At 47.6% G+C, this 115,000-nt stretch overlaps 1 protein-coding gene across 1 annotated transcript; it reads left to right on the top strand.

The window, feature by feature from the left end:
- Nucleotides 1-14,821: 14,821 nt before the first annotated feature.
- LOC118778067 (ephrin-A5b-like) lies at nt 14,822-61,698 on the top strand. The gene is made up of 5 exons (XM_036529396.1): nt 14,822-16,027; nt 53,552-53,844; nt 57,473-57,538; nt 57,795-57,872; nt 61,294-61,698. Exons 1-5 carry the CDS (start codon nt 15,903-15,905, stop codon nt 61,416-61,418), a joined length of 687 nt encoding a protein of 228 aa, XP_036385289.1. The 5' UTR covers nt 14,822-15,902; the 3' UTR covers nt 61,419-61,698.
- Nucleotides 61,699-115,000: the final 53,302 nt, after the last annotated feature.

Genomic DNA, 115,000 nt, shown 5'->3' with positions numbered 1-115,000 from the left:
TTCTGGGATTTGTGGTCCTTGTGTGCCATCAATCACAGCTCTGCAGAACTCAGACTGCAGTGGGAAAACCAGCCTGGATCATAGAGACTCCAGCTCTGCTCCCATAGGTTGTCCATTGTGGTGTAATTTTGGCACAGAGAGGAAAACAAACAACAACAGAGAGAACAGTCAAACATAAATATCGCAGAATGAGAACAGCACAGTGCAGCCATCAATATCACAGAATGAGAACAGCACAGCACATTGGTGTTTCAGGATTAGAACGCTACAGAGTCCCCTACAAGCAATTCCTCTGAAGGCAGGCTACAAGAAACAAGGAAGAAAAAAGACTAAACAAAACAGGATGATGAGTGCAGATCAAAACAGATTATGATTAGCCATAATTTTAAACAATAAAATCACTTCTTTAGATTTAGAAGATGAAAAGGTGAAAATATGATTAATGATCAGTGGTGGACCTGTCCTTCTGATTGCTCAGACTGTCTTTGGTTTGGCACAGTTGGGGCTGGAACACATAATATGCCGGTGTTAAACTCAGACGCTGCCGTACCATTCTCCCGCTGGGGGGACTGCTGGCAGGCGTATGCTGCCTTCATCACACTTCAAGCAGAAGAGTGGTGCCATCCCAGAGCTCATCCTGAGGCTGCTCTATGCAGGCGGGATATGCTCCTTCTGCTCTTTGTGCTCCTTCTCCTCCTTCTCCTCCCGTACACAGGTGGGATGCTCCTTCTTCTGCTACATTTTGCAATATGAAATTGTACAACAAAAATATCAATGTAACTGTCTTTGCATGTCACTGTAGCACGGTATGCTATAATAATTCAGTGTTCCATAATCTCTGAGAGTGCAAGAACTACATCTGTCCAGCTGTCTCACACTGTGTAAATTGTTCTGGATAAGAGCATCTGCTAAATGGCAATCATGTAATGTAATGTAAGACATCTATCTATCGATTAGCTATAAATATAGCAAAGCATTTCTGGCAAATTTGTGAATAGTTTGCTAAAACGGATAAGTCCATAAGGAAAGAGACAGGGTGAAGAGGAGATACAGATACAGATATGTTCTCCCTAAAATCAGTTCACTGAGCTCTGCTGGTAATATTATCTCCAGTGTCCTCAGACACATTGTCGGACACTGTAATCTGAGAGGAATTCAGATGAGCAGTTTTCACACATTTTGACAGGTGAAGCTGAGACTGGGGTGGCCTGGTTTGAACAGGTGAAACTCCTGGGCTCACATAAACAGGTGAGAGAGTGAAAGCAGGAATGAAAGCAGGGATTCAGCTCCTGGGTTGAAGCCGAGTTGCAGCGTAAAAGAGGGAAGCACATCCATATGCAGCTGCAGCTCTGCTATACCAGGGTCAAAGGTCAGGACAAAATAAAGGATCAGAATCACCACATGATCTCACCCCAACACGCTACACACCTGCACCTGGGCTTCAGGCGAGGAGGAGGAGGGTAAGACCATGTCTCCCCTGTTTTACCCAAATTCCCACAGCCATGTAAAGAAAAGAGATGTTATAAAGAATAAAAGGTGAAGGATAAATGCTAAAGGAAGCTGATGGGGTGTTCCTGTCAGCAGCACTGACCGCTGAACTGAGATCAGTGGCTCACTGACTCAGCTGTGCCTGTGTTTATTGGGTTTTATTGGCTGCGGAGGGCTGAATGGTTAATGAGGGGTGGCGGAGCAGAGAGCCCAGCTCAGGGGAAGCAGCCCTTACAGCAAGGGACAGGGTATCGAGCTCCGTCTGAGGGATGAGGGTGATTACTCTGGGCGCAGTGACAGTGCTCTGGTGCTGAATGACCTTCTGTCTCTGCTGCAACCTGAATAAACGGTCAGGATGAAAACAGGTTTTAAACAGAGGATCCTGTCACCTGCTGGGACCTGATGAGTTCAGTGCTCATTAATCTTAGAACATTGAAAAGCACACACAGAAAGTGTTTCATTTGTTGAATAATCATTTATACATTTTTATGGTAACAAAGGAATATCAACAGATTATATGCTAAAAAAAAGCTTGGTAAAAGCTTACAGATTTGTGAAAACACCTGCAAAAGTTTGAAGTTTAACAGTCATGGTTGTGGCAGCAACTGTCCCTTACTTTTTGCATTTATTGTTATATCTATTGTCCTATTGTTGTACATTTATTTTATGTTGTGTACCCCTGTTCCCAACATGCTTGACTGTTGGCAAGGCAATTTCCTCTTTGAATCAATAAAATACTTCATCTTATGTACAGTATCTATACACAGTGCTCAGACACAGCGCTCAGATACACAGCGCTCAGATACACAGTGCTGAGATACACAGCTCTCAGATACACAACACTCAGATACACAGCTCTCAGATACACAGCTCTCAGATACACAGCACTCAGATACACAGCGCTCAGATACACAGCACTCAGATACACAGCTCTCAGATACACAGCGCTCAGATACACAGCACTCAGATACAGTAACAGCACTGCTGTACAGATACACAGCACTCAGATACACAGCACTGCTGTACAGATACACAGCGCTCAGATACACAGCGCTCAGATACACAGCACTCAGATACACAGCGCTCAGATACACAGCACTCAGATACAGTAACAGCACTGCTGTACAGATGCACAGCACTCAGATACACAGCACTGCTGTACAGATACACAGCGCTCAGATACACAGCGCTCAGATACACAGCACTCAGATACACAGCGCTCAGATACACAGCGCTCAGATGCACAGCGTATGAGCGCGTTGACTGCACTGCAGGCAGCACTGGCAGGAGGAGGAGGCGATGGGTGGATGAGGAGAGGAGAGCGCAGTTGGCCGAGTCAGTGTAATAGCTCAGCGCTGAGCCGCGTGGGAGTAACCTGCGGTCGAGCGGCCTCAGCGCTATCGGGGAGAGGGCGTTCTGGGCAGTGCATGCTGGGTATCTGTTTGCTTCTGCGATTCGCAGCTCACAGCCTGAGGGACAGATGTCTGTGAACACGATAAGAGCATTCTGGAAATAATGCCTGTCATTGTTACATGCAAATATCCAACACCAAACCCGGGAGCTTTAGAAGGCAGGGTGTCATGGCAACAGAGGAAAACAAACAGCACACATGAAATCTGTCATTTTCTCTCTGTTCTTGTCCTTTCGGGCAGAGGTGGAATTAAGCTCTGAAGAAGAAACGTACAGCAATGAGAGGAAAAACAGCGCAAGACAGCTAGATTAGACAGACAGACAGACAGACAGACAGACAGATATATTAGATGGACAGACAGACACAGAGTCTGGACGGATGAACAGACCTGGATGTTTACTTGTTATAATAATCTGTGAAGTTCTGTGAGACAGTGAAACTCAACACTGTGTAAAGACTCTCTTTCAGATCAATAAAACTCCTTTGCTAAAAATGAAGAGTATCGATCTCGTTGCACCTCCACAGATTGAGAGACCAGACAGACTCAGGCCAGCGTGAGAAACGGCACAGATCAAGGAAACAGCAACCTATGCAGTCAGATAAACTATTTCACACAATACTTCACTGAAATGAGAGGGCCTGTGTGCTCTGCCTTCACGTGGAGCCTCTCTATCACTGACCCTGCAGTCTCCCTGCCTGTGCTGTTTCTGTTTAATGTTAAAGAGCAGTCCTCTCTGAGCCGCTCCCCAGCAGAACCACAGCACAACCGGCTCTGTTGCAGAACGAGGCCTGGCTACAGCCACAGAGACCCAACAGCACAGCGGTGTGACAGTCCATCCTCATCATAAACAGAAAAACAAAGGGGCAGATATGGCTGTGTGCTGAGTGATCAGCGTGGGCGTTGGGTGAGGCCAGCTTGGCCTGGCTGTTAATGGCCCTGAGTGGGTGAGCTTGTTACTGTTTGTTAATTGCCCTGAGTGGGTGAGCTCGTTACTGTTTGTTTGTGCTATTTGTCTGAGGATCCTGGAGGAAATTACAGACCAGGCTGGCAGGACCTGCTGCTCTGTAATGAAGCCATTAGCTCTTTCAAAACTCAACAGTGGGCTCCACGACCCGTATGGTGGTGGAACCCATCACTGCTCATTCAAACCCTGCCCGCCTCAATCTGCCTGCTGCTGTCAATCACCCTCCCCTCCACACTGCCATCAGAGCTGCTTACACACGTTACCCACACAGCCACAGGCAGAGACAGAGAGATGCTGCATACACAGCCACAGGCACAGAGATGCTGCATACACAGCCACAGGCACAGAGATGCTACATACACAGCCACAGGCAGAGACAGAGAGATGCTGCATACAAAGCCACAGGCACAGAGATGCTGCATACACAGCCACAGGCACAGAGATGCTACATACACAGCCACAGGCAGAGACAGAGAGATGCTGCATACACAGCCACAGGCACAGAGATGCTACATACACAGCCACAGGCAGAGACAGAGAGATGCTACATACACAGCCACAGGCAGAGACAGAAAGTCTATGGCAGGTGGGAACACCAATGTTCTCATGTATCTTCAAAATGGGCTGGTTTTGCCTGTACAAACTTTGCCAAAGCAAGTAAGTAGCATTGCAGCAGATAAAGCAGACGTTCGGTTTCAGAGGCTTGTTCTGTGTTTAATAACATAGAGTCCCTCAGGAGCGACCCCCCCCCCCCCCGACCTGGCCCCACGCCAATCAGGAGCATCGGCTGCTGCCTCATCAGCATCCAAACCCGTCAGAGCAACTCCGACTCCTACCACAGCAATTAGAAGTTAACTTTGTTAATTAAGTGCTGTTAATTGGAGGGTGTGTGTCAGAGGGCCTCGTTAGCACTAACGAGTCTGTGGCAGGGTAGACGCAGCAGCCCCAGGTAACGGGCCAGCGGCCGCCCCCACCCTCCTCCCCGGGGTGATTAGTGTTTAAAAACAGAGGGATAATAACCCCTCATCTTCACAACTCGTAAATTATCACCAACTCGTCAAAGTTTTCTCCCACCAACAGCCTGCGAACACGCCCACCTCTCTCCTCACTCAGTGCTGAAACACAGCCTGGACAGAAAGGGTTAAAAAAGATCCACAGGCAGGGGAAACAGCACAGCAATACAGCAGGCTTATACAGAGCTACGCTCACATATCACAACAGCCCTATACAGAGCTACGCTCACATATCACAACAGCCCTATACAGAGCTACGCTCACATATCACAACAGCCCTATACAGAGCTACGCTCACATATCACAACAGCCTTATACAGAGCTACACTCACATACTACAACAGCCCTATACAGAGCTACGCTCACATATCACAACAGCCCTATACAGAGCTACGCTCACATATCACAACAGCCTTATACAGAGCTACGCACACATACTACAGCAGTGCTGTAAGCACTATGCTGACATGTTAAAACAGTCCAACACAGAGCATGTTCATGGTTAAAAATGAGAAGATTAAGAATAAAAATGAATATGACTGAATATAACAGATCGATCTAAAAAGGTTTTTTCTATGTCAAGCTGTGATGTACAACTGTATAAATAAAGAGAGTTCAGTCCCAAATGTCTGAGCAGGGCTTGTTCCTCATTGACACACTCTTCTTTTGTTCTGTATTAGGTGTCTGCTCAGGTGAGACAGGGTGTTTCAACTCAAAGCTGTGTGTGTGAAACCTGTGTGGGCAGGTGTGTGTTTGCCAGAGCAGAGATACCTGGTGCAGCCAGCAGTGCTGAACGGTGAGCGGAGCTAACACACACAGAGCTCAGTGTTAAAACACACAGCAGACGCTAAAAAGGCCTGACAGGCCTTGTCTGGAGGGCTGTGTTCCTGGCACATGTTTGATCCAGGTTACTGTCCGTTATACCAGTGTGAGTGACTGCTGACCCAGACTCCGGCAGAATCAGCCTTACAGCAAGTCTGGGGTTTAACGAGCAGCGCTGTGATCGTCCGCGGACCCTGATGAAGGTTGAAGGTGGGAGCTGTCTTCTTCGCTGCCGCTGAATGGAGGTTCTGATCTGGGAGGTGAGATCAGTGCAGCTGCACTCCACGTGGGCCTCACCTGTGGCACAGTAAACCTGTTAGCATCACGCTGCTAATGGAGTCATTCAGTCACTACACTTCCTGTCGTATGATAGCAGTGCTGCACGACCACTGCAGGACCATGCGAGAGCAAACAGAAGCAACATATCACCGATCAGTCAGTCAAGGAATCGGTGCACGAGCCAACCAAACAATAAATAAACCAATCAATGCGTGAATCATTGTATCCAGTCAATCCATCTGTTCGATCAAATCACACTGCATGTAACACATCACACAGGATAGAGAGGTTCTACACATTTTACTTTATTTAAAGATCCTTTAAAAAGAAGTCTGAATTTCATTTACAGTCTGTGTGGAAGCAGTCCAGCTCTGCCAAAGCTGGGTCTGCTGATGGACTGTTTCCCCAGGAGGAACTGGATCCTGCAGCAGACACTCACACCTGTTCTCTTCCCACAGCAGTTTGCACACCTAGATTAAACACCAATGTTCAGATGTTCAGAACCTTTTTCTGCCAGACAAGCCCTTTGAAAGACAACTGCTTTGTGTGTGTGAGTGTGTGTGTGTGTGTGTGTGTGTGTGAGTGTGTGTGCTTGCCTGTGTGTGTGTGTGTGTGTGTGAGTGTGTGTGTGTGTGTGTGTGTGTGTGTGTGCGTACATGTGTGTGACAGAGAGAGAGAGAGAGAGTGTGTGTGTGTTCGTGCGTGCATGTGTGCGTGTGTGTGTATGCGCGTGTGTGTGTGTGCACGCGCATGTGGGTGTGTGTGTGTGTGTGTCAGAGAGAGAGAGAGAGAGAGAGTGTGTGTGTGTGTGTGTGTGTGTGTGTGACAGAGAGAAAGAGAGTGTGTGTGTGTGTGTGTGTGATGGACAGGTGAGTGTAAAAGGGGCTCATTACAATGTCACGCACCAGGACTCCAGCAGTGACCCCTGACACTGAAAGTCTGGGGTTAGAAGGCAGAAGAGTTAGCGCTGAAAGAGAGCTCGGCAGAGTTACGTTAGAGGAGAGTTAGCGCTGGAAGAGAGCTCGGCAGAGTTACGTTAGAGGAGAGTTAGTGCTGAAAGAGAGCTCGGCAGAGTTACTGTATGTTGGGGGGGGGGGGGGGGGGGGTTGCTTATTTATTCAATAAACTGTCACACATACACAATAACTCACATGCACACACCCACTCACACATACTCACACATACTCATACACACAAATACACCCAAAACTCCACTGAGGCATGCTTTTGTTTTGAGCCAAAACAGGTCCAGTACAACAGTCTGCCCCTCCCACCACAAGCCGCCATTTTAACTGACCACCACTGAGAAGGGCATTACATTTTATCATAAATAACAGTAATAATTAGTAACAATAAAATGAAAGTGTGGAAAGGTTGTGGAAAGGGACAGTGAGGTTCATATAAAATTTGAGATGTTTCCTCCTTTTTCTAAGATTCTGGATTTCTTCTAAATGTTTAGAGAGCTGTACAAAGTGTGATGTAAGTGTTCATGCGGTCAGTATGTTAGTTCTGTACTGTGGCTTCAGAAGGAGTTGTGTTGTATTTGTCATTTTTTGAAACGGCTTCTAACAGAGGACAGCAGTTCTGCCACCCTAATCTGCCAGTCAATAGACACTTTAAATGAACATATTTTCCCTCTAATTTAAGGCGCCTCACCAATTACTGTTGAGCTGAGTGGTGAAGCTGTAAATCTTAATTAAAGCTGTAAGAAGTGGCACAAGCAGCCTTTCCTTCTTTATTCAGACCCCAGCAAATCAGGCCTCTGAATGTGAGCGTTCAGTAAGCTTAGGTAAATCAGGTTTGGTGACACACTGCCACGCAAACTCAAACGAGTGGAAAAAAAACCGCATCAGATGGTATTTTCTTGCTTTCAGTTTGTGACGTAAACAGATTTGTGCTGTGATATTGGATCATGTTGTCCCGCTCCTTGTCTCTGGCTCGATTTCAGATGTTCTTTGGAGCTCTTTGCTTGCTTTAAGTTTAACACTGAGCTCTGCTTGGGCGGTCGTGCTGAGTATTTAAAGATGACAGCTGATAATGGTTGCAGAAATGATGCAATCTTTATTAAGATGATGAAAGCTGGGAGACTCAGTGGCTGACCACATGCTATTGCCATGGAAACAGGGCAGAGGGAGGGACTGCTGAAGAAATGGGCTGCAGATGGAGGAAGCAGATGTTTCCATTCCTGTTGCTCCAGGATGGAAAGCAGGGCACTGCCTCTGTGCCTCTACTGAGCATTACTGAGTATGAATATTACTGAGCATTACTGAGTATGAGTATTACTGAACATTACTGAGTATGAGTATTACTGAGCATTACTGAGTATGAGTATTACTGAGCATTACTGAGTATAAGTATTACTGAGCATTACTGAGTATGAATATTACTGAGCATTACTGAGCATTACTGAATATGAATATTACTGAGCATTATGCATATGAATTTACTGAGCATTATTGAATATGACTGAATATTACTGAATGTGAATACTACTGGATATGACTGAATATGAGTGAACAGTATTGAAGCAGTATTGAATGTGAGCAAATAGTTATGTTATGTTATGGATATAAATGCTGCTGAATCTTACTGCTGCTAATCTTACCATGTATAACACACATACATCCTACATATTGACATGCTTGGCTCACCATTTAACATTTACCCTTCCTAATTACCCTGAGAGTGAGTCTAAAGTACCCTACCCTAAGTACCCTGTGAGACCCTCCCCGCCCCTCTGACACTTTCACTCTTCTCGAGCAATCCACTGCCAGCTCCCAGATCCAGCTACCTTAGGGAGGTAGGCTGCTCAGTGCCTTTGATTGGTCAGTCTTTGCTAAGGCCATGTTTGATTGGCCAGTCTTTGCTAAGGCCGTGTTTGATTGGCCAGTCTTTGCTAAGGCCGTGTTTGATTGGCCAGTCTTTGCTAAGGCCGTGTTTGATTGGCCAGGCTTTGCTAAGGCCGTGTTTGATTGGCCAGGCTATGCTAAGGCCGTGTTTGATTGGCCAGGCTATGCTAAGGCCGTGTTTGCTCCAGTCAGTGTGCTGTCAGACTGTGCCCTCTGTTGACCCAGCTGACTGCATCAGGGCGTCAGCATGATCACACACACATCTGCTCACTGCAGCACCACCATGTCCTCCCTTTCAGAAACCCTGCTGCGCGCTGAATTAAACGCATTGAAAGGATAATACATTATAAACAAGAGCAGCAGTGAGTACATATCTCAACAGAATGTGAGTTTCTGCAAAAGTCAGCAGCTCTGAGTGCCTCCCTCAGTGATTTCATCGGCCACAGGAGAGCTTCTCACTCACATCCACACATACCATGTCTCAGAAACCACTCTGAACTCCACCATCCACACATGCACTCTTTCAGAAACCACTCTGAACTCCACCATCCACACATGCACTCTCTCAGAAACCAGCCTGAACTCCACCATCCACACATGCACTCTCTCAGAAACCAGCCTGAACTCCACCATCCACACATGCACTCTCTCAGAAACCAGCCTGAACTCCACCATCCACACATGCACTCTCTCAGAAACCAGCCTGAACTCCTCCATCCACACATGCACTCTCTCAGAAACCAGCCTGAACTCCTCCATCCACACATGCACTCTCTCAGAAACCAGCCTGAACTCCTCCATCCACACATGCACTCTCTCAGAAACTCCATATGACAGTAATGAACAGAACAGTGCTGATTGTATGTGTAGATGTGTGGGGCTCCTCACTCATAGCCCTGCTGTTAGCGGTAAAGCTGGAGTCTGTTAGCGGTAAGAGCTGGAGACCATTAGCAGTAAGAGCTGGAGACCGTTAGCGGTAGAGCTGGAGACCGTTAGCGGTAGAGCTGGAGACCGTTAGCGGTAAGAGCTGGAGACCGTTAGCGGTAAGAGCTGGAGACCGTTTGCGGTATAGCTGGAGACCGTTAGCAGTAAGAGCTGGAAACCGTTAGCGGTAAGAGCTGGAGACCGTTAGCGGTAGAGCTGGAGACCATTAGCGGTAAGAGCTGAAGACTGTTAGCGGTAGGGCTGGAGACTGTTAGCGGTAGGGCTGGAGTCTGTTAGCGGTAAGAGCTGGAATCTGTTAGCGGTAGAGCTGGAGACTGTTAGCGGTAAGAGCTGGAGACTGTTAGCGGTAGAGCTGGAGTCTGTTAGCGGTAAGAGCTGGAATCTGTTAGCGGTAGAGCTGGAGACCCTTAGCGGTAAGAGCTGGAGACTGTTAGCGGTAGAGCTGGAGACAGTGGTGTTGGTACGGGGTTACTGAGGCGGGGGGGGCAGTGGTGTTGGTATGGGGTTACTGAGGCGGGGGGGACAGTGGTGTTGGTACGGGGTTACTGAGGCGGGGGGGGCAGTGGTGTTGGTACGGGGGTATGAGGCGGGGGGGACAGTGGTGTTGGTACGGGGTTACTGAGACGGGGGGGCAGTGGTGTTGGTACGGGGTTACTGAGACGGGGGGGCAGTGGTGTTGGTATGGGGGTATGAGGCGGGGGGGACAGTGGTGTTGGTATGGGGGTATGAGGCGGGGGGGGCAGTGGTGTTGGTATGGGGGTATGAGGCGGGGGGGACAGTGGTGTTGGTACGGGGTTACTGAGACGGGGGGGCAGTGGTGTTGGTACGGGGTTACTGAGGCGGGGGGGCAGTGGTGTTGGTACGGGGTTACAGGTTACTTCACGCCATCTTACATCAGGCCACTGCTATCCTGTCACCATAGTATTATCATAATATTGAAAAACAGAGAAAGAACAAGCTTGCTTTATTTACACATCAGAGACCGGCCTGGATAAATTGTTCCCTTATTGCCTGCATTGGAAATTGCAGTCATTTTCCTGCCAAACAGAGTGATTTACACTGACTGCTGGTACTGTAAAGCAATAAGGGCTCTTTTATAATGGGCTTCAGAGCTGCGCTATGAGATAAGACTCATTTTCACCAACAAGTTCCCACCTGTATGTATGCGAGCTGTGCTGTATGGATGTGAGCCGTGCTGTGTGAATGTGAGCTGTGCTGTATGGATGTGAGCTGTGCTGTATGGATGTGAGCCGTGCTGTATGTATGTGAGCCGTGCTGTATGTATGTGAGCTGTGCTGTGTGGATGTGAGCCGTGCTGTATGGATGTGAGCCGTGCTGTATGGATGTGAGCCGTGCTGTATTTATGATGTAATATGTTTGCTCAGCAGTTGCTGAGCAGATTAGAGATTACATTATTGCACATTATCTGTATATTCAGTGTGATATTTTACTGAAGCCAGCCAGGCTTGGTACCATACTCCAGGGTGCAACAGCAGGGCCCCTCGGGGTCGGGACCCCCGAACCTGCAGGTTGGAACCCCAGCTGCTCAGCCGCAGCTCTGACTGCCTCCCCATCATTCAGAGTGGCAGGGGTTTGGTGGAAATTCGACCTCGGTGTAGACCTCCTCTTTCAGGAATGTTTCTGTCTCTGATGTGTCTTCCCTCAGAGGGCTGTTCCGTTCCTCTGTGTGGCCGTGGTTTACCGCCACCGAAACATTCCACCATAATGAAAAAGTCCCTTTTAAAACAGCTGGCATTCGATGTCAGCAGAGTCTTCTGCTCCTAACGAGCATAAACAGGAAGATTTTCAGTCATGCCTGAGGCTGGAGCCGTTTCACACAGTCTGCTGTTACTGAGGGCTGCGTGTCTGAGCCTGCAGCACTGTCTCACGCTGACACGAGGACGTCACAGAGACCAGGATCAAACCACGCCCTCTTCGGCCTCCACAGCCCTGACTCAAACCACGCCCTCTTCGGCCTCCACAGCCCTGACTCAAACCACGCCCTCTTCGGCCTCCACAGCCCTGACTCAAACCACGCCCTCTTCGGCCTCCACAGCGCTGACTCAAACCACGCCCTCTGTTGAGTATTGGCAGAGTTATGGTAAATGATTTATGATTATATCATATAAATGAGTTGTAGTAAATGCTTGCAGGTCGCGCTGATTGCGTTTTTCCGCGGGTGAGCAGGGAGGGTGAGGCAGGGTGGCACGGCCGCCAGCTCAGTGCCAGACCCGCCCGCAGACTCACTGCACACAGTGGCTACAGAGAACATGGTGGATTATTTCATAAGTGGGCTGGTTGTGCTTTGGATAAAAAGATTACGCTCAGTGGATACACAGAGTCGTTCTGTCACCTACTGTTTTTTTTTGCCCACCACCACCCCCCCTCATTGGAAGACCTCTTTATTAAAGCTTAAGAAGAAAGGCAATAAACAGGATCAGCAATATTACTGAATTACAGCAAGTGGATGAAGGTGAGGACACAAAAAAATGATAATAACAGAATAAAATAAATAAAGAAAAGGAAAACAGAAAAAAATATAAATATATATACTACATATCTAAATATAGATATTTATTGTTTTATTGTCACCTACAGTTCACACAGAAAACGCATTAATCGCTGCACCCAGTCAAAGCATCACCATCAGTGTTCCAGAGAGCAGGGGTCTGGGTGCGTGTGTCCAATTAGCACGTTGTTTTTTCAGAAGCTACAGAAGCTTCCAGCTGCTCCTGTTCCGTCTGAGATGAGATGCTGCACAGCACTTTCACCTGTGAGGGCATCCTGCATCTTCAGACTCTTTCAGATCAATGCTACATCACTACAGATACATGAGGAACACAACCCTCTTCGCTGTTATAACTAATGATAACAGGCCATCCTTACTATGCAAATAACTTTCACGAGCTCTCTGACCAGTGAGGCTTGAAGCAGAGCCTGAGTGACCATCAGGAAGCAGCACAGACTGACCTCGTCACCTTAAGTAGACCTGTGTCTGAATGACATCACAGGAACAAGGATGGCTCTTTGGTTGGTGATCTAATGCTTGGTGGCACATGTGTCTGTAATGGGACACAGTGAGCAGCTACCCAGCTGGCCTCTCTGGTCCTCACCATAGCCATATGAGAGCACCGAGCCAAAGCGTCTGCTTCCTGTGTGTGCATAAGATGCATCCATTTACATGAGATGCCTGTATTTCCTGTAAATGCACATATGAGAGGTGTCCGTTTTCTGTGAACATGCACAGCTATTTCCTGTGAGCATGCACAGCTATTTCCTGTGAGCATGCACAGCTATTTCCTGTGAGCATGCACAGCTGGTTCCTGACTTCGCGGTGCATCTTTTTAGTTAGCTGTCTGCTTGCTCATGGATATGAATTTGGAGCAGGCGCTGTGCAGATTCGGTGATCCTCACGTTCTATGCCTGCATCTGTTTAGTAATATTCCCACTGTCACGTGATCCTCACGCCAGCGGTGTTACTGCACGCAGCGGCCGCCCGTAACGCTCGCAAATGAGAAGCGCGTTTCAGCGGAAGCTGCCGCTGCGCTGCAGACGCAGTTCCGCTCTCAGCCGCTGCGGGGCGCCTTTGCTCACCCGGCGTCGCAGCAGAAACATCCCTACGCAGACCATGCGAAATTAATCCGCAACAAGTAGCGATATGTATGAACAGCAGAACAAAACAATGGTCTCCTCAGTAAGGTTCACTTCACGACTGTTGAAAATGCTGAATGGTGAGTTCGGTCGCTCGCAGCTTTGCGCGCTGGTCATGCACGCGCTGCGTTTAGAATGTTTTTGCAATTTACGGAGGAAAATGAAAGAGTAAAGATCAACTGCAGAATAAAACATTTAATTCTGTGGCTGTGAGCGATCTGGCCCATAAGAGACGTTTGCATTCCCTGGAAGTCCAATGTTTTGTGAATTCGCAGATACACACACTTGGCCTCAGCATACAGGCGGGGGGCTATTTAACCTGACAGGTCTGCGGCTGCTGCTACCGGTAACTCCGCTGCTAACTCCCACCGCCACTCCTAACAGTCATCGTTAAAGGCGCGCATGAGTTCACTGATGTATTTTTCTGAATTTCAAATCTCCGTAATTTAAATTCAGCAGGGATTGCGTTGACAGGTTAAATATGGAATATACAGATTAATTAGTATAACGTATAGCAGTTATAATATTTACATTGAAAACAATACCTAGAGCTTCAAATATTTTATTAATATTTAAAGTTCTTTTTTGTATATTTCATAAGAATATTCACACTCATCTTGGAAGGCAAATTGTTTTAGCTTATGCCCCTCATGTTCCTTGCCACGGATAACTCGTCTATTTTAATGCCTCGTGGTTGAGCGAAAATTGATATACACAAATAATAAGGCACTTGACAGAAATGGACGAAAATGCACATAAATAGCCTATGCTTTAAGAACGTTCTTTGGAGGCGTACCGCTTTCTGGAAAATGGACACCTGCTTCCACTCGTGTTAAATAAAACAGGCTCTATATAAGGGTTGTTACACTGACTGAGCGCTGAAATGCGTATTTTCCTGAGAAAGCGTTTTTAATATTCCTTAAAATGCAATCAATAAAGCATTACCTCGGAGATAACATAAAGCACAGAACTCGGAGGCTACACAAGGAAAATAAAGACTGAGTAAAATTAAGCTTTCTCTGTTGCTCTACGTAAGTGCAGTCGGATCATAAATTATTTGCCAAAGAGGGAACAAAAAGCTGAGGATGAGACGCTTTGTGTCTCCTGTGATGGATGGAGGAGCGCGTGGCAGAGCTACCCTGCGCCACCCTGCGCCGCGAGCGGAGTAATGAAATGGTGCTCTTATCTGCAGATCTGCGGGGCATGGGGATCCGTCCTGCTCCTGGAGCGATGCTCTCTGGGGGAAAGACTCTTCCCTCACTCTGCTGCCCCCGCCCCCTCTCTCTCTCTCTCTCTCTCTCTCTCTCTCTCTCTCTCTCTCTCTCTCTTTCTCTCTCTCTCTCTCCCTCTCTCCCTCTCTGATGCTGAATGAGCGGACGCTGAAAGACAGCTGTGGCTTTGGTCGAAGGAGGAGTTCTGTTTTGTGAGTGTAACGCCCATTCAAAATCCAAACCAATAGACAGAGTCCTGCGCAACGCCGACTTCCAACTCTCGTCTACATTGTGTTAGCGGGGCGCCTGGGAGTGCGACCTCTCTCATTTCGTCTATCCAGCCAACACGAAATATCACAGAATTGACACCCGTTTTCCCGTCGCGCTGAAGTGGAGGCAGCTTTGGATCACTCGCCCGCAGATTCAGAAGCTGTAAGTGTGCGCTGTGTCACACGGTGCATGAGGACGGGTCAGATCTCCGCAGGGACTTTCCGCCGTCACCCGGGACAGAGAGACAGCTGAGCGGACATACGACTCCGGCTGCACTCCGGGAAAGCGCCGTCAACACGATAAGTCCATTTCATTCGTCTTATAGGTTTGGTTTTATTAAGTGGCCGTCAGAATTATGAAAAAATTATCAGAGGATAATGACTGCTAGTGTAAACAACGGACATACGAAAACGATCTCGTTTTTATTCTCATCTTGTTTGAATTCGCCCTTCTGAATGGCTTTCTGCGTGCAGAGATTTCCGTTGCATGAAGACTCCTGGAGTTTTACGCGGTTTCGGATCTAAGAGTTTTATTGTTTATTCATCGATCGCAGTTATCGGATTTTTGGGGGATGTATATGGCGTTCCAGCACTCACGTGCAACGGGAAGCAATCAAAAGTGATGCGCGTGGTGTTGTGAATGCATGATCAAACGGGGTTTCGATCGGGAAGCAACACACAGCATTCTCTCCACCAGACGCCAGGCTTCGGCTTTCAGTACTTTCGCACTGTATTCATATGCACTCAAAGCTGCTGAGGAAGGCGTGACTCTTACAAGTGATCACTCGACCGTCGTCCCTACAGAAGTGTCCGGCAGAAAATCACCGAGAACCGGGGAGACGAGTAACAGCTGCGGATCATCACAGTAAACATATGCGATTGTTAAACACAGATAAGATAAACGCGCTACAGATGTGAATGCGAATCAACTGTATCTGAGTTTGTGCTCCGGCAGAGGGACGCTTTGAGCGGGACTTTGGGCATCGGCCTTCGGCAGCGATGCTGCAAGTGGACATGATAATATTTGTCTTTCCGGTCCTGTGGATGTGTGTTTTTAGTCAGGAACCGGCCTCCAAGGTGGTGGCCGACCGCTACGCCGTCTACTGGAACCGCACCAACCCCAGGTAAGTCGTACGTGACCTCGGGGAACCTTTGGGGAACCACGAGTCAACGGCTTCACCAGAGCGGTGCAAAGCCATCTGCATTTCGTTAGTTTTTTTTACGTATTTCACTGGATGGCTAGCTTTTCAGCAAGGAAACAAAGCTGCTAAAATTGGGAATTACTAACAGTGAGTGTTACTGGAGGCTCAGATCCAATGCGTAACGAGTGTGTGTGTGCAGCCTCATTGCCCCGCAGATGTTCATAGTTCTCCGAGTTAATCGGATGACCACAAAGTGCAAGAACAGAGAATCTAGGCATCAAGAATGATCAGATAAATAATTATTAGTAACTCCCTAAATAACACTCTAGCTTCTCTGGGTCTGTTATAGTGACATGTGCAAATGGGATTAAGTGCCTACTGCCTGTAGTACCGCTCTTATGTGGTAATCGTGTGTATCGTATTAGTTGCCCTATAGGCTGTAATTGTACAAATCTGATAGTACTGCGTCCTCAAACAGACCTTGCTCTCAGCTGAGAACTGTCTCATTGTGGAACTGTACACATCCTGTCCCCGTACTGTCGCTGTACCTACTGTATGCACTTTTGTAAGTCGCTTTGGATAAAAGCGTCTGCTAAATAAATAAATGTAAATGTAAATGTAAAATGTAATCACAGGGTAAACCCCAATCTATTTACAAGAGCGTATACACAACCGGCACCAGCGATTAGAAACAAACAAAAACAACTGCGCATCCAAAGCCCGGCGCGGATCCACGGTGACGGCCGAGCGAAGGCGATGCAGACCGGAGAAAACATGAAACCATTTCACACTAAAACTGCAACACTGTGACACTGACCGCGCCTGTCTATTTATTGCAGGAAGGCTGATTCCACCAAAGTTTCTGTTTGACAGCTGAGAGAATTGAGAGAAGTGAATGCATAGGATTATCTATCTCTGTATTTCTCCTTACCATTCATCTATCAAATCGATCTGCTTGCTTCAGGTAGATTTGATAGATGTCACGTAAAAAAAGTCGCTCGAATAACTTCGTTTCTGTTTTGCAAATGCAGCAAGGCTGTACAAAATCTCCTGTCGGGTGTCCAAGCACACGTTCCCTGTTAATTTCAAAGAACTTCAGTAAAATAAGGGAGTCTGTGCAAACCAGATCAGTATACTTTCTCTCGGAAATGCAGTACATGCCACAGAAATCGCAGAAGCGGAGTGTTCAGTTTTTAGAGAAACTGTATTCAACTTATGTCTTAAAACAAATATTTCTAATCGATTCTTTGACGAGTGTAAGTAAATCTCGCGCCTGACTACTCAGAGTTGTTTTACTCCATTCACTTTTTGTATTGTTGGTGGAGAATTTAGAAGCATTTGATTCCGAAGTCAGACAATACTACAACGATGAGAACTCCTACGGAGTTTTAGAACCGATAGATGCTTATTGGAGTTCCCTGGAACAGAAACTCAGTGGACTCCATGGAATAACATAGCTGTCTTGTTGCTCATTTATATGCTGTGTAAGAAATAGAATAAAATTAGTCTAATCACATTTGAACATGTAAGAATGTACCAAAGCAATATTCCTGGTTTTACAGCAGGGTGGTGTGTGTTTCATTCAGTGGAGATTGTTTCAGTCTGTGTGTGTGTGTGTGAGAGAGAGAGAGAGAGATGCGCACTGCTCTTTGGAATAATCGTTCTGGGTCATTCTGAAACAGAGGAATTTCTCAGAGCAGAGACTGACCAGTCGACAGCCAGGAGTGCCGTGCAGGGCCCCACTGAGCTCGGGGTTCAGGACAGAGTTTGGGGTGCAGGGGAGAGGTTGGGGTCCAGGGCAGAGTTTGGGGTGCAGGGGAGAGGTTGGGGTGCGGGGGTTGGGGCTGTGTTCTTGACTGCCACAGAGATACTGTTCTCAGGCTTGTGGTCGGCCAGTGGTTGGAGTGTTTGTGTTGCTTTGCTAAAATGCACCAACACAAAGAGCAGCTCTATCTAATCTGCCACACCGAGAGACACACTCACGCCTGCCGCAGATTACTCTCACTGTCTGACTGGCAGCACAGACAGAAATAACAGCTCTGCCAAAGACATTATTCAGTGATTAAAGCCAGATGTGCTGATATTTCCCTCCGTTAAAAGGAAAATATACTTTTAAAAATGTAAACTGAAATTGGTGGCAAAAGAAATAAATTGAGTGGGAGTGAAAAAGAGCATTAGCTGGTGTTTGACTTCCCTGTAAAGCAGGAGTGCTGACTGAGGAAAGGGAGCCCATGCATGATGTCAGAGCGCTCTGAACAGCGTTGGCTTTGTCTAAACTGTGCTCAGCCATGTGTTTGCACACAGAAAAGGGGGAACGTTACACAACCAAAAAGACAGGTTTACTAACAGGCGAAAACTGAAAGGGAGCTGAAGAACGTCTCTCCTGAGCAATCCCACACTAGCGGGAGAGAAAGAGCCGTGAGAGATGCATCGCATACAGGGAGAATCTGTTTTATCACAAGCAGAATGGGCCTGCCCACAGCTGAACACTGACAAAAGTAATCAAGAAATTATTATTATTATTATTATTGTCATCGTCATCATCATCAGTAAGTACACCACTATACAGTGGTAAAGATACAGTATTTGCATGTATGTAATTCTTGAGTTCTAAATATACAGTTGCATAAAAAAAGAATAAAATTATCCCTTGTTACTGATGTGGAGCAACAATCTATCCTGTTTTTGAAACATATAAATCTAGTTTGCTTATATGTCTTACCTTGAATATGTCAATGTGCTTGGTGCTGTGGTGCTATATGTAAATGTGTTTGCCACGTTTGCCAGTATGCTTAAAGGAAGCATATCTGTTAAAACTGGATTTCAGGCAGTGTTGCAGAAATCTATTTTAGAAAGAAATATCTGGTGTCCTATTCATTTTATACAGTTAGGTAATGCTTCGACTGGTGACACTAGTGTATTTATGTGAGTTTCTGCATGTGTATGTGTGTCATTTTGCATGTGTTGGTTATGTGTGTGTATTCATGTATGTGTTGGGGAGTGAATGTTTATGCATGTGTTGGCATGGTGGTGGTGTGCTTTGTATATGTATGTGGTAGGAGTGTGTGTGTGTGCAGTTGTATGTGAATGGTGTGTTGTGTTGTGGAGGTGTATACTGGCTGTGTATATTTATGTGTGGGGTGTGTGTAGTGGTGTGTGTGTGTGTATGTGGGGTGTGTGCATGTAGTGTGTGTGTGGGGTGTGTGTGTGTGTGGGGGGGGGGGGTGTGTGTGTGTGTGGGGTGTGTGCGTGTGTGTGTGGGGTGAGTGTGTGTGTGTGTGTGGTGTGAGTGTGTGTGTGGGGTGAGTGTGTGTGTGTGTGTGTAGTGTGAGTGTGTGTGTGTGTGGGGTGTGTGCGTGTGTGTGTGGGGTGAGTATGTGTGTGTGTGTAGTGTGAGTGTGTGTGTGGGGTGTGTGCGTGTGTGTGTGGGGTGTGTGGGGTGTGTGAGTGTGTGTGAGTAGTGTGAGTGTGTGTGGGGTGTGTGCGTGTGTGTGTGTAGTGTGAGTGTGTGTGTGTGAGGTGTCTGCTAATTGCCCCTATTAAACTTTAAAGGGCAGAGGGGCTTCTTCAGCTGGACCTGGAGACCCAGCCTGTAGATGATTAGCAGCATTTAGCCGTAAGAGTTTCACGCATACAGCAGTTTGGGGCTGTGCTTTCAGCAGAAGGGCTATGAGTCAGGGAGATCCTCACAGCTGCATATGTATGAAGAAATATGGATCTTGTCATCACCATTATACCAGGATATTATCTTAGAAATGATTTTAGGAGGAGCTGGAGTTACAGGTTGTACAGGACAGCTGAGTGGGAGAAGTCTGGCCCTCAGCCACAAAATAAAATCTTTAAAATGTCACACAGGCTGTGTATAATCAAAGCAAGATAATTGATTAGAAAGTGTTTTTGATTAAGAAGATCAAAGCTGGGCTCAGACTCTCTGTAAAGTTTAGACTCACTGTGCTGATCTGTGCTGAGACGTGGCCATGGTATCCACCTCAGTCACCTCTGGGTGCGAGTTGTGGCCCATCTTTGTTTTTAATTGTAGATGTTGTGAGCTCTATGCCCAGGTTGTGTCTCTGCTATTCCTGGGGAGGGGTTTTGTCCTCTCTTTGCAGTGATGGTAGGAATGAGACTCATTCTTCCAGCACTGAGTAGTAACAGCTGACACCCCAAAGCCGCCAGGCAGAGCGGGCTGGCGGGCACCGGCGCTCTGTTTAACGTTTGTGTGAGTGGAAGTAAGCTGCACTGATTGTGTTGTTGTGTTTTACGCTGTGTCGTCTCCAGTGAGCTGTAGAGTGGGTGTGCCAGGGGGCCGGGTCTCTGGGAGATAAAGGAGGGGTTCATTATTGGGGCATCGGTGGCTGGCTTTGCCCCAGCAGGGCATTGAGCTCAAAGCTGCATCTGTTGAAATCTCTGGTTTGAAGGAAATTCCACTTCCACGATGCCAAGCGTTGCGTCAATATTAATTTTCAAGAGAAATACAATGAGTGTTCTTTTCTCATGGAAGCTTGTTATTCTGGAAGAGAAATAATATTACAGCCCCTTCTCTTTTATCGGACATGGGAAAGTCATGCAGTATAGCTAGATCTTCCTGTTCGACTGGCAGATCTTAGAATTGGCCCTCATTGTTAGCGTCACAGCCGAAAGACGTCTGGTCTTGAGAGAGTCCAAATCTTTCATCAAAATATACCTCATACTACTCTGAGCATTATCTGATGTGTTGAGGTGGATGTTCTGTAAGTGTGTGTTGGTGTTCTGTGAGTGTGTGCTGGTGTGGGTGTTCTGTGAGTGTTCTGTGTGTGTATGTTGGTGTGGGTGTTCTGTGAGTGTGTGTTGGTGTGGGTGTTCTGTGAGTGTGTGTTGGTGTGAGTGTTCTGGAGAAATGATCGCAGAGAGCAGCTCTTTAAGCCGTAGATTTTCTCTGAAGTCTGTCACTGGGTATCCTCACTCTTTCCAGCGAGAGCTGGTGTGTGCTTCAAAGATGTCTCGCTCAGTGGGATCTCTGGCCTGCTCATGCTAGCAGCGCTGAACCTGGGGGCTTGTTGCAGTCTGAGGTTATGAAGCGTTTGCACAGGTAGCAGCAGCTGGTGCTGCTGGAGGAGCTCGTAGCAGCGGGCAGTGAGAGTGGCTGCGTCAGGGGTGTGTGGTGTGTCAGGCGTGTGTGGCGCGTCAAGGGTGTGTGGCGTGTCAGGGGTGTGTGGCTGTGTCAGGCGTGTGTGGCGTGTCAGGGGTGTGGGTCTGTGTCAGGCGTGTGGGTCTGTGTCAGGGGTGTGTGGTGCGTCAGGGGTGTGGGTCTGTGTCAGGCGTGTGTGGTGCGTCAGGGGTGTGGGTCTGTGTCAGGCGTGTGTGGTGCGTCAGGCGTGTGTGGTGCGTCAGGCGGTGTAGCGTAATCTCCGCCTCCTTCCTCCTCCACGCTCTGCTGGTCGCGCACATGAGCGTGTGTTTCCCTCCATTTGCTTTGGAGAGGCAGGGTCTCTCTAATGTTTAACTTCCGCTGAGAGTAAAGCCCTGCGGAGACTGAGTCCCCAGCAGGACCCCTTCTCTCTGCCTCGCGCCCGTTTCCATCCGAGTGCCCAATTCCTGCCAGCGCAGGGGCACGGGGCCGCGATTGGTTGGGTGGTAGGGTCTGTGGGTCTGTGGTGTCAGTCGGGCTGTGGTGTCAGTCGGGCTGTGGTGTCAGTCGGGCTGTGGGGGAGGGGTGGGCTGGTATGTTCCGCAGAACCGCTCAGTGGTGCCAGTTTCAGTCCTCTTGCATACTTGGCAAAGCTGTCAGTCACAGAGGCCACTCTACAGGTGATTTATTTTCTCCATTTCTGAGAGGTATCAAATGCTTCCCATAATCCCTGCTCACCACCCCTCATTTACACTCATGACAAGTTTTCAGCCCCCCCCCCTCCCCACGGCTCTTTCATGCAGCTGCAATGAGACTTGTGGTGTTTGTTTCTGGGGCTTGTTTGGGGTGCTCACCCCTCTGTTCTGCCGGGGTGAAAGGCCGCGTCCCTGCTGGTCCCCTGCTGTGCCGCTCCGCTCCACACCACAGCCTCCTCCAAACACCTCTGACACCCCCCCCGCCCCCCGAAAGGGGGGCATTGTTCCTGTGCTCCCAGCACTCATGGAAGCATGAGGAGAGAGAGGGGGGGGGGGAGAGAGAGAGAGAGAGGGGGGGGGGGGGGCACTGAACTGAGTGGGAGCTCTGAATACAGCAGGGACAGGGAGCAGACCCACCCCCCCAAAAGTAGAACTTTTTCCCAACAGCTTGGGCCGCAGTGAGACTGGCAACGGTGCATCCAGCATGGTCCAGCGTGGTTCTGAGAGAGAGGAGAGGCTTGTGCTTACGAGTCTTCAGTCCATCACCGTGGAGACAGAGCGAGGATGAGGTTCAAAGAGAGAGGAGGAGCTTCAGGAAGTGACACTGAGAAACAGCCCCTTTTATCACATCCACTCTGATTCTGACTGTCACTACAAAACATAAATAAATACATAAATAAAACCCATTTTATTTAACTGCCAAATAATCAACTGCACAGATACAAACTTTTAATGTGAAGTTATTTTATTAATTTGTGCTGCTTAGTCATCATTAGAATGGTTTGAATGTGAAATGCAGAGCTTAATCTGGTGGGTCTTTTTAACCGCAATCGTCACTAAAGGCATTAGCCTCCAGCCGCTAAAGGGCTCTGAAAGCCGTCAGTTCTTTGTGCTACAACACAAAACCCTTCCTGTGGAAGCCCTCTCCCTCTCACGCTTCCTTTCATATTCATCACCTTACAGTCTAATCAGATGAATAAGCCTGAGAGGAGGGATGCAGAGGGATCAGCCCTGGCTGAGTGCAGGTGATGGGCCCTTCCTCTGGGCAGGAGGAGGGGAGGGGCAGAATGTGGCAGCTCGCTTTCCGGCAGCGTCTGCAGTGTGGTGAGGTGTCCGGGAGCGGACGGACCTCCCGGATCAGCGCAGGCTGTGTGGTGCAGGGACCCCGCCAGTCACGGCTGGTGCTGTTCATCTTTTTTGGCCCCAGGTTTTTCAAAATTATGAAAGAAAAATGTATAGAGATGTAAAGAAATAAATGTAGAGAATAGTATTCATTCTAAAATATAAATAAATTAGCTAGCTTATTCATGGTGGAATTAACACTCAATAAAACACTTCTAATATGTTTTAAAGGCGTGCAGCTGTGCTGTTTTAGGTCCTTTTTTGCTGAATGAAAATGTTGCAGGGTGACTCCCCGCGCTGTGCTGGATTGCAGTAATGAGCAGAGCACATATTACACACACAGCCTGCTCCTGCCCTCTCTGCAGTGATCAGCTCCCACACAGAGCACATTCACTCTCTCCCAGCACTGTGTAAACATTTATTCATTTTATTTAACGTACCAATTATGTATTAAGAATAACATTATTTGTCAACACACTGATATTGATAGGAAAATGTAAAAAGAAAGATCAGAAAATCTTGAATGTATATGTAGCTACGTTACCAGTCAAAAGTTTGGACACACTTACGTTATTTTTACTATTTGCCACATTTTAGAATAATAGTAAAGACATCAAAACTATGACATAACACAAATGGAATTAAGACAAATCAAAACTATCTTATATTTCAGATTCTTCAAAGTAGCAATTTTTTTAAATTGCATTTTAAAATTACATAAGCGTCAAGTTCACTGTTTATATCTGAATATGAAACAAATTTCAAGCCTTTAGAGCAAAATGTCCTTGAATGCATGTTTCCCTTTTTTCCCGTTATCTTACCTGGCGTGTGCAGACAGTTGACTGGTACTGTAGTCTTGCAGATATTGTGATTGAGCTTTCCAGTACTTACCTCAACGCACTACTACAAGCCTACGTTTCCACCCGGCCACTACGCTTTGCTACTTAACGGTGTTTGGTGGTCCCATCACACTGCTGCACAAAGTCACTACCCAGAACTCCGCTCCCCCCAGAAATATTTATTGGATTAATGTACTTGCGTTTCTAGCAGTTAGCAGGTACCTTGTCTGGTTAACGATTGAAACTTGGTCATGCAGCAGTTCTAAAACTGTGACTCCTAATATGGCTTTTGCTGGTTTGACACTCTGCCTCACTTTTAAGTTGCTTTGGATAAAAGCATCCCCCAAATGAATAAATGTAAATGTACTTCAGCCAGAGATCAGTTTTTTTCAGGAAATGTATACATACGAAAATATTCATTAATTCACTAAAAGGATTTTCATTTACTGTTCATTTACTGTGTTCATTTACTTACTCTGTTCTCATAATAGTTTTCATGATATTTATGATTTATACCCAACTGCTCTGTGTTACTCTTTCATAAAGAACACACCCTCCTCTCTGCTCTGTGTGTTTACTCAGTTTGATTGAATTTGATAATCCTGTGGGTTTTTGTATGACTTTAGTGACAGCATTTTAAACCAACTGTAAACCAACTGTAAACTAAAGTGTAGCGTGGTATTCTTCCAATTCATTGTAGGAAGTTGTAAATGATTAGTGTTTAATTAACAGCATTAATGAAACAATGAAATGATGCAACAGAGAGCATGCTGAGTTTTAACAAATACAGAGCAATGGTACTGAGGATGGAGAGGACGGGGAGGACGGAGAGGACGGAGAGGACAGGCCATTGCGGGGGTGTACGGCTGCTGTTTGCCTGCGGAAAGTGCAGTTGTTTTTCTCTTTTCTGTACGAACTTTGTTTTATTCACAGAGCTCATGTCGGGTTAGATTATTAGTCTGTGACGAGAGGCCTGAAGTGTTTCCTTGCATTTGATTGGAGCTCGCTTTGCGCTGTGGGGCCAATGAAATATTGAAAGCTGTTTGCGATCTCACGGTGGAGCGGGGTTAGCCAGCCTTCGCACGCGATGCTGAGAAAAAGAGGTCAGGACGGCCGTAATGGGATTGGCCAAGGTGGCGTTTAGGGTCTCCATGGCGTAATCCTGCCCCTCCTCCCTTTCTTTGAGAATGTTTCGATACCCAAACAGAGGTCTGTCAGAATCATTTATCTTTGAGTGTTGGAGTTTTAACTTCTATTGAAGTCTTAAGATTTGTCTGGTTTTTGTGTGCGGTTGTCCTCGTTCTGTCTCTTTCTGGCATTGATTCTCAGACGCCATGTTCCAACCAGACTCCATTTTGAATTATCGAAAAGGTGGCTCACTGTCAGCAGCACTGTTGCACTCAGTTTAAATCTTGTGCACAATTTTTAAAAATCTCTGAAAAATTGGGTAAATGACAGTAATGTACTGTAAGTTCACATCTGCTAAATGACAGTAATGTAAGTTCACCTGTAGCACTTGCTGGCATGCGGTACACAGTGCACTTGAGGCTGATGTTTACTAAAGAAAAAAAAACTGAGAGCCGATGTGAAGCAGTGAGCGCCCGAAGGCTCCTCCCTGGAGTCTCCATCTTTAGACGCAGTGGTTGGATGCAGGAGCCGTTCTGTGATTGTCCCGCTGCAGACAGGCCATCAGAGCTGTCCGCTGCCGCGGGGATCGCTGGCTGAAAGGAGCACGGCACACAGGTGCCTGCATTATTCAGCCTGATAATCGGCCTTTATGTCCCCCGGCCGGCCCCGCTGTTATTCTAGTGCATAATTGATGGTGCTCAGAAGTGGAAAAGTTAGAAAAGCAGAAGTAATGTGATGCGAAAGAGCAACGAGGCGGAGATTGCGTGCGGAGAGCCGGGCGGCAGGGCGGCCAGCTCAGCCAATCAGCAACTCCGCAGCCCACCAGCATAACCTGTAGAGAGACAGATTCAGTCTTCATATTTTCAATAGGTGTTTTTATTTCCACTTGGTTTTCAAAAACTGAAATCCATAGAATTCAGCTTTGATTAAATAAATACAAAACACTTTTTTGCTGTTACACTGAGGATATCATTGACAGAAGAGCTGGAAATCACTTGCTTCATTTATTTCATGTTTTTCTTTGATCAAATTTTCATATTAAATTGATTTGACCTCTGGATAATTTGTAATACCCTATATGTACAGTTTGACGATAAATGTGCATAAAAATACATCCTGTTAGCTGTAGCCAAGTAAAAAAAAAAAAATCAGAACAATTCCATTACGTTAATGTTCCATGTACAATGGTGGCCCTTCAAGGAGTTTTTATTAGCATGGTAGGGAAGGGGAGTGCTTGGCTCACTGGTTTCTGTGGATGCGTTTGGGGTCCTCTTCTCTCCCATTGTTATGCTACGCACTCATAAACAGCAGCTCTGCCTGTATGCTGGCCCTGGCAGAGTCTCTGGTCTGAGGCGTAAAGTTGGCCTTCCCGGCCTGACAAAACCATGCTAATCACCCAGCACTTCTGCTTTGTCCCAGAACAATGCCCCCTCAACACTGAACCCCTCTGAGTGTCAGGTTTCAAAAGCCACAGAGAGACGCTCTTACTGAAAGCAGCCCGAGGACCAGGATACGAGCGGATTTAAGAGATTATGGTGAGCGTGGCATTCTCTTGGCCTGATAATGCGGTGAGAGCGGCAGGGGAGGGCACTGACAGGGTGTGAAAGTGTAGGCATTTAAAAGAGGTGCGTTTTACCTGTTCGCTCGTGCTTTCACTGGTATTCCGTCTGCACGCCGATCTCCACGCGGATATTTGTATGTGGTTTTACTGCTTCAATCACATGGAAAAAAACTAAGAGGACATATATACATAAAAGTATTATTATTATTATGATTACATATTTTAAACATTTGTGCTTATTATTCCTTAATGAAGTAATGTTTCAGTACCAATATGTATATGATCACAATAATGACTTTTAAAGCTGATTTCAGCAGCAAATAATAATTATTGTAACATATTCTCAAATGCTGTAAAGAAAATTGAATTGTGCTAAACATAGTTTCCCATATGTTTTTAAGCTAGTTTTTATTTTTAATAGTTAATAAAAAATAAAATAAAAAATAAATAAAAAATACAATGGGAGTAATTTCACTGTCACATGTATTTCTTAGCTCCTGAAAATATTAAAATAATAACTGATCCATGCTTCCGGTGCAGGGTCTAATATCTGTGTATTGTTTTTATAAAAATATATCATTGTTTGTGCCGGTTATTGTACATTGTTAGTGTGGATTGAGCTGGACTGACCTTCACATATGTATTTGAAAGAAAAAACTAAAATATACAATTGTTACAATGTCTTTCTTATTTATTTATTTATTTATTTTTTAAGAAAAAAAAAAGTCTTTAGAAGATGTCTTATTAGTTAAGAAATGTGAAAGTGCAAAATTAAGAAACTAACATAATTTTGTTCTTATGTAATATGTATTTCATTGAAGTCCTGTATATAATAACATTCATTGGAATTTCTTCCATAAATTATTATTTTAGATGGTATTTTAATTTGTTATTATTTTAGATGGTGTCAGCATATCCTTCAGAACTCTCTCATGGTCTGTGCGTGACGGTGGTCTCATCGCTGGTATGGATTCTGTCCTGGGTCGCATAGTCTACGGTACCACAGCTTGTGTTTATGTGAGCACATTAATTGTGATTTAAAAAAAAATGTTGCATTATTATTACAATCTTAGAATAATTTTGTTTGCAATTTTTTTGTCATTTAAAAAGTTATATATTACACCTTTTTAATGTAATTTAATAATGGAATTAAATAAAATATATTATGATTAAATTATCATTTTAGACATTAAATAATTCTATATATGATATTATATATTATATTTATATATTTCATAGTATAAATAAAATTCTAAAAATACATTTGAAATTAAACTCAATAATTTAATTAAAATGTAATGTATTAACATTAACATATATAGTTATTGTAACTAATTACAACAATTATTCAGTTTTATATATATAAGAAATAAGGATAAAAAAGATTAGAAGATTTTAATGTATTTTATCTTTATTTCATTTAATGTATGATTTATTTTGTCAGTAATCGCATGCTAAGCAGAAACATCCTGTGAAACACACACTGTGCCAGATGCTGGAAAGAGCATTTCACTCTCGACGTCTGTAATTAGGCTTCAGCCCAAATTAGACTCAGCCACTATAGAGGCTATGGAGTGAGTGTGTGCATGTGTGAGTGAATGTAAGTGTGTGTGCGCGCGTGTGTGTGCGTGTGAGTGAGTGTATGTGTGTGTGTGTGCGTGTGAGTGAGTGTAAGTGTGTGTGTGAGTGTAAGTGTGTGTGAGTGAGTGTATGTGTGTGTGTGTGCGTGCGTGTGAGTGAGTGTATGTGTGTGTGTGCGCGTGTGAGTGAGTGTAAGTGTGTGTGTGAGTGTAAGCGTGTGTGAGTGAGTGTATGTGTGTGTGTGCGTGTGAGTGTAAGAGTGTGAGTGTAAGTCTGTGAGTGTGCGTGTGAGTGAGTGTAAGTGTGTGCGCGCGTGTGAGTGAGTGTGTGCGTGTGAGTGTAAGAGTGTGTGAGTGAGTGTAAGTGTGTGTGTGGGTGTAAGAGTGTGTGAGTGAGTGTAAGAGTGTGTGAGTGTAAGTGTGTGTGCGCGTGATTGAGTGTGTGTGCGTGTGCACGTGTGTGTGTAGCTGTAGAGTATGGCCTTTAAGGAGGCCCGCAGATGTGGCCTGTGCTCCCTTGCTGTGCTTCGAGGTTCAGCAGTTAAGACTGTGCAGTGTGTAAACGTCGCATGGAGCTGAGGGTGAATCTGCCGGGTGTGAACTGTGTTTCGGTTCATGTACGAAGGGTTTGCAGTTAATTAAATAATATCAATTAATTAAAACAGTGGTTAATAGTATAACAATAATAAATAGCAATACAATAAAAGAGTAATATGAAAAAAATCCACAAATGTTTTGTTCTCCCAGATTCATGAAATTCAATTATGGACACAATTAAAGATGTGTATGTATTTATGTATAATATGTGTTATTCCACAGAATTTTTGTACTTTTCATGGTGTGGCACCAAGACCAAGCTAATGATTCTGATTAAATCTTCTTCCTGCTTTAGCTCGTTAGTTTGTTTGCAGGAGGTGTGCAAGCACCGGTGTCTGGCGGCGTTTCGCGGCCGGCAGCTTCTCACAGCCGCGCTGAATGTGCTGTTGTGTTGCTGTTGTCCAGCTGTGCGCCTGTGTGTGAGGTCATCTCTGTCCAAAACAAACTCACGTCTCAGTTCTGACACCTGATTCATTAGTTATTTTTCTTTCTTTCTTAGCAAAGGTTTTCATTTATAATTAAAAAATGAAAATGAATATATTTTAATGTAAAATAAAGCAACTTAAAATTTTAATTTAAAATATATTTTCATTTAAATTTATGCATATTTGCATATGCTTGAAAAAGTAAAATATAATTTTTGTGGAGAAATTTGGCCACTAGTTTCTGCTGAAAATTATAAATCTGTAAGTAGAAGAGGGTTAGGGTTAGAATAGGTGGCCGTTATAACCTCCTCAAAACATGAGTTTTACACTTGAAAATATTGTGCTGGAAATGAGATTTCACTGTGAATTTGTTCATTGTAGTTCAAAAGAAATACCTTCAATAAGTAAGTCTTTTAAAAGTGATATGAAATGAGTCTCGTTAAATTAGTGCTTGAAAATGAAGACGTGGCATTGCAGGGGTTAAAGCCAACTGCGGTCGACTCCAGGCTTTCCGTGACAGAGTCACTGTCTGTCACTGCCCTTCTTACGGTTGGGTGGATCTGCCAAATGATTTGAGACATAAAAAGACACAGATAAGTGGCAGAGTCATGTGACCGGCCTTCGCTGGGTCACATGGGTGCGGTGCTCCTGTCCGCGGTTTGGAGGAGAGGCCAGAGGAAACCGTCATGCTGCTCAGACTGTCCCTCATCCTTCAGAATCATGGAGGGAGGAAGCTCTCTTTCCAAAAGCGTTTTGCAAACCAATAAAAAAAAACAATAATTTCAAAGGCTATGGCCTTTTTGCTTTTCATTGGTTAAAATGACTTAATTTTAACTTAATTTTAAATTATTGAGTGGCCTACATGTTTTATGCTTATTTGTGTCCTCGTGGTAAGCTGGATTGGTTTAATGGGAAGCCGTGTTTATGTTGAAATGTCAGGCCATGAGGATGGGTTTTTTTGGTGTTTCGGTGCAGCGCTCGGCGTCCCACCCCCTCGTCCTCACTCCGCCCCTCTCCGCTGTAATTTGGAGGCCGTGTCATTTCAACGTTGATAACACTGATGACAGGCGGGTGGGAACAGGACCCCGCAGGAACAAAGGAAAACTATCTGCTGATCTGAGCATTAGGCAAAGTAAATGGGGCGGGGGAGCAGGAGTAGGCTGGGACAACCAATGAGGGACAAGCTGGAGACTGGGACAACCAATGGGAAATCATTGGCATTAAAGAACAGAAGTCATTTCCATTTCTTCTCTCTTACCATTGTCTGCCTGAAGTAGCAAGGAATTTATACTGTGAGATACTGATGATATGCTGATATACTGAGATATACTCTGTGAGTCATAATTATGTTATTACATTATATAAATGACAATGACAGTAAATACAGTGTAATACGGTGAGAGTGAACCATGCAATGCTGTTTCATTTCCGTGTGATTTTGGATTTTAGGGACAATGAAAGAATTGACAAGCGTTGTACTTGTGTAGAGATTTTAAATCTTAAACAATTTACACTGGTGAGTTTTAATTGGATGCACTTACATGTATCTATATTCACATAAATCAAATTATAAAATACATTTAAAAAAAAGACAGTTTAACAAAACGTCATTTTGGGGGATAGGATGGCTGTATGTGTGGCTCTTTGGTTTAAAGGTTGCACCGGTATGTTATCGGACTGTTTTCTATTGGACTGTTTTGTTGTGTAAAATATGTAGTGACTAAAACGTGTCTTCAGCTTTCACATTTTAGATTCTGCTGATAATCTGTGATTGGAGGCTGTTTAATGTAGCCTGACAGGGAGGATGTCTGCAGCGACGCCAAGGCATTTCAGAGCTGTGGGTTTTCCCAGGCCTCACTCCATTTCTCCTCTGAATCCACTGATTCAGAATCAGATGTCAATGAAGACTGCAGCTGGATTAGACAGCTGTGACTGTAGATGTGTCTCTGTGCATGCTTGCTGCGTGGGAGTGTGGGTTTGGCTGTCTGTCGTTGTTGAAACTCTCTCTTTTTTGGTTTTGCGCATGCAGGACGGGTGGTAGCTGGACCTCACTCTTACCTGTGCACCTGTAGTGCATGCAGGGTGGGGATTAACGGGGTTAATCTCTTCCTGACAGCCTCAGAAACAGATCAGGGTGCTTCCCAGGTGCTACCGCTCTCATCCTCAGAGGAAGAGAGACGGGAATCTGGCCCCTGAAAGGCTGACAGAGGTGTGGGGTTAGGCTTAGGGTTAGGGTGAGGGAGGTGTGGGGTTAAATATGATGGTGTAATGCACTTGGAAGCAGTCCTGAATCATTAGTTTAGTCCTGTCACAGGGTTTTTTACCCCACTCCAGCTGTGCTGTGACTGTGCTTGTGTGCCACACAGTGCCCACAGGCTGTCCTTCCCATAACCCTGAGAATCAGCCCTGTCCGCACCGGGACATGAGGTCAGACTCTGCATCCTGGGCTTTCATCACACTGATCCTGTGAGCGTGAGATGCCCACAGTGGGGTTCTCTGTGCTGGCAGTGTGGGGTGTGGAGCAGGTGCTACACAGCCTGTACTGTACGAGTGCAGTGATGGAATCATCTGTGTGAGAGAGGGTCCACAGGGCGTGGCATGGCTAGGTGTGGCACGGTTGGACGTGGCAAGGCTGAGTGTGGCACAGGTGGGTGTGGCACCGCTGGGTGTGGCATGACTGGGCGTGGTATGGCTGGGTGTGGCACAGGTGGGCGTGGTATGGCTGGGTGTGGCATGACTGGGCGTGGCACAGGTGGGTGGGGTACGGCATGGCATGGCTCGGTGTGGCACCGCTGGGCGTGGCTGCAGTCTTGCCTTGGTGAGAATCCTAAGAGCGGAGCACACTGAAGGATGTGAGAGTGGTATAAGAAGCCTGCTGTGTGTCAGAGGGAAGAGGCAAGAGTGTTCTTCTGCAGGTACAGTTTGCATCATAGTGGATCATACCCGCCATCACTTCCCTGCAACACGATGGAGCAGCATGGCGTGACTGAGCGGTCCTGTCTGTCGGCTCTGTCTGCACAGTAATGGAGATGGGAGAGAGCAGGTTATGGATGTACGCAGGCGTGAGTTTTGGATCCCTCATAAATCAAAGCCATTAAATGCTACTTGGGCTCATTTTTCATGAGAAATGCAGACTGTCAAAGCCCATGCAAATCAGATTTATCAGGCGATCTGGTGCTGTGACGCCAGCTCCACAGTACTGCTGATGCGTCTGACACAGGTACTGCAGTTTTCAGCACCATCTGTCTGATGAACGCGTTCATTTTAATCTGATTTAGGTACAGCTTCATGGCTAGCCTGTGTGTGTGTGTGTGTGTGCGTGTGCGTGCATGCAGTGTTGGCCTTTAGATGATTACATGTTGAGATATCTTTGGTATTTATTTTAGTAAGTGAAACAATGCAGTCATCTGCAGAAAAATCCACATGTGTGTGTGTCAGGAGGGGGGGATGTATGCTGAGTGTGTGTGTATGTGTGTGTCAGGAGGGGGGGGGGTGTATGCTGAGTGTGTGTGTGTGTGTGTCAGGAGGGGGGGGGGGTGTATGCTGAGTGTGTGTGTGTGTGTGTGTTTGGGGGAGGGGAGTGTATGCTGTGTGTGTGTGTGTGTGTGCGCGCGTACGCGTGTGTTGGGGGGAGGGGGGTGTACGCTGTGTGTGTGTATGTGCTGTCCGTGTGTGACCACGGGGGTAGCTGGGAAGCTGGCACAGGGTCATATCCCTTGTGTAAAGTGTCACGCTGTTTTTCACACCAGCAGTGCAGTGCTTTAACACCCATTCCGGTGGGCCGTCCCCTGTCTGAAAGAGCAGCGCAATCAGGAATAAAGAAGTGGCCTGTCTGTTAGTGGGACTGACTGCAATAATTCACCCACTTTGCCATGTAAATAATAAACAATAATAAACATAATGAAAGGGAAGCTCAACATTAACTCTGACGTGGCAGGGAGACCGGGACGTGTTTGTGGGCTTGTTTGTGGGGTTGTGCGGTTGGCGTGCGGTTGCCGTGACGCTGCAGTCTGGCCTGTGTTCTGAGGCTTTTGTCTCCTTGAGGCAGCCTTTGATGGGGGGTCGGGTGGGAGAGACCCGGGTTTTGTTCAGCCTGTTAGTGGACAGCGAGAACTCTCCGGAGAACTAAACCACCACCAAATTCACTTGGAGAACCGTGACCACTGGCTGGCTAACACTGCTCTTCTGCAGAGCAAGCTCTGTCTTTCTACTTCTCCTTCTTCTTTCTCCCTCTTTCTTTCTCTCTCTCTTTCTCTCTCCCCTTCTCTCTTTCTCTCTCCCCCTCTCTCTCTCTTTCGCTTTCTCTCTCTCAGGGCAGAGAGAGCAGCAGTGTGATGTTTTTCCATTAATATTGTTCTCACAAAGACGAGCAGCACCAATGTGGGATCAGTGCTCAGTGTGGGATCAGTGCGGGATCAGTGCTCAGTGCGAGATTAGTGCAGGCTCAGTGTGGGCCCTCGGATGGCCTGCACCCTCCTGCCTCTGACACTCGGACGCCTCCTCTATCCCTGCGCTGGCGGCTCTGTCAGAGTCGCAAACAGAGGCCTTATGAAGGGGAGGCCAGCCGGGCCTTCTGATTGGCTTAAAGAGCAGATGCTGATGCCATTAGCCAATGAGAACGAGGAAGAATTTGATGGAGGTGGTTTTTAACCGGACTCAGATTCTCACTGAGCTCGCTGTGTCACGCGCCCCTCAGGTTCCGACCCAGCCCAGTGAGGAGTGCAGCCTGTGTGTGAGTGTGTGAGCTCACAGCCAGTCAGATGCGTAAATACGCTCAGCTCTTTTAATGAGATAGGATTGATCAGCATTGACTGCAGCCCCACAGTGCTAATCAGCCGGAGCCCATGACTGAAAAATCTGCCTTAATCCGTGTGTTTGCCCGTGTCAAACGGCTGTTTGATGTCTGTGAAAGAGGGCGGGAGAGATAAACTCCTGCCGTGTTCACAGCTTAGAGCTGCGTTTAGCTCCGTTTCCCATGATCCTCTGTCCAGCATTTCGCTCTATTGGGCGGACGTTGCTGTGAAGCTCCAGGGGTCTTGCAGGGAGTAAGGACCCCTCTTTCGGTGGAGTGGGATATTTTACAGCCTGAGGAGTTTATCACAGAGCTGGGGCTCCTCAGGAAGCCAGATATGATTTCTGAAGTGAGAACATGTCTGAGTTCATATGCTGATAAGGAGATGAGGTATATGATAATATTCTTGGGTATTTATGAAAGGTAGTTATGATTTCATTTTTATTATACACTGCATTATTACACTCTCACTGCATTATTACACTCTGCATTATTACACACGGCATTATTACACACTGCATTATTACACTCTCTGCATTATTACACACTGCATTATTACACACTGCATTATTACACTCTCACTGCATTATTACATACTGTCTGCATTGTGCTACCGTCAGAGAGGACAGATGGAAACTCAGATGGGAGCCCTTCTCAGCAGCTTGGCTGGGCATTGAACTCATAACCCTCTGATGTCTGAGGTGCTTGAGTCTGAAGTGAGCGTTGCTGACCGCTGCAGGCGTGAATGGCCATGATGGTCACATGGCTGCTGTTTGCTAACCGAAATGCAGTGCTGGGCGTGGCCTTGCACCATAACGCTCAGAGATCCTGGATCCGACACCTGCTCATGACCTTCTGCGAGCAGTGAAAGGTCGCAGGTCGTAGGTCGCAAACGTTACAGGAGACGAGTGAATGGCTGAGGATGGAGGGGTGAGGAGGAGAGTAATCTCACACTGTTACTGTGTGGGGGGTGGAGGGGTGAGGAGGAGAGTAATCTCACACTGTTACTGTGTGGAGGGTGGAGGGGTGAGGAGGAGAGTAATCTCACACTGTTACTGTGGGGGGTGAGGAGGAGAGTAATCTCACACTGTTACTGTGTGGGGTGAGGAGGAGAGTAATCTCACACTGTTACTGTGTGGGGTGAGGAGGAGAGTAATCTCACGCTGTTACTGTGTGGGGTGAGGAGGAGAGTAATCTCACACTGTTACTGTGTGGGGGGTGGAGGGGTGAGGAGGAGAGTAATCTCACACTGTTACTGTGTGGGGGGTGGAGGGGTGAGGAGGAGAGTAATCTCACACTGTTACTGTGTGGGGGGTGGAGGGGTGAGGAGGAGAGTAATCTCACACTGTTACTGTGTGGGGGGTGGAGGGGTGAGGAGGAGAGTAATCTCACACTGTTACTGTGTGGGGGTGGAGGGGTGAGGAGGAGAGTAATCTCACACTGTTACTGTGTGGGGGGTGGAGGGGTGAGGAGGAGAGTAATCTCACACTGTTACTGTGGGGGGGGGGGTGGAGGGGTGAGGAGGAGAGTAATCTCACACTGTTACTGTGGGGGGTGAGGAGGAGAGTAATCTCACACTGTTACTGTGTGGGGTGAGGAGGAGAGTAATCTCACACTGTTACTATGTGGGGGGGTGGAGGGGTGAGGAGAAGAGTAATCTCACACTGTTACTGTGTGGGGTGAGGAGGAGAGTAATCTCACACTGTTACTGTGTGGGGGTGGAGGGGTGAGGAGGAGAGTAATCTCACGCTGTTACTGTGTGGGGTGAGGAGGAGAGTAATCTCACACTGTTACTGTGTGGGGTGAGGAGGAGAGTAATCTCACACTGTTACTGTGTGGGGTGAGGAGGAGAGTAATCTCACACTGTTACTGTGGGGGGCTGTGGCATCTCCCTGCTGCTGTGTGCCTCTTCATTCTCACCACTTTTTCCAGCCATAAAAGGTTTCTCTTCATGCAGGTCCAGTAATAACACAGTGACTGATCTTCCTTTCGAAAACCAGATATTTCCCATTAACAATAAATAACATAAAATCTCTTTTTCTTCTTTACGAGTCCTGGTGGACTGCCAAACAAATCAAATCCCTCTACAGCTAGTTTTAAATCTGTCACCCTGCACCACACACACATTCACACACACACACACACACACACACGAACAGACCTCTAGATACAGATATACAGAGATATAGATCTGTGGCTCATGACAACAATAATCTGGGCCTGTGCACCTCTCTCTCTCTCCCCATCTCTCTGTCCTTTTCTCACTTTTTCTTTGTTTTTCTGTTACCCTCTCTCTCGCTCCCTGTGTTCCAGGGTTTCCGGCCTTAATTTCTGAACCTGCAGTGGCTGGGTATAGGCCGCCTGTCCTCTGCAGACACTCTCTGTTGGATAGGGAGATGCTGACGGGTTCTGTACTGATCTCAGAACGGTGCGTAGGGCACAGAGCAGGTAGATGCGTGATTCTGCTCTCACCTGTCTCTCAGTGACACCGGATGTGTGTTCTCTGCTGAGCAGCAGTATGAATAGCGCTATCAGGCGTGTAAGAGCTCTCTGCGCAATTCACACTCCTCTCCAGCTCTCAGTGAAAGCCTGATTGTTTTCTGTGTGGTGGCATTTAGAGGCTAATAAGCATGTGTGGCAGGGAGTCATTCACAGCTCTGTCTGCGTTAGGGGTTGTTTGCGTTTGCCTTTGTTCACAGTGTGAGAACGTCTTCTCTCTCCCCAGGTGGGTCATGCCATTAGAGGCTTAGCGGCATTCCTACCTGTGTACACTTCTCTCTCCCTGTTTACCTGTGGGTTTGGGTTTCAAAGCTCTGCACCTCCTCTGTAATGCAGAGTCTTACGGCTCCAGGATCGTGTTACTCTGAGCTGTGCTTACATACACGCCTCCTCTGTCTTTGGGAATAATCTCAGCTCTCAGCCTCAGCAGCACCTGCCACTTTGTTCTCTGATTGTAGGTGTATGGAGTGTAAGAACCTTTCTGGTGTGCTCCCACTCTGCTGCCACCTGGGGCAGAGCTGCGGACCAGGAAGAACACCGGACTTTAGACCTGAGGGTCAGTGTGGAGTAGAAGTTAGAGTGCTGGACCTGCCTCAAATAAATGCCGGGGAAAATTATATTTATTTTTCGTGACTATAAAAGGAAAGAGCAGTGGGTTAAAATGCTTACAGTAATCCTATTTATTGTTTGTGGTTAAAAAACCAAAAAATAATTTTTTTACATTAGGCTAAATGAGGTTGTTTTAGTGAATTCAATTTGCCTTATGTTTGTTCATCTGTTAACGAATTAGATTAAACATAAAAAACAAAACAAGCTGTCTTTCGGATCATGGTAGCCTAAACTCACAGTGATACTGCTATTCTTACAGACTGTGCTTTCCCATCATAGGTTGCAATGACAATGTTTAACTTACTTTATTAGTGATTCCTGTTTGAGTTGCTGCCAAAGAGCGTCCAACTACTAATGGGCTAGATCTGGGATCAGGGGCACAAACTAAATTGTGTCAGACCACAGAGACTCTGCAAATTACAAAACTTATTCTGGACCTGTATTTAGGGCTAACTCTAAATTTTTTTTTTTTTTGGGGGGGGGGGGGGTACTTCCATATAAAATACTCCTGGAACTGCTCTAGTACTGTATGATGACAGTACAGTCATCTGTTACTGTACAGCCCTGTCCTTCTGCAGGGCTCTCTGCCCGCAGCTGATTGGACAGAATCCTCTCTCTGTCTGAGGCCGTGTGGAAGCGACACCGCCTGCTTTCGCTTTGATTTGGAAGGTGTTTCTGATGAAAGCAGGGGTTTGATATCGGCATGGAAACACAAAGGAGCCTGTATCCTCCCCTGCAGCCCGTGATCACTGGGCTGATACTCCCCTCTATCTCACAGCATCTGAGGCAGCTCTGCCAGACACTGTTATTGCAAATCTTTTGGAGTGTTCTCAGTAGATTAAAAGTTCAGTCATAACTTTGAAAACTATTCTTTTTATCATTCAGATATGCGCACGGAGCGCAGGCTTGGCAACACCAGCACATTCTCTTTAACATCTGAACAGCATCCAGCCCAGAGAGAGGCTGCAGTTATGCTCAGAACAGCCTGCTGCTCCAGCTATATCACACACTCCTGTTGATGCCTGTTCACACAGGTCATCAGCACTACCCTGCGCTGGATCTGAGGGTAGTGTGTTAGTGTGGAGTAGAGGTTAGAGCACTGGACCTGAGGGTAGTGGGTTAGTGTGGAGTAGAGGTTAGAGTGCTGGACCTGAGGGTAGTGGGTTAGTGTGGAGTAGAGGTTAGAGTGCTGGACCTGAGGGTGGTGGGTTAGTGTGGAGTAGTGGTTAGAGCGCTGGATCTGAGGGTAGTGGGTTAGTGTGGAGTAGAGGTTAGAGCGCTGGACCTGAGGGTGGTCGGTTAGTGTGGAGTAGAGGTTAGAGCGCTGGACCTGAGGGTGGTCGATTAGTGTGGAGTAGAGTTGTGATGTCATTTCAAAGGGTCTTTTTTCTGCAGAGTAAGTGAATTCTGGTGTGATGGTCTGACCTGCGGTGTGGTACCTGGGGCACCGCACTGCCCCTCACATCAGTGAGCAGGAAGGAGGGCCAGAGACCCGCCCCTTGGGTCACATGGTGTCTGATTACTCTTTTACGTAGTGTAGCTCTCACTCCCTCGCTCTCTCTCTTCATCACTGTTTCTTTCCTCTCCTCCATCACAGTGGAAGCAGACAGGACTCCCTCCCCTCTTCTGCAGGTGAACTGAAGGTCTGGTCATGCGGGTGCAGAGAAGTCATATGGAGCTGTTGGCAGAACTCCCATTTGGTGAACAGCTATCAGACACTTGGCACTTTCACAAAGGGGCCTGTCTGTATATCTCGATGTCTGAGCACCTGTAAAGTGAAGGGAGTTTATACATCTGCTGTGGGTGTCTGTCTCTAATGATGAGGGATAAGGACACAGAACAGTGACCCCCCCATCAGCAGACCTTTCTCTCCTGCTGCTTCAGAGTCCTCTGGGTGGCAGTTAATGATCTCGATGAGGGACACTAACAGGACAAAGCCGGCCTCATTAGGACTGCTACGTGTGTGTGTGTGTGCGTGTGTGTGTGTGCGTGTGTGTGTGTGCGTGTGTGTGTGTGCGTGTGTGTGTGTGTGTGTGTGTGTGTGTGTGTGTGTGTGTGTGTGAGATAGTTGTATGGGTGGGAGGAGTCAGTGCTTGACTGGCAGGGATAGGTTGCATTCTCTGCTAGGCCTCAGTCTGTGTGCAGCTGTTTTGACCAGGATGACGTGTGTACCAGGTCACTCCCTGTGAGTGAACTCACTGCCCTGAGTGTCTGTTCCTCCTGTGGATGTGTGCTTACCTTTCCTGGCTGTGGAATGCACAAACACTCTGGCTGGTGTAGTGTGTCAGGGTGCCGAGTCTCCTGTCACTCTGTCTGAAATCACTTACAGAGAGTTCAGAGCTCTGATTGGTCAATGACACAATGGAAGTGTAGTCTTAGTGCAAGTTCTGTGAGCTCAGTTTAACCCCCCCCCCCCCACACACACACACAGGCCGACAGGAACATATCCATTCAGGAGAGTCATTAACAGACAGCAACAGCCAGGGGTGACAGTGAAGGTAATCCTGAACCATAAAACTCCTGAACATTGGAGCTGCTGTCCCTGTCTGCTCGGGTAAACACAGGCTGCAGGAGCCGGGCAGCCGGAGCGGTTATGGATGGGCTTCTGCCGTGCGTCTGCAAACGACACGCTCATTATGACTGCCAGGGCGGCCTGGAATGGAGAGAAAAAAGGAAGAATGAAAGAAAAGGAGTGAAGACTAAGCTCTCCGGACTCATCTGTCAGACAGCAGTTTGCTGGAACGGAATGTGTCTTCTCCTGTTTACTCTGGGAGAGACCTGCCAGAGCTCTGTGTGGCCTGCAGGCCGTGCTGCTGATCTGAGGGGAAAAACAGAGGGAGAAAACACTCAATCGCACACACACTACACACACACACACACACACACACACACACACACACACACACACACTGTCACGCACACACGCACACTGTCACATACACAAAAAGGGGAGGGGCTTGTAAAGGTGTTATAAATGGGCGGGGAGTCAGACTGCACATTCCAGTCAGGGATGTGACCTGGGTACTCTGTTCCCACATGCCAGTGATAACGAGGGCTTAATGAGGCCCTAACAACCTGCTCCTCTTCGTCAGGCTTTCTGAGTATGCCTGGGCTGGAGTTTGTGTTTAACTCTGGAATGCTTAAAATGTCATAACCTTCCAGCTTCATAGGCTGGTGAACACTGTTCTCTGCTGTGTTCAGAGTTTTTTGGATTATGGCAAGATTTGCTAACAGCGTAGCTCAGAAGTCACTCTGGACACACCTCACTGTACAGTGTGTGTGGCGTAAAACTGGTGCACTGTCTGCTCAGAAACACAGGTTGACGTGTTTGGGTCGGGTCATCCCGGGCCTTTCTCTGAGTGTGGAACTGCTGCTCTTCATGTCAGGTGCAGGGAGAGAGAGGCTCAACGCAGTTCAGGGGAACTACAGAGAATCAGAACATGATGATGCTCCCAGAAGGGCTTCCTGTTAGACCTCCTCTCCCAATGAGTCCAAACTGAACAGCTTCCTGTTACATTTCCTCTGATAATAAGCCCTCGTTGGGGGTGTATGAAAGGCCCCTCAGATTCACTGCAGAGTTTTGGGGTGTCCCGTCAGGGTAGCCTCAGCCTTCCGAAGCTCCTGCACTCAGAGACCCTGGCAGAACAGCTGGCTTTGTGATAGAGCTCTGTGTCCACAGTGATCCTGTTTCTCCATCTGGCTGCAGTACCGCTTCAGAGCCCGTAAAACAGAGCCCACTTCAAGGAAGATGGTCTCCACAGTCTCGAGAGTGAATCAGTGTTCAGTGTGGCTCAGGTGTTCTGGGCAGGTCCCTGTTTCTCATTGGCTTGCAGCTTTATGCTCCATGTCTTGGTGTACTTTATCTGGGAGAGAAGAGCACTCAGACCGCGGGGGTGTGTGGTTTGCCCCGCCTTCCCGCCCTCCGGCAGACGCTGGCCACCCTTCTTGCATTGTCTCAGCATCCCACAGGTCTCAGACCGGCCCGGGGACAAAGCGAGGCATGCGGGTGTGGAGCATCAGGGCTAACGCTAACGATGCTGCTCTCGCGGGATCAGCCCACGGCACACGCTGATTAAACACCTGAGCCTGAGCGCTCAGGGGTCGTGGTAGGGCATGAACCGCACTCGGCCTGAGTGCTCTTTTCAGCTCGGTGTGCTGCTGGTGTCAGGAGCCACACAGTGCAGACACAACGTTTAAGAAGGAGGGAAAGGAAAGGAAGCAGCTGAAGGGGGTGTTTGATGTGTCCTCATTCCTGGCTGCAGGCTGCAGATGGTGGAGATGCAGTCGTCATAGCAGTGCTGAGCTGGCAGTCATGATGGTCTGAAACATGCGTGAGCAGCCACAGATGCTAGAGCCCAGAGAACTCCCGTCATTTATCCTCCATCCCTCCCTCTCTCTCCCTCTCTCTCTCTCTCCCTCTCCCTCTCTCTCTCTCTCTCTCTGTGAATGCAGAAGGAGTGAGGGGCTGACAGTGCTGAATTATGGCTCACTCATTTACGCTCCATAAAAACTACAGCATCAGTTCAGACAAATGAAAAGACAAAGATGAATGTTCCTGACATTTCCTGCTCACTGCCATGAGCCACACGTGCGCACACACACACACACACAGTCATACATACTCACACACACACACACACACACACAGTCATACATACTCACACACACAGTCGTACACACCTACACACACACACACTCACACACACACACAGTCATACATACTCACACACACAGTCGTACACACTCACACACACACACACACACACACACAGTCATACATACTCACACACACACACACACACACACACACACAGTCATACATACTCACACACACAGTCGTACACACCTACACACACACAGTCATACATACTCACACACACAGTCGTACACACTCACACACACACACACACACACACACAGTCATACATACTCACACACACAGTCGTACACACCTACACACACACACACTCACACACACTCACAGTCATACATACTCACACACACAGTCGTACACACTCACACACACACACACACACACACACACACACACACACACACACACACAGTCATACACACTTACACACACACACACACACACACACACACTGCATTGCATTATTGTCTTTATATTACCCCTGACATTCTTATCCAGAGCGACTTACACGGGTTACAGTTTTTACATGTTATGCATTTATACAGCTGGATATTTACTGAGCTAATTCTGGGTTAATTACCTTGTCCAAAGGTACAGCAGCAGTGCCCCAGCAGGGAATGCAACCAGCATCCTTTCAGTTACAAACCCTGCTCCTTACTGTTATGCTACACTGCTGTCCACACACACGCAAACACACACATGCACACGAAAGACATAAATAAACATAAACTCAAACTCACACACTTGGCATTTACAGTAATGTGTAACAGTTATGGGTCATTCCATAGCAAATCACCCAGCGAGTCCCAGGTCACCCTCTCACCAGTAATGGACAAATAATCACAGCAAGGACCTTTCCTTTTCAGGACATAAACAATCATTGTAAATAGTATTCAGATCCACAGTGACAGTAGTCAATACTTTAATAGTTACATGTCAGCATTTCACCAAATAGCTTTACTTTACATTACTGGTGATAATGCTTTGACATGTTTTTGACAATCAATAAAATTGCTTAATTTGGAAAAAAAATGTTTATTTTCACTATTTTGAATTAATTTATGAAGGGGTAGTATGTTCCCCTTATTGAAATAAATCTATGTGGAAATTCTGAAACTGTGAACTTATGTAATATTTGTGTTTTGGTTGAATTTGTACGGCAACAAGAGCACGACAGCTCATTCTTTAAAAAAATCATCTCCAGAAGGAAGCTCAGCAACAACCAAGTTTGTCAGATCATCTTCAGATATATAAGAATACATGGTAAAAATATGAAAATTATGGTTAACTGCCCACATGGTCAAATGAGGACATGAAAATAGGCAATTTTGAGGACATTTGAATATCGAGCACATTTCAAAAAATTATCCTGACACTCCTATAACAGTAATAAATGTGGTTACTGCATACACATGGCATAATATGTCATAGTCATATGTCTTTATCTAGCATACTGTTTGAGTGAGAAGCTCTCAAAGGGGGTGTCGTTTTGTTATGTTTTGAATTTTCAGCCATTTCCAAAGCCTTGTAGGAGGAAAAGAACATAAACACCTGATCTGATTACATTTTTGAATTCTACAGAAAAAGTTAGTCACGTAAAGTAAAGTTAGTTAGTCCCAGGCCACACCCCCTGACCATGCTGCCTCCTTATTCAGTACATGGGCTATTAGAGTATGAGGCAGAAATGAAATCAAACAACAGTGGTGGTATGAGTGAGGCTCTTTGGAATGCTTAGCTTAGTTCCCAAAAGATGAATGATTTATGAACGGAACACTAAAGGTTTTAATCAGAGAACCAACAGCGCCCTTCTTGTGCCTAAATGTAAGGTATAGAAACTGTGACACACCTCGCAGACATACCAATAAGATCACTGCAGGCATAGAAGGCTTCCTGTTCAGTTTAAACTGAGAAATGGAAACAGCGAATTAGAAACAGTAATGCTGTGGGATTAACCTGGGTGGCTGGTTAGAGTGGTGATTACCCCCCGGAGCGCAGGAGGGTGCGAGAAGCTCAGTGTGTCTGCAGACATCAGCACGCACGCGCACACACACGCGCACACGAGGGCGTGGCAGCCTTCAGTGAGTCTCTCTCCCCTCTGTGGCATTTCGCTGCTTTGGCCTTTTCCCAGCGTTTATGTTGAATTGCTTTCCCTCCATGCAGCCAGTGTATGAATATTAATGGCGCGTGTGGAGTTTTGCTCTGTAAAATCCACATGGCAGATTTCCTGATTTTCTCTGCCTGGTGTCTGCACCCGCTGCCACCTCCCTGGGGCTTCATGAAGCGTTTGTTTAGATTCCTTTTGAAATTCGGTGAGCCTCGGCCACTGTCCCGGCACTGTGCCGAAGGACACTTTAATTACCCTGCATTAACCGGAGGGATTCAGGCCTGAATGAGTCCGCCGGAACAAAGGATTCATGAATACTGTTGGTTTGTGAATCTCAGTGGTGTCAGGTGCTGTTGTGTCTTCTCTAAACGAGGGGAAGGACCAGGAGCACAAAATGGAGGAGGAACGTGTTTTTCTTCTGTTTGGTGCTGCCGTCTCCGTCGCTCTGTCTGTGAGGAGCCACACGGGGAGAATGCGCTGTAGCCTCCTGTACCACACAGCTCTGAAAACTGTGACCTCCGTAACGTAGCGCCCGGAGCCAGTCCAGGTGCTGGGTTTGTCTCCCGCAGTGTTGGGTTTTGTCTCCCGCAGTGTTGGGTTTGTCTCCTGCAGAGTGTTGAGTTTTGTCTCCTGAAGTGTTGGGTTTGTCTCCCGCAGTGTTGGGTTTGTCTCCCGCAGTGTTGGGTTTTGTCTCCCGCAGTGTTGGGTTTGTCTCCTGCAGAGTGTTGAGTTTTGTCTCCTGAAGTGTTGGGTTTGTCTCCCGCAGTGTTGGGTTTTGTCTCCCGCAGTGTTGGGTTTGTCTCCCGCAGTGTTGGGTTTGTCTCCCGCAGTGTTGGGTTTTGTCTCCTGGGGTTAAATTGCATTCAGTCCTTCAGAGCAGGCACCCAGAGGAGACAGCATTGAGCAGTTTCTCCACGGTGCATGGGCTACTCACTGCTGTGCAGTTTCTACTCACTGCTGTGCAGATTCTACTCACTGCTGTGCAGTTTCTACACCCTGCTGTGCACATTCTACACCCTGCTGTGCAGATTCTACACCCTGCTGTGCAGATTCTACACCCTGCTGTGCAGTTTCTACACCCTGCTGTGCAGTTTCTACTCACTGCTGTGCAGTTTCTACTCACTGCTGTGCAGTTTCTACACCCTGCTGTGCAGATTCTACTCACTGCTGTGCAGTTTCTACTCACTGCTGTGCAGATTCTACTCACTGCTGTGCAGTTTCTACACCCTGCTGTGCAGTTTCTACACCCTGCTGTGCAGTTTCTACACCCTGCTGTGAGGTTTCTACACCCTGCTGTGAGGTTTCTACACCCTGCTGTGCGGTTTCTACACATTTCCTTGCTGTCTTTGCCTTTGTAAGCTCCAAAGGCCCCTTCAGAAACTCAGTCAGTCTGGGTTTGCATTTAAAAACTTGCAGTAAATCTGTTTCCTGTACACGTTTATCTTAAATGAGTCGCCCGTTCCTCGCCTATCAGAGGCAGAAAGCTTCAGTTCCCTGGGCAGGAGAGCTGGGAGGAGCAGTGCAGTATAACTGACAGAGAGAGAGGGAATAAAGAGATGGAAAAAAGGTGTGAAAGGAGGGAAAGAAAGAAGGATGTGGGAGGAAGAGGAAGGAGAGAAAGGAGAGAGGAGTGCGAGACGGAGAAGGAGGAGCTCAGAAATCTGTTTGTGGTTCATCTAGTACTTTACCCGTGGTGTTCCTGTAGCTGTTTCTCCAGGGTTATCAGCAGGGTGCTGAGAAATCTCTCTGCTGCACATCTGCTCTCTGTTTGAAAACACGTTGTTATTCTCGGAGTTAAGCCTGTGAAACTCCTCTGTGGCCCTGTGTGTACTTCACGCTGTCACACTGCGCGTCACTCCACTCTCACACCTCTCAGAGTGCGCTATACATCTGAGCTGGGACCGTGTAATCTCTGAGGGAGTCAGGATCCGCCCCTACAGCCGGATCAGTCCCTACAGCCGGATCAGTCCCTACAGCCGGATCGGTAAAGGTGCGATCTGTCTCAGAGCAGTGGCCTCGTCAGCTGACAGGGTGCCCCTGCTGAAAGAGCTGTGAGAGCCACTCAAAAGCCCCTCAGGCACTGGAGTGGCCACCTCTCACAGCGATGAGTGGCCAGTGAGCACAGCAGCCAATAACAGAGTCACAGACACAGAGACACACAGAGAACCGAGTCACAGAGAGCTGAGCCAAAGAGCAGAGTCACAGACACAGAGACACACAGAGAACGGAGTCACAGAGAGCCGAGCCAAAGAGCAGAGTCACAGACACAGAGACACACAGAGAACGGAGTCACAGAGAGCCGAGCCAAAGAGCAGAGTCACAGACACAGAGACACACAGAGAACCGAGTCACAGAGAGCCGAGCCAAAGAGCAGAGTCACAGACACAGAGACACACAGAGAACGGAGTCACAGAGAGCTGAGCCAAAGAGCAGAGTCACAGACACAGAGACACACAGAGAACGGAGTCACAGAGAGCCGAGCCAAAGAGCAGAGTCACAGACACAGAGACACACAGAGAACGGAGTCACAGAGAGCCGAGCCAAAGAGCAGAGTCACAGACACAGAGACACACAGAGAACGGAGTCACAGAGAGCCGAGCCAAAGAGCAGAGTCACAGACACAGAGACACACAGAGAACCGAGTCACAGAGAGCTGAGCCAAAGAGCAGAGTCACAGACACAGAGACACACAGAGAACGGAGTCACAGAGAGCCGAGCCAAAGAGCAGAGTCACAGACACAGAGACACACAGAGAACCGAGTCACAGAGAGCTGAGCCAAAGAGCAGAGTCACAGACACAGAGACACACAGAGAACGGAGTCACAGAGAGCCGAGCCAAAGAGCAGAGTCACAGACACAGAGACACACAGAGAACCGAGTCACAGAGAGCCGAGCCAAAGAGCAGAGTCACAGACACAGAGACACACAGAGAACCGAGTCACAGAGAGCCGAGCCAAAGAGCAGAGTCACAGACACAGAGACACACAGAGAACGGAGTCACAGAGAGCTGAGCCAAAGAGCAGAGTCACAGACACAGAGACACACAGAGAACCGAGTCACAGAGAGCTGAGCCAAAGAGCAGAGTCACAGACACAGAGACACACAGAGAACCGAGTCACAGAGAGCTGAGCCAAAGAGCAGAGTCACAGACACAGAGACACACAGAGAACGGAGTCACAGAGAGCTGAGCCAAAGAGCAGAGTCACAGACACAGAGACACACAGAGAACCGAGTCACAGAGAGCTGAGCCAAAGAGCAGAGTCACAGACACAGAGACACACAGAGAACCGAGTCACAGAGAGCTGAGCCAAAGAGCAGAGTCACAGACACAGAGACACACAGAGAACCGAGTCACAGAGAGCCGAGCCAAAGAGCAGAGTCACAGACACAGAGACACACAGAGAACCGAGTCACAGAGAGCCGAGCCAAAGAGCAGAGTCACAGACACAGAGACACACAGAGAACCGAGTCACAGAGAGCCGAGCCAAAGAGCAGAGTCACAGACACAGAGACACACAGAGAACCGAGTCACAGAGAGCCGAGCCAAAGAGCAGAGTCACAGACACAGAGACACACAGAGAACGGAGTCACAGAGAGCCGAGCCAAAGAGCAGAGTCACAGACACAGAGACACACAGAGAACCGAGTCACAGAGAGCTGAGCCAAAGAGCAGAGTCACAGACACAGAGACACACAGAGAGCCGAGTCACAGAGAGCTGAGCCAAAGAGCAGAGTCACAGACACAGAGACACACAGAGAACTGAGTCACAGAGAGCCGAGTCACAGAGAGCAGAGTCACAGAGAGCAGAGAGAGAAGGGAGACGTGGCTGTGGAGGCAGAGGAAGCGCGGGACTCTTTGCCCCGGCTTGGATCCATGGCGGCTGGTAGGAGGATAAAAGGATCTCAGTGATTTCGTTTGTAATCCATGTGAGACGCAGCATCACACTGATGCAATCAAACACTAACTGAAGCAGGAGAGACATGTCTCTGTGCAGTCCTGCAGCCTCAAACGCTGCCTGTGCTGTCTCAGTCTCTGTGCTGTCTCTGTCTCAGTCTCTCTGTGCTGTCTCAGTCTCTCTGTGCTGTCTCAGTCTCTGTGCTGTGCCATGCTCACATGACCCTTACCCCACAGTCGCAGTGCTGTGATTGGGCGATAGTCTGAGGAGTCGTGGCCCTTGGCAAACAGCAGAACAGTGTCAGAGAGATCAGACACCCTCACAACCAAGGGGCTGAGGGGGGCAGAGAAATGGGAAACGGGTTTATGGGGGGGTGACTGCCCCTATTTCCTTAGCTTCCCTGCTTAAACTGACACTGATCTCAGGACAGACACATGTAGGAGAGGCGTGGAGGGGGGTCTGAGTGAACTGGCTTGCTGTGACATGTTCATTTGGGACAGGAGAGAGCATGTTTGGGACAGGAGAGAGTGCGTTTGTTTTGGATGGAGGAAGTGTGACTCGGCTCACAGACAGCGATGCCGTGAAGACAGCCACTCTGCCAACATGAGAATGCTAATGCTCAGATAAGCACAGCTAACCTATTACTAGCATCCGCAGAACGTTGCTGCAGCGTTCCTCGATGCTGCTGATAAGTGCTGAGTGCTGACAGGACATAAACTCTGAGTCCTCCTCAGCCCGTCCCAGAATGCTTTTAGGCCCTGATCATGAATCTTTCAATGTCAAATACAAGTCAGAGACAAAGAACACTTCATCACAGCACGCTTGTTGAATGGGTCACAGCTGAGATATGAGCATAAACATTTCACACAGACTGTCTTTCCTCTCATTCACGGTATTGGTTATTCTTTGTGCCTAAGCCCTCTTTAAAGCCCTAAAGCCTTGGAGTTTAAACTCACAGCGGACTGTGTTGTAAAGAGTTCATTGGTCATAAGTGTGTCACACAGGTCTCTCACAGGAATATTATTAATTACAGATTTTTGCACAACTTGATTTGTGTGTATTACAGTTGCCCACCTGTAGGGGGAGCTTGACAGATTAAACCACAGGAAAAGTGAGGTGTCTGGCACTGATGATGTAATGCAGACTCTGTACGGTCATACACGGCTCACATTTCTTGCTGAGTAGATGTATAAATATAGATATGAAATATTAAAAATAGAGCCGTACGTGCTGCTCCATGGGCCCTCTTCTACAGTTTCAGACATTCCAGCTGTCAGTCAGGCCATTAGCATCCATTTCATACTGCACTCACAGCAAAGTACCATGTGGGGGCGCCACTGAGAGCAGCCAGAGCTCCAGTTACTGGGCAGTTATGGGAGGTGGAGCAGTCCAGTGGATGGAGCTGGAGTTAGAGGCAGGGATAGTGAGCATCCAAACGCCGCAGGTCAGGACAGGAGAGAGAGATACAGATAAATTCCGCTGCTGTGGGGGAGGGGTGGGGGGGGGGGGCTGGTTCAGGCCACTCCCCCACGAGGGGTTGTCAGCCGGAATGCAGGGATGAGGAGGGTGGTGCGGGTTCGAGTCACGCCTGGCCGTGCACAGCCTCAGGGCACCTGCACATCGCTACATGAGAAGATGAGCTCTGTGATAAGAACAGGTTAGTCACGCTCGTGCTGCCCCCGACACCGTCAACGCTGCTGCTGCTGCTAAGCTCTCTCAGTGCCTCTGTGCTTCGGCTCCTCTGCAGAAACTCACAGCATCACACACATCCAGGCCTCTCCTCTCCTCAGCGTGGGCTTGCTTTGTAATGAAAGCTTCTCTTCCCGCTTCTCACTCCACCCACAGGCAGTGACCCCGAGGCCCTCGCTGTCACCTGGCCTGACGGGTCGCCATGAGGGGAATATTCCCATCAGGCCTTGCTCCCCTCGCTCGGCTGCCACACCTGCTCACTTCTGTAAAGCCCCTCTGCTACCTCCTCTTCTGTTTCTGAATCAATCCCAGGCATGGAGGTGTGCACATCTCTGATTGGCTCACATCTCATGGAGCAGATGTGACGCACAAATCATGATACCACATTTGTTTTTTGAGTGTGAGCTTTCGTCTGAATAAAAAATTGCTTTTAACTGGCAAAATGTATAGTGCATGCCTGTCTGTGTGCAGAAACACTCTCAGTATCAGGCAGAGGGAGAGGATCTCTTATCCTCATTAGCCAATGAGGTGAGCCCTGTGGCCTCATTGGCTGGCTGATTTGTATGAATGAAAGAGTTGTGCTGTTGGAGTGGCGATTACCAGCCCGTGGTATGCAGGACCATGACACTGTGACATCATAACTGTGCCATGGCAACCAGCTCCAAGGGCCTACTGGCAGTGAGATGCTTATTGTATTTCACACACATACACACACACACACACACACACACACACACACACAATCATACATACTCACACGCACACACACACACACACACACACACAGTCATACATACGCACACAGTCATACAAGGCAATTTTTCCCTTTCAGATTCTCTGGGTTTTTCTATTATGTCTAAACTATAATACATTTTCATGAGAAGAATTTCTCTAACCAATGCTCTGAATTCCACATAAGCCAGAGTACCTCTCTGGACTCAGACAATAGCTCTTGTTTTCTTGGAAAAATGAGAGAGAGATTGTGTCTGCTTTGTTTTCCATTCGTTCCTTCCATTGCTTATTCTGGTATCTGGCAGGCGTTTAGTAAATCTGGCGTCAGAAATATCTGCGCAGACGTCTGTCTGCCTGCAGAGGTAAAGAGTGGCAGTCTGACTGTGCAGGTGCTGTACTGAGGGGCGTAGTGGGTGAGCCCTGTCCTGGGCCAGGCCTGGGGGCAGGGGCAGGAGCATGGTGGGGTTACAGCCGCTAGCGAAGAGAAGAGACAAGGCTGACCCTGCTGCATTCAGATGTTATTGTTCAGAGCTTTACGCTCTGTGGTCACTGGAGTGCTGCCCTCTGTGGGTTGGAAAACCATTTTCCCCTCTCCTCCTTTCTGTGAAGAACAAGAAAGCTTGAGTGCTTTGTTTTTCTTGTGTATTGATGTGTGTTCTGCCTGTGTATGTCTTTCTGTGAGGGTTCAGGCAAACACCGCTGTGAGGTCATGCACTGGTTTACAGTAAAATGGTCATTTCTTGTGTGAGAGGAAGTGAGGGCCATCAGGGGATAGTGTATCTCTTTAGTGTATCTCTGTGCTTTCTTTTTTATTTAAACTCTTTTCACGCTGAGCATTTTTTGCTCTAAACTGGATCTGATTTTCTAAGAACAGCAAAAATACCTGCTAAAATTCCAGCAGGACAATTAATACAATTGTGTGGTGTTTTGTTTGGTGTGTGTGTGTGTGGTGAGTGTGTGATTTATTGATTTGTGTGGTTTTGTTTGCATTATCTTGCTGTGCTGTTGCAGTGCCCCTTACTGCACAGTGACAATAATCTCCCACACTGATCCTGACAGTCTCCCTGAGTGCTGAGAAAAGCCCCAGACGGTCTATGGATCCCGCTCTTTAAATCTGATACGAGCCCTCTCTGGGTGTGAGCATCAGGGTTTAAAATGCCAGGGCTGCACTCAGGAATCCGGTGTCTGTCACCATCCCAAAAAAACCCACGCGTAATCTGTGGGCTGTGCTGGGCAGAGCAGCCGAGCTGTCCAATCACAGCATGGACGTGGCGTTGGTGGGAGGGGCTTAGTCTGGGCTGTTCCATGTGAAACGCCTCTCCCTGTGTGCATGAAGGTGGGAGTTCTGTGCCTCTGCGCTCTCTCACAGTGAGACACTGCACGGTCCCTGCTGGCACTGGTGCTCTGGCTTTGGGCTTCGGAAAGACTGAGGAAAAGCAAAGAGACACTCGTGTTTGAGACAGCCTGTGTGTGTGGTGTGAGAGAGCTTGGAGCGTTTCAGGGCAGTGTGTGTGTGTGTGTGTGTGTGTGTGTGTGTGTGTGCGTGTGTGTGTGTGTGTGTGTGTGTGTGGTGTTACTGTATGCACTTTTGTAAGTCGCTTTGGATAAAAGCATCTGCTAAATAAGTAAATGTAAATGTATGTGTGTGTGTGTGGTGGTGTGAGAGAGCTTGGAGCGTTTCTGTGTGTGTGTGTGTGTGTGTGTGTGTGGATGATACCCTCACACAGGGCAGAACCTGCTGTTGTGGTAGATGGGGGAAAACAGAGCAGGCGTCTGCATGCTGGCACAAAGGGCGGAGTCAGTGACCTGCCCAATCACAACAGGCCTGAGACAGAGGGTGTGGCTGCTGAGGACCCGCTTACTGAAGAGAGGAAGGGGGTATGGTTTATGGGACTCCACCCACTTTAGTGAAATACAGCGAGTGACAGGTATCATTCTCGGCTCGCCCACAGACTCACCCCAGCACTGTGTGCACGATCAGACCGGACCCGCTAAACTGCAGGCTGCACAGAGCCATCTGCTAATCTCAGTGTGCTGTGTCTCTGTGCTGTCCTCATGTACACTCACACTTCAGGCTGATGAAGTGTTCAGGGAAACTGTTTCATGCAAACGCAGGCCCACTTCTTCAGTACAGTGAGCTCTGGCTTGAGCATTTAGCTGAGAAACTGATATTAGTGTGTCAGTCTGTCAGTGTTTCTCAGTCTTTAGGAGTTCTTCATCAGTCTCTGTCTGTGTTTATCAGTCTTTATCAGTGTTTATCAAGCTACCTACCCAACCCTCAGTACCCCACCCACCGATCTACCTAACCCTCAGTACCCCACCCACCGATCTACCTAACCCTCAGTACCCCACCCACCGATCTACCTAACCCTCAGTACCCCACCCACAGATCTACCTAACCCTCAGTACCCCACCCACCGATCTACCTAACACTGAGTACCCCACCCACAGATCTAGCTAACACTCAGTACCCCACCCACAGATCTACCTAACACTCAGTACTTGCTACTGTTATTTACTTGCTATTTATTTTATGTGTAGTATGATATGTCATGGATACTGTGTTCTAGTGACTATGATGTATGGTTGTGTATGTACTTGGCTTCCCTTAGTTTGTTGGGCTCTAGTTTGAGGTTAGCACAGGTTAACTTGTGGTAGTGTTTGAGTAGTGTTACCCTCACACTCGCTGGTCGCTTAGCCTGGTCTGACAATGTTGCTCATTCAGCTTGGATGGATACACTTCTGTTCTCTTATGCTGGAATTTGCTCTGGGTAAGAGCGTCTGCTAGATGCATGTAATGTAATGTAGTGCAGTGTAATGTACTGTTACCCACTCAGAGAGGCATCTGCAGCTGGGAGAGGGTCTGACCCACACCACTTCGTGGCGGCTTGGCCCACACTGCCAGATCTAATTAGCACGTTGAATAAGACTAGTTTGTGGACAAACATAATTGACGTTCTGGAATGGTGTGCAGCATTTCCTTTTATTTAAATATGGTAATTAGATACAGGAGGAATGACCTGTGGCGGTGTGGTATCGTTCAGCTCTGAGAAGCCCTGCCCACAGGCCTCACACAGAACAGCTGAAAAGTGAGGGCCTGGAAATGTGGGAATTTAAGCGTAATTAATTCCCCAGAATCCTCGGGTGGTCGGCTCCTCTTACATTAAACAGCGCTGTTGCTACACTCATGCTGCAGCATCAGGGATACAGGGATACCTCTGCATACCTTTCTTCAACAGCTGTCATGCTGTCAGCCTACACCAAAGTTAACTTTATGATTTTTAACTCCCATGATGATAATTGCTTCATTTTTGCTAATTATAATTCTGCTGTAACTGCTCAGGTAATTCAAAAGCACAGAACTCTTCCCCATGAAATGTAAATCGGAAGATGTTCTAGTGTTTGGTGTTTGATTTGGTGTGCTGAAGCCTTTCTCTCTCTCTCTCTCTCTCTCTCTCTCTCTCTCTCTCTCTCTCAGGTTTCTCCGTGGTGACTACCACATTGACGTCTGCATAAATGACTACCTGGACGTGTACTGCCCGCACTACGAGGACTCTGTGCCGCTGGAGCGGACAGAGCACTACGTCCTCTACATGGTGAACTATGACGGCTACAGCACCTGCGACCACACCTCCAAGGGCTTCAAGCGCTGGGAGTGCAACCGGCCGCGCGCACCAAACGGCCCGCTCAAATTCTCCGAGAAGTTCCAGCTCTTCACCCCCTTCTCGCTGGGGTTCGAGTTCCGGCCGGGCAGAGAGTATTACTACATCTGTGAGTATGCCTGTCCCAGTCCGGTCTGTGCTATGTGTCACCCGTGTTTTAATTATAACTGAGCGCTGTAATGAGCCGCCTGTGTGCTGTGTCAGAGCAGAGTCCAGCTCAGGCCCTAAGCTTCCCCTCAGCACACAGCCATCCTGTTTCATTTTGGCAACCTGACTCATAGTTACAACGACCTCGGAAAAAACATCTTGACAGTCATCAGCTCTTTCTAAATATTTGAGTCTCAGCTGTTTCCACTTGTGAGATGGCTTTCAAAAACAGCCGTGCAAACCTGCGTTTGCACCTCAGCACACCACAGGACGAAAGACGACGGGAATGCGTCTCTGAGAGGGCTGTCCGAATGCAGCTGCACGTTAGGACTCACTGAAATGCCTGATGGGTAATTCTGTTCAATGCCACTACAAAGCGTCACAGGATTCCTGCTGCTCTGCACTAAGGAGGATCATGTGCTTCTCAGGGCCCTGTGACACGCAGTAGTTTTGCACAGGAGAGGAAGTTAGTGTCACATGTGTGTGTTGCCTGGGGAGTGTGGGGTCTGTAAAGGTGTGCCCCTGACTGACACTGTCGTCAGAAAAAGCACAGTGACACTGAGTGCCAGCGATGGTGGGTATTTCCAGGACAGGATTCTGTTTTATGAGGGTTCCCAGACCATAGGTAGCCACACCTGTTCTCTTCCCACAGCAGTTTGCACACCTAGACTAAACACCAATGTTCAGATGTTCAGAACCTTTTTCTGCCAGACAAGCCCTTTGAAAGACAACTGCTTTTTGTGTGTGTGTGTGTGAGAGAGAGAGAGTGTGTGTGTGAGAGAGAGTTTGTGTATGTGTGAGTGCGTGTGTGTGTGGGTGTGTGGCTGTGTGTGTGTGTGTGTGTGTGTGTATGGGTGGGTGAGTGTGTGTGTATGCGTGTGCGGGTTGTTGTCTTCTGTGTGAGTGACTCAGTTTGATGATTCGCTGGTTTCCCGTAACATGGGGGTGTTTCAGGACCCCGCAGCAGCTGCGCCCCCTGCAGGTGGATCCAACCCCGCGCTGAGCCGTGGGGAGCAGCCTCAGGCCTGAGGCCTGTAGCAATGCTCCCAAACACTGTAACACAGAGAGAAAAAGAGAGGGAGAGAGAGAGAGAGACGGAGAGGGAGAGGGAGAGGGAGAGGGAGAGGGAGAGGGAGGGAGAGAGAGAGAGACGGAGAGAGAGAGAGAGAGAGATAGAGTGAGAGAGGGAGAGAGAGAGAGTGAGAGAGAGAGAGAGAGAGAGAGAGAGAGAGAGAGAGAGCGAGAGAGAGAGAGACAGAAAGAGGGACAGAGAGAGAGCAAATGCAGTAACACAGTCAGGGCGTGGCGGAGATGGCCAGGTGCTCTGACGGCTGTGTGATCAGGGTGCTGGGCGTGTCTCTCCTCTCCCCCACCCTCGGCGGCTCATTTCCCAGAAACCCCGGCGTCTGTCTGCCGTGCCCGCAGTGCCACAAGCACCCGCACACTACGCTGCCACAGAGCGTGAAAACTGCATTCAGACAGCGCGTAGCTGCCTTACGCACGCACACACACACACACACACACAATGTGTTAAAATGTGACCGTGTCCGAGCAGAAAGAACACAACCGCTTGCGTCGTCTTTCGTCCTGTCAGTGAGAGGGGAAATGAGGGGAGGAGCCAGCTGCAGCACGGCACCCTGGGAAGGTGCTCTGTCTGAGCAGAGAGTGAGCCGCTGAGTGTGGAGGGCTCTCAGGGAGACCTGTTCCTGGCCTCTGATGAGGGTTTTAGGACAGTGCTGTAAAAGCAGGCCGAGTATCTCACCTGCAGTGCTTCATCTGCACAATGACAGATTCATTCAGCTGTCAGTCTGATTACTGTGGTAACACCCAAATAGTACTGTAAATGCCACTCACTTAACCCACTCACCTCTACAAAAATCCCCTCATCTGAACTCAACACCCTCTCACTCTGAAGTGAAGACCCTCTTACTTGTACTAAAAGTGCATTAACCTGTAGAAAACTCCCTCTCACCTGAAGACGTAAAGAGCCTCTCACCTGCGCAAGGCCGTCTCACCTGTACGAAATCACCTGTCGGCAGCACTGAACTCCTCACCTGTAAAGAAGCCCACAGCCAGAGACACTTCCTCACGAGTCACAGATTGGTGCGTGAGGCGCAAGGGCGCGCTTCCCGAAGGGGAGGGCAGTGTGACAGAGTGCCGTCACTACAGCTGAGTATGCGCTCTGACTGCCATACCAACGAGCCTGGCTCTTTGGTGTCGCGGTCAAGGTCGCATGTTTGGTACCCCGTAGACCCGGGTTCAAGACTGGGTGGGGTGACTGCTCTCGCCCTTCGCTATAGCCACCTATTTCTGAGGGTGGGGTTGACCTCCGTGTGCGCGTGTGTGTGCGTGCATGTGTGTGTGTTAACCTCAGTTGCATGGCTCACAATTGCCTTGCTGAAATCATGCCTGCTCTCAGCCAATAGGAGCGGGCAGAGCAGGTGGTTGTGTGGGGTGTTGGGGCCGGTTGGATGCATCTGGTGCTGGCGCTCAGAGTAACGCAGTGTTTGAGCGGGTGTGTTTACCGCGCTGGCTCTCATCGTTACTCGGTGTTTGAGCGGGTGTGTTTACCGCGCTGGCTCTCATCGTTACTCGGTGTTTGAGCGGGTGTGTTTACCGCGCTGGCTCTCAGCGTTACGCGGTGTTTGAGAGGGTGTGTTTACCACACTGGCGCTCAGCGTTACGCGGTGTTTGTGTGGGTGTGTTTACCGCGCTGGCGCTCAGAGTAACGCGGTGTTCGAGCAGGTGTGTTTACCACGCTGGCGCTCAGAGTAACGCGGTGTTCGAGCAGGTGTGTTTACCACGCTGGCGCTCAGACTAACGCGGTGTTTGAGCGGGTGTGTTTACCGCGCTGGCTCTCAGCGTTATGTGGTGTTTGTGTGGGTGTGTTTACCACACTGGCGCTCAGAGTAACGCGGTGTTCGAGCAGGTGTGTTTACCACGCTGGCGCTCAGAGTAACGCGGTGTTCGAGCAGGTGTGTTTACCACGCTGGCGCTCAGACTAACGCGGTGTTTGAGCGGGTGTGTTTACCGCGCTGGCTCTCAGCGTTATGTGGTGTTTGTGTGGGTGTGTTTACCACACTGGCGCTCAGAGTAACGCAGTGTTCGAGCAGGTGTGTTTACCGCGCTGGCGCTCAGAGTAACGCGGTGTTCGAGCAGGTGTGTTTACCACGCTGGCGCTCAGACTAACGCGGTGTTTGAGCGGGTGTGTTTACCGCGCTGGCTCTCAGCGTTATGTGGTGTTTGTGTGGGTGTGTTTACCACGCTGGCGCTCAGCGTTACGCGGTGTTTGTGTGGGTGTGTTTACCGCGCTGGCGCTCAGAGTAACGCGGTGTAACCACAGACCTGCTGGGAGGTGACATCCTCAGGGGCAGCAGTGATACCCCGTGTGATGTGCTTGTTATAGGCCGCTGTAGAGGGGCATACAGTATCCACCCCCTTTTTACCCACAATCCATCTGTGCATGCAGAGTGGTGTTAGCCATGGGGCAGTAGCGTTCTGGGGCGAGGCAGGCTGCGGGCAGGTTATGGTCAGGTTGCGGTCAGTGCAAACACTCTAACCACAAAGCTGTCCTACTCTTGACTTTATAGCATCCACCATTGGTGAAAATGGAAGAAGAACCTGCCTGAAGCTGAAAGTTTTTGTTCGACCACCAAGTAAGTTACAGTGTTTATGGCTAATGTTGCTCTATGGTGTGCAGGCTTAATGTTACTGTACAGTGTGTATTTAAGTTACTCTGAAGACCAAGGACCAATATTTTTCTTGAGTTCTCTGGTCTAGCTTCACTTGTGAGATTATGTATGTTTTAAACTTGACATAAAAACATTGTAATATATCCCCTCGGGATAAATGATGTTATTATTTCAAAAGCAAAGCTGTCTCACATCTGCCTGCCTGTGTTTGTTATTGTAGATGGCTGTGTGAAAACTGTAGGCGTCCATGATGTTTTTGATGTCAATGACAAAGTAGACAATTCATTAGAGCCAAGCGGTGAGTATGGCTGAGGACTCAGTCAGTCTGTCTGTCAGTCCGTCTGTCTTTCCGTCTGTCTCATGCGCTCTCTGAATTGCAGTCCCTGTGGAAACCGTGACCATGGCTACAGCACACGCTCACTCAGTCTCCACACTCACTCAGCCTCCACACTCACTCAGCCTCCACACTCACTCAGCCTCCACACTCACACAGCCTCCACACTCACTCAGCCTCCACACTCACTCAGCCTCCACACTCACTCAGCCTCCACACTCACTCAGCCTCCACACTCACTCAGCCTCCACACTCAGCCTCCACACTCACACAGTCTCCACACTCACTCAGTCTCCACACTCACTCAGCCTCCACACTCACTCAGTCTCCACGCTCACTCAGTCTCCACGCTCACTCAGCCTCCACACTCACTCAGCCTCCACACTCACTCAGCCTCCACACTCAGCCTCCACACTCACTCAGTCTCCACGCTCACTCAGCCTCCACACTCACTCAGCCTCCACACTCACTCAGTCTCCACACTCACACAGTCTCCACACTCACTCAGCCTCCACACTCACTCAGCCTCCACACTCACTCAGCCTCCACACTCAGCCTCCACGCTCACTCAGTCTCCACACTCACTCAGCCTCCACACTCACTCAGCCTCCACACTCACTCAGTCTCCACACTCACTCAGCCTCCACACTCACTCAGCCTCCACACTCACTCAGCCTCCACACTCAGCCTCCACACTCACTCAGTCTCCACACTCACTCAGTCTCCACACTCACACAGCCTCCACACTCAGCCTCCACACTCACACAGCCTCCACACTCACTCAGTCTCCACACTCAGCCTCCACACTCACTCAGTCTCCACACTCAGCCTCCACACTCACTCAGCCTCCACACTCAGCCTCCACACTCACTTAGTCTCCACACTCAGCCTCCACGCTCACTCAGCCTCCACACTCAGCCTCCACACTCACTCAGTCTCCACACTCACACAGCCTCCACACTCAGCCTCCACACTCACACAGCCTCCACACTCACTCAGTCTCCACACTCAGCCTCCACACTCACTCAGTCTCCACACTCAGCCTCCACACTCACTCAGCCTCCACACTCAGCCTCCACACTCACTTAGTCTCCACACTCAGCCTCCACGCTCACTCAGCCTCCACACTCAGCCTCCACACTCACTCAGTCTCCACACTCAGCCTCCACACTCACTCAGTCTCCACACTCAGCCTCCACACTCACTCAGCCTCCACACTCAGCCTCCACACTCACTCAGCCTCCACACTCACTCAGTCTCCACACTCACTCAGCCTCCACACTCAGCCTCCACACTCAGCCTCCACACTCACTCAGCCTCCACACTCAGCCTCCACACTCACTCAGTCTCCACACTCAGCCTCCACACTCACTCAGCCTCCACACTCAGCCTCCACACTCACTCAGTCTCCACACTCAGCCTCCACACTCACTCAGTCTCCACACTCACTCAGTCTCCACACTCAGCCTCCACGCTCACTCAGTCTCCACACTCACTCAGTCTCCACGCTCACTCAGCCTCCACACTCACTCAGCCTCCACACTCACTCAGCCTCCACACTCAGCCTCCACACTCACTCAGTCTCCACACTCAGCCTCCACACTCACTCAGTCTCCACACTCACTCAGTCTCCACACTCAGCCTCCACGCTCACTCAGTCTCCACACTCTGTCTGTGATGCTCACGCTTTCGCCAGGAGGCAGCTAACGCCTGTCAGTGTGCAGGCGTAGCACTCTGAAGAGCTGCTCTCACTGTGCCAGCCAGCGACGCCGTGTGGAAACACCCTCACACACACACTCACACACACACACCCTAACACACACACACACACACACACACACACACACACACACACACACACACACACACACACACACACACCCTAACACACACACACACACACACACACACACACACACACACACACACACATACACACACACACACACACACACACACTCACACACACACACCCTAACACACACACACACACACACACACACACCCTAACACACACACACACACACACACACACACACACACACACACACACACACACACACACACACTCACACACACACACCCTAACACACACACACACACACACACACACACACACACACCCTAACACACACACACACACACACACACACACACACACTCACACACACACACCCTAACACACACACACACACACACACACACACTCACACACACACCCTAACACACACACACACACACACACACACCCTAACACACACACACACACACACACACACTCACCCTAACACACACGCACACGCACACTCACTCAGCCTCCACACTCACTCAGTCTCCACACTCACTCAGTCTCCACACTCACTCAGCCTCCACACTCACTCAGCCTCCACACTCAGCCTCCACACTCACTCAGTCTCCACACTCAGCCTCCACACTCACTCAGCCTCCACACTCACTCAGTCTCCACGCTCACTCAGTCTCCACACTCAGCCTCCACACTCACTCAGCCTCCACACTCACTCAGTCTCCACGCTCACTCAGTCTCCACACTCAGCCTCCACACTCACTCAGTCTCCACACTCACTCAGTCTCCACGCTCACTCAGCCTCCACACTCACTCAGTCTCCACACTCACACAGTCTCCACACTCACTCAGTCTCCACACTCACACAGCCTCCACACTCACTCAGCCTCCACACTCACTCAATCTCCACACTCACTCAATCTCCACACTCACTCAGTCTCCACGCTCACTCAGTCTCCACACTCACTCAGCCTCCACACTCACACAGCCTCCACACTCACTCAGCCTCCACGCTCAGCCTCCACGCTCACACACTCACACTCACACTCTAACGCACACTCACACACACACCCTAACACACACGCACACACACACACACACACACACATACACCCTCTCTCTCACACACACACACACACATACACCATCTCACACACACACACACACACACACACACACACACACACACCCTCACACACATACACACACACACACACACACACCCTAACACACCCCCACACTAACAGACCCCAACAAGGGTCTAAGTAGGTGTGGTTATGAGCACAGATATGGGTGTGGAGCATCTTGACCTGTATCACAGATTGCAGATAATATCCCATACAATATGTTCACCTGTATCTTACACCCTCACCTGTATCCCATACCTTTACCTGTACTGCACGTGCTCAGATGAGGTTAGGCGTATCTCTATGGTTACGGTGGACAGCTTGTGAGGCGCTTGGTAACAGCGGTCATTTCTGAGCCCTCACCGTTTGAGTGACTGCCTCCGTGCCAGAGTGGGGGCAGGACGGTCTGCACCTCTGCATTCTTCATCCTCTCCTCTTCCTCTCTCTCCTGCAGATGACACGAGTCATGAGTCGGCCGCGCCGTCCCGCAGTGATGTGAGCTCTTCCCAGCGTCCCGCGCCAGCCTGGGCCCTGCTGGCTCCACTGCTCCCCCTGCTGGCCACCTTGCTGACATTATAGTGCATCCTGCTGGTGGAACTCTCTGGCACACAGCACCTGGTCTCTGAGGAGCCGGAGTGAAAAGGAGACACTCCAGGAACAGCATTTTCAAACAGACAGCAGCTTCAGTTGAGCTGAGTTCTCTCTCAATCAGAGATGGAAGATTTAAGATTCAAGAGGAAAAATCTGTTTCTCCCTGAGAACCAAGCCACTCAGCGGTTATCTTAGCAATTCCTGTTTCCCCATGGAGAATCTATATGCATAGACCCCACACACACACACACGCACGCACGCACGCACGCACGCACGCACGCACGCACGCACGCACGCACGCACGCACGCACGCACGCACATAATTTCAGACTCAGAGCTGGAGGTGTCTGGAAAGAGTTGTGTGCTGCAGTTGGACAGGCTGACAACCTCATGGCCACCTCCTTGTTTTCAAAAGTCGCTGCGTGATGATGTCATAAAGTTGGCAGGACAAGAGAGGATGAGAACAGGAGGGAGATGAAGGAGACGCGTCACGCAGGATGGACCGTGGGAGAGACAGGGCAGGGCATGCTGAGACAGCCCCCGCGTCACGCAGGATGGACCGTGGGAGAGAGAGGGCAGCGCATGCTGAGACAGCCTCTGGCCTGTTTCAGGAAGGCCGTCCCACGAGGGTGCAGGACGCGAGTGTAACCCTGCGAGCTCATTCGCACAGGGCACAGATCCGGAGCGCGGGTTCGAATGAGAGAGAGGTGCTGCTGTACTCCCTCTCCGAAGCCTCACTCTCCTCTGCAGCTGCTGTGAATGAACCGGAACTCACTCGGTCTGTCAGTGAGGCCAGGCACTCAGAGATGCTGATAATGGCACATAAAGCTTGCAGGGACACACACACTCCCATGTTTTGGTCAGAAGTGGGTTGTTGGGAATATTTGGATATTTCCTGAAAACGGATATCAGGAGAGATGTGAGAAAGTTTCCTTTAGCTGGGTCCGAGAACATTGTCTGCTTGAATGAATCTCACCTCTTTTATGACCTTTCCTGTAACCATGTGAAGCTCCTTCCATGGAAGGGATCTTTGCCTTTGATGTGGGAATGCTTGTAAGGACAGGTCATGTTAGACATTCAGCGTTTCTCCAGATCAGAATAACACCTGTCAAACAAATGCCCCCACAGTGCGGAGTGCGCTCTCTATCAGGGATATACCAGTGCTTTAGTGTTAAGATCACATTTATTAAATAAAATGCCTTTACCTGTTTCCGTGGAACAAACCGGTTCTCACACGGATGGAAATAGTCCTTTTTATGTTTCATCTACATTAGCATAATTACTGTACTCAGTCATACTCACTCAGCATAATAGTCTCCAGTCATATATATAAGCAGTCATAATTATATTCAGTATTTTGTAACTGACAGCTGGAAGAATTAAATGGAAACAGTTCTTTTTTTCACGAGCTCCAGACATGCACATAATTCATTGATCATGACGTTAATGCAACATTATGACGACGCTGGGAGAGTGTTTTAACAGTGTGTGCTGAGAGCTGAAGGTGCGCTGTGTTGTCAGACTGCAGCTGTCTGCATGCGCCGGGTATTTGTGGAATTAAGGAGCGAGCGTTGGGGGTGTGAGGCATCGGGTTTCCCTCCAGAACCCTGGCACAGCAGGGTAAACTGCAGGGAGACTCGGGAGAGGTCTCTAGGGTTTACCCTCTCAAAGAGGGGGTGCATGCTCCCTCAGTCTGAAGGCCCTCCCTCCCTGTGTTCTCATTGGCCATTTCTTTACATCTCTCCCTCTTTTGAAAACGACATCACTGCTGTTGTCACAGATTTGCTGCTCTCTGAGTGGACCCTGCAGGTCATGTGACCTGTGGAAAATTCCATAACACAGTGGAATCCTCAGTCTGAGATCCCTGATTTGCCAACACCCTTTTTTACACGTTTTGTAATTGTTAGTTGTTAATGTGGTGATGGATAGTTATTATTGATACACTTTAAACAGGGAAACATGACCGCAGCTGTTAATGGATACTGTGTATCCAGGGGTAGAGATGGAGCTTAGCACATCGTTTTTGTATCTTTCTGAAGGGCAGAAAAACACACTTCATTGTTAAAAGTTTATTATGAGCAAAAACTCTTGTACATAATGTTTGATATCAAAGTATTAATTTGATTATGTCTTTTATATAAAAGAACAATTAGAAATCCCAGTTGTTGTGGAGTGTACACATTTGTACCTTTGATTCTATAACATTCTTTTAAATCTCAAACCTGCTGCCATCTGCCATGTAAAGTGCACTACAATCTCTCAACACCAGGGGGTGCTTTTCTGCAAAGTGCTTTTTACCCCATCACCCATGTCCATAGACTCCTGACAGAGGAGAGATGCAGAGGTTTGGCTGATCTGGGTCACGACCTCCCGCTGGGGGATATGGGAGTTGGGTTTAGGCCCAGGCTCCTCCCGCTGGGGGATGTGGGAGTTGGGTTTAGGCCCAGGCTCCTCCCGCTGGGGGATGTGGGAGTTGGGTTTAGGCCCAGGCTCCTGTCTGGTGGGCAGAGTCTTCTGGGTATGGGTGTTTCCAGTGCCATATGCATCACTGACATGGTTATCTGTACATGTATCTGACATGATTCTGTAAACTGTTAAATGTTGCCTTTCCTGCATTTCATTACTGTTGTTTGTGTCAGAGCACTGATCCAGAATCAGTTATCCCTGTGTTGTCACTTTTCAAAATCACATGTACATAAAGGTTCTCTGTTTTGGGGATGGGGGTGGCTGTGCTGATCTGGGATCAGTTACCCCTGTTAATCTGGCATTTCAGGAATACGTGTCACTTAATGTTCTCCATCTCTGTAAAGGGTGTCCTCTCTCACATCATCTCCATCTGCAGCAGAGCAGGGGGCTTCAGTGAATCTTTTCACAGCCTCCATCACACACCCAGTGACACAGCCTCCGTCACACACCCAGTGACACAGCCTCCATCACAGCTGCACACACACCCACTGACACAGCCTCCATCACACACCCAGTGACACAGCCTCCATCACACACCCACTGACACAGCCTCCATCACACACCCACTGACACAGCCTCCATCACAGCTACACACACACCCACTGACACAGCCTCCATCACAGCTACTGCAGGTGACACAGGTGTCTGGCCTTGTCTGCACTCCATCCTGCAGGAGGCCCTCTCCCTCTCTCTCTCTCTCTCTCGCCCCCCCCCCCTCTCTCGCTCCCCCCTCTCTCTCGCTCCCCCCCTCTCTCTCGCTCCCCCCCTCTCTCGCTCCCCCCTCTCCCTCTCCCTCTCCCTCTCCCTCTCCCTCTCTCTCTCTCTCTCTCGCTCCCCCCCTCTCTCGCTCCCCCCTCTCTCTCGCTCCCCCCCTCTCTCTCGCTCCCCCCTCTCTCTCTCCCTCTCTCTCTCGCTCCCCCCTCTCTCTCTCTCTCTCTCGCTCCCCCCCTCTCTCTCTCTCGCTCCCCCCCTCTCTCTCGCTCCCCCCCTCTCTCTCGCTCCCCCCTCTCTCGCTCCCCCCCTCTCTCGCTCCCTCTCTCTCTCTCTCTCTCTCTCTCGCTCCCCCCCTCTCTCTCTCTCTCTCTCGCTCCCCCCTCTCTCTCTCTCTCTCTCGCTCCCCCCCCCTCTCTCTCTCTCTCTCTCTCTCTCTCTCGCTCCCCCCTCTCTCTCTCCCTCTCTCTCTCGCTCCCCCCCCCCTCTCCCTCTCTCTCCCTCTCTCCCTTTCTCTCTCCCTCTCTCTCTCTCGCTCCCCCCCCCCCCTCTCTCTCTCTCTCTCTCTCTCTCTCTCTCTCTCTCTCTCTCTCTCTCTCTCTCTCTCTCTCTCTCTCTCTCTCTCTCTCTCTCTCTCGCTCCCCCCCCCCTCTCTCTCTCTCTCTCTCTCCCTCTCCCACGCCCTCTCCATCCCCCCCCCCCCCCCCTCTCTCTCTCTCTCTCCCCCTCTCTCTCTCTCTCTCTCTCGCTCCCCCCTCTCTCTCTCTCTCTCTCTCTCTCTCTCTCTCTCTCTCTCTCTCTCTCTCTCTCTCGCTCCCCCCCCCCCCCCCCCCTCTCTCTCTGCGTTTGACCCTGCTCAGCATGCCCCCCCCCCCGTCCGCACTGTGGAGAGAGCCGCTTTGGGTGAAAGGTCTGTGCCTGTACATACACGTGTCTGAGCAGCTATACAAGATGAGAACTGAAATAAAAGTCTTGTTCATTGTTGTCATTGGAGTCATGCTCTGTTTTTTAATAGTTCTGTATGTTCCTCTTCACAGATTGATTAAGGAGGCTGGTAACAGAGTAACAGCCTGTGACATCAGTGAATGGTGACATTAATTGGTCTGGAAAGACATGGACAATCACTTTTTCTCAAAGAGTCATTCCAGCGCAAAAGGATTCTTCCTGTCAATAATCTATCCTGCTCAAAACATGAAACCCGCCACCCAAAAACATTACAGTGGGATGGCATGACTGTCCATATAAGTCACAAACATGCAATACATTACATCATTTAGCAGATGCTCCACAGCGACTTCCAAATAAGTGCATCACTGTGCAAAGAGTAGTTATCAATCAGTGTTACAAGAGGTCAGTAAGATACTGAAATATGCACTAAACTAGTGTAGTGTTTATTTTTATAGAAAATATGGATAGATAGGATGGATAGAGAGGAGGGTAGACTAGAGATAAAACTCATCTTTTCAAGCTGTAAGTTTTCTCTTGTGCACTGGGAGTCTGTTGTCCGAATCTCGGCAGGAAGCTCATTCCACCAGCGTGGAGCCAGTACTGGGAAGAGGCGGGTACGAGAGATGCTGCCCTTGTATTTCGGGACACAGAGGCGACCCAAGGTAGAAGAGCACAGCACTCTAGCTGTCTTGTAGGCCTGGATCATGTCCTGTATGTACTGGGGGGCTGATCCAATAAGTCCCTTAAAGGTTAGTAGCAAGGTCTTGAACTTGATCCGCGCTGCAACTGGTAGTCCAGACGTGACAGGATGAGAGTCTGGATCACAACCTGAGCTGAGTATTCGGAGAGGTAAGGTTTTCCTGAATAACAGGAATCTGCAGATCCTGGTTGTGGCTGCAATATGCTCTTTGAAAGACAAGTTGCAGTTTAAAGGTGAGCTCCAGGTTTCTGGCATCTGTGGTTACCATTACCTTTGCGTTGTAAACACAAATGGAGAGGATCCTCGGAGGGGTCATGTATGCTGGGACATAGACCATCTCAGTCTTATCAATGTTCAGTTTGAGCGGTTGCTTGTTCGTCCAGCCCATTCAGTGAGACATGCGGATACTTGAGGGGTGATGTCCATCTCAGGAGGGAAGGAAATGAACAGTTGGGTATCATCTGCATGCGAATGATACTACAGGCCCTGTGGTGTTGTGACATTTCCAAGTGTTCTGGTGTAGAGAGAGAATAATAGTGGTCCCAGCACTGGTCCCTCAGGAATGCCTGTCTTCAGGAACCGGGGCGAGAAGGTGGAGCCCTGCCAGGAGGAGAACCATTCCAGGGCCGATCCAGTGATTTCCAGGGCCAGCAGCTCAGACAGGAGGATCTGGTGGTTGACAGTGTCGAAGGCATCTGATAGATCTAGGGAGATAAGGACTGAAGAGAGAGAGGCAGCTTTTGCAGCTTGCAGTGCGTTAGTTACAGCAATGAGCACAGAACCAGATTGGTTAGGGTCAAGTAAATTGTTAACGGTAAGAAAGTGGGAGATTTGGTACATGTCAAAAACTGGTGGACCTGCAAACAGAAACTAAACAAACGTTCCAGATCCGGAGCCAGATGAAGCTGGGTGGAATGTACTTTTGAAATGATTTTCTTTTTGGGGATTTTTTTGTAATTGTAATTCAGAGAGAAGAGCTGTGTGTCTGTGTGCATTAGTTCCTGTATCATTAGACTGCACTCAGTGGGAAGACAGAGGCAGATTTATGCCTTGATATATGAAAGCGTTTTTGGAGTTTCTCATCTCCGAGGAGACGAGCAGATGGCCTCACCAGCACTAAGCCAATCAGGGATCAGAGCTCTCTCAGCCCCACCCTCTGCACCGCGGCAGAGGTGGGGGGGGGGGGGGTGACCTGCAGTCTGGCCTGTACACCGTGCCGGGGGGGGATCTGAGATCCACTCAGATGGAGAGAGGGAGACGGTGCAGGTCCGTGGGGGTCAGAGGCAGCAGGGGAGTCCCCCCAAACACAGACAGCGTGAATCTGCTGGGTTAGAACCAGAAACCTACCGGTGAGTGATCCAGACCCTGTATCTGCTGCAATGTAGCATAAGGTTGGGCCTCATCTATGAAGTGTGAATAAATTTCTCATTGAATCTGAATATGCCATCAGGTTGGGAAATGAGAGTATGCAGTACTTACCAAATGTGCGTATGTGTGAGGAAGGTTGCATAACATCCCATTTATATGTTTATTTTATAAATCACATATGGCTGGTGTAAGTGTGAGGGTTCTGCTCACACAGTCACAGTGTCTGACACCATCAGCCACATCCTCACACACCTCACACACCCTCGAGTTCGAGGTTTACACATCGGAGTGTTGCTATGGATCTGCATGCGCACAAACTGAAGTGTTTACATGCACACGTTTCAGAAGTGGCCCTTGATTCAGTATTTCTCATTAAGTGATTAAAAAATGAATGTAAGCGAAACTAAAAAAATAAACAGACATTATACTCATTCTGGTGATAGCTGAACTCACCAAGCGGTTTGTGAAGGATAACAATAACATGCATTTATGTGTGAGCCAAAGCTGAGGACAAATCCAGGCTACATCATAAACCTCAGCTCACTGCATAACATACATAACATCACAAACACACCCTGCATGCACACGCACTGCTATACTACAATACAGCACTCCATCCTCAGCCGCATCCAGCCGCTGCTCACGCTGCCCCCTACAGGCCAGGCAGAAAAGAGAAGCTCAGGGCTGAAACCCCCTGCAGGGAGGGTGGAGCCCAGACCCACGCGCTGAGCGAGGCCGGCAGAAATCATGTTTCACATGTAATTCTGTTTCCATAAAGACCTGTAACCCAGCGTATGGATTACTGTCTAACAATTCTGTCGATCTGCTGACATGTTAACTCCCATCTGACCCCACAATTTATGCTTTTAATATTTCAGTGGCAAAACTGTTGAACTCCATCGTCAAAATGACACAGGGGATGAAATACGGGCACAATTTATCCTGGCCCTTTTCCTGTGTAATTATTTTATTTATAAAGCTATCCATTAGACTGTCACTAACTGAAACACACAGTATGTAAGATGCATGTCTCTGGGCAAGGGAAGCTGTTTCACAGCTGACTGCTCCAAAAATAAATGCTGCTTGAATCATAAACACTGTCATAACTTCAGTCTTATGCATATTCTGATCATTAAGGACAGTTCATTTCAGTATGTTTCAGAAGGCTTCATTGCCTGACCTTTGAACCCTGAGGTCGCAGTGGAACACATCTTTAGCTGGAAGGCTATGTACCCCCCTATGTATACCCCCATATGTCACCGTATTGACATAAGGTCTTTGTATACCTCTGCAGTCACAGACCATAACTATAATCACATCTGCTTTGTAATTAATCAACATGGGAACAGATTAGCAGTAAAGCAAAACTGATTATTAAATCTTTGCAATCACACGCTTCACCTGTTTCCCTGGATGACCTCTGTAGTGCTGTCGTCAGGTCCGCCGGGGCGAGAACGTCGGTGCGTGGCAGCGCATTCACACATTCTGTCCTTTCAGTGTCATTTCTGACTGCAAATGTTTTCACACATTAAAGAGTAGAACACAATCTCTCTCATGCTGCTGACACAGGAATCGAGAAGTACAATGTGGCTTTGCAATGTCCTCAATAACTCTTCAACAGGTGAAATAGGCAAGATGCAGACAAAAAATGTGCTGAATTTATCCTGTGCTGCCAAAATGCCACCAGCCGTCCTGCCACCTTTGTCATGTGACTCAGTGGATCTGCATTACGAGGTAGACCGGCGTGCACCAGCCATCAAGGACAGTGTGTGTGCCCAAATTCTGTCTAACAAGCTTCACTTCATTTTCCAAGACCCAAACTGCGCTGGTGTGTTGAGCAGTGCACATAAATGTTTCAGTGTGCAGGGACAGACAGCTCAGCCTGTTCCCTGCATAGGCTGTGCATTGTCTGAATATCATGTGGCACAATAAAAACTTGCAGTTTTCAGCAAGTCAAAAAGTCAAGTGGAATCTGCATGAATTTTGCAAGTGTCTTCGCCCAGCAAAGCAGAATCGAACACCGTCCTGTGTGTGAAATATCCATGCGCACGGCACAAACCCCGTCACAAAAGGGTGAAACAAACTTCTGTAAAAATTCCAGTGGAATCAGTTCATCAGTTATGTCATACAGCATGTATTTTCCTCAGCATAGGTTGAGGATAACCTAACCATAACCTATAGCATAGGTTTGCTATTTGGGGTGGTTAGCAACAGTCCGGCCAATCAGACCTCCGAGAGAAACATGCTTTTCAGTTTGCATCTCCTGAATGAATTTGTTTGGCTTTATTTCCGTGTGCGTCACTGAGACACTGTGCGGCTGAGACACTGTGCATCATTGAGACACTGTGCATCACTGAGACACTGCATCACCGAGACACTGCATCACTGAGACACTGTGCGGCTGAGACACTGTGCGGCTGAGACACTGTGCGGCTGAGACACTGTGCGGTTGAGACACATGGAGGATCTCTGTGATCTGTGAGCACCTGACCCAGCAGAAGGACCCACACGCTTCACATGGAGGATCTCTGTGATCTGTGAGCACCTGACCCAGCAGAAGGACCCACGCTTCACATGGAGGATCTCTGTGATCTGTGAGCACCTGACCCAGCAGAAGGACCCACACGCTTCACATGGAGGATCTCTGTGATCTGTGAGCACCTGACCCAGCAGAAGGACCCACACGCTTCACATGGAGGATCTCTGTGATCTGTGAGCACCTGACCCAGCAGAAGGACCCACGCTTCACATGGAGGATCTCTGTGATCTGTGAGCACCTGACCCAGCAGAAGGACCCACACGCTTCACATGGAGGATCTCTGTGATCTGTGAGCACCTGACCCAGCAGAAGGACCCACACGCTTCACATGAAGGATCTCTGTGATCTGTGAGCACCTGACCCAGCAGAAGGACCCACACGCTTCAAAATCCAGAGTCTGGTGACTGGTGAAATTGAAATTGCTGTAGACTTAATGACAGAAGGCGTTATCTCATCTAAAGCAGAGGTTACAGGTACTCTGAAACAAAGCATTGCTCTATGACCAGCTCTTCTACACCAAGTTCAAACTAGTAACAGCTGGTGAAAATTCTAACCTTACAGCTTTGTTTAGGCTCCAATTACTGTATTTCACCACAGAGAACTGGTCCTAGTGCTTAATATCCAGAATATTAATGATACTAAAGTATCACCAATTTATAAGGCTCCTAAATGTGATTCACCAGACAGTATCAGCAGATGCGAGACTAGATGGCTGAATGATGACCCCAGTAAAAGCAGGTGTAATAGGAGTGAGAGGTGAGTGTCGTTTGGAATCTGAGAAAGGGTGATCTAACAGGGCACACACACACACGCACTCTCTCTCACCTGGCTCTCCACTCTTAATTGACTTGTGAGTGGCGTCATTAGAAAACAAACGCTGGGAGACAGGGCTGCTTATAAGAGGTCCTCCTCCTCATATTAAATCTTGGCTGAGTTCATTCTGCTGCAGACTGTCACCTGGACGCAGTGAGTTTAATCACTCTGCACTTACGAGGGCTGATGGGAAAGTGATTTATGACTTGCTGCAATATCCAATTATTGAAGTGCTGCCTGTGACTCAGCACGGCCCTGCCTCCTCCCTGCCTCCTCCCTGCCTCCTCACTGCCTCCTCACTGCCTCCTCCCTGCCTCCCTGACTCCTCCCTGACTCCTCCCTGACTCCTCCCTGACTCCTCACTGCCTCCCTGCCTCCTCCCTGACTCCTCACTGCCTCCCTGCCTCCTCCCTGCCTCCCTGCCTCCTCACTGCCTCCTCACTGCCTCCTCCCTGCCTCCCTGACTCCTCCCTGCCTCCTCCCTGACTCCCTGACTCCTCCCTGCCTCCTCCCTGCCTCCTCCCTGCCTCCCTGACTCCTCCCTGCCTCCTCCCTGCCTCCTCCCTGCCTCCTCCCTGACTCCTCCCTGACTCCTCCCTGACTCACTGCCTCCCTGCTGTGCCAGACCAGTCTGACATTAAATATCAGAGCAAGGGGTGCTGTGTAAAGTAGTGGTTTTATTTATTTTTAAGCCTGTCAGGCAGTTTCACATGCAGTGAGAAGCTCAGAACATAAGAGGACTGAAGAACCAGGCAGAACAACATAAAATAACTAACCTGGAATCCCGATCAGAGGTTCTGTGCTCCCTGGTGTCCTTGCAGATACAGAGGGATGTGTTTGGAGAGGTTTAAAGCACAGGAAAGGTTTTACACATAAAGGTTTAAAGCTGAGGAGGATCAGAATGGAAATGTAGACTTCAAGGCCCAGTGTAGAAAGAGTAAGTAATAGCATCACTTAAAGCACATGGCAGAGGCTCTTTGACACTCCCGTTATTTCTGGCCATTTCTCTCAAATGTATCAGCTGTGTAAATGTCTCTGAGAGCCACACACGTGATTTTAAGCTGTGAATAATGTCCCGCATTTTATCACACATATCAGCTGAAGGGAGGAGTTTATAAGAGGGGAGAGGCATTCTGGATGGGAGGCTGAGATAGATGATCAGGGTGTGCTTCACTGTATGGCTTGTTGTTATGTATTATTGTATAAATGTGATATAAATGTGAAGTATTTAAAGTTGTTTTGTGTTTTGTGTGACGAAACACTACTAGGCCAAACTGTAACAGATTCCAGTACTGTAAAAGAGACACTATTGATTAAAATGACCGCTGATCATTGATTGTTCAATAAAAGACAGAGAAACCTAAATGTCATTTGTTTCAGAAAATGGAGGCAGTGAAGTAAGGCAGTTAAACATGTTCCCCTAAGAGGATGAAAAAACAGATTAGGGTAAAACACAAACAGCAGACCTGACTTTTTCTGCACATCATTACCTTGCGCAGATCCCTAAAACTTTTAAAAATATTTTTCTCAGAAGAAATGCCTTGCAGTGAAACATTTTGAAGTCGTGTCCCGTTGCCTTTTGATAAAAGGTGTTATATAAAATGTTATATTTCTTATCAAAACAAGGAGAGGAGCCCCTGATGTTGCAGTCTCTGGCAGGGGCTAATGCTTCAGATAAATAAAAGCCATCCCAGCGCAACTGCAACATAATCGGGGACATTAAGGCTGCAATTTAACCCAGGAAGCCAGAACCCTCAGCCGAATATCAGCCAGAGGAATGAGATCATTATGAGAAAATTCTGCAACCAAAACCACAAGACTGCATTCTGCCATTTAATTAGACACATCTAAAAGATGTATTTATTCCAAATAAATTAGCAAATATTCATCTTGATGTGGGGTGCCAAAAAGTAAGAAAATATTCATTTTGGTTTGATTTAATTTGATTGGCGATGTGTTCTTTGTGGGTTTGCTTACCTGCTGTATGTATCAATGCATATATAGTTCCTGTTAGCATTATTGATAGTTCCTGTCAGCATTACCATTTTATTGCATTGCTGATATGCTGTATATATATCAACACTAACATAGTTCCTGTTAGCATTATTGATAGTTCCTCTTTGTATTATCGTCAGGTTCATCAGCAGGGAGACTAACAGTACATGACAGTATCTACTTGAAAATGAATATCAGCATAAACATCAACATCAAAAGGCAACATGATGAGCAATTAATAGGAAACATGCAACCTTTACAAAAAGGTCAATGTGGACCAAGGCCCCCCCCCCCATACTGGTCTCCCAGAGGCGGAGGGATGGCATCTTTTGTAAAACTACCCAATTAAAAGGCCTACTTGATCACAGCTGGTGTAATTACTTCTTAATTGACTCAATAACGCAGCACCCACACACCGAACAGCATAAACAAAGAGACAATTTTGCTTCATTGTGCTTGGAGACATCATTTCAGCTCTGCTACTCTGTCCTTATGGTAGCAACATGCTACCTGATAAAAATGTTCTTAAAAAGGCTGAATTTGCATTCTGAAGACATTTCTTTTAAAAAAAAAAGCAGATTAATTCGATTTCCTGTCATTTTTGGTACCTTCTTATTTCTTTGATTAAATTTTAGTTTGCCCAGGATGTCCTCAGCTGGTTTCAGTCAGGTGCTTAGTTGTGAGAGAGAGATGGAACCTGTTGCATTTTACAGGAGTGACATTCAGAGTGCTCCTCCCTCCAGGTCCGGCCTGTAAGGAGAGCGGAAAGTCCTCCTGCCGCTACAGCAACACTGAAGATGCAAAGTGCGCTGTACAACACTACAAGTATAATGAAATTAGTTTAAATATAATTTTATTGCATTTGCTGCAATGAATTACTGAAGGTGTCTGAAACAGAGCTCTATAGTATGTCTCAGTGATGTATATGGGCTTAAACGAAATCTACCTCTGTCTGTCTGTCTGCCCTTCTCTCCTCTCTGTTTTTTTAATTATGTTTTTGTTTTCTTCTTTCTTTCCTTCTCTTCTTAATGATCAAAAAACCTTTAGCATTCAGTCCTTTGACATACAGTCCTTTACCAGAGTTCTCCCCTCAGTACAACAGCATTTCCAAGCTCCTACACAAAACACAGTGAACCTTACGCTAAACACAGCTCTATCACTCACAGCTCTCTGCTGAACCTTCCGCTAAATACAGAGCTATCACTCACAGCTCTCTCTGCTGAACCTTCCGCTAAATACAGAGCTATCACTCACAGCTCTCCGCTGAACCTTCCGCTAAATACAGAGCTATCACTCACAGCTCTCCGCTGAACCTTACGCTAAACACAGAGCTATCACTCACAGCTCTCCGCTGAACCTTACGCTAAACACAGCGCTATCACTCACAGCTCTCCGCTGAACCTTACACTAAACACAGAGCTATCACTCACAGCTCTCCGCTGAACCTTACGCTAAACACAGCACTATCACTCACAGCTCTCCGCTGAACCTTACGCTAAACACAGAGCTATCACTCACAGCTCTCCGCTGATCCTTACGCTAAACACAGAGCTATCACTCACAGCTCTCTGCTGAACCTTCTGCTAAACACAGCGCTATCACTGACAGCTCTCCGCTGAACCTTACGCTAAACACAGCACTATCACTCACAGCTCTCTGCTGAACCTTCTGCTAAACACAGCGCTATCACTCACAGCTCTCTGCTGAACCTTATACTAAACACAGAGCTATAGCTGACAGGAAGCTGGTAAATGGGTGAGTTTGCACTGCTCACATTTTTGCTCTGAATGCCTGATCCAGATTCTCTGGCATGAAGCAATCAGCTGTAATGTTACAACGAAATTGTTTCAGGAAAATACCAATATCATGTTACTGTCTAACAACAGAAAATGCTCCCCGAAAAGTGAGTGTGGGTTCAGTTCAAGTATTTCATAAACTGGCTTTAGAGTCAAAGAGGGCAAAATTCTTCATGACTGTGTGACACATTTACTATTTACTACACATTTACTATCGGAGAGCGTGTGAGATTCTCTCCAGCGTTCCATCTGCCCAGTGCATGCTGGGACGCAGAGGCTCCAGGCAGGAACTTTGCTCCAGTTTCCTCCTTTGCCCCAGTAACAGGAATTCAAATGCATTTGTGAATTCGAATCGCGTTCAAGCGAGTTTGTGAATTTGAAGTGGATTCAAAAATGTTTGTGAATTTGAATCGCGTTCAAGCGAGTTTGTGAATTTGAAGTGGATTCAAATGCATTTGTTACAGGCTATGGGCTCAGGTGCCAGTGTTCTCATTGAACCCTTACAAGTACATACCCATCCAGGTGTGTAAGTGGATAACATCATAATAATGCCATCCGTCGTTATAATATAAACTATGGGAGTTCCCATGTTTTTAAAGATCAGATCATTACAAGAGTGTTACAGACTTCCAAACATTCCATTTGTCTCTCAAGTTGCAAACTCTGAGAAAAGGCGGTTAAAAGCCTCCTGCAGCTGAAGCCTGGATTCTTGCCGTGCAGCACCTGCATGGCCATGTGGTCACCCTGTGCTGCATTATGTTTAATGGGAAACAGACCTGCAGATTCACAGCCTGCTTCATTCATGGGAATGAAGTCACAGGCGGCTGAGTCACCTGCTCATAAGGTCCCATGTGCAGCACTGAACCAAGACACTGCCAGAGTTTACATTTCAAACCTGAACAGCCGTCTAATAGAGGGGACTATGAATGGGGAAGATATTTGGCTTTCAGGTTATCAGACAGAGAAAACCACACTGTGTTAGCCACTAAACTGTGCCCCACACTAACCCACTACCCTCAGGTCCAGCACTCTAACCACTACTCCACACTAACCCACTACCCTCAGGTCCAGCGCTCTAACCACTACTCCACACTAACCCACTACCCTCAGGTCCAGCACTCTAACCTCTACTCCACACTAACCTGCTACCCTCAGGTCCAGCACTCTAACCTCTACTCCACACTAACCCACTACCCTCAGGTCCAGCGCTCTAACCGCTACTCCACACTAACCCACTACCCTCAGGTCCAGCGCTCTAACCACTACTCCACACTAACCCACTACCATCAGATCCAGCGCCCTAACCGCTACTCCACACTAACCCACTACCCTCAGGTCCAGCACTCTAACCTCTACTCCACACTAACCCACTACCCTCAGGTCCAGCACTCTAACCACTACTCCACACTAACCCACTACCCTCAGGTCCAGCACTCTAACCTCTACTCCACACTAACCCACTACCCTCAGGTCCAGCGCTCTAACCACTACTCCACACTAACCCACTACCCTCAGGTCCAGCACTCTAACCACTACTCCACACTAACCCACTACCCTCAGGTCCAGCGCTCTAACCACTACTCCACACTAACCCACTACCATCAGATCCAGCGCCCTAACCACTACTCCACACTAACCCACTACCCTCAGGTCCAGCGCTCTAACCACTACTCCACACTAACCCACTACCCTCAGGTCCAGCGCCCTAACCACTACTCCACACTAACCCACCACCCTCAGGTCCAGCGCTCTAACCTCTACTCCACACTAACCCACTACCCTCAGGTCCAGCGCTCTAACCACTACTCCACACTAACCCACTACCCTCAGGTCCAGCGCTCTAACCTCTACTCCACACTAACCCACTACCCTTAGGTCCAGCGCTCTAACCACTACTCCACACTAACCCACTATCCTCAGGTCCAGCACTCTAACCTCTACTCTACACTAACCCACTACCCTCAGGTCCAGCGCTCTAACCACTACTCCACTCTTTTGCAGGGTCATTTTCAGATGTGTATTTGTGAACCAAAGCTGATTTCCTGTTCCAGTGAGCTTGGAGCCTCAGTTGAATGCTACACAGTCCTAAGCAGAACATTAATAGGTCCTGCAGAAAAGACCCTGAATCACTGTAAAACTTTACTCCAGTCTTCATGTCACTTTTACAACACATGACCTTTCAGCTTTAGTGAGGTATTCAGACACTGTGTTCATGTCCAAACATCACGCAGTTCCAGTGAAAACAGAGCCCCTGTCACTTCCAATGACCTCCTCACCAGCAGTGCAGACATGTCAAAAACGAGGGGGGGGGGGGGGGGGGGGGGTGTCATTTCAGCTGGACACGAGCGCCACACTTACTGAAGGAGTGTAACAAATAACAAATCTCCTAACGTCCACTGTGGGCCACGCCCACTGAAGCCTTCTTTTCCCTCCATTTTCTCATGTTCATCTGATTTTCTGGAGCTCATAAAATGTCTGGATGGAGACTTGTGTTTTCATTGGCTGCCGTCTCGTGCTGGGGAAACAAGGCATGCAGTAAAACTCGCTGAAAGGTGGAAGTCTCATGGCCGCCAAAGCCACTCAGGTCTGGAAGCCGGGTCCAGACTGGCTGAGTTACAGGACTTTCAGAAGTATTTACTACACACCTCCAGATCCCAGCAATGCAGCCTGATTAGAGAGCAGATTTGGGGGGAGAAACTCTGAGACCCTTACAGATGGCGGGTAACCGGGCTCCTGATTCTGCAGCAGCAGTCGCTCTGCGAGTGATTCCCTCTGACAGTGAAAATAAGCAGCGTGTCACGCTTGCTTTGCCCTCTCCTGTGCTTCCCTGAGCAATCATCATTAAGGGCGAGAGGGGCTGCCTCTCTCCACAGGCTGTGAAATGAGGCCTGTAAGAACTTTCACTGACGCCTCTGTTTCTGTCCCGTCAGCGGAGGGCGACGCTCAGGGGGGAGATCAGGAGGAAACAGGAAGTGACACATTTCACATCCAATCACACACTCCATGTGCCACCTCAGACCTGCAGTCACTGTGCTGAAAACGCTGCATTATTCTCACACGCTTCAAAACAGAAAGAAAAATATACATGCATACACACACACACACACACACACACACACACACACACAGACATATGTGCCTGCATACATATACAAATACAGGTCACTGCTTCTCCGAGGGCATCACCATGGAGTCAGTGAGGGCGTGGCCGTGCAGACAGTGAGGGTGTGAAAGTTCTTTTGTATGTGTAAGAATAAGAGGCTTGAATGGATGTGTCATAAAAATAACTGCCCCTAGAACAGAGCACTTTCAGTGGCTGAATAAGGCTGGGTGTAGCCCGAAAATTCCAAGTGTATAACCATGTAACATGTTACCATGTAATCATCTTTTTCTGCATCGTAAAATATCTGCTTATTGCACAATGTTCTGTCAGTCTGTGCTAATGGGTTTTTCTTAAGAAATGAGGTGCATTTTCTTGCCAAACTCCAGAATGTTTCAGACAGTTGAAACTAACAATGCATACCAATGAAATTATTCTGACGAACTCTGCCTTGGTCTGTTCTCTCTCTCTCCCTCTTTTTCTCCCTCTCACTTTCTCTCTCCCTCTCACTCTCTACCCCTCTCTCCCTCTCCCTCTCCCTCTCACTTTCCCTCTCCCTCTCCCTCTCACTTTCCCTCTCCCTCTCACTCTCTACCCCTCTCTCCCTCTCACTTTCCCTCTCACTCTCACTTTCCCTCTCCCTCTCATTTTCCCTCTCCCTCTCACTCTCTACCCCTCTCTCCCTCTCCCTCTCACTTTCCCTCTCCCTCTCACTCTCCACCCCTCTCTCCCTCTCACTTTCCCTCTCCCTCTCACTCTCTACCCCCCTCCCCCTCTCCCTCTCACTTTCCCTCTCCCTCTCACTCTCTACCCCTCTCTCCCTCTCACTTTCTTTCCTCCTCTCTCTTCCAGTCTTTTTGAATGATGTAGTGGCACTCAGTCTGTAATCTCCTATGTGTGCACTACATCTCAAAGTGCTGAATTCAGGGTGAGTGTGTGAGTGCACGTGTGTGAATATGTGTGTGTGTGTGTGTTTGTATGTGTGTGTGTGTATGTGTGTATGTGTACATATGTGTACGTATGTGTGTGTGTGTGTGTGTGTGTGTGTGTGTGTGTGTGTGTGTGTGTGTGTGTGTGTGAGTGTGAATGTGTGTGAGTGGTAGTGTGTGTGTTTGTGTGTGTATGCGTGTGCACGTGTGTGTGCAAGTGTGTGAATATGTGTGTGTGTGTATGTGTGTGTGTGTGTGTGTGTGTGTGTGTGTATGTGTGTGTGCGCAGTGGGGGGTGGCTGCGCAGACGCTAAGCACCTCCTTCTGTATAATAATCTTATTTCCAAGAATGGTGTGCTTTAGCAGCATTATTCACTGTAACACTCAGCATATTTTGGCAGTTTCTGTGCATAGTTCCAACAGAAATATATCTTTGTGATGCACATTCCTGCATGAAAGATTGATGTCTGTTGCTGTGCTGCAGAGCGAAAAAGTTTCTGCTTTATGGAAAAGTTCGATGACACATCTGCACACTGTCCTTCAGGTGAAAGAGCTTTAACTGAACTATCAAATGTGTCAACAGGAGGCCAAAGCTCTTACAGAGAAGCCTTGTTCATCATTTCTCCCTTTTTGGAGCATGTTTATCACAATTTCATTTGGAAGCAAATTTCAAAACCTGTAAAACAGAAATAAAAACTACTGTAAATCTTTACCTGAATTAAAGTCCAAATCGCTTTGTGCTTGGATTGAACCACCCCATGGCCCTCTATCCCCGAACCCAGCAGAGCTGTGAGGGACATCACCATGGTTACAGCACAGGGTTAGGTAGCAGCTCTGAGTTCTGTGATTGGCTGGAAAGAGTAAGCTGAAAGCCCCAAAGCTCGCACCCTGACCAGAGCAGGTGGAGAACTGCACCATGCTGTTACTACACAACACATTCTGGGAGCCCTTAAATAGCGTTTAAATACCTTTTAAATAGCGCTCCCGTTTCACTCGGCTCTGACCACCCAGCTCACTGGAGAAAAAGACACTGCTAGCGTAACACGGTGAGCTGAGCTGCGTGGCCTCCATGTCTGCCATGGCAACCAAGGAGTGAGTGATGGGGGAGAGGAACTGTTTCCCTAACGCACGTGTGCGATGATGACAGCTTCCGCAGCTTCCTGTGACAGCTGACACGACTGCAGGAAAGCAGCTTCCTGTGACGGCTGACACGACTGCAGGAAAGCAGCTTCTGCAGCTTCCTGTGACAGCTGATACGACTGCAGGAAAGCAGCTTCCTGTGACAGCTGATACGACTGCAGGAAAGCAGCTTCCTGTGACAGCTGACACGACTGCAGGAAAGCAGCTTCCTGTGACGGCTGACACGACTGCAGGAAAGCAGCTTCCGCAGCTTCCTTTGACAGCTGACACACTGTGGACAAACTGACAGGAGAGGTGCAGCTTGCGGGTCTCCCAGACAGAGGTCGATGACTTGTAATAAGCAAGCGACATGATCATGGCTGACTATAAGTCCACAGGAACTGATGTCATGACTATCTGTTTAAAGATATGATGGCGATTCTGAAGAGAGTGGAGAACCAAGAAACAAGTGCAAGGAACAGACATCTTCATCAGTGAGGATTACTCAAAGGCTGTGTGGCAGAAGTGAGAAGAACTCATCCCAGCCATGAAGGCTGCCAGACAGTGTGGGGACGTCAGTGACACCTGTTACAGCAAGTTCATCATTCACGCTCCCTCACAGCACACACACTCATGAACACCTACTGTCCAACACCCACACTCACACACAGGCATGACCTCAAACGGCTTCAAGCTAACCTAAAGGCTTAGTGTTGGCATGTAACTGCAGATTAAGGAGAAAAACTTGTGATCTGGCTGGTTCTGTGAGGTCAGATAATATGCACATCCTCATCTTCAGAGGCTCGCTCAGACTGCTTTTTCGAAGAGTCAGATTTATCAGGTGGTGCTTGTTCCACTTTAAGAAAGGACAGAAATAGGTTTGGTGGTGGTGTAGATATCTGTCTTAGCCATTGATGTGTAAGAACACATCAGTGAGGTGGGCTGGTGCTACAGGCTCCCCCAGGTGAAAATGGGTTTATTCTGTGAAATGAACACTGACTGACAGCTGAAAACTGTACAATGAGATGTTTTCTATGACAAGTTAAGTTATTGATGGATGCTGCACATTTTGACTACTCTTGTCGTTATTTTTTTGTCTTGTTTTGCTTTTATCTTTTGTGCTGAGAATTGTTTTATATTTATGTTTGTAGTTTGGTTTCTGTTTTGTCCGATTTTATCTCTTTCGTTCATTTTTAATTGATTGATGTGGACTCCAGGAGGACTTGTCATTAAGGTGTCGGCTAATTGGGATAATTATAATAAACAGCTGAACCAGCCAGCTGCCTTTTCCAAATACAGGGCATGTCAGAAACAGCTTTTATTTATTTAATAATATTATATTGTGTATACAGTCGCAGAAACATTTATAATTTTAATATTATATGATTAAATGAGCTCTGCCTCAGCTGATGGCCTCTGGGCTGCAGAGCTGCTGTATCTGTCAGAATATCTGCCTGTTAAACTGGCCGGTTCTTCAGGGCTGCATTAACGCCCTATAAACATTTACAGCAGGCTCTCTCCAGACTCCTCTACAGCCTCCGCTCTGTTCAGCTCCTCAGCGTGTGTGTGTGTCACATGACCTTTCCTCAGGACTGTGTGTATCACATGACCTTTTCACAGGTCTTTGCGTATCACATGACCTTTTCACAGGTCTGTGTGTATCACATGAGCTCCGCTGTGATGCATTGTGGGACTGGCACTGTGAAAAATAGCTATTGGCTGCATTCAGGTGTGTTGAAGCTTGCATTTGTCTCTCTGTAGTGAGGCTGCAGTGAAAGGAGTCTAAAGGCGTGTTTCCATTGGAACGGGGCCGGGGTAGTTTTATGGGGCCGGGCCGTTTACAGGGCCCACCCCCTCCTCGGTCCTTTCAGCCATTGTGTCTCCATTAGGAGACCCCGGTAGGACCCACTGGCCTTTGATATTGACGTAATCATTCTTCGACAGTTTTGATTGCAACGTAATCGTTTTGCAACAGTTTCGATGAGACGTTAACATAAACACCGAGTCGGCACGAAAAACCAACTAGAACAGCGAGATCAACATGGTAGGAGCTGATGTGGTTGCTGCATTTCTGTTGGCGTTTGAAAACTGCTGTACTGCTGCTACTCGCTTCTGGCGAGATTTAAAAATGGCGCTTCTCTTGTTGTGTTAACGTCGTCGCCCGCCTACAGCATATCCAATCAGCGTTGAGTCAACACCACGCCCCACTGAGTCTGAATGCAGGTGTGCAGGTGTGAGTTTGAATGCAGGTGTGTGTTTGAATGCAGGTGTGCAGGTGTGAGTTTGAATGCAGGTGTGTGTTTGAATGCAGGTGTTTAGGTGTGAGTTTGAATGCAGGTGTGAGTTTGAATGCAGGTGCGCAGGTGTGAGTTTGAATGCAGGTGTGCAGGTGTGAGTTTGAATGCAGGTTTGAGTTTGAATGTAGGTGTGCAGGTGTGGGTTTGAATGCAGGTATGAGTTTGAATGCAGGTGTGTGTTTGAATGTAGGTGTGCAGGTGTGGGTTTGAATGCAGGTGTGAGTTTGAATGCAGGTGTGCAGGTATGTGTTTGAAAGCAGGTGTGCAGGTGTGAGTTTGAATGCAGGTGTGTGTTTGAATGCAGGTGTTTAGGTGTGTGTTTGAATGCAGGTGTTTAGGTGTGAGTTTGAATGCAGGTGAGTTTGAATGCAGGTGTTCAGGTGTGAGTTTGAATGCAGGTGTGTTTGAATGTAGGTGTTTAGGTATGTGTTTGAATGCAGGTGTGTTTGAATGCAGGTGTGCAGGTGTGAGTTTGAATGCAGGTGAGTTTGAATGCAGGTGTGTAGGTGTGAGTTTGAATCCAGGTGTGTTTGAATGTAGGTGTGCAGGTGTGAGTTTGAATGCAGGTGTGTGTTTGAATGTAGGTGTGCAGGTGTGAGTTTGAAGCAGGTGCATCAGCAGCAGAAGATGAGCAGCAATGAGGTGTAGGTGTATGAAAGGAAAACTACTCTGAAAAATGTCTGCGAAATGAAAGCTCCCAGACAGTCTGCAGGTGATTCATCTCTCTTCATTTGAGCAAATGAGCGCTTAACGGCGTCCCTCGCTGCACTCACAGCTCTGTGAGTGCAATCATTGTGCAATTAGTCCTGAGCTACACAAACACAAAAGCATTTAATGACTAAAAACTTTGTTTTACTCTAATGGTGGAAAATCACAATTTAAACACTCTTTCTGAGGTTCATTAAGCCAGCTAATGACAGTGGAAAAATTCACTGTTGTAATCGTCTCATTTTCAGTGAGTCAGAAGAATAACCTTACAGTTAAAAAAAACTGTTAATGAAGAGCAGAATAAAAACTTAAATCTCACAAAGGGGTGTGTGGCATGAGTCTTTTCTGCTGTACACTACAGTCCTCCTCATCCTCTCATTAACATCTCATTAACATCTCACACAGATCTGTTCTCCTGATCTGCTCCATGGCTGATTGTCTCTCCTGACTTTTGACTCCTTTTCTCCATGTCCTCCCTGCTTCCTCCATGAATCTTTCTCCTCCCATCATCTCCTATCTGTCTCCTCTCTGTCTCCTCCATGACTCCTCTCTAGCTCTCCCCATCTCCAGTCTGTCCCATTCCCTTCTCTCCTCTGTGACTCCTCTGTGACTCCTCCCCTCGGTCTCCTCTCCGTCTCCTTCTTCTCTACCCTCTGCTGTGTACCTGTGATCTTGTTCCTACTCCACCATGGCTCTATCACTACCACTGATGTGTTGTTACTCGGGAGATATTATAATTCAGTCTAAAAGTGCAAATATGACGTCTGTACCGTAAAATGATTTGCAGACAGCATGTGGAAATGTCTGCCATGAATCTCTGAAATGCATTTTCTCATTTGCCATTATGGGCAGATTTACTGCGGGGCAGACGGAGCCTCCGTCTCTCTGTAGTACGCCTGTGATACACAGACGGGTTTGCGGGAGAAACGATTTCTCCACAGTGAGAGACAGCATGAGAATGATAAAATGGCTAAATCCCAAATGTCTGATGGCTGCAAAACCCAGCACCAGAGAAGCCAAATCAGATTCACATTCTGTTCCATTCAATCAATCAGGGTTCTATTCCGCCCGTTTCAGCCAGTCAGGGTCAGAATGCTGGGTTAGACTCCACAGCACTCAGTGAAAGGGCAGGTATTACAGCTCTGAACTGCTGAGGAAACACTCCCTCACTGGAGCTGTGATTGGCTTAAACAGCAGGACATGGACAGCGCTGGGAGTGAGAAACGGAAGATCCTTTCCCCAGTGAAGCAGTGATTATTTCCTGATGGAGACTTCCAGCATCTAAAGAAACTATCCAATCACAGAGCATTTCAGGAGCTGATTGTATTCAGTAATTCCTTCTTGCATATGTATTGTACTCAGAGTGGTCCCAGTGCCGTGCCTCGGTGCGCTTACACACACACAGCAGGCTGTTTACAAATCGTCCTTAAGGAACTATTTTGGCAACAGAAAGATGTCCAATCTGGATGTAAGTGCAGGTGCTTCAGAAAGGACCAATCAGAGCACATACACTTGATTAGCCTGGAGTGGGGCCTTGTCTTCTCAATGCTGCCATGATGAGGGGTTGCCTAGCAACCAGTAACTGCTATTATTAATCTTGGAAATCATGCTGTTTCCCAGCTCTGACACACGTTTGCGCAGGGATATACGACTCCCCAAACAATGGAGAAATATCAATTATATGAATAACATGTCTTACTGAATCACTGGAACACACACATATACACACACTACACACTACACACACATACACATGCATACACACACTCACAAACACATACACATACAGAAACACATACACACACACACACACACACATACACATGCTCACACATACAGGGACACACACACACGTTGGATACATGCTCTGCAGAAGCAGACACATCAATGCAGACTGTTTTATCATTATTTTGCCCTTTGTAGGAACATATTAGGCATATTCTATCTGGCTGTGGTCTGTGGGAGTCACAGGTTATTAAAAATAAATATTGTAAATTGAACAGTGAAACTGCAAATGCATAGAGAGGAGACAGACAGACAGATACAGTGAGCAGAAACAGAGCGAGTCGCCATTCCGGAGGGAGACAGACAGGCAGGCAATTGTTGTCGCCTTTTGAGTTCAGAAGAGTTTGAGAAAAAAATTGTTCTAAATGTGTTTCTTTCTTAGGCTAATCCAGCAAATCACCATATCGCCTCCTGCTGGCCAGACTCACAGTGCAACCAAGACTCCAGAGTCAGACATCACAACTCTAGAAGACATAAAGGATATCTGTGCCTGACATATGTCATCTTATTTAGCATTATATATCATATTATTCATTTATAGTCTCGAGAGAGGAGCAGTATACCTGGGGTAAAAACAACTCTCCAGCAAGGAGGAGTATAGCTATGTCTAAGTCTCTGTAATAATCCAATGCTGTCAGAGAGTAAGTCTAATGATGAAGAAATCTTTTGCATGAGGTTCATACAGAGATCAGGGCCAATATTTCATCAGGAGATTCAACCTCTGCTGTCTACAGTAAGGAATATCCATCCACACTTAAAACTGATTGTGACATCACTACAGTGTGTGCGATGACCTGGGAAAAGCCTTCTTTTTATTTTTTTTACAAGTTAAATGAATAATTGTTATGTCTTTGGCTGATTTTTGGAAAGATGAGAGAAGAGTCTGTGAATGTAAGCAGGTTCCATGGGACGGGGTGTAGCCGTGTTTCTGAGGGAGCGCACGGCTGAAGGCAGCAGCTTGCAGGAAGCACAGGGCAGGAGGTGTGTGTTCAGTCAGGGTGTCACACAGAGACACAGGGACACCTGCACATGCAGATCAGCAGGTTTGATTGGAGAACTCAGGGTAGGTCAGGGTAAGCCCTACTGTAGGTGCTGTATCTCAGAGCTCAGATGTCTGCTTCCAGCTTTCTCCCTTAATCATCCTCTCACTCCACTGTCCAGGGTTTGAAAAATGGGTCTGAATCAGCACTGGAAGCCTCCTCCATGCAAAGATGCTCTAACGCTGCTCTCTGACAGGCTCAGCACAGTTATTGCAGATGAATGTGCACCACTTGTGCTCAGTGTCGGAATTTTATTCTTGGCCAAAATGCAAGGAGATGCAGTCTTTCCCAGGCCAGTCAAACTGACCAGTGTACATTTCAGTCGCTGTTCACCAAACCAGTCTCCCCAGGGTCATCTGGGTTTAGGTTTGGCTGTTAAAGTTATGGCTTTAAAACTGCGACAAGCTCCTGTCCCAGGAACAGAGAGGCAAAGGCTTTATTAAAAACAGGTGGTCTCCGCTGTGAAGGTAACAGTTACCCGACAGGGCTGGAGGAGGTCAGCTGAGATGAAATGAAGCTCACGTTTAAAAACCTCCCAAAGAGGATCCAGTCATGGCTGAGATAACTGGCTTTCTGTAAACTGTGCTAAGTGCTTCGTCAGCATTTAGCTGTACATAATTTATGACACAATAACAGTTTAGTGCATTTCAGAGTAATAACCCGTCTGCCTCAGGGGTCTCGTAGGTTTGGAGACTGGCTGTTTTGTGAGCGCAGGTACTAGAGACAGAGGGAAAGGCTCTTTCATGTGGGAATGGCAGCAGACGTGTGTCTTGGTGCATCACGCACTCATGTACAGCAGATACCCTGTGGTTTTATCCCACTTAAAACCACCACATAAAGCATTTATTTCCTAAAGAGCTCAGTAAGCAGGGCCATCATTCACTGCCGCATGTGAGAGGGTTGCTCACAGCTAAATTGGTGCAGTTAATTTTCTGGCTTTGACACACAGGCTGTGAGACATTCTCACCACAGCTTAATCAAACCAAAAACCAAACCAAAGACAGCCTAAATCTGTCCAGATGATCATGTGAGACTGTCCTCAGTTTCTGCTAATGTGGAGCCACTGAAATCTGAGACGTGAATTTTCGACATGAGGGACTTTTCCCCACCACAGAGCTCTCTGACTGTTCACCATAAATGGACATGACTGTGAGAATAATCGGAATGTCTGGCAATGCTGTTTCATGTCGGCTTTCCAGCCCAAGCTGGAGATCATGATGACATTCACCTCCAGCTCTCTACAAGCCAAGAAAAAAAGTAAAAATACTGATTTTAGAGATGACTGATTATTCTCTTATACAATTTGCAATAACACATTTTTCATATTTCAGGATCATATTATGTGCAGAACACAGATGTTAACATTATTATTTTCTTTGAATGGAGCCAGCCCCAGACATGAGTTCTACAATATCATTCTGATGAAATGTCAAACACTTCTGTGTGTCCTTTCTGCATTAAAAACAAAAACGCTTTGAGATGTCAGTTGGACCAGCAAGTCAGCCAGGTTTGAGGAGAGAGGGGGAGAAGTCGATACCCAGGGCTGAATGAGTGGAGATTTACATCCAAATAAAACTTTAATGATGAAGGCGGGTCGGATCTGATTATGCACAGCTGTTTCCTTTATCCAGCTCTTTAACATTTTATGAGCAAATCCCTCAATGCAACAATGTAAAGCACTCGAGTTCTGGCTACTAACTGAGGTATGATGATGGAGTGGATATTTTGCTGTTCTGTTCTGTGCTGGTGAGATAACAGGAACAGCCAAGATGACACTTTCAGATGGAACATTTTCAGAATATTAATCTGATGTGCAGTGGATGCGATTTCTTCCCTCTCACTCACTCACAGGTCCAAAGATAAAGCTCTGAGCTGCCACAGGCTGGGCACCCCTCACCAGCCAGACCAGAAGAGTCAAACCCAGAGAGGCATGCGCTCATGCTCCCATATTCAGACATTACTATCAGATCCCCTGATCCCCCGCTCTGAGCACAATGTTAGGAAAAAGGCTGCTGCCCACCACTTGAAACAGAGTTCAAGTGCAGACTGCATCTGCAGGCAGGGAACCCCTGTCACCCCGCAGGAACGGGGGACCCCATCACACAGACAGCCACAGACACGCAGCCCGACCGCTGCTCACAGCTCACAGACACGTACCGCTGCTCACAGACACGCAGTCCAACCACTGCTCACAGACACACAGGGACCGCTGCTCACAGACACGGAGTCCAACCGCTGCTCACAGACACGCAGGGACCGCTGCTTACAGACACACAGCCCGACCGCTGCTCACAGACACGCAGGAACAGTCCGACCGCTGCTCACAGACACGCAGGAACAGCTGCACATGTGCTTCATGCAGTGGTGCTTTCCCCCTGCAGCTGCTGAGCCTAATGATTACCACAAGGCCTAAGGTTCGACTCCCACTACATAAACCTTTCTCTGCTTGCTAATCCTTTTCTGTAGTAATTGCCTGGTAAGGCAGGGTGAGGGTAATGGTGTTTCCGTCAGGGGTACCTCACAGCACATAAATTCCTGTTTCTGACACAGGAAACTTTACTTTTCCAACCTCTGGCACAGCTCCCAAACCACTCAGCTGCCAAATTCCAGAGATCAGGCATCAGGGACCAAGCCGCAGAGCTACAGGCGTCAGGGGTTCCCTGTCCATGAGCTAAAGTGCTCTCACACAATCAATGTGCAAAATTAGACCAACATGTCAAAGTGTGTCAAATATGACATCTAAAAATGACAGAGTACCAAGACAAGTCAAAACAGAAAGCATGTATTACAGAATATATCAATTATTTTTTCCACCCCTATATCTCCATACCTCTGTTCTCATCATACAGTATATACTACAATATATTTTACAAAATGTGTTTTTTTACAGCAGACACACTTTCTCTCTCTCACACATCAGTATGACACACAGCAGATTAAGACTAGCCACACAGGATGAGCTGTTCTCATGTTGATAATTTGTAAATGGTTTCACTGAGGAAAGCTGCTGAGAGCCATGGATTAAGCTGTTATGCAGAGCTGCAGAGGTTGTGACAGCTACATGTTAGACCATCGATGCTGTTCCGTTTGCAGCAGAACAGCGTTAACACTGAAGTCATACATTCCTCTGTAATCCTGGGATTTTTCATCTGCTCCTACTGCCCTACAGTGACTGGCAGGGGATGGGAGGACCTTCACAGGGTGTGAGACAGAAAGGCCAGTTGGACTCTGGGATTACAGACATCACACACGCATGGATGAGCTGATCTTACAGACAGCACCATGCGCAGCAAGATAGTGCAGTGTCACAGAGTCCACTCTGCAGCACAGGGCAGAGGGTCAGCCTGCGGACCAGATTCCACACTGGCTGACAAAGAGGATGATGGACAAGCCTCTCTGCCACACCCCGCATCCCAGAATGCAACTGGCCCCTCATCAGTCCTCAGCCTGAAGTCTCAGAAGCCATTCTGGGTTCAGAAAATGAAATTACCTCTTGTATTTTTCCCAGTGAAAGATAATGCCTGTTCCCTCTTATGGATGAAAAGCAATTGGGCTCCTAATGGGTTTTTTCCCCACTGATGCATTGTGGTGCACCATGTGCAGAACCTTTCTGTGTCCACAGAGACAGCTCTTCTGGAACATTCTGCTGCTCTCTCTGAAGTCACCCTTGAAGGAGATTCACTCTTTGTTTCTCACTGAAATTACTGCAACCACAGGGCCACTATTTTCCCTAGTGAAGCCATCTCTTTACTGACTGTGTGCAAGGAAAAAATAACAATACATACATTGTTTTGTATTTTAAAATGCCAAACAAAATTTAAATGTTGAAATAAAGAGTAATTAAATGTATCTGCAGTTTATCAAAGGATTTCAGAAGTGAGAATCAGGCTCCAACTGTACAGTCCTTTCTCATGAGCATAGCTCCTGTGGCTGGGTGGCCCTGACTGTTTGGTTTCTGTCTCAGCAGGCTGGGATGGAACCGATTTGGACCTGACAAAGGCCCGCTTCCTGCTGGACCCTGAGCCCACAGAGGCGTCTGACACTCAAACATCTCCACATCACAAACTCAAGGACTGACCTGCACCAAAATACTCCTCAAATCCAGTTTAAAAATGACCCCACAAACGTTAGCACTCCTTTAATCTGCAGTGCAGAGCAGCAGAGAATGTTCTTACTCCATTCCTCTTCAGGGCATGTTCAATGGTAGAGATTCTATAGATATATTTTCTCAATTGTTCATATGCGTTGTTAGCAACTATTGTCTAAGGCTGTTACTGTTTTTATAAACTGATTTGGTACATTTCTTTCATGCTCTCAAAACAGTTAACACAGCCATCTAAACAGAATTTCTACTTTGCAAAATAGCCAAACTCCACAGCAAAATGAAGTATCGTTACATATTGCTACAAAAACATGTTACCGTTTGAGGAGATCATATATAGATCATAGAGATCATTTGCCTATATCCACACAGAAATACTATTGGTAAAAGATGTTGATAGGAATGTGCTGTCCCCTTCCATCTAATGCACCACCAAAGACTCAGACCCCCCCCCCCCCCCCCCCCCCACACACCACCATCCGTACGGCCCCACCATGCATATACACTACAATAATAATCATCATCATCATCATAATAATGCTGTATCGTTATTATTTCCAGTCTACCTGAAGATCAGAGACAAAGGCCTGATCTATCATGAGCACAGTTTTAAATGTGACAGTAATCAGCACTGCAGTGTAAAATGTGAGTAAAGTGGGCAGTCTGTGAGTAAAGTGTGCAGTAATCAGCACTGCAGTGTAAAATGTGAGTAAAGTGTGCAGTCTGTGAGTAAAGTGTGCAGTAATCAGCACTGCAGTGTAAACTGTGAGTAAAGTGAGCAGTCTGTGAGTAAAGTGTGCAGTAATCAGCACTGCAGTGTAAAATGTGAGTAAAGTGTGCAGTCTGTGAGTAAAGTGTGTAGTAATCAGCACTGCAGTGTAAACTGTGAGTAAAGTGTGCAGTAATCAGCACTGCAGTGTAAACTGTGAGTAAAGTGTGCAGTCTGTGAGTAAAGTGTGCAGTAATCAGCACTGCAGTGTAAACTGTGAGTAAAGTGAGCAGTCTGTGAGTAAAGTGTGCAGTAATCAGCACTGCAGTGTAAACTGTGAGTAAAGTGAGCAGTCTGTGAGTAAAGTGTGCAGTAATCAGCACTGCAGTGTAAACTGTGAGTAAAGTGAGCAGTCTGTGAGTAAAGTGTGCAGTAATCAGGCCTTCCTGTGTTCCTCCTGCTGGTTACCTCCTCGGGGGGGGGGGGGCGAGGTGAAGCAGCTTTGGGTTACAGAAATGGCCCGAGCAGAGGCAGGCTCTGCGCTGATTGGGTTTTGATTGGGTTAATATGAATACTGAGATATATAGATGCACTGTAATGCCTGTGTGTTCCAGGCTGGGGGAGGAGGAACGCCCTCTATGGCACGGTGACTGCTTTCTCTGCCATTAACAATTCATATGAATAAAAGTAATAAAAGTAAAGGTATTAGGAAGACAGGCAGAGAGAGAGACCATTTCAATAAAAGGATTTCAATTATTCTTTCATTTCTAGATCTGATAAAGACCTAGAGCCCACAGCGTAGAACAGCTTCTAAACCATCTAACTTATAAACCTTTGTGCAAAACACATTACATTATATTACATATTACATTATAAGCACATTACCTTGCTGGTTATTTGCAAAACTGTAACCATGAAAAATATGACTTACATAATTCAATGTGTTGTGCATCCATACATCATAAAACATATTCATTATTAATATCCATTCTCATAGATCATGTTTGACCCCCAGGGAAAATTATGGGATGTTAGGGGATCGTGTCTGTCTGTGAGTCTGTGAGACTTCCTGAGTGCCTCCATTTTCAGCTCCTAATGTAAACACAGTCACACCACTGGCAAACCCCCCCCCCCCCCCCCCACCACCCCCCACAGCGGTGACACCTGCCTCTGCACATCACAGCCTTAAACATCACCACTTACTCACACTCTGCTCTACACACCACAGCCTGGAACATCACCACTTACTCACACTCTGCATCTCTATAACTGAGAAATTAAGATTTTCATCTGACATCAGCATTTGAAGTAGAATATGATTTAATTTTGTGAGAGGGAAAGGAATGTTTGTATTTACTGTTTTGATATTTGGTATATAATTCATGTTTTGATATTTACATGGAGAAATTGATTTGGACCTCAACATGAGATATTTATATTTATATTTTGACTGCAGTCACAGTGGTCTAGGAAAAAGTATTTAGCTGACTGTGAAAGGTCCAGGGTTAGGGTTATGGTTAGTGCAGGGGTTATGGTTATAGGGTTAGAGTTACTGTTAATGCAGGAGTTAAGGTTATAGGGTTAGAGTTATGATTAGTGCAGGTGTTATGGTTATAGGGTTAGAGTTACGGTTAGTGCAGGGGTTAGGGTTATGGTTAACGTTAGAGTTACGGTTAGTGCAGGGGTTAGGGTTATAGGGTTAGAGTTACGGTTAGTGCAGGGGTTAGGGTTACAGCTGAGGTTAGGATTTGGGGTACAATGTTAGCTGCAGATGCAGGTATAATGCTATGACATATGTCTACAGAAATATGAGTCTTTAATATTCCATAGTTATTAAAATGTAATCACATAGTGATGACAGACACCTACTTTTCTTTCAGTACAAAATGGGACCCCTATCCTCTACACTACAGCCACACTAACACAGAGGACTGAATCACAGCAGCAGACTGCAGAGTTACACACACATCACCCGTAAACACTGCAGCGTTTTTCTCAGGTTGGGCACCCTGGGTGCGGCCGCAGTGGCCCTCCTGCAAATAGAGCCACAGTGTTTGGTGGGACGCCCTGCTCCCCGGGTGCTGCAGCGCTCTCCTCCCAGACGACACGCTGCTGTCTGAGGCTGTGAGCTGGCCACACAGGCCGGTGTCTTCCTCTCACAGTTTCTCTGCAGCGTGAAGCTAAACCCCCTGCACTCCATGACTCATATTATGACTCTCAGCTATTATCTGACTGCAGAGGCATCACAAGCCCACACCCCTCTCCCAGTACGACTAAACAAAGGTTCCCCTCTCCATACACGTGGACTTCTCTCTCTGAGAGCGCTTAGCACTCGCTGGGGGGGTGTCGTCTCTGCAGGGGTGCTGAGATCATCATGCTGTGCTCTGCTTATCCACATGCACATCACCCCACCAGGAAAAGGGGCTGTATCTCCGTCATCTCCATCATCCTGCTCTGCACTGCAGTCTCTTCCTCTCTGCAAAGTGGCTAAAATGGTTCTTGGAGCGATGCCATTGGATGGGTTTGGTAACGCACGCATGTGAGAGCAGCGATGTCATTGGATGGGTTTGGTAACGCACGCATGTGAGAGCAGCGATGTCATTGGATGGGTTTGGTAACGTACGCATGTGAGAGCAGCGATGTCATTGGATGGGTTTGGTAACGTACGCATGTGAGAGCAGCGATGTCATTGGATGGGTTTGGTAACGCACGCGTGTTTATACCCTTGAGAAATCCTGCCATATGGAGCATTCTGTGTAAAAAGCGTTAAATCAAATACAAGCTGATTGAGAGTTTTAGTCATGCATGTCAGCAGGAGAGATATGATTCAGCTGAATTTCTGTCAGCCACAAGTCTCCCTTCAGCACAGCAAACATCACAGCAGATATCACATTTTCACATTAGGTTCCTTTATGGATATGTTAACATACTCAGATGTGTTTGGCAAATATTATATTTTCTTTTTTCATGAGGCTGTAAACTGCTGTCTCTTTGCTGCCTGCAGTGAACACGCTCACATTTTCCCATGATCTTAAATGGTCTAACAGAGAACACTTAGACAGAAATTAAGGAAATTTTATATTACAATATAAAACACAAAAATTGATGTCTTTGCTTTCTGAGAACAGGGCAGGTTTACTGTATTTGTACATTTTATGTTCTACAAGATTCATAGCTAAGATTGAAATTTGTGGTTTAATGCCATAAAGGAAGAATTGAAAACAGCACAAAACCTTCAAATTGGACTTAAAAAAGAAACATTTCATCCATTTCTACTTTACCATCTATAAATGCATACAAGTCATACGTCAGGCGTCCGGTCTGTTCCAGCTTGTGACTATGATTATTAGAAAGAGAGGTATGGATGCCAGGTACTTTTCTCGATCAGGAAAAATAATCTCAGCAAGGAGAAAGGAGAAAGGAGATCCAGGCCGTGTCAGCGGAACCTCTGAGGCCTGTGCAGTGCTTCATCTGGGACAGCCGCTTATGAGCTCCCTGTATTTATGCAGACAAAGAGGGCGAAGTGACCGTTAGTCTGCACGGAATATGAACTGCAACGCACAGTAATGGCACCCGAGCAGAAAGTCCTCTGAAAGGCTTTGGCACCTACTTATCCTGGAGCTCTGGGAGGTGAATCATGCTGCCCCCACTGCCAGCCGCTCTCCTTATTAAACACTCCTTCACTGACCCTGCGATTCAAACAGGGAGGAAAAGCAGCATGTGCCACCGCATCATCACAGCCATGGAAACAGCGCCCCCCACAGTCCAGAGGATACTGTTACTGCTGTGGTATGCAACATGTCCATTACATTCATCTGCACAAAGTGGTCAAATATAATTAGGAATAATCGTACGGCTTATCATAGCGAAGGCAAAGCAATTGGCATGTGAATGCATGGGGAGGAGAAGGCCTGCAGTCCGCTGCAGTGTGCCTGTGTTAGCATAGCGCAGAGCCCAGACACAGGCCCCGCTTTGCAACATGATCATCCTCATGTTTTTGATGCTGTTTCCTGTCCCTCGACCTGCCTCGCGTAAGCGTGAGATCTGTCCCTCACAGGAACAGAGTGAAGACCTCCAACAGAGCCACATTTACTAACACAAGATTCGAGGACTTAAAGCAGATTTAAAGTCCCCACTCTGACTGCACACTGTGTGTGATCAGTAAGAGATGTGTCTGTGTGACACCACTGTGACCTCACTGTGACCTCACTGTGACCTCACTGTGGCACCACTGTGACCTCACTGTGACCTCACTGTGGCACCACTGACACCACTGACACCACTGACACCACTGACACCACTGTGACCTCACTGTGTCCTCTGAAAAGTCAGGATCGGACGTTATCAATCTCTCATGCAACCAAAAACCCGGCGGCAGCTGTGTCTGAGGGTTAGGTGGCGTTGTGTTGCAGGGCCGGGGTAAGCGTTCTGTGACAAGAACTCTTCACCTGAGGAGGCAGAGAGACACAGGTGATGAAGGGATGGATGCAAAACGGAGACGCTTCTGTATTCTTCAGCCAAACAAAATCCTCTTCAAATAACATTTCAGTGCCATTTAGAGACTGTCAGGCCCTGAAAGAGCTGTTAAATAAGCCCTGAGATCGGAAGCAGTTTTTTTCCATGGAGCGTAGTTCTGTAGCTTTCCCAGACACACTAATCTTATGTTGATTGTGAATTTATGGCAAGTCTTTTTAACTGAAAAGAGCAGAAAGGTGTTCATTACTATGTCATTATTATAAATGGCCCATATGTTTTTGAACCTGAATGACCACAGATGTGCTGTTCTGTAGACTGGCTGCTCTGTTTTTCCAGAAGCACTTGTGTCATTCATCACTGCAAAATACAAATCGGGACGATGTCTCTGCAGACGTACTCTGCACACGCTGCATTAATACTCTGCACAAGCCGCAGTGCCTGCAGGATGGTATTTTAGCACAGACATCTCTTTTTGGAAATACTTTACAAAAAGGAGTTTTTCATATAATGTACTAAATAATTTGATTTGTTTGCTTCTAGATTTTCCTTATTTTGATGATTTTCACATGAGGGAGTAAAATATTGCCTGTTTATGATGGAAACCCCACAGCAGTGCTGATGCTGTCACATCTTTCCTCAGGTTCTGAGGTGAGCAGAGGCATGTCCTTCTACACAAGATCATTCTCATTTCAGGATTAATCTGCTTCCTACATTTCCATTTTCCAGAACTCTCCTCTTTGATCCGCCTCTCCACCCCAGAGCTGATCCATCTCTGTACCACCATTTATACTTTTGCCACCTATTGGTCTGGAGGTATGAACACCCTCACACACACACACACACACACACACACACGCACGCACGCTCTCACACACACACACACACACACACACACACACACACACACACACACTGGGCTAAATTGTGTTGTTTGTGTCAGTTCCTACAGCCTCCTCTGTGACCCGGGAAGCAATACCTGGTCACCATGTTAATGATGATTCCAATTGCACAGCAGACATGCAGGAAGCAACACATTTCCTGTATGACCTGCACACATGTATCCTCACGCAGGGGCAAAGTGTCACCATGCTGTGTGATGCAACTTTCTGCATCCCATGCAAAAATCAAACACAGATTCCTGTTGTCATGGCAATGTCATGTGGTGCTGGGCCGGTCGGGGGAAGAACCAGGGGTACATCTGGTCTGTGTAAAACTGGCTGTGCAGACGCGAGGACTGTTTTCCCAAACTGGGCCATTTTTCAAGCTCTTCTGCCTGAGGAATGTGGTGCTGGATCGCACAGAGTCCCTGTGGAGTGAGATGTGGTAAACCATCTGAATTTCCCCTCAACAGTTTAAGGCTTTAAAAATATAAGACCAAACTCCTCCAAGATTTAATGAAAGCAGAGAGATTGTACCATTTCCAACAGCTCTGTGGGTTTCACCAGTGCAGACTAATAAAATACCCTGTTAGCATTTGACTACTTGATTAGGTCACATGAGCACCCCAACATTTTGGGGCAGTTTACATGTTAGAAAGAAACTGATTTGCTACAAAAATGTGTCTGGTACACACTCCAGAAGGCAACCACAAAACACAAAGTTACACTGAACTGCACAGGCAGGAGGTTCTGATTGAAACTCTTCATTGCAAAGTCACAAAACACCACTTTAATCTGTCCAAACTAACCGTCTACAATATCAGAAGGGATTGGGCAGGGGCAAACTTTATAAAATGCTTGTCATTCTGACAGTGTGATTGAGCGCTTCAGGAGAAGCACAGCTTCAGAGCGAATCAGTGGAAAGTAATTCAGCAGAGCAGCACCCCAGCCCCCACACCCCACAGGTGAACACCCCGCACCCCCATCTGCCGTACCTGCTCTAACCACCATTTCACTGTAGCAGTAAAACTGGAGTAGTTCTCCCAGGCTCATCACCACACTCTTCCCTTTCAGATCTGCTTTCTGGCGGAGCGGCTTCCTGCTGCTTCTAACGGTGCAGAAATTCTGGCGCATCTGTGCGTTAGCAACGCCACGGAGCGCCTCACTTCCCACACGCAAATGTCTGGTTGCCAGACTTCGTGCTGATGCACCACATGTTGCGGATTTCTCTCTCTGAATCAAAGGATTGATCTCACAGAAACTTCTTGGACAAAGAGGGGAGCGGGGTTCCCTGGTGGCCAGAGCCCCTCTCCTGCGATCAGTCTGAAACAAACAGCCTGTTTATCTGCTGCCAGGAAACACTGCGGAATCCCAGCCTTCACGGCCAGGCCAAACAGAGACAGATAAATCCGCGCTGAGAGACTCTCTCTCACTGCGCTGAGAGACTCTCTCTCTCTCACTGCGCTGCCTTCCCAGAATCTGGGGGTCTGAGACTCTCTCTCACTGCGCTGAGACTCTCTCTCACTGCGCTGAGACTCTCTCTCACTGCGCTGAGACTCTCTCTCTCTCTCTCTGCACTGCTTTCCCAGAATCTGGGGGTCTGAGACTCTCTCTCTCTCTCACTGCGCTGCTCTCCCAGGCTGTGATTTACACGGCTCTGCACTCTGCATTACTGACTGTGGAGTTCCGCTCTCAGAAGTGCTGTCTCTAGCAGGAGTATCCCTGATTCACAGCTCTGTGAAGATCCCCATCTAACAACTTACACCATCCTTTCAGAAACTGGCTTAGACATGCATGGTGGGTTATGAGCATCTTCCCCTCTCTGAGCACTTAGCACCCCTCACGGAAGGAAGACACAGCAGAGGTTATTTTCTGTAATGTTATTTTCTGAAATGTATTAGGGTTCACTGTGGTGTGAAAGAGACCAGGTTTTATCATTTTCTGAGAGGTCATTGTGTCATATCAATACACAGAGTGTAATATTATCATAAGTCTGTCTCCTGCACTTTGAAAGCTGCTCATGACCAAGTCTTTACAGAGTGGATTAAATAAAAATCTGTTCCTGTGGCGTGAGGGTCAGTCCAGCTCTGAGTTTGTCTGTTTCTGCTGTGCCCACTAACCCTGATGAATAATGGATTCCTGCTTTTCAATTTTATACACATCGATACTCGACCCGCTGGTAACCCCTGGTAACGGCGTTCCATACAAACGAGCCGGCCCTGCCACAGCGGTGCAGCGGTAATGTAGCTCACGTGGCTCTGAATCTCACAGCATCTCTGCTAAACGCCAGGCAGTACAGAGAGAGCGCGTTAACAGCGGGCAGTGCTCTCTGGCTGCTCGGCTGCCTGCGGCCCAGCGATCACCACCCCACTGTCACAGACAGACAGCGCTGTTCAGCCACGCGGCGTTCAGATCCTCATCGTGCTTCACAGTCTGCAGCCTGCCACTGGCACAGGGACACTGCGAGAAAGTCAAAAGGACAGAGGTGGATTGTGGGTAAACAGTTCCCTCAGCTTCCTTTGGCAGACACAGTGATGAGTGTGAACAGGGAAGGTCCTGCATAGCAGGACAGCTCTTGCACATGCATTACATATCACACACATTGAAAGGGAAACTGCACAAAGGGACTAATTGTGGCACTTGGTTGTCAGCACAAACATACACACACACACGCACACACACAAACACATGCACACACACACAAACACACGCACACATGCGCATGCGCACGCGCACGCACACACACACACACACACACACACACACACACACACACACACACACACACACGCACACACGCGCATGCACACGCACACACACTGCGACTTGGTTTATTCCTACTTCCATCATTTATTACACCCTGAGCACTTCCTCACAAATGAGACACCTGACCTTTGGCACAGTGGCAGCGAAGGCTTTTCAAAGTGCTTTCCGAATGTCTCATTTTTGAGGCAACTGCAGAGGACGGGGCAGAGAGCTGGTGAGGAGCTGTCTGAATGTCATGTTCCTGCATAATTGCCTCGCTGAAGTTTGCCTTCATTAGAGTCTCCTCCGACAAGCTTGTGTATTTTTCTCCATCAATTCCTATTAAGTTTGACACAAAATTCTCCATGGTCTCTTTAAGGCAGATGAATGTTCAGTCGTGGCAGTTCAAGAAGATCTTTGTCTCCAACAGAAATGTGCCAGTCTCTCTCAGTCTCTCTCAGTCTCTGTCTGTCTCTCTCAGTCTCTGTCTGTCTCTCTCAGTCTCTGTCTGTCTCTCTCAGTCTCTCAGAAAAGTGCTGTTCTGTCTCCGTTTGAAATGCTGTGTGTGTATACTGACATGCTGATGCTGAAATGCTGTGTGTATATACTGACATGCTGATGCTGAAATGCTGTGTGTGTATACTGACATGCTGATGCTGAAATGCTGATGCTGAAATGCTGTGAGTGTATATACTGACATGCTGATGCTGAAATGCGGATGCTGAAATGCTGTGAGTGTATACTGACATGCTGATGCTGAAATGCTGATGCTGAAATGCTGTGAGTGTATACTGACATGCTGATGCTGAAATGCTGATGCTGAAATGCTGTGAGTGTATACTGAAATGCTGATGCTGAAATGCTGTGTGTGTATACTGACATGCTGATGCTGAAATGCTGATGCTGAAATGCTGTGAGTGTATACTGACATGCTGATGCTGAAATGCTGATGCTGAAATGCTGTGTGTGTATACTGACATGCTGATGCTGAAATGCTGTGAGTGTATACTGACATGCTGATGCTGAAATGCTGATGCTGAAATGCTGTGTGTGTATACTGACATGCTATTGCTGAAATGCTGTGTGTGTATACTGACATGCTATTGCTGAAATGCTGTGTGTGTATACTGACGTGCTGATGCTGAAATGCTGATGCTGACATGCTGTGTGTGTGTACTGACATGCTGATGCTGAAATGCTGTGTGTGTATACTGACATGCTATTGCTGAAATGCTGTGTGTGTATACTGACATGCTGATGCTGACATGCTGTGTGTGTATACTGACATGCTGATGCTGAAACGCTGTGTGTGTACCGACATGCTGATGCTGAAATGCTGTGTGTGTATACTAACATGCTATTGCTGAAATGCTGCTGCTGAAATGCTGTGTGTGTATACTGACATGCTCTGTTAACAGGCTGGTTCATGCGGCCTCTGCAGGCAGCTCTGTTTGCACCGGGGCATGTTTCCCAATGAAAAAAATAACAACATAAAAATGTAATGGAAAGACAACAAACTGTAATATGAATATATCCAATATAAATATGAAAGGGGAGTTAGAGACTAAAGGTTTAAATGTTTAATAGGTTAGTGAGGATGTCTGTGTCTTTATCAGTGAATCAGGGCCATGAGGATGTGTGCACCCAGCGGAATGTGCTCTCATTACAAGATGGAAGAAGAAAGAAAGTATGCAAAAATGTCTTTGTCATTTTCATTTTTTATCCATTTAATAAGAAACAACACAGCCGAAGCAATAAGCCGGTTCAGAACAGGACTTTTTTGATAAGAAACAGGACATATCTCCGCATTTGAAAGCACATATCGTTGTGAAGAGGGTTGAGGAGGATAGGGTAATTTATCGCTGTTAGTTTGCGAGACCATGAATGCGTGTTGGTTCTGCGCCCACAGCGGTGACCAGCAGATAAACTCTCGGTCGCAGGAATTACGGCTCTGGTCGCACACACACACACGCACACACACACATACACACACACACACACACACACACAAACGAGCACATGTATACACACATACACATATATACACACAAAAACTTTGGCTAATTGTATTAAAATATATTTAACTTTATCTTTTTAATATCATCACCGAAGTGTTCAAATAAGTGTATTTATTAGAATGATTAAATATAATATAATTTCTCATGAGGGGCACACAAACAGTGGATCCTATAGAGAAGCTGTAGCTGGAGCTGTAGCTGACACAGGAGATGCCAAAGGTCATTAGAGATGCTGACTAGTGTGAGTGAGCTTACAGACAGCCCTGTTTCACACTGCCCTGACGGGACAGCCTCACCTCCCTCCCAAGCTCGATATACTGCACCCCTCCCCTGCAGAGCAGCCAGTCCTGTGCGTTCCAACAGTACCAACACAGCACCGGTACTGATGCTGTGTCACCATGACGAAGCGACAACATTTAAAAAGATGCAATCGTTAAATAGCAAATCAGAAAGAAACCGCATCCACCAGCTCTGACCTCAGAGCACACACACATACTCTGTCTTAGAAGTTTAATGACCCTTAAAAATCAAACAAATCTAAATCCCATTCATACTTTTACACTTTTGTCAGGCAGGTGAAGTGAATTGGTTTCCATACTGATGGACATGTTTGAGAGCAGCTCAGAACTCCCTCCAGAACTTTTACCCATAGCATTCTGCCTCACATTGGCAATTCAGCATTTTCTGAACATACAATGTCACCACGTGGAGCTGAAAACCTGAAGATGGGCTGTTTAAAATCACTGGCCACTGACAGTGAACTAATATCATATTTACCATAAATACTTGTATTTGCCAACACTGTCCAACAAAAATGTACCCAACAAAAATGTATAAGACCTAGGCCTTGTGAGACAAACAATACGTAAGAAGAAGGAAGTCTTTCACTTCTCAGTCACAAAATACGCTTATAAATGTTCATAAAAAAACAAATCACACAAACAAGAATCCTCCATCCCAACCCAACAAAAATAAAAGAAGTGAGCTTACCAATGTTCGCAAGTCCTCACAGTGCAGCCAACGTACTTGTACAAACCGCAGCAACAGACGATCCGTCTGTGAGCTATCCAGAGGCACTGCAGTCTGAAACGCAGCAGCAGCAAGCGGAATGCCAATGCAAGCTCTTAACAAAACGACCAGGATTCAAAATTAAGCATTCAGCATTTAGTACCATTTCCTGCCCTAAACAGCTCATGGACACCACCAAACACTTCCCTTTGCTCTCTGTCCTCTCTACCGCACACTACTTCCTGTTTCTTACATGGGTGTGTCTGTGGGCGTGGCCAAGAGAGTAACTTGGGAGGGTCCCTGGGGCTCTACCTAAAAGTTGATAGATCCTGTGCACTTCGTAGGTTAGTATGGAATAGTACGGAATCTATATATATTATAGATTTTACATAGAATTATATATAGAGAATAACAATATATTATATCTTATTATATAATGTACAATACATTGTAAAGTTGTGTGTATAAATGTTTGAGTGAAGCACAGGACCGAGGCACATTGCCATGCACACACACTGTGTGGAGTAGCTTCGCAGTGCTGAGGTTACCATTCTGTGGTTTATCCTTCAGCAGATCATTAAACACACATTCATCAGCACCATCGGCCCCACAGTCTGCGGCATGTCAGTCACACAGGAAGGACAGCGAAGACTTCAGAGCCACACGGATCACACAGGTCTAATTACTGCAGCAGGGAATCACACAGATGGCCATGCATCTGCACATATCAGCACCCCACAGCAGGTAAGAAACTCTCCAAATTTCCCCCAAAGTGGGATTTCCTTTTCTGTGCCTGGGGCCAAAGCAGTAGGTAAACAAACACACAGCTATAGGTATGTATGAGAGCACACTGAATCACACACACACACACACACACACACGCACACACACACACACACACACACACACACTTCTCAGGGGGAAATTGTAAACACTTCTCTGAGACCATCTGTCCTTGGGGCGAAAGACATTCGAGACCTGCAGTCACTCACATGGGAATTTTCCAGCAGGATAATGTCCTTATTCAAGTAAAACCATACAGCGGCTTACATCTGGGTGACCTCTGAGAGTGTTTTTTTCACCGCAGAGCCCATGTACGACAGTAATGCTTCATTGTGAGGCAGAATCTGCTGCTGCACATGTTCTCTGAGTCACCTTGGCAGCATAATGGAGAAGTGGCAGGAACGTAACATCATGACCTCTGTGCTGCATGACCTTTGTCTGCTGCCACACTCTCAGCTGCGGGTCTGTCACTCCGTGCCTCTGAGCAGAGAGCTTGCGTGTTGGCAGAGCTATTTCTCCATGTGGAGAGTGTTTAATTTAAATCTATGTCCCGATAAGGCCTGAATTCCTTAGGGAGGTTTTGCTTTATGTATTTATCAGGATACACAAGACTATCTTCACACTGGTATGTGCATTAAAATGTCTGTCATAGAGTTTTTCCCTCAGCCTCCCTCACTTCCTTCTTCTCCCCCCAGAGTTCCTGGACAGCGTTAACCCCAGCAGATATACAGTGTATCTTTCAGAGCTGAGCTGTAGGATGACACATCTTTCCTGCTGTTAATTGCAAAGGAATGTTGTGGCTCCTCTCCCCTCCACAGTGCAGGGAAGGCGGGGGGCTCCCCAGTGGAGACCTCAGAGTGGGACCAAAATGAGTGCACACGTGACATCAGAGTGAGATTAATACGAGTGTGCGCGTGTCACCAGAGTGAGACTAAAATGAAAGCTCTTGTGTCATCAGTGCGAGACTAAAATACATGCTGATGTGTCAGGGGGTGATTCACGATTCAAACAGCTGCATAAATAGTGACTGAGTAGAGTTTTGAATATGTAACTTTTTTATTAGAGATGAAGAGATACATTTAAACACAATAATAAGTAAATTAATCATTTCACTTCCCATGAAGACAACCATAACACCTACAGTGCTAGCACCTAAACCCAATGCCAACAGGCCAAAAACGTGTTCATGCTGAAGGAAAGATGCCTTCATTTTCCTACGCACAATCCAATGAAACTGCAGCAGTCTGAAGAGCTCCTTTAGAGTGCTCTGATCAAAAGTGACGAAGTTGTTTTCGTAATCCTTGAATCCATTAGCTGTTCAGTTCTGCCTGTGATACAAAGGTCTTTGTGCAAAGAGCTCTGAGCTGGGTGGGTGTAGAGTGTGTGAGGTATGATACAGACCACTGAACCATTAGCAGAGACAAGACTCCAGAGAAAATCAGTGTCTGCAGAACACGTCATGACCAGAGACCTGTTAGTACCTACAATCATGACATCAGAACCATAAACTAGAGTATGTCTGTGTGTGAGCACACACTTACACACACATACACACACCAGACACACAAGCACATATTCAGACAGGCTACCTACATGCATATACACACTAGACATGCATACAAACACCAGACACATACACTTACATGCACACACACTATCATATATAGACACACACACGCACACACACACACACACACACGCGCGCACACACGCGCACACACACACACATACTGGCACACTTAGGTACAGGTGCTTTCTGACCTTTCTTGTAATAAATTCATTGCTGGATGGAGAGTAACTGTATGTGTCAGATAGCCTGAGTGCCCCCCCCCACCCCACCCCCATCTGAGGCTTCGGTGTTGTCTATGATCAGATTACCTGCTGTCTTTACTTCTTGTGAAGATCCTGTCAGCATTTACTATGAGAGGCAGACCGCAGTGCAAATCATGACACTCCTCATAAAATGATTCATCTCCAGAAAGGAATTTGGTCCAGCTGATGTAGCTAAATGATGTTATTTCATGCGCAATAGCATTTCTCCTAACGGTCCGAGAGACAATAGAGTGACATTTTCCACTGGAGCGGTGTGTTTAATGTCTGAAACTGCAACGGCCTGTCGCTACCAGTGAGGATGCATGATATGAGCATGGTCATTACACAGGGGTAAGACAGCAGTTATCTTACTCACACCATTAAACAGCCAAAGGTTTGATTTATCAGTTAAAAGAACTAAAATCAGAGCCCTGTGTGTTCAGCTTTAGCTGTTTCTGTGAGATTCCTTTTCAAACGCTGCTCTGCAAACTCCAAATGAATCAATATAATAACACCTCTAAGGTCCAGCTCCACTCACTCATTCTTATGCAAAACTGAAAATGTAACTTTAATTACTGCAATCAGTAACCAGCTTGAATTCAGTTATTCTAAATCTAAATCTAAATTCAGTCTTTAAACGTTAACCAGCAAACAACTTTAATTGATAAGCAGCTTTGCTTTAATCGGCAAACTGTTTGGTTTTGAGTGATATTAGCTTGGCTTGGATCAAAAAGCAGCTTGACTTTAAGCGGTGATCAGATTGTAGTTAATCGGCAGGTAGGCTCAGCTTTGATTAGGAAGTCCTAAAATCGGCACGATCAGCATGAGTGAGTGAAGCGGTGCTGAAAAACAGCCAGACAGCCGGTCTGCGAGGGAGGGCTGGAGGAACAATCCCTGAAAACGCTATAGGAACTAGCCTCTCAGATCGGCCTCGCTGGTGCCGTGAAACAGTGTAATTATCGCCTTCTGCTAGCGAGTCTAATTAACAGCGCAGCAGAGAGGCAGAGGTGTGAATGTTCAGGTGGCAGATTGTGTGTGACACTCGCTGTGCAAGCTGTCACCTTAATGTGCCGACCGTGCCCGAAGCTGGCGTTACTGCCCCCACATCCGGCGTTAACGCCCGGCCCAGCACAAACAGCTGCTCCTATTCCACTTCTGCCACAGGGGATTTATTACTATAGAACATCACTAAATATTCACAGTCAAATAAACAGTTTGGCAGACTAATTATGTGAGGTGTAAACGTAAATAACATTAGGATGATCAAAACACCCATTTAATGAGCTGACAGCATAGCTGCGTAATTGTGCATTTCTACTCACTGCCGGTGCGGTGGAAAGTTTGTGAACAGCGTGCATTTGTTGAAGGCTACTCCGCGCTTCCTCAACCAGGAGAGAGAGAAACAGGAGCAGCATGGCTCCCACACCATCACACCGGCCCCACTCCTCCACTCCTGTGTGAAACACGCCAGGGATGCTCGTAGAGCTCCCTCCTTCAGCAGAATCAAACGGCCTGACTTTGCAGGGACAGACATCAGGAGATTCTGATTCCAGCACTTTAATAGCTGTGAAACACTCATTTCAACAGCTGGGGGGAAGAGGCTGAAGGCCATGCATGAGAACAGGATGTGATATCAGAATGAGACTCCTCTTCCAGCACAATGTCCCGATCCCTACAGGGGCTGAGGTGAAGAACGTTACCGAAGAGCTGAAGAACCACACAAACACTGAGGTGTTGCTCTTTTCAGCATTTCTTTTCACATCAGTTTGTCATCTTTTGGGAATGAAAATAACCTCTTTAGAGTTTTATAAATGAACATGCATTTCCTGGCTTTGAGAAAGGCCAATGCTTCATTGATTGTCTGAGAGTCTCACAGGTAGTAAAGAGGGATGGATTTACACCACCTACCTGGTACCCCACCCAGAAGTGAGCTTAAAATGGGGAAATAATGGCCCTTCAGGTTAAGTGAAGAACACACGCTTACTGAGGCATAAAATTAGCAATTACATCTGCTGTAATCAGTAATAAATACTGCAGCTATTTCAACGGGTTTATGTTGAATGATGAGGCCGCAATCCGCCCGCTCTGCTGAGCTTCACCCTACAGCATCACAGACCTGGCCGTTCTGAGTGCTGCCATCTGTCACAAACACACTTCAGACCGATTTATTTTACGGCACATATGCTGACATGATCTGGAAAGAGCAAACGTGTGTGAAGCCACAGCGCAGCCATGTGTCATTCCTGTGCCGGCCGGGAGGGAAAGGCGTTTTAATCACAGAAAAGGCAGCTTGGAAGGTCACATGACGCAGTGTTGGCTGCTGACGTCAGGCCGCTCCCTGCTCCACTCAGACCAGCTCTCTCAGACTCTTCATGTTCTCACCTGTATTTTGGTTGATGGTCATTCCGTTCATTTTGGAAATGGCCCTGCAAAGGTTGTTTTTTTCCTGCAGAGACTCTTCAGGGGAATTGCTCTTTTTGCCCCGTTTTTCCTGCCTAATAATAACGGCATTCTGCTGCGAGTCACCTTAGCAGTTTGTATGGGCATCGTCATGGAGAGGAACCATAGCAACAATGCACCGGAGTCACGGACATGCCATCAGACATGAAAGGATGATAACTGCTGTCATACCCAGTAGCTCTGCACTCCGCAGATACCTTTAGCTTTGGGCTGGTTTGGGTTTTTTGGCTTCCCTTCAGATATCGTAAAAGGTAATTGCTGCATATAGTGCATGTTTATGGAGAGAGACTGAAGAGTTTGATCAGGAAATAAAAATGACATGTGGAATGGGGTGCTAACACTCTCCATGCTGAAGATGGACAAGAGCCCTCTCCATCCAGACATTTCTCATTCCTATTATCCTGACCCAGATCTGCTTACAAACCCCTGCTGCTAACAAAGCTGTTTATGCACTGAAAGGTGTCTGATCCAGGATCAGCTGTGGAACCTGAGACGGAGGGAGTGAAGTGTGACCCAGCGGGGGGGGGGGGGGGGACACCACAGACGTGCTTCCTCCCATCAGACTCTCGTCCGTTTAACACCTTCACACTTCCTGTCAGCAGGAGAGCGGGGCTGTGTTTGTGCGCTGGTACTTCCTGTCACCCCAGAGGAGGGGCAGGGAGGCGTGATCACACCCCTCCCCCGAGTCTCATGTTATGAGATAATTATGCTGCTAATTTCAGGACAGCGTGTGCCAGCCTGCCAGAGTCCCACTCAGGCCCTCACTGCTGCTCGCTGCCACCGCAGGACTGCCAGCATGACTCAGGCGCCGTGTCACTAAGCATATTTCCTCTGGAATATTATTTTCAGATTTCTGTGGTTGACTGACACAGCTGGTTCTCGAATCCCTTTGTGGGAACGGTGACTTGTATGGTCAGAGAACAGCGATCACTGCATTTGTGGCGAGAAGATAATGAGTTCAGATCTCAGCTGGAATGCTGTAGCTCTGATCTCAGACGGGAAAACTGTGGCTTGTGCCTGCATCGTGTCTATTGACCTGTATACATGGGTGATGAGGTGTGTTTCCCACAGAGTCCAGAGGCGTTGCGAAGGTTCTCTCTCTGTGCTCAGCAGAGCTACAGTTTAGGTGCCACTGACCTCCCTGCTCTCCGACCGCCCCCCCCCCCCCACAGACAGCATCACGCTGAGGGGCCCGAGAGGGAAGGGGGGAGGACGCAGGCTGGTAGTGGCTCTCAGAATGAGCCCTGCTTTAGCAGGGAAAGCAGTAGATGTGCTCTGAGAATCAGACGGGGAGAATCAGGCCTGGAATGCCTGCTGGTCCTCAGATGCTGCCCGCTGCTTCTAGAAAAATCTGTCTGATGATTGTTTTTACTGAAAAATGCAGCCACCACAAGCTGGAGCCACCCAGCCATGGAGATCCAATTTCCCCCCTGCAGATGTAGACCTTTTCCCCTGTCACAGAGGCCTGGGACCAGATGAGCTGTCAGTTACCGTGGGAACCAGACCGGGTCTAAACCCCAAATCAGCCGGTGCTCTCTGATGCACAGTGGATTACCCTGACTGACTAAGTGCTCCCAGAAATACCCAAATCCCTCCTGCTCTAACGGACAGATTCCAGTACCTTCCCCACTAACGGCCCAGTCCTCCATGTGGAATGAGTCTGAGTGCTGCAATCACAATGGCTAGAGGTAAAAAAAAAAAAAAAAAATGAAATGAGATGGGCTACCAGCGGGCCCAGAGCAGGAAATTAGTCCACCCAGATCATTTTAACATCCGTATGTAATTTTGCAGCCCCTGATAACTACTACAGTCTAAGATCTTGATGGATTTTGTGTTTATAGCACACCTGTGGGGATCATTATTGTCAAAACCTTTCACTGAAGTGACAGAGAGGCTGTGTGTTTCATATTTCTTTATACATTTTTCTGGTGATTTTCCTGGGATGAGAAAAAGTGAATGATGCAGGTGAGCGGGACAGTGCACGGCAGTGAGCTGCTGCTGCCGTTTATTAAACCTTTAACTCTGTGTGACTCAGAGGAGGGCAGCTCTGATGCTGCAGAAGCCATAGTAACCTCACAGTAACACCACAGCAGTGTCTTCACAGGATAAATATGGTGGTGAAACAATTCGCTGCCTACACATGGTGACCTTGGCTGGATCATCTTACAGGAGATGAATACTTTCTGAAGCTTTCTTTGTCATAAATGAGCATATAAATACAGCCACTCTGAATACCAACATAAGAGACTGTCCCTGCACCAGATACTCTAATTACCCTCTTCATTTGATCTCTCTCATTTTACCTGCATCTAATCAACTCCATCAGAGACTCACATCAACTCAGCACACTCTGCCCTCAGCACACTCTGCCCTCTACACACTCTGCCCTCTACACTCTCTGCCCTCTACACACTCTGCCCTCTATACACTCTGCCCTCTACACACTCTGCCCTCTGCACACTGCCCTCTACACTCTGCCCTCTACACACTCTGCCCTCTACACACTGCCCTCTACACACTCTGCGCTCTACACACCCCTGTTGTCCTCTGCACACTCTGTCCTGGAGGAGAGCAGCAGAGGGTTATGGTGAGAGGAGGTAAATGCCAGTGTGGGAATGAAGTAAAAGCTTCTGGCTGCCCCCCTGTGAGAATAAGAGACGCAGGGAAACTAACTAACAACCCCGGTTTCCCCCAGGCTGTCTCCCCGATTCCCCCAGGCTGTCTCCCCGGTTTTCCTGTCTCCCCGGTTTTCCCCAGGCTGTCTCCCCGGTTTCCCCAGGCTGTCTCCCCGGTTCCCCCAGGTTGCCCCCCCGGTTTCCCCAGGCTGTCTCCCCGGTTTCCCCCAGGCTGTCTCCCCGGTTCCCCCAGGCTGTCTCCCCGGTTTACCCCAGGCTGTCTCCCTGGGGTAGGGGCAGACCCAGGGGCGGGGTCTGTGGTGGGGTCAAGGGAAGGGACAGGTCCAGGGGCAGGGGCGGAGTCAGGGCGGGGTCTGGGGCAGAGTCTGGGGCAAGGTAAGGGGCAGGGGTAAGGGGCAGGGGCAGGGGCAGGGGCGGGGTCTGGCCTGGGAGCGAGACTCACAGGGAAGGTGACCGTGCAGTGTTCCACACTTGACTCTGGCCTGGAGAGGTCAACGACCTCAGAGTGTCAAACTGTGAAAATAAATGCCCAGCAACCCTGAGAGAGCAGACCACAGCTCCTTTACTGCACCTTACTGTGAGATTTACTTTAAGGGGAGAGCTGTCAGCCTGTGTGAGAAAGGCCTGCATCACCTTAATGGCTCTCCCAGGACTCAGTGCACTAATCTCTGACGTGTGATAGAGTTATCATTACACCTCACCACAGACAGGGAGCTTTCATTCCACAGAACAGAGTGCACGACAACCTGTGCTCACATTTCAGGGCCTCTGTGGAGAGCAGAGGACATGTTTCCTCATGTTCTTCATTAACGTTTAATATAAAGCTCTCTGTGGAAAGCCCAGACAGACAGCTCTCTGTTACAGTCATACCAGCTCACTCTGGAAGTGGGCGGAAAGCCCCATGGGCACCAGCATTACAGAGGTATTCTCATTCTTCCTTGGGTGGAATTTGAAAAATGCTCTGATTATGTGCGGTTTTCACAGCGTGTGAAGGTTAGCTGTAGCGGTATGCTGGTGCACTGTATCCTCTGAGATCACATAGGTGAGCTACTGTACAGGTCACATTCCAGAGGATTCCGTGGCATTGCACACATAAATATAAAAACCTTTCAACTCATTTCTGGGAAGTAAAGGCCACACAGGGAGTGTGACATGCTGTCAGTCACGGAGGGGGTCAGTGACCCTCGTCTCTCAGTCACTCCGGGCAGTCCATGCTATTGCATATAGCAGCTACACAAACTGGGGTATTCAGCTGGTATTTCGTAATATTACATTCACATTTACATTTATTCATTTGGCAGATGCTTTTATCCAAAGCGACTTACAAGTGAGGCATTACTAATGTATTACATACATTAGTCACACAAACTATTGTATTAGTCTGGTGCTCCTGAGTCTTGCACACATTAATCAAATGAAGGTCTGCATTATTGTAGCGCACTTTGACATTAGATACATTCATATGAAAAGCTGTTGATTAATTTGTGGCATGTTAGATCGTTTAGATATGGCCATCTGTCTCTGTTAGACAGTCTCCAACGCGTTGGTGTGAAGATAGACCCATCCATCCTGGCTGCAGTCAGCCATTATAATTCCCACAGGCTCGATCCGCCAGTCAATCAATCAATCAATACGAGATGCACGACAGCACGCTCCCCTGCTCCTAATTATGCATTATTGATTAACGGAGCAGACCTCTAACTGGACGTAACTGCATGTGCTGTGTACTCAATCCTGCACAGAGAGGGAGAGACACTCAAACACAGCACTACACTGCCCCCTGTCTGCAGGGCATGGCACAGCGACACAGGGCCACACCTCAGCGCAGCTTACATCTACAGTACAATTATTCATGTGGCAGATGCTTTTATCCAAAGCGACTTACAAGTGAGGCAGAGTACAACACAAGCAAAAAGCCATATAAGGAGTCACAATATTAGAACTGCTGCATGACCAAGTTTCACTAGTTAGTCAGACAAGATACAAGCTAACTGGTAGAGACAGAAGTGTATGAAAGCATTTTTTATAAGGAAAACAAAGTTTAAGATGTAAGAAATTGCTTTAGATGGTAGTGTTTCAGGTGTTCATGTGAGCATGGAGGAGCTGCGTTTTCAGATGTTTCTTGAGGGCAGTGAGGGACTGCTGTTCTGTGAGTCACAGGTGTTAATATCATGGTCTCTCCCTCCTACCTGCAGCTGTGTGTGGTGCAGTGGCTGGAGCTGGGTTCGAGCCCCAGGTGTGAGGGTGCTGGTTCATCTTTGCGTGAAGCCTGTTACCTCCTGAGGGACAGAGGATGGGGGATGGAAGGATGGAGGCAGGAGGCAGAGGAGGGCCTGAGTCATTCGAACTTTGACCTTTATAGGGCCAAGTCTGTGGTAACAGCAGCAGGTGGTAAAAACACCTGTCAAAAGACCAGGATCATTCTTTACCGTATCTTTCAGGGAAGGCATTCCAGTGTAGTTAAAGATGTATGCATTTCTATTGGATCTGGCTGGTTGTGCCTCCTGTACTGTGCATCACACCCTGCCTGCTGAAACACACTAGTGCCAGGGCTCTGTGTGTGTGTGTGTGTGTGTGTGTGTGTGTGTGTGTGTGTGTGTGTGTGAGTGTGTGTGTGTGTGTGTGTGTCTGTGTGTGTGTGTGTGTGTGAGTGTGTGTGTGTGTGTGTGCGTGTGTGTGTGTGTGTGTGTGTGTGTGTGTGTGTGTGTGTGAGTGTGTGTGTGTGTGTGTGTGTGTGTGTGTGTGTGTGTCTTAGTGTCAGTGCTGTGTCCCACTCACCTGATTGCCTCACACTGTAAACCTGTGAGATATTATTGTTTGCCTGCAGGAAGATTGAATCTGCAAATTTTACACTTTTTATGAGGTATCCAATTTACTCTGAAGAGTGAGGGAAGGTTGATGTCATATATTCAGATCCCAAATTGCTTTCGAAACAGATAATGGCATTAACGCAGAATGAGAGAGAGAGAGAGAGAGAGAGAGAGAGAGAGAGAGAGAGAGAGAGAGAGAGAGAGAGAGGGAGAGAGAGAGAGAGAGAGAGAGAGAGAGAGAGAGAGAGAGAGAGGGAGAGAGAGGGAGAGAGAGAGAGAGAGAGAGGGAGAGAGAGAGAGAAAGAGAGAGAGCGAGAGAGAGAGCGAGAGAGAGAGAGAGAGAGAGAGAGAGAGGGAGAGAGTTGTATACGTGTATCAGTACACTTCCTGGAAAGTTTAGAGCTGTATATGCGGAAATTCCTGGCTTGGACTGCGATCTGAGGCCACCCGTTTATGTATTTTGAACGGGCACAATCTCAGACTGCCCTTTGTCCTTGAGCTGGGGCCTTCCTTCATAGACACTGCAGGGGCCGCGCATTTGTTCCTTTCTTCCCTGACTCCTGTTTGTTTGGACTCAGGCATGTTAGAGTGTCCCAGGCTGCAGGGAACTGCTGCAGTGTGAGCGTGAGGGCAGCCAAGCCACCAGCGCTGATGCAGAGGCTGTCCTACAGGAAGAGACAGAACCAGAGGGGGGTAAACACCGCGATTTCCACACCCGTGGTTCACTCTGCATCTGCTTTGCCTCTGTGGCCCAGGACCACATGGAGCGGGAGAATCCAGCAGGGTGTGGGTCTTGCACAGCTTTCCTGACCCCCAGTTACAGCATTACAATTCTACCTTTGCTGGTAGTGAGGAACCTGAAGCACACCTGAACCATGTGTGATTTTTAGTGTCGATCTGGGATTCATGTAAGACAGGCAATTAGGTCTCCCACAGTCACACAGTCACACTGCCCCCTGCTGGTTCATTCCCAGCAGAGCAGGTTAGTGTGCGCATTAGTAGGTAAACAGTGCCATCTGAAGAGCTGAATTAATGTGTAATTAATGATAGTGGGTATAATGAGGAGCCTGGGAGCTGGAGCTGGGTGTGGCCATGAGGGACTGGAGGCAGCTGGTCCTGAGAGTCTGACGAAAGGCTGGGTCTCGGCTTCAAGCAGGCCGGGAGAAACAGGCAGGCTGATGTCATTAGAGACTGGGGCTGGATAATCTCAGAGACAGCTGTACTCGGATCAGCTTGGCTGACAATTTTAGAGATCTAGCCTAGGTAGTCTCAGATTCAACTGTATCCAGATCAGAATCAGAATCAGAATCAGATTTTAATGACTTCATGGTTTTACACGTACAAGGAATTTGACTCTGGTTCCAATGTCTCTCGTAGTGCTTTCATACAATGTCAAGGTGACAACAACAAAGATTAGCTTGGCTGGCTTTGTTAGAGACCGAGGCTGGAGATTTCTCTGGCTTCCAGTTCACACAGCAGAAACAGCGGGTGAGGGAGAGCTTGATAAACACTCATAAATAAGACAAAGATCAACATCGCTGCTGACAGAAAATCAGCATGAATCATCCTTTATTTGGTCATTCCCATAATTTCCTCTCCCTGGTGGGTTCTGGCATTTTGGTGTGCGGTTAACATGAAACACGCGCAGCCCGTTTCCATTACAGCTCAGAGTTTTCCAAGCAGCGCTGTGTGCAGCATTATTGGGTGTTTCAGTAGGGTGTTTGTCAGCAGAGTCCTGCAGACTGCGGCTGTACCCACAGGCAGTGAAGGAATCAGGTGTGAGAGGTCTGACGGTTAGATGCTGTAAATTCTCTGTGTCAGAGTGTCCCCGTGAGGTTTACACGACACAGATTTACACCAAACATATTCAAACGGACTGAGTAGCAAAAGAACTACAACTTCATTCATTCATTCAGGTGTGTTAAAGACACCCTCATTCCGGGGGGGATGGAGATGAACAGTTAGAAGGCGCTGTTTTAATAAATAAAGAGAGACTACAGGGCTGATTCAAACGTGGGATACGCACACATAAACCTTACGAAAGCGCTTCAGTGGAGAGCTGCATGCCTCTCTTACTGCTAAACGTATTTAGACATGGATTGCTTAGTCTCCTATCGGAGATTGCCTACACTGAATGCATCTTCTCAGGCTCAGGTGTCCCAGGCTCCAGGCAGGAAGGGGTGCCATTCCAGGGAAATTTGCATTTATTCACACTTTTTCTGGATCGGCCCCTGAGTACCACAGCTCAGGTGTTCCCAACTCCGACATGTTACACTTCAAATCGCATCAAAATGTCTGAAGCTAAGGAAGTGTATGGAGCAGAGTGGTGTCATGGTAGGAGCAGGGCTTGTCACCAGAAAGTTTCTGGTTCAATTCCCCACTGGAGCACTGCTGTTTTACCCCTGGGCAAGGCACTTAACCCAGAATTGTCACAGTAAATATCCAGCTCTATAAATAGATAAAACTGTAATACATGTAAATTGCTCAAGATAGGAGTGTCTGCAAAATGACAGGAATGTTACTGTATGTCTCATCTTAAACATGAAATGTACATTCAATGCAGCAGTCTTGTTGAAAGTTGGACAGGTTTGCAGAGAGAATCATCCCACACTTCTGCCTTTATTTTGAGTAAGTGTCTCCTCAACACCCAGACAGCAGACAGCCGGCTTAAACGAGGCACAGAGACGGCACAGTAACCACGCTGCACAGCTGTGCAAGACGCCAGAACACATAAGCAATGCCAAACCAGCCATTTTTCCCGCATATGATGTCTCCTTCATTTTTTAGCATGAAGTCCTGACAAGCAGAGGAGAGAGACA

Source organism: Megalops cyprinoides, chromosome 5, assembly GCF_013368585.1.
Source record: "Megalops cyprinoides isolate fMegCyp1 chromosome 5, fMegCyp1.pri, whole genome shotgun sequence".
NCBI lineage: Eukaryota > Metazoa > Chordata > Actinopteri > Elopiformes > Megalopidae > Megalops > Megalops cyprinoides.
This window is presented reverse-complemented; position numbering and strand designations above follow the sequence as displayed.

Bases quoted from the DNA above. Each gene is read 5' to 3' on its own strand.
- LOC118778067 (XM_036529396.1), top strand. From the start codon at position 15,903: ATGCTGCAAGTGGACATGATAATATTTGTCTTTCCGGTCCTGTGGATG. The intron at 57,539-57,794 runs GTAAGTTACAGT...TTGTTATTGTAG, and splicing joins AGTTTTTGTTCGACCACCAA to ATGGCTGTGTGAAAACTGTA. The intron at 57,873-61,293 runs GTGAGTATGGCT...TCTCTCCTGCAG, and splicing joins CAATTCATTAGAGCCAAGCG to ATGACACGAGTCATGAGTCG.